This window comes from Mesoplodon bidens, assembly GCF_964165515.1.
Source record: "Mesoplodon bidens genome assembly, chromosome: 3".
Lineage (NCBI taxonomy): Eukaryota > Metazoa > Chordata > Mammalia > Artiodactyla > Ziphiidae > Mesoplodon > Mesoplodon bidens.
Window position 1 is genome coordinate 155,773,358 of NC_138178.1, and position 144,179 is coordinate 155,917,536.

Consider the following 144,179-nt stretch of genomic DNA (forward strand, 5'->3'; position numbering starts at 1 on the left):
CGACGTTTCACCATGAAAGCCAGTTTCCACCTCTGTACAGTAGCATGGAGGCTTCTTAAAGTCTTCATTATTTACCTTACTCCTTCCCACTACAAAGCCTTAGAAAATATTTTCCTTTCTCCACTTTGATTTTATGCACTGAGTTTTATGTCCCCCCAAAATCCTAACCCCCAATGTGATAGTATTTAGAGGTGTGGCCCTTGGGAGATAATTAGTTTGGATGAGGTCATGAGAGTGGGATCTCTATGATAGTATTAGGGCTCTTATAAAAAGAGAAAGAAAACAGAGCTGTCTTTCTCTCTTTCTCCACCATATCACGACACACAAGAAGGTAGCTATTTGCAAGCCAGGAAGAGGCTCCTCACCAGACACTGAATTTGCTGGCTTGATATTTACTGAATTTGTACAGCCTCCAGAGAAATAAATGTGAGAAATAAATGTCTGCTGTTTTAGCCACTCAGTCTATAGTCAGCTTGAGCTGACTAAGATATTCAGTTATTGTTCATCTCCTTCACCAGACTGTGCACCCTAAGAGGGCATGAGGGTAGAAACCATATGTTTTTAAAAAATCATTTCTGTATTCACAGAATTTATCAGTGTCCAGTATAACAGTAGATTCTCAACAACAATAGAAAAATGTTAAATGAATGAATGAAAGGTAACAAATAAAAAATATTTTAATTTTTTAAAGAAATGCTTTAATTTTTTATGACCACTTCAAGTATTTCAATGTGTTTTTACACACTATTGCATTTAATATTCCTAGAGATCCTGTAATAAAGACAGAATATGTAATTTAATTCTTTTCACTTTATATGATGAAGAATCATATTCTCAGAGGTTTAAATGACTTAGCCAGAATAGTATAGCTAGTAAGTTTTAAAAGGAGTAATTATACTATACACAAGTGTAGGAGATAACCTGCACTTTATGTGTAAGCTTATACCTACCATGTCTTGAATGTAGCATGTCAAACAGTATGCTAAACATTGCAAATGGGTTAATTCATTTAATCCAGAAAACAACTCTGTAAAGCGGGTACCATTGTATGCTCATTTTAAGGATGAATAAATTGATCTGTGGTGGAGCAACTTAAAAAAAAATACAGTTAATGTATAGGAGAAGCAAGGCTTAAACGTAGATCTGTGTGATTCCAAAGTGCAAATTTCTTAGCTGCTCACCTGGGAGATTCTTTTTTAATGCTGAGGTGTTTCAGATGTACAAAAAATATAAAAATAATATAATATAGTCTGTTAGTTCATCACTCAGCATAAGAAATAAAACATCTGAGATAAAAGTGATGTCTCCTAAGTCCCTTGTCATATTCCCTTCTCTCACTGCTAGAGTTAACTAGTCTTAATTAAGAGTAATCTCAGTATAAAGTTAGGTTTACACCAAGAAAACCAATTAATCTTTGGAGGGAGGAAGATTTCTCTATTGCTCTAATCTATGCATGAGAAAAAAATGTACAGGGAAGAGTAGTTTGTGTAGGTCCCCTGCCTCTCTCATCTTCATTATATCAATGTAGCATTTAGATTAAGAAAACAGGTAATTGCACTGCTCATTGTCAAGCCTGATGCAATGCTCTTGGTCAATGAGGAGGTCCCTGTAAGCAGCCCTTTGGAAATTGCCTAATATTCCAGATACTTTGCAAGGCTCTTCTGACTAATGTAGCACTAGACCCTCCTGGGAATAGGGAACTGTTTCTGCCACATCTCCTTAATCCCACATAGGGCTAACTCAAACTTTGATAAAATTTTGGATGTAGTGTTTTTTAGAATACTTGGAAACCAAACCTTTGAGGGAGTTAAGCTTCTTCAATTAACTGGCTGTTCAATTAGGTATAAATACCACACTATTTTTTTTGACCAACTAATGGTATTTTTGATACAAACAGGACATGGTTATAGAATCTATGGAACGCTCCTTGGGAATCACCCTATTTAATTTGGAGAGAGTCTACTTGCAGAAAAAGAAGTGCAGCAGATTGTTGTTTTCCGTGACACACGTATAAAACATTTGGTGTTGAATTCTCTTTCAGCAGCTGGTATTTTGAATCTGAGCTCTGGGTTGTACCATTAGTTCAAAAATCTTGTGATGCTGTTCAGTGAATGTGTCCATTGGCTATAATGGTTTCCCTATTTGTGCCTATTGGCTAATGCAACTTCTTCATGGGTTCCTCCATATTCTAAAAAAATGTACTGGTTCTGTTAAGTGAAGTGAAGGCCTATTTAATTAAATGATTATTACATGTCATTCTGTCAGCTAGTTGGAATATGAAGTCACTCTGCAATTAGGATAGGTCTCTACATAGTTGCATATTTGTAAAAACATAGAGAAAATTGGAACATGAAATAATGAGCAGTTTCTTTTAACTACAGGCTTGAACTGAACCCTATTTGGTTCTTCTTCAAGTAAATTTTTCCTTCTTTTTGCATAATAATATTGAGTTTAAGATGAGGACTGGCTCAAAAGAAAAACAAAGAAAAGAGGAAGAAGGGAAATTTCCATCCATCCTCAGTAAATTAATAGCACTAAAAGAAGAGTCCAGTATGGATATTCCTCTAAGGAAACCTGAAAAAAATGTTTTTTAGTACGTGTCTCTGGAAGGCCTTTTAAAAAGTCCAAGGACAGGCTGACCATGGGAATGGACACAAGACAAGCCATTCTGGAAAAGTCAAGTGAACTTTACTAAATATCCCTAAATCAAATAATGAGCATGGTTGGTTCTAGGCAGCTGCAGGTGGAAATGTGTCTGACATTGGTTACCAGTGTTTGCTCTTGTCTGGGATGCTTTCACGTTTGATTCCCTACCTCCTTCCTCCCTCCCCTCCCCTCTGCCTTTTCTATTCCTTGCAGTCAAAAAAGATTTATAACGGAATGTTGACTTGGTGATCTCTTTCCAAGGCCCTGTCTATTTAGACACAATAATTTGAAGAGGAAATAAAACTAGTCATATTGGGAAAGGAAAACTAATAAAAAGGTTTTAGTCAGTCACTTAAAAGGAATAAACTGAATTCAATCTCTGTTTCATTCCCAAGATGGTTTGTGCATGTAGGCCAAGCCTGGATAATAACGCAAGCTCAACAAATTAGGATTCTGTTCCTGAGAAATTCAACATGTAGCTGAAAAGCCCTCATATTGGGGTCCTTCACTAATAGCTGATTTGCAGTCATTTCTGAGGTGGAATGTGGCAGCTGGCTAACATCATGGGCTGGTGATAACACTAGCAAGTGACAAATAGCCTTTTGAATTTCAACTGTCAGATTGATGAAGAAAGAAGGATGCAGTTCAAAAAAACTTCAAGTAGGAATCTGGGTAAATTTTGTATTCAACATTCCCAATATTAACAAAAGAGGTCAAAGAGACTAATTAGCCATGGAAATTCAGTTATAGATTTACCCCTTCAGGAAACTGAAGTTGCTTCCTCAGTACAGAAGGAGCCAATAAGCCAAAAGCTCAGGAATGATAACTTTCAACAAAAAACATTTTTAAATGAAAGTTGGCTTTTATATGTATCTCCTGGTGGAAAATATAAAAAGATATATAGAAAGAACTAACACTTATTTAACACCCACTCTGGGTCAAGCATGTTACTGGGAAATTTACCTACATAATCCCATTAAATACCAAAATAGTCCTATGAGCTCCTGCAAAAAGAAATAAAGGTCCTTAACAGTGTCCCATTTTGGAGTCATACACAGAAAGAACTAAGTTACTTTCTAACAACACTTAATGAGTTTAACCTTGGTGATAAAATGCAGTAGAGAACAGGTACATAGTTCTCACATCTATTCTAGACAGGGAAGAGTTTTGAACTTGAGCTGAACTCTGATGACTCTCCTAGTGGGTGAGGTACCAGGCAGTCCTGGGGGACAAAAGAATTCTCCAAACACAGTGGTAAGGAAGAGGTTATTTCAGCGGGAACACTGTAAGAATTAAGCAGGCAGCTCATTTATTAGGATCAAAGAGACTTGATTTGGAATTAAACTAATAGATAATTCTAAGACTCCCAAAGCTATTTGCCCTTTGATCTTCAAATGTGGATAAAAGATAGTTCCATTCAACTAAATTTATTGAAAATTATTTACTATGTGATACAGTGGGATCCAAAGTGTGGTTCTTTCTTTCAAATAACTTGCTATATAGCTACTGTTTACAGTTTGTATGGGGAATAGGTAGAATAATAGGAATCTGAGGGGAGAACTACAGCCTCCTGTTGATCAACTTAGCTAATGTTAAAAAAAGTTTAAACAGCTTCAAATAAGTAACCTTTAACCATCCCAGTAAGTTTTTCCTGTGAAGTTTCCTAATCAAATCATTCAACAATTTCAATATTTAATAGTTAAGGAAACTGGGACTCAGAACAGTGAAGTGACTTGCACATTTTACATGGCTTCTCAGAACTAGGATCCTCTTTGTTGCATCCAATGTGGTTTCTTCTATACCACTTGGCCTCACTGTGCCAAACTTTTTCTCAACCCATTTCTGAGCCATAATCAATTATTTAAAACTATGGCTTAATATATTTATTTACTTATAATTTTAATATGTTGAGCAGTTGTTTCAGTGACTGTCCAATTCAGCCCAAATGGTCAACCTTATAGCCTTAGGTGGACCAAGCTTCCAAGACTTTTCTCATGGCATTAGGAACATGTCAGTGTGTAAAGTTGTTTGTCAGAGAACAGCATGAACTCACATTCAGCCTGTTTGGAAAGATTCTTATAACTAAATCTGATAATGGTGTCAGTGCTTTGGCAGCAGGGCCACAAAAAGTTACATGTCAAATCCAATGACTTATTACCCCATCTGGAGTTCCCTGATGAGAGAGAACATGTTGTGTTGCCATGCCTATATGAGAGGAAGGTATAATCATTTTAACAGTAAAAGATCAAAGGCATTGGGAAATATTTATTAGTAACTATTAACCAATTGCTACCTTGGATTTTGGCCTGAGTGCTGCATTGTCATTAAACTATACATGAATTACACGGCTTGGATATTTTGATATAATCAAGACAGTAATTTGTCCTGCATATTGTTTTGAGGCCACTACCCAAAGTATGGAGTGATATACATTTTTACAGATGGAGAATTCTGATGGATTTGAAGAAAAAAAAATTGGAACTCCATTGAGACTCTTTATAATATCCTTGAAACTTTTCACTGACTCATGATTTTAGGATAAAAACCAGGCATCCTTGTTCAAAATGTTGATGCCTTCTGAATGAATTGGACAGCAATTGTTTATCTTGGATAATTATCTCAACACTCAGCAGCCTTTGATACCACAGGGCCTAACGTCTAACTAAGGTAAGGATCATTTTGGAAGAGGTGAATAGATTTCACCACAGTGGTTTCTTTCACACTTCTTGGAAAGGATCTAAAGTGAGGTACTGGAAGATTGGTTATCTATCTAAAAGAGCAGTTTATGCCTTTCTTAATCATCACGTGCATCAAGCTATTAGGAGAGAGAATGAATGCGTGCATTGAATGGCAACCTCACATTGTCTCAAAGAGGAGCTGCCATTCAAGCTGACATTGCTACATTTGACCTCCTACCTCACTTTCTGCCCTTCATCTAATATAATGTTCTCCTCCAAGTCTGCTTTATATACTCAGATCACTAGAAAGTTTACCTTTTCCATAATGTCTTCTTGCCTAGCGCATAACAGTAAGCAGTCATTTTGATTCTCTTTGTATACTGACTTTGTTAAAAGTGTTTTAAAATGTATAATTAAATATATCTTAGTTAATTTTTTTAATATATGTTAATAAAATAAAAACAATTCTTAAAACAAAATATTAAAAATATTTTTAGGGCTTCCCTGGTGGCGCAGTGGTTGGGAGTCCTCCTGCCAATGCAGGGGACACGGGTTCGTGCCCAGGTCCGGGAAGATCCCACGTGCCGTGGAGCTGCTGGGCCCGTGAGCCATGGCCGCTGAGCCTGTGTGTCCGGAGCCTGTGCTCCGCAACGGGACAGGCCACGACAGTGAGAGGCCCGCGTACCGCAAAAAAAAAAAAAAAAAAAAAAAAAAAAAAAATATATATATATATTTTTAAAGGATAAACAGGATAATGATTTCTTTATAATGTACTTCTTTAAAGTACATGGTTTCCCATATTTTTTCCTGCACTGAGATGAAAAGAGCTTTCAAAAGCATCAAAAGCTAAATAAATGTCACTGTGGTTGTAATCCATGCTGACATTTAGGGAACAAGATGGACTCTTGGGATTCCTTTAAGACATTTGTGTCTATGGGCCAATTAATTAATTATGTTGTCATGGAAAAATCAGCTATTCAAGTCACTATGGTTTGGTGATTTAACACGTGACTTCTGAAGCCTTATTGCCTGGAATTGAAATCTGCTTCCTTCACTTTACAGGCAACTGGTCTTAGGCAAGTAAACCAACAGCTCTGTCTAGCCTTCCTCATCTTCAAACTGAAAACAATAACAAGGTCTACCTCATTGGATTATTATAAATTAATATAAATGTTTATATTATATATATTGTTACATTGACGCAAGTTAAGTGCTTAGAACAGTGTCTGGCACAAAGTAAGAACTCAATAAACAAGTTGTTGTTATTCTCTTGGAACTAGGTCACCTTCACTCACCTCAGATCAGCACTTTCACTTCCCATCTACCTCATCTTACTGCTAGACTTCTCTTCTGATTTACCCATGCCAACACCTCACCCTGACTCATTTAGTACCACAGAAACTTCTTAAAGACCACATCCTTTACTTCTTTGAGTTTCCCTCATGACTTAGCATTATATTCAGCATAGAGTGGGTAAAAACAAAGTATTTACTGGACAAATTGCCCTGGTTGTCCCCCAACAATAAATTGTCAGTTAGGCATACCTCCCTCTCTGGTGCCTTGGTGAGATGACCTAATGACACCTTGAGAATTATTAAAGAGATGTTATAAGCAACATGACTCTAATTAAGCCATTAAATCTTACAGGGTGTGATCTGTAATAATATTCATTACTTTGTTCTCAGTGAATTATTGGGCAAAAGGACAAAGGCCAAGAACACATGTGAAGCTCTATGCCAGCTAATAGACTCTGATATTCAGATTATGAACTACGATGGTCAAACTGTTCTTTTGGAAAGAATAACTACATTATTAATAAGAGGTAGGCTGAAGAGGAATCAAATTACAAATTTCATTGACATGTAGCCGAGAGTCCAGTCTACCAAAATATTTACTTTCTACATTACCTACCTACTTGCATGAGCTGAGAAAATAGCCAAAAGTAAACATGTGGATAATTCAATCAATGCTGAAAAAAATGAATTAAAAGTGTGGCTCAGCAAAAGTCATGTCACTTTACCACTCTCCAGTTGGTTTCTTTTTTTTTTTCCTCATCTATATCAGAGGAAGGTAAACTACTACATGATATATAGGGTTTTCCTTCCAGCTTAAGCTTTCCATGATTGCAACCTTGACCAGGCACCCAGAAACAGGCTATGCATTATCCTTTTCAACTGCTTATGCTGACATGGTCCATGGCCATAGGAAAATAAAGTAAGACCTAGGGAAGTGAAAATGGGGCTTGCAGGAGAAGAACCCTAAGCCACTCATTTAGTACAGACCTAGTAATAACACTTCCAAAAACAAAAACAAAAGAGGAATCCTCTTACTAGCTAACCTTATCTCTCTAAGGTTCTAAGCCAGGCATCTTTAGGTTTAGTGGGGTTGACAAATAAATATGAGAAGTACATGGTGTATATTTTTTTAAATTTAAAAATGATATTTTTGAAAGTTTCTATCTAAATCAATGTTTTATAAATCCAATCAGTTGAAACGTGTTAGAAAAGTTTGTTATTTAAAGCAACTCTACAATGATTCTTTCTATGTAACGCATGATTGACAGCTCATATATATGATTGAAATATTCACTTCTTTCATTAAGCAGAGTGCATCTCTACCAGAAAAAGAAGTTCCATAATGCCAGGGTTTCCTATCAGGTTTATTCTTGCCTTTGTTTTGCGAGGATTAAGCAAGTTAACATATGTAAAGGCCTACAGAGAGAGCCCAACAGGAGTAAGCATTCAAGAAATGTCAGCTATTGGTACTCTTGTTGCTTATTTTTTATGGTAGTATGTCCATAAATTCCCAATCATTCCCTAGTGAGGTGGGTTGGAGAAATCTCTTTCTTATTTACTCCTTTTCTTTGAACCTCCCCTCACTACCAAATTCTCCCTCAAGCAAGTAAAAGCTCTAACTGGAAAAACAGGATTCAAGTAAATTCTTCAGAGGATTTCACAATCACATTTAGCTCAAGTAATGCATAATTCACCATACTGAGTTCATATTTTGGTTAAGACAGAAATGCAGCTATTAGCCTTAGTGATATTAACTTAAGTTGTAAAATCACACTTTTATTTCTATGTAGCCTTTTATTGTCAGGTCTAATTGCTTATTTATTTGTTTATCTGCCTTATCACCTATAAAATTGTTTTATGTTTATGTTTTTTTTTAATTTCACAAGTGTTTTTGAATTCTGAAAATTTTACAGCTTAACCCCATCCACCAATTCTACCACTTTTTCTTTTTTAGCATGCTACCAATCCTGATATAAAGTACAAAGAGAGGCAGAATAGAATTAAAAGATGGGTTTGGGAATCAAAATTTAGTCCTTCCATTAATCATGAGGGCTTAGGCACATTACTTATTCTCTTCCAGCTTCAATTTCCTCATTTCTAATATAGAGACAATAATAGTTCAGAGTTCATGGAGTTATTGTAGGGAATTAAATAATTTAAAATAAATGTCAAGGACCTTGTACATGGTAAATTCTCAGTGCTTGTAATTCTATAAAAACTGCTGAGCTGGGCAGAATCTCAGAGGTCTTTAGAGTACCCTTTAACAGAAAATTATTAGCCTCAGCAACTATTCTTTTAATAAAAGAATAAATGAAAATATGATACATACACTGTTCTTTAAATACAGATATTTACTTGGCTCTTGTCCATTGATACTCAGTTAATCTAAGTTCATACAAACACATACACACATTTAGGTAGCTATGTATTTATATGTGCATTTATGTAGACAACATGTATATTATTGGTCTGTAACTTCCTCTGAACACATTTAAGCATACATTAATGAGTCTCTTCTGAACTCAGAATCGGCCCAGTATGTCCTCATTAAAACTCAAATTTTCTATGATCTAATGTTTCCTACAGCTTTTTATTTATCAGTGTATATTCTTGATCCATTATCTGTTTGGTTTTTAGCACTTAGCATTTAAATCTGGACCCTCACCCCCATCGAAACTTTGGAAAGACCTTCCCCTTCCCATAATCATCTCGAATCCACCAGTTTCCAAATACATTAAACATGTTTCAAGGTCACTTCCAAGCCCTGCAGTGTTTGTTGGACAGCACCAAAACGTCTCTTGCTAAAAGTATATGGAAATCACCCAAGAATAGGAGAGATCCAATTCATTGCCATATTGATAAACATTGATTTTTACCAATGGTACAGGGTTGAGTAACCTACTGATATTTAGCAAATAATAATATCTTGTCCTTTATAATAAAGATGATGCTACTGACAGATCTTCACAACATAGATGTTTTAAATTATTTTTCTAGTATAGTAATGGATTATATAAACTATACATATTCTCCTTTTTAAATAAATTCTGCCCTGCCTACTTCCCATGTCCTACCATCTCCACTCCATTCCTTTCATGACCAAATACACTTATGACAGGGGTAACTTGGGTAACTGGGGTTAAGAGTATAACACATATTCTCCAATAGATAAAACTTAACTGGCCCATATTGAGCTCATGATCCTGCCTTTGTTAGGAGCATATACTCATTAATGAAGCTAACTGGCCTACACTTACCTGATATTAGATTATTGAATAAATTGAATTAGCACTAGTATGAATTATAACAGGTAAGTTGGGTCTTAAAACTATTTATATGTCATATATATTTTTTAAATTCCTTTGTTTTCTACCTATTGTTATATGGTTTCCTTTACTTTGCTTATGTTTTTATTCTTTCTTATGAGAATTTTTTTAGTGATTATATTTATAATTTAATATTAAGTACTAAAGCTCTATTTCTTGATTCTTTTCAACATTAGGCAGTATTTATGCTAGGTAATATTTCCAGCTATGAAATATGACATTTTATTCCACCTCTCCTTTCTTATCCTGTCAGATATTTATGTGCCATATTTTAATTTTATATTGTCAAGGTTTTTAACATTTACATTCAACTTGTTATTGTAATCCCACTGCTGTTCAAGCTAAGGCCCATATTTAAATTGAGCCTACCTTTTCTGACAATTCTTACAAAGAATTTTATCATCAAGGAAGTTTCTTTTTTTTTCTTTTGTAATCCAGGAAGGTTCATGAGTCCTTGCATGCTTATCATTCTGTGGCATTTATACAAAACCAATATCTTGGCTAGGTATAGAATTGTTCCAACATATGTATGTGTGTGTGTTTGTGTGTGTGTGTGTGTGTGTGTGTGTGTGTGTGTGTATATATATATATATTTTATCTCAGAACTCCGTGATGACAATGAGAAAACTCTGAGACTAGATCATGTTTTAAGTTAAACTGCTCTTTCTGTTTGTATGTCTACTGGGTTGATCTCCCACCCTTACACCCTGGAAATTTTTGTCTTCCTTTATTTGTGGAGATTTTTTTCTGTTTTATCTTTGAATATATTTCCATTTCTAAGTGTTCTGTACCTCAGATATACTATTTGATACTTTGATCTCCTCTAGCTTCCATATCTATCAGCTCTCTAATTATATTTTCTTTTGTGACATCCTCAAGCTTAAATATGTCACTGACATGAGATTTTTCGGTTTTGAAATGCTATTAGTACTATACATTCTATTTTTTGCTGCCGTTTTAAATGTAGTTTCTATTTATGCAATAGTGTATTTTTTCCTTAACCTTCTTCCTGAGCTTTGTCAGTACTCCTTCTATCTCCTAATATTGTCTTGTTATCTCTTTTAATTACTTTTATCTCAATTTTTTTTCAAAATATTTCCTTGTCTCTCTAATTCCTTGAGGTATAAAGAGTATTTGGCTAGAATTTTCTTCTATTTCCTAGGAAGTTTATGTTTTTCTAAAATGTACCTTTATCTGCCCTTTAATATAAATTAGGTATCTTTCATCTCTTTGTTTTTGTAGCATTTGTGCCAAGTTTCTATTTTGATCCCTTCTGCTTATCATTCAGAACAGTATGGGAATGGGCAGTTGTTTGACCTGCATTAACTGGCTTGTCATTTCTGCACTTTTTTTCACCAGATCTGCTCTGTCCTCTGTTGTGGGGAGATCTTTCTGCAGCAGATCACTCAGCTAAGTCTATGTGACTTGCAGGGAAGCACCTCATCAGGAAGGCCTTTTATCTGATGATTTAGTGTTTCTCTTTGGTCAGCAGTACATGCCCAGCAATCATGTTCATTTTTCTCAGGATCCTTCACACCCTTACTCCTTATTGTTCCAACTAAAAAAATAATAATTACATGGATCTATCAGGACCCTTACTTACTTTGAGAGGAATCTATACTCTGCTTAAGGCTCAGAGAGATGAATACTGGCTTTCAATATGTTCCTTCTATTTGATCCAAGTCCTACTATACTTGATGGATGATTACAATTCATAGACTGTAATTGGGAATTTTAGTCATTTCCAAGTTTTAATACAAGTAAGATATTATATTTCCAAATTTATGTTTTTGTGTTCATTAGGTTTGTGGCAAGGGGTAGCAGTAGGAATTAGAATAAACATGTCTTTACCCCAGCATATTTTCAGGAAATCCTCTTTCCCTTTTAAACAGTTTGACAGCAGTCTGTTTTAGGGAATTTATTCTCACACATGTCAATCACAAAGCTTTTACTGAATTAAATTCAAAAAATAATAGTATAAGCTACATTGATGTTTACTATCTATATTATATATCTATATTCCTGGTTGTGAGGATGTTCTAAATGTTTCCAACACTTAAAAAATTAACTTTTTTTGGTATAAAAGTAATGCTGAAATTTTAGAAACATACATATATTGTAAAAAATAGAATTTAAACCACCTATAATTTCACTACCCTATAACCAGTATATTTAATTCATTATAAGATGGACATTTTCTCACATTGTAACTTTTCTGAAATGGCATTTGCCTTACAACTGGTGGCATATTATAATTTCATTAGCAGTTTATTTTATATCTTACTGGTATATGAAATAATGCTGAATAATATTGCTGATGCCATCTTAGATTTGATGAAATTTATTTTCTTCCAGTTATATGTATTATTTGAAATCAAAATTGGGATCATATTTATGTAAGTTTGTGGCCAACTTTAAATGAAATGAAACAATTTGAGCTCCTTGTAGGATCAAATAAAGCAGTATCATAATCCTTTAAAAATATTACATAATTTCATAACTGTGTGATCTAAACAACTACATAATTTAAAATAAAGAGGAGAATGGCATCTGTTTCAAAATCCAAAGGTCACTTAACTTCTCTAAGTCTCAGTTTTACTTATCTATAAAATGAACCTACTAATAATACCTACCACCTAGAGAAGCCCGTGCTTCTTCAATGAAGTGTTTACTTCAATGGGGCACATGTTAAATACTCAATAAATGTGAATCGTCGGGCTTCCCTGGTGGCGCAGTGGTTGAAAGTCTGCCTGCTAATGCAGGGGACACGGGTTCGAGCCCTGGTCTGGGAAGATCCCACATGCTGTGGAGTAACTAGGCCCTTGAGCCACAACTACTGAGCCTGCACATCCGGAGCCTGTGCTCTGCAGCAAGAGAGGCCGTGATAGTGAGAGGCCCGTGCACCGCGATGAAGAGTGACCCCCGCTTGCCACAACTAGAGAAAGCCCTCGCACAGAAATGAAGACCCAACACAGCAAAAATAAATAAATAAATTAATTAATGTGAATCATCTGCATTTGTGTTACTAGTATCATTAGTGATAATCCTTCAGAGAATGGAACCTTTGCACTTAGCCTCAATAGAATGATTCCATTCTATTAACTTGACTTGCTTACTTCATGCCAGATACTAACTAGGCACTGGAAATACAACCCCAACTCTTATACAGGACCCTCTATGGACCAATTTACTTTCAGAATCTCATTCATTTCTTTTGGTTAAATAGATCAGTTTCCTCTGAGCGTTCACTGCTGTTCACTGACCGCAGGCCAAATCTGTTTCATGCACATTATACTCACATATAATACTTGCCATGCTCCTCACACACCCTTTGTGCCCTATTTCTGCAACTCTCTTACAATTCCTTCTTCATCTGTAGTGCTCCTCCCCTTTCCTATCTCCAGAGGCCCAAATCTCTCCTAACCCAAAGAATATTTAGAATTAAGGAAGAGCCTCCTTATCATTTGATTTCTGTTCAAATGAAAAAAGAGGAACAAGAACTAGAAAACAAACTAGTTCACCCAAGATATTGGGCAATGCCATTCGCGTGCAACTCTGCTTGCATGCTCCCCGAATCCAGCCACTCTGATGTCATTGCTACTTCTTCCATACTCCCTAGAGCATTATTTGCAATATTTCTTATCATATTCTGCATCATAGTATTTGTGTGCATGTCCTCTTTGGCCTAGATTGTGAGGTCCTTGAGGGTAGAAATGGTATGTTATTCATCCTTGTCCCTATAGCATCTGGCACACGGCACATGCTTAAATAAGTGGCTTTTGAATTGAATTACTTCAGTCACCTGACTCATAAGACCATTATCAGGGTTACTTATCCCTTGAAGTAAATCACTCCATCCACTTATTTGAAAAAACAATTAACATCTGACATTTTCATATATATATATGTGTGTGTATGAATAATATGTTTTCTAAGACTTTCAACAAAAATAGCCACCTCTTTGTGCTCTTTTCCTGGTCTCATCCTCAGAGGCAAACCCTTGCAACTCCTTTAGCTGTTCTTCTCTTCCTCATGTTTCCAAAGCATGTATGCAGGGCTCTTGCCTATCTTTCCCATGTTATTAAGTGGAAGATGAGCACTGATCTTTTTACATGCCTTCCCTTTCCCGCACACATATTTTGCCCCTCTCCAAAATTCCAATATAGTTCACCTTAATTTCTCCTCGGGCTCTTTACCCTCTTGTTCCAATCTGGACTGTCATTCTTGACAGTTTCACAGTTGCCATCCTGGGGAATCTCACTTGATCACTATGTTGACTATTCCTTTTAGTCCTCTCCTGTGTTGGTTTCCATGTTTCCAGGATCTCAACTATTTGTATTTTTGGTTTGTTCTTTACCTTGGTGCATCATATCTTCAGCAGTTTTCCAAGAAACTCCTTATAAAAAATAATACTTACTTTGGGAAGGAAAGTGATTACAAGTTTGACTTAGAATAGAATCCTAGGTTAGATATGACTATCCCTTAGAAATCTGAAGGCATCACATGCCTTAAGAGATTCTGATAGATTATGTGAGAGGTGAAAGATTGCTTGTCTGTGGATTGTAAGATACAAAGTCAGGTAAGATAACTGGAGAGATAACACTATAGGGGAGTGCTGAGGGGACAGGGCTGAACTAAAAGCCAGGCAGATTTTCCATAGCATCGTTGATTCAAAGATGAAAGAACATGGTAGGAAAGCCTGCTGAGAGCAAAGGGATTGGAAGTAGAGACTGTTACATGGAGCCAGAAAACATGTCCTGGGGCAAAGAAAAATACAAACTATTTCCAGCCACTTTCGACTTGGTGCCAGCAGCAGGCTGAGAGGGAACCTCTTCAGGGGCTGACCAAAATCTTGACACCTGGACCCTCTCCCACCCCAATTTCATTTTCTTAGATGAGATTAGCTCAGCTCTCGTGAATTCATATATGACCCTGAAACATAAAATGCATTCACACCAGGGAGCAAAGCTACTCATGTTTCCTTACAATTGAGGATCTTTCCAGTCCAGCAACTAAGGCCAAGAACAAAATGGCTCAAGTGCCGTTTCAAATCATGCTGCTGAAGAGGGCCCTTTAGTTCTATATCATTAGGCAGCTGCTGACTCTGAAATGGGAAGGTTAGGGATGTTGGCCAGGCCAGCAGGAACCTCACTGGCTACTGAGAAGCTTGAACAGCAACCAAATGCAGAATTCTATGAGGATACAAAATTCCATTTGAATCAATACCAATAAATGATGCACAGTGATACCTATCTTCCATTATGTACTTGCCCTGTGCCACTGGAAATCTCTTCAGCCTTGGTATTAATGCCCTACTTGGTCTTTTATGGTAGTTGTGAACCTTCAGGATCATTCCCTAAATGGTACCTTAATGTGCCTTTTCCGTTCATGGTGCAACAAAGTTTTCTACTCATAGATACCAGATAATATTAACAGGTGGAGCCCATCACCGATTGCTTCTAAGTAAAGTATGCTTAGATCTCTCGCCTCTTCCAAAACAGATGGGGTACATATCTGCTCCAAGAAAGGAAAACTCTTGTCACATGCAAATCCCTCACTTAAAGCTTTTTGCTTAGAAATAATACTTATCTGATCTTTGGATATTTATGATGCTAAAAAAGCACTGGAGAAAGAAATCTCAAATAAGGTAAAGGAAAATCTGGAGGAGGGTTATAAAAGGGATGAGAACACTCTCCTGCCACCCAACTCCCCCATTGCTGAAAAGCTTACAGGGTTTTCCTTCAGGGCTTGATTCACCAAGTGTGGTCCACTTGACAGCATTATCAGATCACCAGGGATCTTACTAGAAATTCAGGATCTCAAGCCCCATCCCTCCTCAAACAAAATCTTCATGTTTAACAAGATCCCTAAGTGATTTGTATAAATATTAAAACTTGAGAAGCGTTGCATTGCATCATAAGAGGAGGCATAGGTTGTCATTACTGGTGTTGCTTTTGATCATTGGAATGAGGCGGTATTGCTAGGTTTTTCCACTATAAAATTATTTATTTTCCCTTTGTAATTAATAAGCATTTTATACTGAGATACTTTGAAACTACACAAACATCTTATTTCTCTTCATATTTTGCCCCTTAACTTTAACATCCATTGATGATATTTGACTGCAACAATTATTACTATGGTATTAACCAAATGGTGACTTTTAAACTTTTATTCTTGAACGGTTTTAGAATACACATATACCCCACCCCTAGTTTCCCTATTACTAACAGCTTATAGTAATATATTTTTTGTAATTAGTCAATATTGATCCATTGTTATCAACTTAAGTGCATAGTTTATTCATATTTTCTCAGTTCTACCTACCATCCTTTCTTATTCCAGAATCCCATCTAGGATGCCAGATTACGTTTAGTTACCATACCTCCTTAGACTCCCCTTGCTTTGACAGTTTCTCAGACATTTATTTCCACTATGACTTCCTAATTTATTAGTTGGAATTCAACTTAAAGAACTGTCCTTTCTCCACCACTTATTTAATTGTTTATGTTTGTATGGGCTCATGGATATTATTTTAGTCTACATATTTTAAGCCATTGCCGTTATTATCTTTCTTTACACAAACTGTCTCAAATGTGTTTGGAATTCCTTCAGGTTGACTCCTTGAGATGAAACCATCCGTTTTTGAGCACTTCTTAATTTCTGGCATCAAAAGATGTTTCAGGCTCATCATGTACTTTCCTGACCCCAGCCCTAAGTCAGACATTGCTCTGAGGAGTATGGATCCTCTAATTGGTGAGTGGTGTTAGAAACCAAGATCTGGGGGATAGGTGTTCTTTTTGCTACTGGGGTGTCATTACCTCTAGGCTCTCTCAGTGGCAGAGGTAGAAAATATATGAATGTATTCCAAACCATACATACATATATACCTATATCTATTTCTATGTAGATTAAAAATCTTGAGCTTACACTCAAATATAACTGAGTTTATAATCAGATATCTCTGATTCCACTCCAATAGCACAGGGTTCTCTTTAGCCTTCCCTTTTTTACTTATTTGCAAGTTCTTTCTCTGGCAAAAAACTTGGATTTCATTATCATATCATTGTATTCACTTACTTATTCAATCCTAGAATACAAATAAAGAAGTTGCAGAATTGCTAATCCATATCTCTGTAAACAACAAATTTCCTAACTAAAGCACAAGAATTGTATGTAGTTCTTTCTAATCTTCAGCCTTACAGTATCCAGTTGAAATAGTGCTTTCCAAGGTTACTTAGCTTTTTTCTTCCCCATCCTCTTTATTGTGGTTATGTGGTTCATTTGTAATGCAGTTAGATTCACTTATCATTGCTTATATTCCTTCTTGAGTTCTAGGGTATGAGAGTGTTTTGACTACTGAAGATTCCCACCTTCAACAAATGGCTAAAATTCGAGCAGGTAATATTCCCTCATTCCTTGATATTATAGAGTATTTGACAGGGAGTGAGGAATATTTAAACCTCTTTGATCAGCATATGATTATTAATATTTTAAAATTCCTATCCCAATACAATCCAAAGAAGCAAGTATGATCTAGTCCAGAAAAGAAAGGCATTCCTAATTTAGGCTTCCTCTAAAACAATGGTGTGCCTCTCTCAGTAATTTAATGGAATTTCTAATCTGAATGTGTTCATCCAAATAAAACTTGGGGATGAAGAGAGGAGGAAGTGACAAGTCAATAAGCCGTCAATGAGAAAACATATTAGACACATTGAAATAAGACTGCAGAGTCAAAAGGAGTGTTAGAAAGTTCACAAGGCAGCCAAGGCACAAATAAGTAAAAAATAATTTATAAGAGTAAAATATACATCCTTTGGTCTGGATATCTAAAAGTCACTGTAACAGTCTGCATTATTTTAGTGGACCCAAGGCAGAGTTGCAGGGTCCTAAGCCTTATCAAAATATTAATAGAGAGTTATCTCCCTTTCCCCTCAAAGGAAGTTGAAAACCTTCTTGAATTTGGGGCCCAAAAGATAATGAGCCGAGCCTGAATGTTACCCTTTTGAGTCTTTTCCAATGTCTCTTTGGATGAGAGGCACCCTGGGGAGTGCCTCTTTTCTGTGTTCTTTCCTACTTGTCTCTAAATTCCAATAAATCTCTCCCCTACAGGTAAAAATTATGGTACATGATCTCTCTCACGTTCCTTACCCCAGTGTACTCAATGGTTAACACCATTCCAAAATTTTAGTGGCTTAACAGAAGATATTTTTTATCTCACTCACATCGTCCTCAATGGTTGTGTAGCTCCATTAGGTGGCTTTTCTTTGAGTGATGACTCAGGTGCTTTCCATCTCATGCATCACCTCTCTCTGTCCTTGGAGACTTCTCTACTCAGGGACTAAAGGGGAAAAGCAAACGGAATATTACAGAAGAGGGATTCATGGACCAGATCCAGAAGTGGTACATATCACTTCTGCCCATATTCCACTGACAGAACCCAGTCACACAGGAATGCCCAACTGTAGAGAGGATGGGAAACAAGTGCAGCTGAGTGCCCATAGGAGAGGAACAATGTTTTGATAAACAACCAGACTGTTTCTATTGTAGGTAGTAAACGCCCATCTAATTGATTGCTATCTTTGCTTAAACTCATTTGATTTACTATTTTATCACTTACAACCAAAGGTACAGACTAAGACTGGTCTTAGGTATAGTAATATAAGTTTGGACAAGGTTAAGTCCTAAATTCCCCAGGTGATCACTCAGGTAATTGCAGTATAGATTTCATTATTCATTTTTGTTGTAAAAAAATAAGAAAAAAGACTCAGACTATAAAGTAAGACATGAAAGATGTGGTAAACATACTTTCAAAAAGGTCATAATGTCCAGCAGAATGTTAAGAAACTGTCATTTTGTTAAGAGTTAAACTTTTTCTCTAAGCACTGGCATGCAGTGTTGTCTTATGGAGTGACTGATTTCTTTAACACTTTCTAGCAAGGTCTAAACTTAGGCGTTCAGAGACTTTATAAACTCTTCCAAGTTATTCTCCAGAAGTATCCTCATAGACCAATGGTTCTTAGGTTTGGTCATGCAACAAAATAAAATGGATATCCAGGTCAAACCCCAGAAATCATCAATCACTGATCTAGATTAGGGCCTATATATCTGTGTTTATTTAATGTTACAGGTGATTCTGGTTCACAGCTAATTTGGAGATCCACTGCCATAGGGTGTAGAAATAGAAGTGACTCTTAGTAACATCTGTATATTTCCCATAGTTTCCCAAGTTAAATTTGAAATTTAAATAATTACAATATTGGTTTATAAGAACCATATAGAAGATACCCCAAAATATCTATAAAGATAATTTCCATAAGATAGATGGTAGGAACTATTAATTTGGAGATGTCCCTGGCTGTCCTGGGCTGTGCAGGCTTTGTGGGACAAGCTTATTTGACCTGGAGGCTGGTAAATATGTAGAATTTGATGTGAAAAGGGCAGGAGAGACCATTCCAGACAGATGGAAGCAGCAAGAAAAAGTCATGGTTGGGAAAGCAGCAGGCAGAATCAAGAGATAATAAGCAGGTCCAGTGTGGCTGGAGCAGAAACAGTGAAGGAAAAATAAAAAGGCAGCATAACTGAATGTTAAGCTGTGCCCTGTGAGCTCAAAGTGCTATGGAAATTCCAAAAAGAGAGTCATTTGGTTAGAACGGCCAAGAAGACTTCATGAAGAAAGTAGAACTTGAGCTGGGTCATGAAGGACAAGTAGGATTCTGCTAACAGACAGAAAAGGGAGAAAAATTATTTTTATTTTGATGTTTCTGTAACCCAGCAGACAAAATGAAGTACTACATGACTGACTATCTTATTCTTCATGTAGATGTACTAGGATCTTATGTATACAGTTTAACACGATTGTAAATGTTTATTAGTTGTTTATCTGTTTAAATGTCTGTATATCACATAGGGCTTGAGTCCATTTTTAGGAAATTAATGTCATAATATTTTTAAAACTAATATTAGGAAAAAACACAAATAAAAACAGGAATTAAAGAAAGGGAGGGGTTGAATACAAATATATAAGCATATAATCAAATATATATGCTATATGAATATATAAGCAAATATATATAATATATATCATATTTTGGCATATATATATATATGTCAGCCAAAATTTTCTCAGAACTTCCTGGAAATTAAAGCAAAAGCAGAGACATGATCCATTACACGATTCTCAATATCCATGAAAATATCCAAAAGTTATACTAATATTTCATGGGAAGGAAAATTTAGCCTCCACCCAGCAGTAGGGGAAATAAATCAACTGCATTTTAAATATTGAACAACGTTCAATGAAGTTTTATATGTGGTCTTTAGTGGAGCCAGAGAAGATAAGCAAATCTCAGAAGCTGCCCAGTGGGTAGAACCATTACAGCCTCCCTGGTGAACTTCATGACACATGCATTGCTCACCCACGAAGAGCCAAAGCAAACGTGATTGTCATAAGATTTTCCTGCAGGCCCTAAAACTCTGGAGGAACCAGGATCATCAGAAAGGAATGTTTCTGATGTGCCTATACAAAGTTGGTTCAGCTGCTTTGATTTAATTAACAACCAGTCAATTCAATCAATTAACTATTTGATTCCCTGGAAAACATTCCATCAAAATTAAAAAGTAATACGTAAACATTCCATCAAAAGTAATATGTAAATGAAAGAGCCCACTAATATAGATTTCTATCTACTCAGATGGATATGTAGACTATGTGAACCATGCAAAGACATAGTTGTTTTTTTTTCTTTTTTGAAGTACAGTTCTGTGTATTCCTGGGAAGTGGCTAATTATCTGATGATAATGACTTGTGTATGCATAATGTTTTCAGAACTTATTCACAAGTATAACCATCTTGTGAGGCTGTGTTTTTACCTATGAAACAGGAGGTTCAATAACATGACCAAAGTCTAACAACTAGTTATTAATAGGAGGAAGTATGGTGTTATATGAAGAACTGTGGAGTCAGGTAAACAAGGCTTTGTTGTCCAAATCTTGCATGTAGTTGGGTAGTTTGATATCATCTTCCTAGTTCCAAATTCTTGACTCTACACTTCAACTTTGGCCTCCAACTTTGACTTCTCCAGGTTTAGTGTTCATTTTCATTCTCCTTTGAAATTTGGTACTTGGCTCTATTCTTACTATTTTTGACTGAGACAAGTCCCCTGGTCTCAGCATCTTTTGGTCCTGAGTGAGAACCCTTGTCTGGCTCCAGTAATAAAGAACAAAGTCCTTAGGTTGGCCCTTGGCTGGACCAGCCCCAACTATCCCCAAAGCATCTTTACATAACACAGGCAACTCCCACAGGCAGTAAGGACTAAAACAGGACTGATAGCAAATGGTACGGAAGGCTTAGACAGCAGAGGATTAAGCTCCATCTATGTAATATACGTTGATACATACCAAAACCAACACAGGTCCCCAACTCTGGGGTAACAATGTGTTTACATGGGTTTCAACTGAGATTCTATGAGTATAATGTATCATCAGCAAGTATAAATGCAAAATCCTCTCCACTTCTGTTTACTTTCTCAAATTATTAACAAACAAATTATTTTCCACCAGAGGGAGGTACATATTTAAAATTATGTTATCAATTGCACTGTATAAATAGAACCATGTGGAATTCAGTCTCTTATTCCAGGACTGCAGTCCTATCTCCACCCCCTACCCTCATCCATTGACAAGATCAGATTTAGGGTATCTTTAATTCAAGTGCTATCAATGAATAAATAGACTGAGTGACACTGGATGGTAGCAGAGACAATTAAAACAAAGTTACTTGGTGTCCTATTTATCTGTCATATTGGCTGATTTATAAGCTTCCCACAAGAAGTAATTTAATGGCTCTTTAATAGAAGAAGGCTTGAGAAAATACCAGCAGATGGTATTGTGGGTAATGACCCAGGCTATAATGATTTAAGAAATGACTTGTCTTATCTATTTACCTGTACTCAAAAGGCTGAACTTGCATATATGCACACACATGCACACACATTGTCTTCTGATGGACTAGGCTGCCTAAAAGCCTTTTAGTAGAGAGAATGTAAACACAATTACATAATTAAAATATATAAGACTCAAGAAAGGAGCAAAACTGGAGAAAACAACAACAACAATAATAACTGATGCTGCAGATGATACAATCCAAACAGAAACTACTTAGTACTTCCATTCTAACTTGCCATGGCTTTCCATTAAAAGATATATGGCATCTTCCTAGAGTACATGCCTTTTAACCACTCCCAGCAAGTTTCAAAGAGATCCTGAGTTATCTACTGCCAAAAAAGGATGAATAGAAATGGCTTATTTCTTCCAAAGAGCCCTTTGGCATCCATACACAACAGAGCCAACTCTCACACACAGTGAGGACTAGCCCAGGACTCATACCAAATGGTATCTCTTCTACTGATTAATTTCTCATGGTCCCTATTGTCTCAATTACAGATCCTGCAGCTACAGCCATATCCAAAGTAGCTCCCTCTGAACTTATAGGAGTAGAAGTATATTTGGAAACTTTCCTTAGAGAAAATAACCAGGTCCAGTGCAGTGGTATCCTATCTACTGGTTCATTTTAAGCATTGGTAATATAGGAGGGCCAGAAGCTTGGCTGTAAGCCAGGGGGTCAGTCAGGAGCAGGACGCTGGGACATAAGAGGAAAGTCTACAGTGACTGGCTCCCTTGGCCGTTCTGGACAATGGGGTCCAAGAACGTCAAGGACCTGTTCTCTCTTATCCCTTGGCCAGAGCTGATTTAGTTTTGAGCACTGCTTATGACTGGTCTCTATGGGTAGAAATGGCAGCATATTATTTCAGGGAAATTGAATTTGCCCTTGCCCCCTGCTCCTGGTGCTGCAGACAGTACTACTTGCCTCTGGCCATGATGAGACGATCCGTGAGGTCATTTCTGGGCAAGGTTTCCATGGAACAGAGACAGAGTCCATTGGGGTTAATACGTGAGAGAAATGTCAGGGCCCTGTTTCCTAAGAGAGCTGGAAAAGACATTATTAGGTGCTGAGAAGAATAGCCTGTGGGCTTTTAAAATCAAATCAAAAAGGGAAGGCAAAATGAGAGTTTTCCCAGGAAAACTTGACTTGGACATACTTTCTGCGGGTGGAGTAGCAGACACCATCCCTGACCTTGCTGACCAGTTTTGGATGAAATTAGGAAGCAAACAAAGCTAGTCATCGGGCCCCTGCTGAGCACCCTCAGCCTCTATACTCCCCTGGTCTCCTCTGTGACTCATTCTAGGTTTGCCCTCCCTGCGGGCATCCCAACCTGCAAAATTAACAAGCTGGTTTTCTAAGCTGTCCAGTATAGTAGCAGTGAGCCACATGTGTCTATAGAGCATTTGAAATGTAGTTAGCCTGAATTGAAGTATGCTATAAAGTATAAAACACAAAACAGATTTCAAAGATTTAATACAGAAAAAGAATGTAAAATATCACCCTGGTGTTTTTATATTGATTACATGTTGAAATGAAAATGTTTTGGATATATTAGGTTAAATAAAATATATTAATAAAATAAAACTTTCCCTTTGCTCTTTTTTAAAATGTGGTTATTATAAATTTTAAGGTTACATTTGTGGCTTTCATTTGTGGCTTACGTTTTATTTCTTTTGGAGCACACTGTTCTCTATCCTCAGGGCTTTTCTTTCTAATATGATAAATTTACCGTTGACAATGACAAGAGTGAGCTTTCTCAAATAACATGTTTGATTTTAACAGGAGGTAGTAGAGACAGGTATGTGAGGGAACAGTTAATTCCCTTGTCCTGGAATGTACTTCATCTTCTTTATCCTGGCAAATTCTTATTCATCCATCAGAATCTAGATCAAATGTCTCTGCCACCAGGAAGCTTCCTCTAACTCTCCCAGGCAGAGATAGTCCCTTGTGTACTGTCTCAGCACTCCATGCAAATCTCTACCAGAGCACTCTAAATCACTACAATGTACCTTAATTGAAATGTCTTCCCTTCTAAGCCGTGAACTCCTTCAAAGTAAGGACGGAGTCTTATTAGTTTTAATAGTAATAATAATTCTGTAAGAGTCATTCTAAAAGTGTTTCCTGATACCTTAATTTATTCACTTATAAATTTATTCATTCATCCTGAAATCAAGCCTTCTGAGCCATTCAACCAGCAGCAGGGGTCTGCCCACATCCCTTGTCCTTCAAATAGCCCATAATTATGGACCTTGTAGTGAGTCTTCCCCTCATGAATTGCCATCCTAGTTACTTGCAATGAATTCACTTCGAAATAGCTATCTCAGTGATGATTGAACAGAGTTTTAACCATGTCCCTTGACTGCCTATGTAAGTGTCCTGGGTTTATCTCCTTGTACATGTTTTATGTAATCCAGTCCAGGCCAGTTTTATGCCCCGCTCTTGCACTGTTCCCTACTCTCTTTCTTTCTAGCGCTGTTGTTCTCAGTGTTCTATTGTAAACTATCTTGTTACCTCACCCCTGTGAATAGTCTCCTGCTTCCAAATGCAATGTTTATTATGTTGCTTGGGTGTTGACTCTCCTCAAAGCCAGTGGAATATGGGATTCATTAGGAAGATGATGGAACTATGCTCCAAAGATTTAATGATTTAGCAAGGATTCTATCCTTTCCTCTTTTCTGACAACTGCCAATCTGAGGGCTGGCAAAGTCACCTTTCTAACACATCCAAACCAGGCTGTCAGTTTGGCCCTGCCTGTGGCTTTGTTAGGCCTCGTCACATAGAGAGATGTCCTGTGTGTAGTAAAAGGAGTCAGGACTTTGTTTAACTGGTTGGAAGTGTTTCCCACCTGCATAAACACCCCATGGAATATCCAGGAGTAGGCCTTGTTCCTGAAGCCAGCTGCCCTCTTTCTAATGGTTGGGGTGTGAGCCCCCTATACCACTTGGCTTTTGAAAAAGCAGGCCAGCCTTTGTAAAGGGCGGCCTCAAAAGAGGAGGCAGCCTCACAGTTCTTGTGAAAGAGACATAGTCAAAATTCTATTTTTAATTATCATTGAGATAGTGACAACAAACAAGATTGCCAAGTGATGGTAATCATTTGTTAGTGAAAACAAATCAAAGGTCATTTTGAAAGTGTTAAACTTTGGGTCTTGAGAAGGTCGTGACAAGACATTTAAAGGAAAGAGGAAATCTAACGGAGGCATATCTCTTCATGTTTAAATATGAGATTACACAATTGTGGACATTTAGTTCTCAGCTTCCTTGCCTAGTTTCTACTTTTCAGGTCCATTGGGATAGTTTAGAGATAAAAATTTGGTCTGCCTGGAACGCTCCCAGCCCTCCCACTTTGACTGAATAACATCTACCGCTGCTTCCCTTCTCGGCTTGGACACCACTCCTACTGCAAAGTCTTTTCTGGTCTCCCAGGATGGAGAGAGAAGTTCACCACTGTGTGCCCAGTGCTCAGCACAGTGTACAATCCAGGTAGGTACTCAAGAAATGTTTGTTTGTTGAGTGAAGAAATGAATGCTAGTAGGGGTGTAGGTAAAAAAAAAATGCAGACTTACAGATCAAGTTCTACCTCTGCCATTTATCCAAGAAGTTAACTTTTCTGAGATTTGTGTGCTCATCAGTAAAAAATACAGATATAATAGTATCTACTTCATAGAGCTTTCTGAGAACAAGTAAGCCTATGTGGTAAAAGCATTTTGTAAAGCATTTATAAAACTTGAAGCTATAACTCCCTTGTTCCTTTTACCTACATATTTGCTGTGAGGGTTTTATGCAACATTTTGGAATGTGAGCCAAAATTATTTGGGTTGCAGGTTGGAGACAGCCTGTCAACCATATTCTCTGCTAAGTGTAATTCCACAGTGGACTGCATATAATCCATGGCTGATATGCAGAGATTCTCTTCTGGGCAATCCAGGCAGTACAGCCCAGGTGTCCCTAGAAATCAGAGCAATGGAAGAGGAGGCACTGGATAAGAGAGATGGTTTCATGCCTTTCATAACCTGTGACTGTCCACAGTGAGGATCAACTGAGTTTTGAGACCAGAGGTCAGTGAGATAGCTCAGGCATACTGTTCACATGTCCAATGTTATAATAGCTTTGCCAAATGATTGGGTTGAGAATGAAGCTAAATTTATTATCTTGCCTTCCCTGGGAGCAGTTTCTTGCAAAGTCAGGAACATTCTTTGAGTAATGTATGATCAGTAGGGTAAAAGAAATGTATACAGAAACTTTGCTCACTGGCCTCTTAATTCAGTATAACATCTAGAATAAACTAAGAAGGGGAGACTAACTTCTCATGCCCCAGCAAACTTATACGAGAGATAAATGGTCAACATGACCAAATCCAGTAGAGCCAACCATCGAATCTCAAGAATAAAGGGTTAAGTTCTCCCAGGTATAGTTGACATAACAGTCCTTGTGATATTTGTTACAAGGAATAGACACCTGGCTAGCTTATACATGAGAAATTTTACAGGTAGCTGAGAGATGAGAAAGAGCAGGGCCACACAAGTATAATAACTGGAACTGGGAAGTCCAGGAATGGGGCACCTCATTTGTTTCTCTTGGACATCATGGGCATCTGCCTTTTGGCCTCTCTCTGTCTCCTCTTTATCTTGATTGGCCTCCTTTGGTTGCATATGGTCCAACATAACATCTTAGGAAATACACCATCACTAATTTTTAACACCTAGGAACATTGGCTCAGGTGCCTCTCCTTTGATCCTGTCAGGTATGACCATTAAATTCAGGGCTACGTGATAAAAGAAGGCAGTAGGGCTCAGTGTAAAGGAAGAGTTTTAAAAAAGGGGGATGAAGACAGAGATGCAAGTCATTTAAGTGGCTAAATCTACTCTTCAAGAGCAGTTTGGGGTTTATGAATGGTGCCAAGGATGCATGGATTAAGGAAGAAAATGAGGGAAATGGTCTTTATTTAAGAACCAGGCCAATAAAGCATAAAACCAGGGTAGACCAAAGTGTGATACATCTCCTCCCTTTTCTTGTGTTTTCCCTCAATAGGAAATAGTGATTTCAGCCTTCTGTGAGTCATAAAGGGAAAAGAAAACTCTTCAAGGGGGTGTCTTTGATTTAGAAAAAAATGCCTTATAAAAAATCTGTGCCTGATTTTCCCCTTACCAGCCAGTACACTCAGCATATTAGCACCAGTAACCAAAATATTAATATATTCCTAGATTGTAAATGTCTTTCAGTTGCCTTGTGCTTGCCTTGTGCCAGTTAGATTGTGTAAGTCACTGCAAAAGTACAAATGAATAACCCATACCATGGCCCACTTGCCTTCTTTTCCACATCTGCCTCCATCTTTCACCACAAAGAGCCTTAGCCACATGGAGTGAACACCCACCTCAATCCACATTCCTCCTCCAAAACAATTATTCCTTGGCAACTTTGGGGTCAAGAGAAAAAGAACAACAGTGTAGTTCACTCTTGGGAGGACAGACTGGGGAAGAGGACTGAGTAAGCGCTGAGCACTGCCTTCAGCATCTCAGGTTCCCAGAGCAGTATAGAAGTGAGGAGAGGTCTAGTGTAGGGAGCACACCCTATTTGAGAGGTTGACCCTATAAAGTGCTGAGCCAAGGTCAGAGACCTTAGTTGCCACGGTCCAAGAGCAGTGCTGCCTGGCCAAGAATGTCAGAAATCACCTAGGCATGCTTTGACCCAGGTGAAGTCTTTGACATTGAGTCTAGAATTATGCCTCTAAACTCAAAGCAGGGAAGGAAGCAGGAGCTCCTATGGGTCATTAGCCACAGGGAGCTGAGAGTGTCTGGATTTCTTTTTCTCTTTTTTTTTTTTTTTGCGGTACGCAGGCCTCTCACTGTTGTGGCCTCTCCCGTTGCGGAGCACAGGCTCTGGACGCACAGGCTCAGCGGCCATGGCTCACGGGCCCAGCTGCTCCACGGCATGTGGGATCTTCCCGGACCGGGGCACGAACCCGTGTCCCCTGCATCGGCAGGCGGACTCTCAACCACTGCGCCACCAGGGAAGCCCCGAGTGTCTGGATTTCTGCTCATGTGCTGTCAAGGAAGGGAAGGATCATTCAATGAGACCATCACAGCTCCAAAAGAGTATTTTAGGTGGAGTGCAGCCATTATTCCATAAAATCTCAAAGATATGATGTCTCTTCAACAACAGAGATTTAACATATTTGAAATCAAATTCAACACTCTTTTTCCTCTTCCTTCTTCCCTTCACTATCCTATCCCTGCTAAGAGCAGCATTGTTCTCCCAATAACTTTGACTCTATATCTCTTCAGTTTCTCTCTTTCATGAACTCTCTAACAATGAATGCTGTCATCAAGTCCCCTTGACCTTCCTCTCTATTAGATCAAATGTCTCTCCTCTTTCCTATCCCTGCTTCAGAGATGTAGTTCTGGCCCTTATTACTTCCTGTCTAGACCATAACAATAAATTCCGGTCATTTTTCCACTTGAATCCAATCTAAACAATAACAAGATTTCTGTCTTAATCTTCTCAAAATACAAATCTGTTCACATTAATTCCCTTCTTAAAAAGCTTCAGTGGCTCCCCATTGGCCAAGAACTTTTCCAAACCCCTTAACCTGGTATCCAAGTCCTCCAAACACAGCTCCAGCCAAGCTCTTGACAGCATTTGTTTGCTTTTTTGTTACTATAAAAATAATGCCAGGTAATTGCAGAAAATCTATGCAAAAAATATGAAAAATGATATAAATTTGAATCCTAATTTCACCATTCAAATGTATTTTGGTCTATCTACAGATGTCCTTATTTACAAAAGTGAAAACATTTTTTCTTTTTCATTTGATAGAATACCAGTAGCATTTTTTTATACTTGAAAATAATTTTTAATTGTTAAAATACCATATGCTGCACTGGCTCAAAAATAGAAATTCTTACGTATCATCTGTAGCAGCTTGCATACTACCTTTCACAAAGCAGATGATCAATATATACTAGATGCATTAAAATTATATCAAATTAAGCTTAAATGAGGTGCTTAGATCTTGTATTCTGAGTAGGGATTTAAAATGATAATTTATGATATAGATATTGGGTCAAAGAGAGGAAACAGTGACAGATTGCATAAAGGGTATGAAGGTGCAGTAATCATTTCTAGCATTTTCAAGGTTTACAGGCTAAAAACTAGGAATAATGTTGATTTGTTAAAATAACAAAGTAGCAATGTTTGATGGGAAAAGCAGTTTGTCGAATAAGATAACTTCCACCTTGAACACCTTGAGCTTTAACAGCTGATAAAATACTCAAGTTGCTACTTCGTATTTAAAAATGCCTAAAGGAAATAGAAAGCAGATGCGAGTTTCGGTCTAAAGATATAGATTTGGGATTCACTGTCATTAGCATAGAATTTATGATAATAATGATTAAAATGGATAACATTCCATAGAAATGAATAGCATCAAGTTCTGCTTTCAGCAATAGGATCAGCTACATACTCCAGAAAAACCTTCTACTACAAACCCTGAGAAATTCTGGATAAAATAAAACAAACAGACTTTAAGCCATAGGTGAGCAACAGAAGAGTAAGAGAAATTCGCAGGTTTAAAAAAAGAAGCCTAAAAGCCTGAAACTGAGTGTAAGCAAGTGTTAAAGTCACAGATTGCCTATGGGCATCTCCTGACAGCAGAAATCTAGATGGCCAAGACCAAGAAAGGTGAGAAGACTTCAGTCTGGGTCACAGTAATAAGTCAAATCTGAGACTTCTACAGAAAGTTGGGTTACTTGAAGGGATATTCACTCAATAAAAATGTGAGCCAGAAAAAGATGCACCCACTGGGAAAGAGAGCAACAGAGGAACCAGTTTGCCTTAGGTCTCGGTAGAAAGGAAAAATGAGTCTCCATTGGAAATTCATAATGACAAGCCTGCCCTCACATGGGGTAGGGACTTGAACACATGTTACCTTTGTATTCTAGTAAACTGCAAGCAAAATTAAAATTTATAAGGGCTTCTAGGTTATTAGTGGCCCAGGACACCTGACAGAAGGAAACACAAATCCTGTCTAGAAAAACAATTCCCTTAACCTAGATTCCTCAGAAACACCAAAACTTTATATCAGCAAAAAGGAAGAATATAAAGTAAAGTTATCAAAAACACAAGTAAACAATGCACTAACAACAAGTCAGAGAAAAACAGCCCATGGTCTTCAAATGTTGGAATAATCAGGTACAAATTATCTTAAAATATGCTTTAAAAGTTTTGAGGGTAAAGAGAGAATTAAAAATAAGAATATAGAACATGGTACTTTCAAGAAATACCAAGGAACATTTGGAAAAGGACTCAAAAGAACTTTCATACATTAGTAACATGAATTTTGAACTTCAAAACTCAGTGGATTGGTTAAACAACAGATTAGACACAATTGTAGAGAGAACTGAAGAACTCATAAGACAGATCTGAAAAATTCAAAAAAAAGAAAAAATGCAGCACCTTTGAAAGTTGAAAAAAGTTTAAAAGCCTTGGAGAATAGAATAAGAACACACATACACCTATTTGGAATTAACAGAGGAAAAAATAAAGAAATGAGGGAGAATTGATATTCAAATAATTGATGGCTTTGAATTTTTTTGACTCCCTGAAAGACATGCATCTTCAATTCAGGAAGCACAATAATACTAGTAAGAGTAAATACCAGGAAATTTCCATTTTAGTACATGATAGTAAAATTTCAAAACCCTATCATCAAAGAGAAAATCTAAAATGTAGCCAGAGGAAGGGAAAAGTGCGTAAAAATTGGTAACAGACTGTTCACAGACTCTCGGCAGCAATACTGGAAACACCAGTAGAATAATATCTCCAAAAGGTTATGTATAATTATATCCCTGCCTGAAGAACAAGAGTGAAAAAGGATATTTTTAAATAAAAAGAAAATAAAGATAAAAAGTCTACTACTGATGCACCATCACTAAAAAGTTTTAAAGAATGAACTTTAGGAGAAAAGAAACTCATTTCATGAGGTAGACCTGATAGTCAAGAAGGATTGGCAAGCAAATGAATTGGTAAATATGCAAGTAAATATAAATGAATATCTGTGTATTAAATGATAGTAATTTGAAATAAATAGAACTAAAATATTGCACCAAAATAACATTTCAGAATACATGTGAGACATTTATTGAGAAAATTACAAAATTTCTTTGAAAAACAGTAAAGAATACCTAAACCAATGGAAAGATATATCATGTTCATGTATAGAAAGATGCAATACCACATAAATGTCAATTATCCCCAAAAATAATTAGAAATGTAACAAACTTTTAATTGAAGTGCTTGCTAAAAATGTTCTTTCTTGGAACTTGGAAAATTGATTCTAAAATTTATATCAAAGAGCAAAGTGCCAAAAATAACCAAGATGCTCCTCAGAAAGACAAGTATGTATGAGGAAGGTAGGGGAAGGAATTTATAATAACAAAGCCTTTTATGAAACTATGGTATTAGTTTTGAATCATATGAAATGGACATTTTTATAGGGCAAAAACTAATATTGCTAACTTCTCATAGTTCAATATAATAATAAAAAAGATATAATAAAGTATTGGGTTAGAGAACAATGAATAGATGAGGAAAATTCAGAATACAGAACTTTGGAACAGGCCCATGCATATCTGGAAACTTGTCAGAACTGACATTATAGACCATTGGAAGAAAAAATATATAAAGATGCTGTAATAATTAATTATCTGTTAGGAAAGTAAAGTCAAATTAGATTTCTTACCTAATATCATAGACAAAATTAGCTCCAGGTAGATAATCACATACTTATGAAAAGCAAATATTTAAAATGCTAGAAGAAAACATAGGAGAATGTCTTTACAAATATATTTTCTCCTTCTTCTACCGTAAAAAAATTTTCAGATGGGCACATGGTGTCCAAAATAAAGATATTTTCTAACCTTCTTTGCAGGTAGGGTCATCTTGTGACAAAAGTTCTGGCCAATGGGATATAAGTGGAAATGTCCATAAAACAGTTTCTAAGAGTCTCCTTAAAAGATAGCTGATACACCCATATTTACCCCCCTTTTTTTCTCTTCCTTTTTGCCCTTCTACCTGGGATATGGGTATATAAGAACAATAAGGCATCATGAGGGTGGAGCAGAAAGCTAGAAGAAGACTAGATCTCTCAGGACTTCATGGAACAGAGCTTCCTTACCTTCTGCAGATTGCCTACCTCAGGATTTTTGCATGAGAGAGAAAAATAAGCTTCTGTTTTGTTTAAGTCATTATTATTTTAGGTCTCTGCTCCTAACGCACAGGCAGACCTAATGCTAACTAGTGCAATTTTCAATGACATGTCCTCTCTCCTTATTTCAGAAAGTCTACAAGAGAAAAACAGGATAGGAATAATCCTATAGGAACATCCACTTTTAATAGACTAAATGGGAAGAGAGAAGAATAAAAAAGAGAGAAGAAGCTGTAAGAGTTAGAAGGGCCACATGCTGTGAAATACAGAGAGTGAGGATGGAAAAAAAATTACCTGTGGACTTGTCTAGATTAGAAGGAGGTCACTGGTGACTTTAGAGGACTCCAAAGAATGTTTCCCAAAGAATGACTAAGAAGTCAGTGAAGCAACACAACACTCAAGGGATTATTGACACTTGCACGTTACTTGGAGGCCTTCCAGCTCCACACAAAACCAGCATACAAACACGTTTGGTGTTTCTGGGCTACGGGTGTAACTAGATGTACCTGAATCATCAAGAAACAGAAATAGCCCTTACCCTGGATAATTTCTTAATGACTTTTCCATAATTATGACACACCCAGTAGGAACATGCCTGGTCTACTCTATCTGGTCACAATTGAATTGATAATTCAATAGGGATCCAACCTACCTCTCGTCTTCACTAAACGAAGGGATTCTTTTTTCTCTATTGTTTAGAAGGTAACCATTTTATGCCATGGGATGAACTACATAGATTACTACCAATAATGTATTATAGATATCCATAGAAGTGTCAACCTGTAACAGAAAATGACAAATGTTCTGAAGGTGCAACTAAAATGTGGGCCTGATAACACTCACCATCTGTATGGAAGCCCTGAGCACCAGAACAATGGAAGAAGTGCATGCAGGCCAGAACTTAGAACTTAACAAAATATGAGTAGGCATTTCCCGGTTATACCCAAGGGAGATGCTTTTCAGAAATGTGCACAAACTGAGAATACATAGGCCAAAAGAAATTTTTCCATAAGAAATAGTAGTAAAGAATAAATTTAGGGGATTTCAGTCATTACAACATATAGCCTCTACTTATACATTCTTCAAGTATAATAGGGAGCACACTTAAATGGGTAGAGTAAGTAGTGGAATTGACCAAAAAAAAAAAAAATTGTGTTGGGTTTGATGAAGGAAAGTGTAGCCATTACAAAAGCAAGGGAGGTTTGTCTCTATAGGGTGATGACTGTTGGAAATGGGGGATTATAGTCCCCTAGTACCATCAGAGGGTGGAAATTCCTAAACTTTCCCTTAGGATTTTCTTCACTTTAAAGAAATTTTCCTATGCCAGACATTTACAATGCACCCCTCCCAGTAGAATTTGGTAGAGCATCTAAACCTCAAACAATTAAGGTAGCAAGGGCAACCTATAAGGTATAGATAAATAGAAACACAAAAAGCAATGAAAACTTGGTGGCTGAAGTAGGAACACCTGATAAATAAACATCCTGCAGCAGTTATTGAGGAGGCCACCTCCTACAGGAGTGGCCTATGAGGACACCTAAGCCTGTAGTCTGTACACCTGTTAATAAATTGCCTAAACTGCCTCACATGTGTTGTCTAAAATATATGAATCAAGATTTTTTGCCTCAATTACCTAGACTAAATCAACAACACAATCCACTCCATCCCATCCCATATCCATAATCATGGCATTAGGCTAAAGTTCTTATTTTTTTGGAAGGAGAGGAGAAATAAGAAGGGGACAGCAAAGCCAGGAGAGGAAACAACTCCCTTTTCTAACTTTTTTTTTTTTTGTCCGCGCTGCGTGACATGCGGGATCCTAGTTCCCCGACCAGGGAGGGAACCCCAGCCCCCTGCAGTGGAAGCGTGGAGTCCCAACCACTGGAACGCCAGGGACATCCCCAAACTCCCTTTTATGAAGCAGGACTGGGAATGGGTGGGTTCCTGGATCCCTAGCATTCTTTCAGTCCACTCTCCCTGGTTTGGGCCAGTTAAAATGGCTACCATTTATCAAGAGGTACCTGAAACCTCTGCCACTACTCTAGAAGACCTAGGCAACTGCAAGACCCAGAATTGTCCCCCCCCCCCGGATATTTAAGCTACATTGTACAAGTGTCAGTTTGGGCTCCAAGGAGATCAGGGCTCTAGCCAGTCTTGGTTCCTGAAGGTAGAACCATGAATTCCCAAAGTCTAGATGTGCAGGCTCACCCAGGACAGCTCATTAATTTCATAATAACAGACCCTGCATTTTCCTGATTAAGTTTTCAATTTTTTTCACTAGTGTATGTTGGGAATTTATTCTACTCTAGCAGATCTTCCTCTCATCTCTTGCATAAATCTAGGCCACATCTTGACCAAGATGACTAAACCACAGTGAATCCTCACCGCTGTGAAAACTGGGAAAGAAAACTGGGAAAGGATTGTGAATGCCTTTGCAAAATGCCCCAATGCAACACATTATTATACTAAGGAATTTTATTACAAATTTTCCTGGAATATATTTCAGGGCTCAATGCTGGCTGGAAGACGCCCTTATTTTTAAAACACCCTTTTCTATGTTTCTTTTTCTCCAGTTCCTTCTACAAGTCCTTCTAGATGGAGTTAAATGGCAAAACTTCAAGGTTTTACAGTTCAGTATATTTGAAGATTAGACATTAGATACTATGATGTTTAGATTTTTCATTTACCAGCCAGACTATAAACACTTACAGTATGGGAAACCATATTTTATACCATTTGTATATATACCCACCAAAGGTAGGTTTTGATGTTTTGATGACTAGAGCTTCATTTATGACAACAGGTGCCCAAACATTCATTGGTGATTTTATTGTTGGTTATTAACTGTCTGCTCACCCAAAAGAGGAAGAAATACAAAACGTATCTCCTATCCTCAGTTCTCTCAATTTTTACGAATTGGATTGAATTCTCCCCTCTAAAAATGATTGACGTATTTTAGTGTCTTTATGACTGCTTTGGCCTTCTTAGTCCCAACTAATAGACACTCTGTAAATACATACTGACTGATTAAATGGGAGACATTCATCTCCATCTAAATCTTGCCCATCCTCCTAGGTCAATTCAAGTCCTTTTAAACTCCACAAAGTCTCCCCTGATAGCTCTATCCTTTCTCTGAACTTGTTTTTAACGTTGTATGTATCCGATCACTTATTGAGGTGCCCCTCATTTTTAGGGAAGTTAAAAATAGTAGCCATTGAATTAATTTCTGATACCTTGCATATTCTCAGCATTTCTTGCTGTCCTTCTGGTAGCAGACACTACTCCCTTGACAACAGAGTGAGCATGTAACACAAGCTGGTCCAGCTCAAGTCCTTCCCTCGGGATAGGTTCAAACTCTACCTGAGCCACCTGATAGTTAGAATAAGTGAGGAGCTTCCCCCAGCCAGGTTACCCAGCATAAGGAGAAGCTGGCCTGAAAGAAAAAGCTGACACCCAAAAAAGAGAAGAGACAAAAGACCTAGCAAGCACTGAAGATTTCTAAGTCACTGGATTTTGCTGTCCCTGAGGTGAGTTTCATCCCAACTATTTGCAAGGTTTGGTTATATCAGCCAATATATTCACTTTTTTTGTAGACTAACATCAGTTTGTCACTTGCAGGTTTTTTTCGTTTTTTTGCGGTACTTGGGCCTCTCACTCTTGTGGCCTCTCCCGTTGCGGAGCACAGGCTCTGGACGCGCAGGCTCAGCGGCCATGGCTCACGGGCCCAGCTGCTCCGCGGCATGTGGGATCCTCCCAGACCAGGGCACGAACCCGTGTCCCCTGCATCGGCAGGCGGACTCCCAACCACTGCACCACCAAGGAAGCCCTTGTCACTTGCAGTTTTCACAAATCCATGACAGGTGCCTTGAGGGAGTCACATCTTTGTGAGTTTAGTTTTACTGCTTTTGTACATCCCATTGCACCTAGCACAAGGTGCACCCTGCAAGGAATAGAAACTCAGTCAATAGTTGTCAAAGTAATGATTCTTTAAATTTCCATTAAAATTCTGGAATATTACATGACACTACAAATATTAATTAAATTACTATGTGTAGGAAATCATGAGCAAAAGTCTCAGATACTAATACTTTGATTAAGTCACCTGTTTTGGGGAACAAAATGCACATATTTAACCATGTTGCAAATATATTCCTTGTCATTAACAGGCCACTGCCTTCACAAACCATTCTTATCCTTTATATCTTTGCATAGTGGAAAGTGCTTGATATAAATGTTTTTAGATGTTGATTTTTTTTATCACACACTATTGTACTACCAATCATGTAACAAATTATACACACACACATATATATACACACAAACACACACATATATATACAAACACTCACACACACATACATACATACATACAGTGTGTGTTATATGTACTGCTTTAACCAACTTCCTGGAAAGTTTATTTATTGCACTTAGAAAACTTGGGATATAAATGTAACAAAGTAAAAGTTTGCTCCATAGTCTCTTTAACAGCCCCCTTTCCATTAATTCTGTGTGCAACTTGTTCATGAATATGGAAAGTATCTGAAGATTTTCTTTTAACTTGTCTTGATTTCCTTGAAGACTCTGGCGCACAGCATGAGATTAAAATAACCTGGCATTGCTGGTGATTTTGCCCACAAATACCAAGGAATAAATATTAGAATGATGGATTCCCTTTCCCTTGTCAACCATGAACATGTTCCAGCCAGGGGCAAGGTCTAGAGAGTAAGTTAAAAATAAACAAACAGAACCAAAGAGTAACTTTATTCTTTTTATTCAAAGTTTATTAAAATATAAGAACAAATTTAAAAGCACATGTACCACTCAGCACCAATATAATAACTGATTTCTACTGATAATCTCCAAAGCATTTCTGTTTCTGCAGCTAAGAAGCAGAAATATACACACACACATTCTCACCACATTTACCCAGTACTCATAGCATCATGCCCCGAATATTCTCCTTGCTAGGGAGGCAAAGATGGGCAGAGGTAAACGAATGTGACTATATCCAACCACTAACTGAGTCGATGACTCTTTCGTCAGTAGTTATCATTTGCACACTAGTAACCTCTGCACATCCCAGTCTCCCTGTTTGGGCGCCCGATTACTTGGGCTGGTGATAGAGTCTGGTGATAATGTGACGCAAATTTAAACAAAACTGGCCAACGTTCCCTACCCAATATCTTTTCATTGCTTTGGTTATAAAGTACTGGATACATATGTCTTCACATCTTCCAATCTTAACACACACAAAAACCGCACCGACCAGTGACGTGGTCTGGAGAAGTCTTGAAAGAATTTTATTTCTTTGCCACTCCCTTCTGTGGGCTTCTTTATGTGTTCACCTATTTGCTTTTTTTGGGGAAAAGGGGAGTTTTGTGCCAAAATAGTGACTTCATTAAACATCTCCTGGGTCTTCAAAGTCTCTGCAGCAAATATTAAATGAACTCCCTGGAGTTCTAGTGCAGCTGCCCAACATGGGCAGAGAGCCCCAACTTGCATGAGCAGTATTGTTTGGAGATCTGTACACATTTGCTTTCTATTGGTTCAGACTCACCTTGGAACAGAACTGGATCTTAAGTCTGGGACCTTGCTTCTAGTGCTATCCAGAACATAAGGCATTAGGAAGTGGCCCAATGTTTTGCTAAAGTCACTCAATGACACTCATCAGCCCTCCTCCAAAGGTGAGAAGTTTCTTTTCAAATCTTCCAGGATCAGTAGACCAAGCCCTCAGGGCCTACTTCTTCCCAGTTAGCAACTTCCTGAATCTCCAAGTCCCTGTCCCCCTTCTTTCATAGGGGACCTCAGGACACTACCAAGACAGTGTGGGTCACCAAGCAGAGGTTGGTAACTATGCCCCATCTGGACTTACACAGGAAGACTGGGTTTAGCTTCTATTATTAAGATAAAGGAAGAAGTACAGAGGAGGTTGTAATATAACTGAAAACATTTTAGCTCTGATTTTTGGCAGTATCATTTTTTAAAAAAAACTCCTGGAATTCAAAAACTTATTGTTAATCTCCACTGCTCAGAGACATAACATTGGGTATATTCTGAAAAGCTCTAAATGCTGGTAAAGGTTTGTATTAATTCTCCAGTGGGACAGAAGTTAGTGTCTACATTTTCCATTTTGCAATGGCCATGTGATTCTAATTAAGCTTATCTTCCAACTATCAGTAAGAAATTAGGCAGAATAAATGTCCATGTTTATCCTCTTATGATTTACAGAACGGGAAGTCCTGCACATCAGTGCGTTCTTCTTGCTGCGGACATAGCCCATAGTGCATGCTGAGGGTACCTTGTATCCAGCTGGGAGTTTTCCAAAAGGCGTAGACATTGCCTTTAACCTACCTCTCTGGTATTTTATGCATCAAGGCAGCACCCATGCATGACCTCACCATATTTCATAATTTTTATTCAAGAGCCCAAAAAGTGAAATACACTCAGGCAAAATGAAAGACAGCAGGCCTTTCTCCTCTCCTTGATCACAGAATCAGCATTGCCTGGTTAATGGTAGGAGAACTTAACTAAATCAACAGACCATTTCAAAGTTGATGTTACCAAAAATCAGGGGTACATTCTATAAACAAGGTGAAGACAAAGGACCAGAGATCGAAAGTCATATGAGTTAAATGACTGTAACTTTAGCTATACAAAGCAAGAACAGCATGACTAACCTGCTTCTAAAGAGGTCAGTTACATTTTCATATCTGTATCAAACACTTCTACCCCACCGTGCAGACAGTTCAGTCATGCCCATTCAAGAAAGTCATCCTTCATTCCACTAACGTTTTCTCTAAGCAATAAAATAAAGTAAGTTTTGAATAGTTCCAAGACATAAGTCTTTCAAACACTAAATGTCTGAGTAAATACAGATGCTACAATAATACCTAAAATTGCTTGGAAACTATTTCTATAATGGACAAGCTAATCCAGTTTAAAAGACTAAACTGGTAGCTCCATGTAAACATAGCCTATGGGATGGGGGGCAAATGTTTAAGTATTAAAAAGAAGAAATCATATATATATATATATATATATATATATATATATATATATATATATATGTTTATATATATATAAGCTTATAATGTATAAGTTTATATATATATATAACTTATAAATTTTGCCTTGTGAGAATAGGAAATACAATTCTTCAAAGAAACATACCTTCTCAAAGATAGGATAGGTAGGGTGGGTATTGACAATCTAATAATTTCTCTGAACATACCAGCTAAACATTGATTCTCCTCTATCTCAAATAATGAGTTCTTGTTAAGTTCATAAAAGATACACCACAGGAAATCATAAAAGTTCATGATGAGATAAATAAGTTACATAATTATAGGCTTATCCTAACTCTGAGAACACCAAGCCATTCTACATATTGTAGGATTCCTGAGCTTTGTCAATTTACTTTCTCTTCTGGCCCCCGAAAGCCTTTCTTCCAGTAACTCCTCTATGTTCCATTGAACATATCTTTTTCCCTGATAGTCAGCCTATGCCTCTGTATGTTTACTTCCGCTGCTTCACTTCTCCATTGCCCTATCCTCAGGGAGAAGAACTGCACACACACAACCTTCTCTTTCTTTAAAAATATATCACAGCTGGGTAGTTTTCCCATCATCCTTTTCCCCAGACAACTAGCACTGCCTGCCTTAGTCAAATCTCATCCCCCCACCAGCATCTCTAACATCCTGTTCCCTTATTGTACATGTAGAACAAAGGGGAATTTTAAGGACAACAGTGTGAGTGGGCTGCCACCAATTCTTCATTTTTCTTCTCCTGGGTACCACATAAATCTCAACACCATTTTGAAGATAAAAATCAGTGGGGTCCACCGATAAGCCTTGAGTTATAGAGTTTAACTATTGAGGACTCAGAAATAATCTATTCTCAATGTGATTTTCCAGAAATTCATTAGATAATGTCACATTTTCAAAATTTGTTTCTTTGTGGGCACATTTTGTAGAATTTAGAACAGTGGTAAACTTAAATGTTGCAGTTAAAAATAATCAGTTAAAATGGTGCTTTAGTATCTAAACAATAAACTATGTAGTGATATGACTATTACATTGCTCCATTTTAAAAAAATAGACTTTTGGTTCTTGTACACTCAGTTCCCACTTTTTTCTCATTTCGGGCAACTAGTTCAGGAAGATAGTTTCAATTTTAGATATCTTTTTCTATTAGTTTTATTTTATGGTTCAATTATTAATGGAATGGTCATAGGAACCTTTGATTGTACATATAAATATAGCCATATACTGTGATTTTATAACATCCTCAAATTTACAATAAAAAAATTAAGATACAAAATTGGTTGGTCTATTCTTTTGGAGGTTAGGATATTAGTTATTACTTATATTAGTTATGAGTAAAACTATAGTATCTTCATTTTAAAGAGAAATATGGTATATATTAAAATAGCATTATAAAAATGTACTGTAGAGGCCTTAGACTACTATACCTCAGCTAAGAGGAACAAAGGAAAACCCAAGTCCAAATTCAAATATTAATGGAAATTCCATCTTACCAAATTCCATGGTACTGAGAATTGCCTTATAGCAAAGCCTCCAAAATCATTGATGGGAATTGTCTCAAACTTTCTCTTCTTCCATTTTGCTCCTGAAGAAACCTTGTTTGTTTTCACCTATCATTCATTATAGTTCACCTACTTTGGGATAAAAACAGTGCTGCAGCTGAATGGCCAGGGAACCAACATCCCACAGCAGCTGAGAATGTGTATATATAAAATATATACTGCTGAGCTCAGCATTCAGAGAGCACTGCCATAGAGACCGAGACCAAGAAGGAGTGGGACCAGAGCAAAATCGTAGGGATGGAGAAGGATAGACCAGCACCACTGGGCCCACTGGTTTTACCTTTCATCAGCATCATGGGGTATAATTCACCTACAGAAAATGTACACACCACAAACATGTTTCAAAAAGTAATACAAATATTAAAGCGTCTCTTCCCTCTCAATCTCTCCTTCTCCTCAATCTAGGAGTATATGATAAATACATTGATTTCATACATATATTCTTGATGCTATTTTAGTGGAGTTTCTTCTTTTTCTAGCTTTGTGTATGTTTCCATGTTTCTGTGACTAACAAATTAGTCCCACTCTCTACAGTTGCAAGGTGAAGCACTATGAAGTCTCCTAATCTTTCTGCCACCTCCTTTTCCTAGCTTGTCAATTCGATTTTCTTCTAGCACTTTCCCCACCTGCCTAGGAAGTAACCATCAGATATCAGATGATCATTCTAACCCTCCAGGTAGGGACCATTCTTGGTATCTGCAAATATAGCTGCGAGTTCTGGGATATTTAGACTGGCATAGAGCACCACATGGCTAGAAACTAGAATATCAGAGGCTACTCTGACATGTTAAACACCAAGGTCCTAACCACATGGCCTGGGCTTGAAGATTCATTATAAGTAAACATTTGGGAATTATCCAGTTGGGCTCTATCCATGCTGAAGAAAGCCTAAGCAATACCCCGTATACTAACAAGGATGGTAGAGTTATTCAGGTAAGTCTTTTCTTCAGGTCCCAAGGCATGCATCAGAGGTATCACTTCTTTTTCAGGGCAGAAAGGAACACATGCTGAAACAAGGTTTCTTCCTCTCCATCTTGGGATCTTTTCATTCAGGGCTTTTCACCAGGAAGAGAAGTAACGGGGCTACTATTTAGCCAAAAGCCATTTAAGTGGTGAAAGTAGTATCGAGATGTTAGAGGTTTATGTTCTTCTGACACGTAAATTCCTGTCTTTCAGTGAGACAATAGGACTCAGTTGAAATAGTGGATTCAGTTCTTAGTTTCCTTGTCTTTACATAATTTAAAAAGAAAAATCTCTATTACAATCATACCTTTAACCAGCTAATCTAGCTTTCATCTCTTGCTGAAATTCTTCTCCAGCCAATGCCGGACTTCTTGAAGGTTGTAGTAGAAGGGGCCCTTTCCTCCCAGATAAGCAATTTTCTGTCTCTGCACAATACACACACGTTCAAAGGCTACCCCATAAGCGACATTGGCATTATTGTCCATGCGGTCAGCCACAACTTGGCACTGGGGTGGCAAGGAGAAACGCTCCATTAGCTGGTGGGCCGCTGCACATCGGTCTTCCTGGTTCCGGTGCTTCTTCACCTCAAAAGACAAAGAAGAATCCCCAGGCACCGCCCAACCATCTGAAGGATGAGCCTCATCAATGTAGACCAACAGGAAGTCAGCCACTGATGAGAACTCTTCCACCAGTTTGCTGAAGGCTGGCAGCTGGTTAGTAAAAGGAGGTCAAGTGGCTGAGCCGAAGTTGACCACCAGTGGGCGCTCAGGGCTGGCAAAGTCAAGAAGGTGGCACTCAGCTCCATCAACTGTTTTCTCATGGGCACCATTTCCACTGCTCTCATCTCCTTCAGGATTGGAGACATGCACCACACTGGAGTTGGGAGCATCTTCACCCAGTTTCACCTGGTGGTGAAAAAAAGAAAGAGGGAGAGAATACCACATTGAACACATTGTCACTTTAATTCACTCTGTGTAGAAACAACTGGCTCTAATACAATGTGGTATTTCCTTCAGAGGATATGGTAAACATATATTGATTTGAGTAAAGAGCCATTGTGGCAGGTAATATAATGAATGGCCCTAAAGAGAATAAAAGTCTTTTTCATTCTGTATAGTCACTAAAGGTAATTATTTTCATGATTGAAGGCGCTGCAGTTAACTCTCTTCATAATTAAGTTGAGACTGGTATTCTTTACTATCCTTATTTTGTGTCAGTGCTTAGCACACAATATACAACAAATGATTAATTGCCTTCATTTTTGTGGGGTTTTTTTGTTTGTTTTTTGGCCGCGCCCTGCAGCATGCGGGATCTTAGTTCCCCAACCAGGGATCGAACTCATGCCCCCTGCAATGGAAGCGCGGAGGCTTAACCACTGGACCACCGGGGAAGTCCTTGACTTCATTTTAAAAGTAAAAAGTGAATGGTCCACTTTAAAATAAATTATCAGAATTGTGGAACATAGCACCTCTTTCTGTATTCTCACTTCTGAATTCTAAAGTACTCAGAAAAGACCTTTATCTTCTTGCCTGATACTAAGTCATTTAAGCTCAACCAATGGACAAGGGTACCAGTGGGCTCTATTCCTGCCCAGAACTAGAAAACCGGGGGTCCACCATTTATAAGAAGAGCTACTCCCACTTAATTTCTTCAGTACTTCAGCTTTCCCATCTGTAAAATGGTGATAACAACGCCTATTTTCCTCATGCGGTTATAGGAGGATGACATAGGAAAAGAGCTTTGTACACTAGAAATCATCGTGGGTGTGTAGTTTGCCATTATAGATGCCGCCCAAAAATGTGAAACAGAATACTATTTTCCTGACCAATTCTATGTTTTAAAAAATATATATTGTTAGAAGTGATTTGAGCTCTCCTCATTGTGACATCCTTCCCAAAGACTTCTATGGCTACTGCATACTTTGGGGTTCTTTTGACTAGAACCTCGCCATTTCCATTAAACAAACAAATGAGTGAACAACATAAAATTTTACTTTCTGCAGAATTCTACTTTTAATTTCTCATATTACATGTGTTTTTTGTTTGTTTCACTTTTTTAATCTAAGAAGTCACAAACCATTTACTTTACTACCACACATTTTATTATCAAGTTCCTCTGAATTATAAAATACTGGCAGAAGAGGTATAGAGGAAAATTGTTCCAGGTACCCTCTTTGCATGTAGTTTAAACTGTTGAACACAGACTGAAAGTTTGCTGGTCTTTGAATCTGTAAACTGATAATAAAAAGCAGGCAACATAAAAGAACCAATTACTTCAGTTTGAATTAATACAATTGGATCTTCCCCTAGAATGGTTTAATCAAAGCCAGTAACATTGGGGACAACTTACAACATTATAGTTGATTTTTATACACTATCCTTAATATTATAAAACACTTCCAACTGGATCGATTTTTCCCCCTCATATAAATGCCACCACATATAACATTGCTGTTAATTGAAGTCACTTAGAAGTGAATTGCTAAAAACTCAACAATCCAAACTGATAAAAAAAAAAACAAGCACTCAAGGGCTTTTATTCAGAAGCTTCTATCTGATGTTAATGCAGAACTCATTTTAACTGCAGAGGAAGAAGTAAAGAAGCCCTTTCTCTCCCTTGTGAAAAATCCTAGCAGGGCAGGTTTGAAACAAGTACTGTTAGTTTTCTAAAAGAAATCCTAGAATAACAAATTTCTTTCTTAGAAAAGGAAGCTGTTGGTGTGGTTTAAATAAGTACATTTGTTTTCAGTCACTATCAGGAAGAAAGTTATTTTATTTCTATTTTCTTGGTTAATTTGCAAGTGACACTAGGTGAAGAAACCGAATAAGCCACTTTTAGCTGGACTGTTTTATATGAGCTACACTTGTCTCTGAGGTTTTAAAATATACTTAAAATTTAAAGATATATACATTTTAAAGGTATTATAAACTTTTTAATCTATGGGTTCTTTTTGTACTTCTTTGTAGATTTAGGTAATAGGTAGCGTCACCATCACCTTCTCATTAGATCTTTCCCACGTAAAATAGCAATAATGATTCTAGGACGGCTGCTTTTAACAATATCGTTGTGCCGTGTTACGCAACACACTGTGATATAAAGATCTGAACGCATTCAGATCAGTCTGAATCCATTAGCAGTTGTAGCAACTCTCATTAAGTGAGCAACCCATACACAGGAGAAAAATCATCTCTGGATTACAGACTTGGAGGTTCTTGGTAGCTAAAAACATCCACCTTCATTTTTTGGAGTCATTTTTAAGAACTCTGAGCAACTGTGCAGCCTTTTAAATGGGCCTCTGTCGCCCCTGACTCTCACCCAAGCTGAACTGTTGATCCTTGCATTATTCCTGATTGTTCAACTGAGTAATCTAATCTGACTTCAGCCACAGGTGACACTCTTGTTACCTGTAATTAATTTTCTTGGAAAGGTAAAGCACCTTCTCCTTCTTCTTAGTGACAATGTATCATTCAGCCACATAATTCTTTTCAAAATACAAACAGACTAGTTCAACTTAGAAAACTTAGAACAAGTACAACCTCTTAACTTTAAAATCAAAAGTGAGGAAAGTTACCAAATACATAATGCTCTTTGGTATTTGGGGGAGGGGGTGGCGGGAGGTGTTGGTATTTTGTTAAGCTGGGGGAAAATTTATACATACACTTAAAAATTTTTTATTACATAAATTATTGTTATTATTAATCGTTGTTATAATCCTAGGTAGAGGTCAGTGAAGAATTTTATGCTTAATAATAACCTTAACCTGCACTGAACACAATCACATTTGGGTGATGGATGAGCTAACTGAGGCAGCTTATTTAGAAGAGTGAATCCTGGATCCCACTGTAGAGTATCGTCACGATCAACACCTAATGCTGTTGATCTGTTCTTGCTTAACTCAGCTGGTCAGTGCGTAAAATGAAAGTAACCAATCCTCTTCATTTTGTTGAGCAGCCGTAGGACTTGACTGCAGATTAGAATGTCATAAACAGAGTTATCCTTTTAATGAGCGTGACTAGGTAAGAGAAAATGCACAGGTAAGAACAGTGCTATTAATAAAACTACAAGGGAAAAACACACACCCATTTTTGGGAAGTCCAGATGTGAGTAGACCAGTAGTCTGCTTTTATAAGTGTCATAGACTAATCATAAAATGTGTCCATCTTTGCTAAAAACCACTGATAGAGGACAATTTAGCAACGATAAAGAAAAAATACTTTAACAATTAAAAAAGTGAAAGTCTGTCTTAAACTGAAAAAAAAATCTTTTAGAAGGACGTTATTGTTCATTTCTCGTCTTCCTATTTGGTCACCATGAAAATTAAATACGTACTGTGACCAAAGTTACAAACGGAGAGTTTCTTGGTTTGCTTGGCTTTTCACCCCGTTGAGATGGAATGGGAGAATCCCCATTGTCTTCAATGATGGAAGATCTTTGCTTTCCTCAGGAGCAAATCATTCCTTGACAAAAAGCCAGAATGATGAAGAAAATAAAGTTGGTCCCATAATAACATTTCGGCTGCAGGAAAGAAGCTCGACAAAAACAGGTTATCCCCGGTACTCCCCAACTTTGTTTTAATTTCCCACAGTGGCACAGAAAGTCTCCTGGCCACAAGTTACCTATCATCTTAATTTCTCCTTCTTAGAGGGTTTGTGTTTGGTTTTTGTCCTTAATGAGACATATTTGCCAAAGAGGCATTCAAAAGGCATTTTTTACTCTTGCGGAAGAGTAATTAGGTCGGTACCTCTTTCCCTGCCAGCATTAGCCGCTCTAAAGAGAACCCTGCCCAGTATTTAATGCCCAAACACAAGCATCATTTCCACTAATTGGTCTTGAAGTTCCGATGTTCCCAAAGGGTCTCTTTATTTTCCAAGGATCAGAAAGGACATACGTAAAATGTAATATCGTCATCACTGACTTTTCTCTCTCTCATCTGCACTATTACCGTTGTCCTTTCTTATGTTTTTATAATCAACATGAACTCAACACCAACAAGGGAGGAAAATAAAAGGTTTGTATTTTTACAACAGAAGACATCTCTGGGCCAAGCTCAAATGTTGTGATAGCCATATTTATAAATATGAACAAGAATGTAAATATAGGGCATGTATTTGATTCCCTTGATGATGGGATTCCTTTTGCTGACAGTTTTCAGTGCATGGGGAAAAGGATAATGCTGCTTTAGCATGTGGACTGTGAAATGCAGGGCAAGGGGAAAAAAAAAGAAAGAACCATTCATCAAGTAGAAGCTGGAAATAGAGCATATACTACTAACCTTGTTTTTTTTTCTTTTCCGCAGCCTGAGAAAGGCTTCTGGACAAAATATCACCTAATCTCATGATAGAAAGCAAAGCAGATGATAAAAATGGGGGTAGGTATGTGGCAGAATTATTTTTACACATCCTTTTTGCTGTCCAAAGCCCTGGAATGGCGTTATTAACCATCAGGAAATTTCAAATTCTTTGACATAATGACCAGCCTCCATCAATGTCCTTACAAATGTGGCCAAACAATTATTAAGCAGCATTTTAACCATTTATATTCAAATTGGCCAAATAAATCAGTGTTGAAGGATAAGCTACCTACTCTTTCCTCTGAGTTCAATTCCCTGTTAGCTATTCTCTTGTTGATTTGTAACTTGAAAAATATAGCTCTAAGCTCTATCATTTCCCAGTGTTTTATCCAAGTGATGGACAAGCTCTGGCTGTAGCCTTCTTTGTGTTCTTTTGGGAATGTTTCTTTCTTAAAAGAGCCATTTTCCATTGTAGAAAGGAGTGTCAAAAGGCTGAGGTGAATGAAGAGGAGGAGGAGAATGTTAAAGAGACCCTTTCAAAACCAAAATTATATGTTCAAATGAATATGTTTTCTGTGCCACAGCAATATTGACCATGTAGAAGCTAAACTGCTTGTCAGCATCTATACTGTGTGTTTACTTTTACACTTCATTTAGGTGGGAGCCAGGCTCCCAGACAGAGTAGTTTGTTTACTGGTTGTATTTTTGAGTCTTTGAGCACCAGCACAAGGATGCAGTGTTAGGTGCAATGACACTGACTAGGGAAAACTTAAATAATAAACATCTGTTATACACCTCAATCTCTCACAAAATTCAGTAGATTTTCTTTTTCATCCAAATCTTGCATGGACCTTCCTCTAACCAAACCCAAATTGTCTTTAAAGGCTTCCCTATAAAGTTAGTTTTAAATCCCATTCAACATTTTAATGAAGAAGTGTTTTTTGTTTTATTTTGTTCTAATTTGTTTTCATTTCTTTGTTGCCTCTCATAGGAGCCAAACACAGGCACAGCACCTTTACTGCACTTTCTCTAAACAGCTTCCCAAGTATCTGCCATTCAACAAGCGGGAGAATTAGAAATGACATGCCTCATTGTATGGCGTGTGCACCCTCCTCACTCTGGAAAACTCCGCTTCTGGGGGTGGCAGCCTCGAAATAATGCAAGTCAGGATTGTGAAACACTGTGATGCCGTCTCAAACAGAGACTCCTCCAGTGTGTCTCTAGACAGGGCTACACCCAAAGGCAGTGGCACAGGTGACAGTAGCATTTGGGGAAGTGATTCAATCTGTTTCACAGATTCTGAGTGGCCCTCAAGTGCCACCACAGCCGCGAACGCCCTTGCTACACTTGGAGACAGAAGGAGATCTAAACTCAGTGCAAGCTGTGTTCACCATGCTTCCATCCATCACACACCCAGTCCAGCCTTATCTCTGGATATATGGGTTCTTGTGTTGCTTCTTCTCCTGGCAGCTATTATATAAGTCATAAAAGCAAACATAATAATGTCAGTCATGAACTTGGTCACTAATCAAATCAGCAGACAGAAACAATACAGGAGAAGAATACACAAACCATGTGCAAAAAGGAAAACAAATCACTCATCCTTCTCAGCCTCTTAGAGTAGGGATAACGAAATATTGCGACACAATGAAACACTATACATTGGTGAAAAAATAAACAAATGATCAAGTTTATTAGAGGCATTTGTTTCCTTTTCCCTTTTTATTTCAATAAGCTGCTTAATAGGAGAAACGACCTCACTTAGTATTTGTGGGTAACATCACAACCCCCATATTTTATGTGAGAATATACATACATACAGGTAAAATTCTCCAAAGCAGTGACTTTTCTTTTATAGGCAGAAGTCACTTGTCTTTGAAAAAAGTAAGAGTTTAATATGCTGAGACCAAATAACCGACATTGCCATGTTATCTCCTAAGACCTATGAAATACAGGTATAGATGAGGGAACTTCCTAATTCATAACATGCCTGACATACTTGTGTGTGCACACCCCACCCTCCTCCAAATTCTCTACCCCCAGAACAAAATGTGAACATTTCACATTCAGCGTATACATTTGTGGAAATGAAATGATCATCTCAATATTTCCTTCCCACATCTCCCATTCACCCCATGTACATAATATAAAGTGAGTTTTTACTGTTAGAACTTTGAGCATCGTTTTGAACTATTACAAAGAAATTTTCACTTACTAAGAAGAGCTCTTACTATTTTCCTGTCTTTAGGACAACAAATGCCAACCTTCTGCAGGTTGCTCTCAATAACAAAGACATGTACTGTAGGAAAACTTCCCTAATCCACCATGAGTATTTTCTTCTTGAACACTTATTTGATTTTCCATGGAAGGATCCTACTCTGGATCCCTTGCTACTAGAAATTACTTATTTTCCATTCCTGGTGCATAGATTTTTTTTTAAATTTTTATTTTAAATTGGAGTATAGTTGATTAACAATATTGTCCTAGTTTCAGGTGTACAGCAAAATGATTCCGTTACACAAATACATGTATCTATCCTTTTTCAAATTCTTTTCCCATTTAGGTTATTACAGAGTGTTGAGCAGAGTTCCCTGTGCTGTCCTGTAGGTCCTTGTTGGTTATCTGTTTTAAATATAGCAGTGTGTACATGTCAATCCCAAACTCCCAATCTAACACTTCCCGCCCACCCTACTCCCCTGGTAAGCATAAGTTCCTTCTCTAGACTTATTTTTCTAGTATTTATTTATGGAGGACTCATTCTCCTTCCCCCTCTTATTCTGAGTTTTCCGGCTCTGTTTCTGAGGTACTGCCTGCCTATAGTACACCACTTCACTAGCTCCCATATTCCTCTCAAACTCCTTTCCTGGCATCTCAGACAAGGTCTCTCAATACTGTTAGGGAAAACCAAGAATGTCTGCTTTGATACTAGCTTTTGCCAGATGAGTCAATTCTTCCTAAGCCCAGGGACATTCAGGAGTCCCACGGGCACAGCGGGAGAGAGCAAACTGACAAAGGACCCGTGCCCTTTCCTCTTTGCCCCTTAAGAAGATCTGAGCTGAGGATGCTCCACCATCTCCAAACAGCATGCTTCACTTAGAAACAAAGATCACTCTGGTTTTGAAAGGGCAGCCCCTGGGACGCAGCTTCTGCAGCTAAGTGAGGCGACTGCTCCAGTGTTCCAGGCATGAGTTATAAGAGCTTTGAGATTGCCATGAACTGTAGATTTATCTGCTCTTTCTAAGACAACTTACTTAACTTTTGAGAAACAAAGCAAATGTGGTTTCTCGAACAAAGTCTGGATTTTTGACAGTTCTCAGATCTTTCTTCTTCAAACAGGTATCTAGTAACTCCAGACTCAGTGCCTAATAACTGCTTCAAAAGTTCTAATCCAAATCAAGGTAGAGGATGATGGTGCACACAGGCTTGCTCTCATTAACTCTTACTTCTACCAGAAACGAAGCAGCCACTGTGCTAAATGATACCTGCTCTTATTACTTTGTTAAATCTTGCCAGCTCCCTGAGAGTTTGGGTGGTGTTTTCTTTTTTTCTTGCTTTTTAATGCCTACCCATTGAACTGTCTTTCCTAATGCACCTCACATAGCCTTTCATCAAGCAAAAAATGCCAGTTCATGACAAGAGCAGAATAAAGGCAGCGGTCTGCCCTCCCCCAACACTTCCTGACTTTTCTCAAAGTTATTCTACAGACACCAATACCTTCCACTCCAAAGTCACAGCAAGCCATTAACGACCCTTCTTAGGAAGACTCCTTCCTCAGGTCACACAGAGTCACTGTGATTTAATACCTGTCATCCCCAGATCTACTGTGTGTGACAGGTGTAGAGAGTAGACACAGGAGCGCCCTTGAGCATAACCGCTAGGCCCCCAAATAGGGCTGCGCCGTTCTCACCCCAGTGCTCCTGCTGGCCCCCGGCGCCCCACATCCCAGCCCCTACCCCGGCCGCCCTGCGGAGAAGCCCCTCTCGGCGCAGCTCACCTGTTTGTAGGCATCGAGAAGGAAGCTCTTCCAGATGCAGCGCATCCCCTCTGAGGTCAGCATGCGCCTCCACTCCCCGCGAGTGGACTTGGAGCGGCTCAGCAACAGCACCACGTGCTTGAGGAGAACGACCGAGTCATAGAGCGCCAGGAAGAGGCAGTTGGAGAAAAAAACTGGCAGAATCTGCAGTGTGATCAGCAAGTCTACGCTGAGGATGCCCATCTTCTCTGCCTCCTGGGTCAGTTGCCTTGTGCGCTCTGGTTCCCCTTCACCCTCTTATTTAAAAGGGGGGTGGTGATTGAGGGGGTGGGGGAGGGGAGGGGGGAGGGTGGGGGTGGGGGGAGAGGGAGAAAAACTAAATTAAAAGGAAGCCCAAGTTGTCTCCTTTTTCAAAGAAGCAGAAATGGCAAGACCAAGTCCAGTCTCTCCAGCCCAGCAGCTGGAGTGTGCCCATCAATTCATTCAATTCGGAGCTGCTGCTTTTTTTTTTTTTTTTTCAGGATTTAAGATGTTAAAAAAAAAAAAAAAAACTGGCGTACCCGTCCCTAATCCAGTTACCCCTCTCAGAGTCGGTTAAAGACAGGCAGTTCTACTTTCATTTCCAAGCACCTATGAGACTGTGGCAGAGATTGCAAAATTTTCTTTAGCTTTTCATTGTCTCTATGTTCAGAAACGTAGCCTGTTTCTTTCTAGAAGTGCCAGAGTTTTTAAAATGTGCTTTAAGGGTAGTTTTCTCCCTTCTTTACTCCGTTTACACACACTTTCTGTTCTCCTTCTCCCAGCCTGTCTCACTTTCTCCCTTCCTCAGGAGCGACTGACTTCTCTCTTTTTCCTCACTCCCTCTGGCTTTTCCTTCGTACTATCTGTCTGTGGTGCAAAGTGCCTCTCTCTGCAGCCCAGTGAGTCTCCCTGAAGCCTTTTATACATTCCCTGGCTAATTGCTGCAATAGAGAAATGAAAGCCTAATCTTGGTAAAGATCTTGACGTCATTGAGAAAGAGGGCTTTACTTTGGCCAGGACTGCAGTGAATAGAAAAGCAAAACTCGGCAACTTTTTTTTTTTTTTTTTTTTTTTTAGGAGGTGGGGTGGGGGGCAGACGGACAGTGGAATTTTGCTTTGTGATTTAAAGAGAGAGAAAAATATTAATACCTTTGAGGGTTTTCAGGCAATGCTCCCAAACTTTAGGGAAAGTTACTTAATACAATGTGTAGATTGACAGGGAAACTCTCTCTCCTCTGATTATTATTATTGTTATTGTTTATTTATAAGGGGTTTGGGAAAGAAAGGATCCTGCAAGGCAAGTAGAAAAGAGGAAGATTAATCATAGATGGTCTCTGTTCTATTTCTTGGAAGATGTGAATGCTTACCTTCCATCTTTACGCCTATATACTATGACTGTCTCCCTTCAGATCTGTGACCTCAGCTCTTTAAATATTTTTGAGTCATAACCTTATTTAAGAAAATCCAAAGTGAATTGTGAGGTGGAAAACTTTTAAACTCTTTGAGTACCACCACAGCACTTTTCTAAAGCTTCTTGTTGAAAATTAGTACAAGTTTTCTTTTTAGTTTTACTGAAGCTTCCAATGCAAAAAAAAAAAAAAAGAAAATCTTCTAGACATGAAAGTAGCTGGGTGCCCAGACCTTCTTTTAGTGCCATTTTGCCTATATGGAGATTAAATAAAATTTTTATTAAGTGGCATTAAGCAGAAATATATTCTTTATAAGAGAACTCTTTAATTTCTGCAATTGCCCTGCTTCTGTTAACCTAGCTCCTAAGAGACCTGACACTTCAAGGAACCTTCTTTTTGCTTGAAAAAAAAAATTAATTAAATTTGTAGGTGGTTAAGAGCAGACTTTGAATTGGCTCAAGAGTCACACTGACCATTGCTCAGTGGCTTGCCTCTCCCACTAGTCTCCAAAACTGACAGGTCCTTAGGCAGGCAATGCTTTGGCAGAATGCCATGACCCCCATCTCATTCTAGTTTTCCTTCCTCACTTACCTAACAGATCACCTCTAGGAATTATGTTTTCTTGGAAGAAGGAGTGGTGAATACAGACATTGAGGTGGAGATATAGAATGTAAATTGAAAATGAATTAGCCGACTTCTTCATGTTCACGGAGCTCCCATTAAGCATGAGTTAAGCAGTGGGTGCAAATACATGGACAGTACATTTCTGTGTTTTGTCCCTGTGGTTAAAACCTGCAAGATCAGAGAACTAATTTAAAAGCCTAGAGTAGGGGTCATTAATTGGTGGGCCCATGGGCCAAATTCTGCATGCATATGCATTTTATTTGCTTGGCACAGTGCTTTCTGCCTTTAATAAAATAATTGAGTGAGAGTGCCTTTCGGTTCCGAGAGACCAGAGTTTCCTGTCTGCTTTGTTCGTTGCTATCTCTCAGCAGTTAGAACCATGCCTGGCACGTAGTGAGTGCAAGGAAGGTGTCCTGAATAGATAAATGGGCCAGGCATGCATTGCTCCACACTAGGGACGCCATTCACATACCATATGTTGTGACCATGACTGGGGTACCCCAGAATTGTGTGCATCCTGGTGGACTTGGGTGGGGCCCTCCCCATTGAGACAACCCTCACCATTCCCTATTGTCCTAAAAACCTGATTCCTTCATTTTTATCATCAGTTTAGCCCATGACAGGTTTTGGATTTGCATCCCACGGACTAAATTTTTAGAGAAGACTTCAAAGCCTAGAAAAATGAACATAAGCCACATAGAAAAATATTTTTCCTATGACTAGCATACATTGTTAGCAAAGGATATTATTTGTATACGTAATATATATTTACTCCATTCATTCTCTCAATCTTCTCCTTGTGGGAAAAAAAAAAAGGGACAAAAAAGGGAGGTGGCAACATGGTATTTTAACTGGTATAGATGGGAAAGCTACGGTGCCAGACAGAGTGCCAGCCAACAACGACAGAAGAAGGTGTGGACTCAGGAAATGACACTTCCACTCACCGCCCAAGCCTTAAAATCTCACCCCTTCTCAGACATTCATTTTGCCCTGTTTGAATTAAACCAGTGCTCCTTTAAGGTAGAGATTTCTTGGCAGCTATAAACCAATTCTCCCTCACTTGTCACTTGCTTTCAATGAGAGGCGTATGTTTGGAAATGGCAAGACAAGGAGGAGGATTGGTAGAGAATCAGAAAAAAATGCCTTCTTTTTAAATGCAAAGTTCAAGGCACGTGCAGACTACAAATGGTTATAAATCAAAATTTTTTTCTTTTTACAAAGTCAGAAGTGTTTGAGAGGTTTTTTTTTTCAAAAAAAAGAAGAACAAATTGGCAGATAGCCAATCTGATTGTGACATTTCTCAGATTTCTTCTGTCATTTTCTTTAAATGAATGAATAAATAAATCACAAAACCAAGAGCCTTTCTTTTACTTGTTAGACAGTCTGTCCAATCTAGAAATTACATTTCTCCAAAGCTATTTCTCTTTTTATACATGGTTCACAACTGCTTGTTCACAACTAAATATTATTATTTAGCACTTTGATCTTCAAGTAATTTTATACCAATTAAGTAACAAAAACAACCCATAAAGTGACAGAGTATGATTTGTCCCATCATGTAAATGAGAGAAAGTAGATCATCAAGGTTGTAAAGTCAGAGCTGGTGTTGGGATATTTTCCCCAACTCTAAACCTCGATGCTTTTCCTATATGACTATTTTATTGGTCCTGGTCGTAACCTCAGAGAATGAAAACCCTTGCACAAAGGATATCTGGTATTTCACATTTGTTTAATATTGCCCCAATTCAAGCTCCTGGTTCCATCTGAAAGGCTTGGATATCTTCTTGGTCATGTAAGTGTTCTTAGCAATCAACACTGTAATGAGTTAAATGCAAACCAATGTGTGGTATGTTAGTTGAATTTCCCCATACAATGCTGTACACAGGTTTTAAATTCCAAAGAGAGGTAGTCTAGAGAAAAATGCTTTAGGCTTTTTAATAAGAACAGAACCAATGTAAAACTGTTTAATTTTTTTCCCTTTTCATAGTTTGAGAGCAGCAGGTCCTACCATAGTGTCCTTCCGTTTGGAAAAACAAGCATATGAGTGATAAGGCTTCCTTTGGTCCACTTTTTGACTCTTAAATTGAGGTTAAGAAAATGAAGTTGGATAACCTGAAAGCACACCTGGAGATTTCAAGGATGGAAGCTACCACTACTCTTGCCTTATTGTTATCTGAAGGCAGCAAAGGGCATTCAAGAACACTATGGAATTCATGCTGTGGATTTTCAAGTGGTCTTAGTTTCATAAAATTTTATTCCTTCCAATTCAAGTGATTTTCTAAATATAATTTTTAAATGGAGATTAAATTTTACTTTAATAAAAACTTGTCTAATAAATATATTATAAATCCAGTAATGTCTGGTCAGGACAGGTGCATTGATTCTGGATTTGGGAATATGACTGCCATACATATAACCTCCTACCCCCCAAAATAGTGCACCTCTTACCAGAGAAGGAAATCACAAACTGCACAACCTCCCATCTCTAGTGACCCCTGACTGTGCTGAGAGTGAGTTATAATGAAGGGTTCACACCACAACTACTGAATCACTCAAAATTCCCTGTGGGCCCATCCACTCTACAAACACAGCCATGTTCCCTGCCCTGTGATGAAAGGAGAAGCTCAATGGATAAAATAGACAACCCCAGAGTAAACTCTGACACACCTTGAGCAAAGCAACTTAGGGCTGGGGTCGAGAAGGCGGACGCTCTGGGAGGTATGAGAATTCTATCCCAACAGCCCAGCCATGTCTTAGGTCCCTTTGCAAGCCCTGGCAGAGAGCGCAGTCTGAGGCGTTAATGCATTCTTCCCTCAGGAACTGCAGCTGCTCTTTTTTCTTCCAGGCCACCTACTGGCAAAACAGAGAAGGAAAAGAAAAAGGAAAACACAGGAGGAGGGGAAAGCAGAAATGGAGAGAAGGAAGATGAGGAGGGTGGAGAGGAGAAAGAGGAATGTAGAAAAAAGGAGAAAATTCGATGAATTGCCTGCAGAGGCTGCCAGCCAGAGAGCCAATTAACGCCAATTGTGGCAATGCTTTCTGTGAGGAAGACAGCTGTCCAGAAACTGGATGGATGCCAGCACCTTGTTTCACAGTGGCCAGTGTACAGCTGTTAGGAGACAACAGCTTTCATTTGCTATTGACCTGATCTAGATCTAAAGTGATGGCCAGTCCCCAACCCACTTGGTCAAACCTCTTTAGGTGCTATGAGGCTCTCTGAGTGTTAGTTTTGAGACTAGTTTATTAACCTCTAGAGACAGCAGGGTTGGATGGAGGGTAGTGGAATAGATGAGAAGAACACTCTGTAAAGTTATACATGGTGAATTCCTTCAGGACACAAAGCCCTCAGAAGGAACAAATTGAACTCAACCTCTCTTTTCCAAAAATTTGACTCAACATCCTCATTCTCCCTAAATCCTTGACCCAATGCAATAGACCAAAAGAAACAAGGGAACATAATCAAAATCAGTCATCATTTTTGGAACAACTTTTCCTCTACTTTGTTTCATTCCACAGCTCATAGGAAACCACCAGATGATATTAAGTTTTAAAATAAAGTAGGTCATACTTTATAAATGGTTTTATAGTAGCTTTTAAAAAAATCCCTTATATATCACCACACTCATACGCTGAGTACATGAACACAGAGCATGACAAAATGTATTAACATACATGCCAGTTCATGCCATTCCAGAAGTAATAATGTAGCTTGTTCCCACTGAGAGCAAAGTATGCCACACCACCTCTCTTAAGAATCAGTAGATACTAATGCACAGAGGAAATATTCTATTCCAAGCTCAGTGGAGATGGAGAAGCTAATAGAATTAACTGTAGCATGAAAAATCCATGTTTGATATGGGGGTAAGATACCTTCAGTGAGGATGACTGTACAATGAGATATGTTACCAAGGGAAGTTATGGAAATGTTATCAGTGGACCTATTCTCAAGGTAGGGAGGGAAGCCCATAAGATAATCTCTCAAAAGCTTTCAAGCCTCTGGTGCTATTAAGATACTAGTTAAGAATAAGTTAATATATAACACATACATAAAACCGTCCAACTGGGCTAATGGCAGAATACCATAATCATAAATTATTGCTCCATGTCCATTTTAATTTTGAAAACTAATTTTTTGTACAATTAAGTGAATCCTTATGCTTTTCTAAGGGAGAGTAGATGAGATGAGAAGACATCTCCTTAGATGTCTTCTAATGAGAAAATATAAGACATGAAATTCAAATCTATTTTTAAAATTCAGCCTCATTTATTAGATGGACCCTGGTATCTTTTATCAAGACACAACTACTTAGCTAAATGATTATTTTAAAAATAGATGTATACAAATTCCTGAATAGTCTTATTTTGTTTTCTGAGGGGAATTTTCTATCATGTTTTGAGGACTCAACATCTGCCTTCCCAAAATAGAAACAATACTCTTTATGATTGTTGTATTAGTAACGAGCTAAATGATACACAAATCTAAGACCTCAGATTCCTCAGAGCATAATCTCTTTTGCTTCCTGGTAAATGTTAAATAACACCAGCTTACTCAGAAAATTGGCATTCACCTCCTATCAAGAGATGTCTTGTTCTGACAATCATCAGACTCAAACTATTTCTGGGGCCATACAGGTCCATATGACCAAAAGCAAACCTCTGAACTGATTTCTCTACCTATAAAATGGAGCTAAAGATGGCTTCCCACATTTATCTCAGGTTGGTGGCTGAGATAGTCATAACATACTCATGCTTTTAAGAGACTTAGTCTTTTTAAAAAAATGCTCAAAATAAAAAGCAATCTTGGATGATGTTTATTCAGACCTGCCAATGTCAATAGATTCCCTCTAATAAAAACTTCTTTGGAGAAAAAAAAGTTCCTGGCAGGTCAGATCTGATTTTAGTATTAATTACCAACCTGCTCTACCTGAATTTAAGGAAACTTTGGTTACTTAGTGGAAAACAGGAAAGACTACCTGTAATTGGGGATGTTAGAAATGGGCAAATTTTGCCTAAAGAATAATAATCGACCTGAATCTTTGCCCAAACTCAAAGCTGAACTGAACCTGCTCGAGAGCCGTCTAGAAAAGCATGAACTTAACGATAAATTATTCACCACGTCACACTCCTGCACCTTCCATGATTCTAGGGAGAATAGAAAGAAAAGCTACCCAAATACTTCTGATCCTAGAAAACAATTGTTCTCCTAAGTTTCCTAGACCAGAATTGGATAGATAAACGTTCAATAACAAAGGAGGAAAACCACTGACATTTTAGTGGATAATGTGCTTGTCAAATTGAAGGCTTAACAAAAGTCAATGGCTGCCAATATGTGTGGTACTATTTTGTTTTATTCATCCTACATAGAAACACGTCCCTACTATCCAGAACTGTGGTCTCAAAAGAGCTATCAAAGCTATTTGTTTTCTTGTGTGACAAAAGGACTCTTCCAGAAGGAATTAGTAGGCTTTGCATGTTGGGAGGAGACAGGAGGCAAAGCAAAAAGATGGAAGACAGAGCTGGATTTAGGAGAATAAATGTAATAAATATTGGGGGGGGGCAGTGCATAATCAATAGCATTTGATTCCTTGATCACAACAGATGCTAAATATTGGGAAAAATAGAGAAACATAAAGAATATAGAGGTTCAAGGAAAGGATGTGAAATTGGAAGTCAGTGGGCAAAATACTTTGTTTTTCTATATGCAGCCCCCAGCGAAAGGATATGGGAAATGGGAGAAAGGGGATAGGAAAAAGTCAAAGACATTTGTTTACCTTGTGCAATTAGCTCAAGTTCACTCAAATGATTAGCCACGATGACATTTATTCAGTTAGCCATCCTCTTAAAACAAATGTTTACTGAAACCTACAAAGAGCTAGTCATTGTGCTGGGCATTGAAAAGGATCCCTGGGTCGCAATCAAATTCAGAGTCCAGTAGGGGGAGACAGATATGTAAACCAAAGAGGGCAACTCAACATTCTAGGGGCTATAATAGAATTGCAGCATACAGTATGGTATAAAGGAAAAATAAGCCAATTCTATGTGAGATAAGAGTCAAGGAAGAGTTAATGAAGAATATACACAGGCCCCACTAAATATAGTTCTGCAAAATCTAATTTAGAGATGTGGCCTTTGTTAATGGAACAAGCTTTAAACAATGTTTTCATATACATCCATGTTTGTAATATTTTATCATTAATCTCTACTACAGGGACTTACATAGTATTTTTTGACTCTGAAACATAAGTTGTTTAGGAATCAATAACCTTCTCTTGGTAAACAATAAAGCTGTTATAGCTATACATAATGAAAAAAGTTTGCTTAGAACTTTGTTTGGACAGATCCTATCAGTAACAAAAAGAAACAGGGACCTGCGTATATCCTTTGATTTTCAATTGACAGGAAGTTACTTCGTACAACTTCAATCTTAACATCTTAATGTTATGGATATACCATGGAAGCTGGGAAGCACTTCTTGGCGGTGCTGTTCACATCTAGTTAAAGAATACCTCAGTGACAGGGATAGCAGTGACCAGAATAATTCCAGTTCTCCATGATCACACTTACATGATTTCAAGGCATTCAGTTCATTTTTAGGTTCTCCAAGTACCTCACCAGGGAAGCTAATAAAGCACACTAAGCTTCCAAATTAGTGACTATTGAACAATGTAGGCTTTAAACTGCTACAGGGAAAAATGGGTCCAGTAACTCAGAATGACTTTAATCCAAATTTTCAGTCTTTCTGTTCTTTTCAGTCTATAGCTTAGAGTACCTCTCTTGATTCTTTATTTGTGATTTTTATTACCTTTGACCTCTCATGACAAATCACCCTGACAGTGTACAGAAAGCAGGGTTAGAAACATTGAGGATGTTTACTTGCTGGGAAAATTTATGAGCTAGTTCAACAATGATGTGGAAATCAAGATTTTATGGAAATAGGATATATTTGTGAAATGCAGAACCTGTGGTATAGGTGCACAATGAGCATTCTTATTTCCATATTTAGAGTATAAACTCCTGCTGGGAAATAGTTAAATCCTGGGATTTGAAAACAGTGTTTATTATGGGAAAATTCAAACACATGCAAATGTAGAGTGATAAGAATAAGGAACCCTCATGTACCCATCAGCCAGCTTCAACAAATATGAACTCATGACCAATCTTGTTTCATTTCCACCCACTTTCCTGCTTCCCATGTAATTATGAAGGACGTTCCAGTCAAGATTTTTGATTCTCCCAAAGCAACTACAATGTTTTTTTGACTACAGAAAGCATCATATAAATTAGCTAGCTAACTGATATTCTCTTGTCTCTATCTTTTTAATCACTGACACATCTGTCAAGCCACTAAGGAAGAAATGGAAAATAGACATTCCTCCCCATTATTTCTGAGCTTAAATCCAATCTTTCATCTGAGTACTCTTGTGCTACAGTGATGGGTGTTGTAAAAAAAAATGCATACATACATTGATAATAAAACGATAACATTTTTCATAAGTTATTGAACCACAGTCATTTCCTTTTTTCATTCATTTTTGATTGTATGCAGTACACATGCTGACTCAGAGTGAGACTGCATTTTACGTTACAAGGTGGTCTCAGTTTACTCATTTGCATCCACCCCCAAATGCAAGGTATGACATGAAATTGCCTACTAGGTCATAAGAATCTGACAATTCTGACAGAACAAAAGCTTATGATAAGAATTCATGGAAGTGATCAATGACAAGCTAATGTGTTTCTTGACATGAAATTTCTAATAGTGAAACTTCATTGATACAAGAAAATAAAAAAATTAATATAAAAACAAACATTACATGAATATAAAATTTAACTTCTTTGTGAAACCCATAATAATAGGTCTGTATGCCTAATTCCCTAAAGTTATTCTTCCTTGAATCATCAAACATTCCCTAAACAGAATAATCTCTTCCATTAGAGATCTGGCATCTTCTCAGCTACTTAGAATTCCAGAACAACCCCCAGCCCCAAAAGTGATGAATAGATGCTTTATAGGGTTTTATGGAAAATATAATACCTTTCTATTTTATACCATATAATACCATATTATTGATCACTAAGAAGAAGATGGAGGGGATGAGGGGAGAAGGACATGCATCTATTTGAGTCTCTGTATTTTCTCCTACAGGAAGTATAAAATTTTACCTGATGCTATTCCAGAATAGTGTATTTGCATATGCATGTACATTAAATTTTGTAGGTGTGCTTTGCTATATTGGAAAACATATTCAAATAATAAATCTCAATAAATGAAAATGAGTTTCTTTTCCTACAGTACATAAAAATGCCAGGGCAATCTGCTTTCCATGCTCAGACACCAAAGAGCTAAACATTGAGTGATATCCAACTTTATGAGACCATAAAAATGAAATAAAAATGAGTAAGAAGATAAACATTAAAGAGATAAACACTGTCAAACAGAAATGATTACAAAGTTTGTAACAATCTGCATTTTTCATTGTTTTCTATTTACCTAGTTTCCTCACTATGCATTTCTTTTGCTCATTTCCCTTCTTTTAATAATGTATGTTCCCATAATCACTGATACTAAAGTAAAGGATGTGAAACAGGACTTAGTTTATATTTATCTGGAGAAATATAAGTAACTTGAAAATACAAAATTTTCCCTATATACTTGAATGTTTCATCTAGCCACTTTCATTTAATAGCGCTGGAAAATTGAGCTCCTTTTTAACAGGGGTAGTTTGCTTTGTACTATATGAAACCACCATATTCAACATTTCTTGACCTACAAAAACAGCAATTTCATATTGTTTAACCTAATAGTATTTCAAATAGCAAAAAGTCTACAGATTGCCATTTCTCTTGAGCTACATATGGTATTTACTGGTGAAATGCACAGAAAAAAATGAAAGTATTGTTTCCATTGGTGTACCCTTGACATTATTGAAATTTTATTTTTTAAATCATAACATATTAATAATAAAAATCAAATTAATATTGTTTTTTAGTCTGGTCAGTCAATGATTCTGTCATTGGCCTAATGTAGCCCCTGGAAGAAATTACACCCTACCAATTAGTGTGTTCAGTAGACATAGCAGTTCCTTCTTCAAAATTATGACACCTAAAATGTATGTGAGAACACAGAATGTCACTATTTATAAGACCTAGTAAAACCTTTGACTAGAAAAGGTTTTGTAGACAATATGTTGCTTTGTTATTAACAAATTAGATGTGCTTATTCTATAGTAATAATGGGGTGTGGTGTGGGGAAGGACAGTCTAAAGTTTTGGAAGTAGAAAAGTCAACCTGAATGAAGACTGATGTTAAAAAGTCAAGTTACATAACAATGGTACTCAGTTTAGCAAGAAGGGGTTTCTGTTACAATCTAATTTTACGTATGTCCATAAAAAGTTGAAAAGGTAACTCAGATATTTTAAGTATAGAATAATTTCTTCTCTGATCATATAGTTCATGTCTGCTACTCCGAAGGTATTACTATTAATGGGAACTTTTGTAAGACTTGATTTCTGAGTTACCATCTCAATTTGGGGGTTAACTTAGTCTGTCCCTATTGTAGACAAAGTTCAATAAGCTCCACAAAGCAGACCAAATACATTCTTTAGACACCAAGTCACTACTTTACTTCTATGACGTACCTTCATTAAATTTGTCAAACAAAATAAAGTAACAGTAAAGAAATGTGGATTATATAATAGACTACCAAGTAAGTACCCAATTATCATCTCACTTAATCCTTCTTTTATGATAATGATGATATCAACACAAACAGCACCAACAAGTAATGACAGCTGACACGTATTGAGACTTCATACGTACTACTCACTCTTCTAAATGCTTTAATTGTATTAAGTCATTTAATCTTTATAACAATCTTACTGGCCTAAATACCATTATTAGGCTCACTTTGTAAGTGAGAAAACCAAGGCTCAGGGGAGGGGTAAAGCAAATTGCCAAAGGTCACAGTCTCTGAATTACAAAACCCTAATGCTAGAAGGGCTCATGAAGCACTCCATCAGTTTATCCCTCAATTTGTGTGGTAGACTGAAAAAAAAAGAAATAAACCCAAAAACCAACCAAACAAAAACCTCCCCCACAAATGATATTAAGTCCTAATCCCTGGAACTCATAAATGTTAACTTATTTGGATAAAAGGTCTTTGCAGATGTGATTATGTTGAGGATTTTGAGATGAGAGATGGAGAAATTATCCTGGAATATCCAGGTGGGCCCGAAGTGCCATCTCATGCACCCTTTTAAAACAGAGGCAGAGGGAGATTTCACACACATACACACACGAAAAGGTAATGAGAAAACAGAGCAAAAATAGATTTGAAGATGCCAGCCTTAAAGATTAGAATGATGTGGTCACAAGCCAAGGGATGTTGACTACAAGAGGAAAAGAAAGGATTCTTCTCTAGAGCCTCCAGAGGGAGCATAACCCTACCCACACATTGATTTTGACCCAGTGATACTGATTTCATACTCTGGCCTCCAGAACTGTGAGAAAATAAATTTCTATTGGTTAAAGCCAATTAATTTGTGGTAATCCATTATGGCAACTGTAGAGAACTAATACAGGCTGAAATTAGAATGGTTATACTGTTGAACATAAGTTAAATGTTCCTGTTTTTAAAAACTCTAAAGAGATTTAAACTTTTTCCTTCAGTAACACACTGCAACATTTGACCATCTCACTCTTGGAAATAATTATTTCTAATTTATAAATCATCTACTTCCTTTTGCTCTGCCTTCTATAGGAAGAGATAATAGTTTATTTTTGTCCTTTATGATAGTCCTCCATACTCTAAGTGACTTCACATCACTGTTAAATTTCATAGGATGAATAATTCTCATTTATTTAGTCTCTTTATTACAGGACCAATTTCTGGTGTTAGGATTATCTTTCTAGTTTTCCTCTGAAGTCCCACTATAGTTGCAAAACTCAGAAATGGTTCCAGATTTCCAATAAACTAGATTTTTTTCAAGATTTAAGCATAATGGAGAGAGCTATGGAATGGGGTGCGTGTAGCTGTGTGATTTTCAGAATTAATAATGGATCTTCAACTTATAAATACTTACATTAATTTAGTCAAAATTCCTCTAACATTAACAGTGATTATTTATTCTACAGGCATTTCTATCAATTCCACAAATTGCTTCTAGTCATCCAAACAGACTGTCAAAAAATTGTTAGATAATACCATCTGTGATTTCTATACTGAGAATTTAATCTATAAGGTAGTATAACAAATTGAAACAACATATATTTACTTAGTGATGGTAGACAAGATTTTTGCATAACAGAAAATACAGGGGACATCATGACCTCTAGTCAATTTATGAAAATTATAAAATTACAGATACACTTACTTGTCCTAAGCTCTGGAAGGCTTTACACCAACCTGACTGATTACTATGAAACCACATCTAGATTACTCTGTGATAGGATGGCCAACACAGGTGAAGCTATCTGCACATCTACCAGATGCTAGTCGCACCACCTCACCTGAGCCCCCAATCAAAAACCTCTCCAATACTGTCAAACGTTCCCTGGGGAACAGAATCAATTCCCATTGAAAATACTGATTTAGAGCAAGCATAAATAATAATGAATATAACCAATTGCTGAAATGGGATAATTTAAGAAACAAAGAGTGGAGCTAATGCCTCTTTTACATTGGTCTTGATTTAAAGGAAATCATAAAAGTTGTAAGGCAGGCCAACAAGGACCCCCTTGAACACAAAAGATAGACTTCTTTAAAAGAACAGTTGAGAGTTCATTTATTTTTTAAATTTTTTTGAGTTTATTTTTTAATCAGACAATTTTGTGACTGATCTCTAGCCTCCAAAACAGCTTGCTCCTGTTCCATATCTCTTCGACATGTCTTAATTTAGTTTTCTGAGAATGAGGATTTTAAAGCCAATCCTTGATTGACATGGATTACACTGACATTCAGGGCAGGTGTGCATCCAGAGCAGTTCTATTCATATATGTATCTAGAGCACACAAAGGCAATGTTCCTGTGTTAGATATTAACAGTTTCATTAACTTAAGTGGCCAACAGGCCTATTTTTAATTCCCTGGGTGATTTAAAAGTGGAGGTAAGGAGAAAAGGATTTAGTAAAAGGCCAACTGAGATGCTTTCCCCCTGTTTCACCCCCAAATGGGATCTCTGTTCTTTCTACAGCAGAAAAAATAAAACTAAGTGATATTAGTCAAAAGACTCCCAATAGCAATAAGGTAGCATCATCTTTAAGAGAAATAGAAATTTATAGAGCAGATTTTCAGCCCTTTACTTTCCAAATAATAGAATAAATATGTAAGCACAAAGAATCTTAAATTCATCAATAAAAGATTTTTGTAAATGTTTGTAGAAATGACACCATCTGAGTTGCTGGAACTCTAAGAAGCTTCTACTTGCACTGTGATTTCTCTCTTTTTTTTTTTTTTTTTTTTTTTGCGATATGCAGGCCTCTCACTGCTGTGGCCTCTCCCGCCGCGGAGCACAGGCTCCGGACACGCAGGCTCCATGGCCATGGCTTGCGGGCCCAGCCGCTCCGCAGCATGTGGGATCTTCCCGGACCGGGGCACGAACCCGCGTCCCCTGCATCGGCAGGCGGACCCCCAACCACTGTGCCACCAGGGAAGCCCGTGATTTCTCTTTAAATCATGTAATTTTAAAAAAATAAATTTCTTTCATTATTTATTTTTTGACTGCGTTGGGTTTTCATTGATGCACGCGGGCTTTCTCTAGTTGCGGTGAGTGGGGGCTACTCTTCGTTGCGGTGTGTGGGCTTCTCATTGTGGTGGCTTCTCTCGTTACAGAGCACTGGCTCTAGATGTGCAGGCTTCAGTAGTTGTGGCACATGGGCTCAGTAGCTGTGGCTCACGGGATCTAGAGCACAGGCTCAGTAGTTGTGGCACATAGGCTTAGTTGCTCCACGGCATGTGGGATTTTCCCAGACCAGGGCTTGAACCCGTGTCCCCTGCACTGGCAGGCGAATTCTTAACCACTGTGCCACCAGGGAAATCCCAAATCATGTAATTTAAAAAAAATTAATAGCAGGGGTTACATGATACTCTCTAGACATCTATTCTATTTGCATTAGGGTCAAAAAATTTCAACTCTGCTTTCAGAATTAAATAATCCTCACAACCCAAAAGATAGTCTATTACAGCCTTCCTCCTATTACCAGGTGAGGGTGAAGCTTAATAGCTGGCTTTCATTTCTAATACCTTCAGCCAGCAATACATTTCTGCCTATCCTACAAAGATAATGCATGTACAAACAAATATGGGCATGTGTTTATTGTTATTATTTTTAATCAGGCATCATTTGTGAGAGTATATAGGCAACGCTGTTGGAACCTTCCTGTTCCTGGCATCACAGCCACTCCCTTCCAAGGCAAAGGACACAAGCCCTGCCCCAATTCTTGTACCAGCAAGTCAAGGGCTTCTGCTGAGGATCTCTTCCACAGTCATGCAAAAATGAGTACAAGCTCTGTAGACTGAAAGTAGATGGGGCCAGTTCTTGTTGCATTCCTGCCCCTCCTTCTGATTAAGTGTTTTGCTCTTTTGATTGAGGAAGTTTCAGTGGGTGAGGAAGTTACCCTTGAATTGTCATCCCTTAAGAGGAAGCTGACAGTGTTAATAGTTCAAGCATGGGTTGATTGATGAGATTGTCACAGCCTGAGAGGCTGACAATCTTTGTCACTGTCAGGATCAGTTAAGAAGTTTCACCTGCCAAATGTAGGTCTTCCTCCCCTTCCTCCTATACTGCCCAAAAAAGAGACAGGAGCACTACTGTTACTAAAAATAGAAGTCTCATGTGATTTGAGTTTTGTTGACTTTGTAGATCCAAGGACTTTGGCTCACAAATTGGAAGAATTCTCCACCAATTTTTCTTAGTCGATAATGTTGCATAAGGGAGAATACAGGGGTAAATCAGGTTTTATGAGGCCTGAAGTTTCTATAACTTGGGAAGGCCCTCTTTAAAAAAAAATACGTAGTTACAAATACAAAAAATTGGGTACAAAAATGAGTAGCTATTCAGAATGTTGAAAAGACATCACAACAAATTACAAATTTTAAAAGGCTGAGAAATACCACAAACATCACAAAATTCAGAAAAATAGCATGGTATTCTTTACTAATTAACTACCTGATACATTTCTTACATTTTGTGACTATTTTTTTATCACCTCTTCATAATACATCAATACTGTCATACATTTTTCTATAAAGAATAAAAGATAATAGTCTTTTCTGTAAATCTCCAAATAGGAATAAAATTTCTTCTTATTATTGATTGTTCAGAAAATTTTCTTTCAGCTTTACAACCCATTAAGGTTAATGTAAAGTTTTAGGAGGAATGTCAAATTTTCTATTATATGAGAGTTGTAAGACTAGAATTTCCAGTGATGAGTTTTTGATTTTATACATTTCCAACCTTATTTTTCCTTCAAAACCACATCCTCTAGTCCTGTGGTCCTCTACCTTGTTGTCATAGTATCAGTTGATTTGTCATGGAGGGCAGCATTCTTAGGAGCAATCCCACATCAGGAAAGCTAGCAATAACTTAGTGATGCACAGGTGACTGCAAGTAACATAAACAGGTCCCATTAAACCTGAATTAAATTCAATACTACTAAAAATGTCTGCTACTGTCCAACACCACCAAACATAAGAAGTATAAAAGAATAAAAGTGGGCTTCCCTGGTGGCGCAGTGGTTGAGCGTCCGCTTGCCGATTCAGGGGGACACGGGTTCGTGCTCCGGTCCGGGGGGATCCCACATGCCGCAGAGCGGCTGGGCGTGTGGAGCCATGGCCGCTGAGCCTGCGCGTCCGGAGCCTGTGCTCCGCAGCGGGAGAGGCCGCAACGGTGAGAGGCCCGCGTACCGCAAAAAAAAAAAAAAAAAAGAATAAAAGTCAGGATGTAAAGAGACAGTTGTTTTAATCAATTGTGGTTAAAATACCTCCCTTGTGTAAATTTTGCAAAAATATATCACTATGTAAACACACTGCAAGTGAAGGGCCTGAGGCTTAGCTTCATTAACATACCATAATGTAAATAGAACTGTAAAGGCTGTACCCTCTGTCCACACATTCTCATCTCTCCCTTGCTTTTCCTCACATACTTTGCAACCGCTTATACCACAAAATGACTGGCAAGAAAGTTATTTATATAGCTTCCATCAAGTAAATTTGTAATGCTAGAATGATATATTAATTATAAAAGGAAGATACCATGAGGACCTAACCACACATTTATCAAACACACAGGATCTCAGGAATAGGGAAAAACAAAGATATAGACACAAAGTAGTTGAAGAAATAAGTACACAAAGACAACTTCATTCTGTATACATTTATTTAACTACAGGTATTATGTACGTGCCGCTCCAAGTATTGTACTCTATGTTAGAGATAAAAATATGATGACAATTTGGACCTTGCCCTCTGAGGGGTCCTCATCATGTGTGAAAGATATTCCTACTTAAAAATGCATGAAATCATGAAAAAAAAACCTACAAGAAAAGATAGGTAAATATCTCTTTTGGAGGATGAACAGTTAAAGCAAATAATGGAAGAAAACACAAAGGAAAATATATAAATTTAAGTATATTACACTTAAATACAACTCTGCTTACAAACTACTGTCAACCAAATTAAGATCAACCAACATATTTATTGCAAAAGGAGACTAAATATAACTTCTCTATAGAGTTATTTAAATTAATTGAGAAAATTTCTATCAATCCAGTAGAAAAATAGGCAATAGAGATGAATAGACAATGTAAGAAAAAATGTGACCAAAAAAATATGAACATATATTTAAAAGAAATAGTAATGAAAGAAATATAAATTAAATCAATTCATGATATTATTTTTCACTTATAAAATTACAAGTGTTTTTTAAGACAGAAACTAATCCTAGTGAGGGTATGTTAAGATAGCAACTCTGATATATTGTTAATAAGAATGTCAATTGGTATAAATATTGTAGTAGATTGAATCATGGACCCAAAGATATCTAGGTCAGAAATGCACAATTGTTTCTATTTTCAAAACTATCCTAAGAAATAATCAAAGACAAATACCATATGATATAACTTATATGTGGAATCTAAAATATGACACAAATGAACTTATCTAGGAAACAGAAACAAACTCACAGACATAGAGAACAGACTTGTGGTTGTCAAGGGGTAGGGGGTTAAGGGAGGGAAGGACTGGGAGTTTGGGATCAACAGATGCAAACTACTATATATATACGTATATAATGCATGTCTTTTCCCTTGTCAGGTAGACAGGGTGACAAGCAGACCATTTTGAAGTAATTAGGAATTGAGCTGGGTGAGAGTTGGGTTGCCACTTTAAACAAAGGTGTGAGCTATTCTGTGTTCCTAATAAACCTCTCCACCTTGCAGAACTTTGACTTCTAAGTGTTGAGACACAGAAATAGTGTTTACTGAGTATTTTAGCCCAGTCTCCTTACTGTACAGCCTTAGACAAGAATCCTGTGGAGAAAAAGGCTGGGGAATAAACAGCTATGCATTTAAGACTCATCCAGTTTCCAAGTAGCTATGCCATCACTCTGTTAAAAGCTCCTGATTTCTTTTTCCCTCAGCAATGTCTGCCTGTCTGTTTTGAAACCTCAGCCTATGATCAGACTTGATAAAAGCCCCCAGAGAGAAAGATGTTTGCCAAATTTGCCCACCTAGAAGGTCTCTTCAATCTCTGGAAATTGATTCCTCTAGACCACTAAACAATTATCTAATGACTTTTATATATAATTTATATATAATATATAGTTTTTAATTCATTCAGATTTTTCTAGTTGTTCAGAAGAAGCAATGTTCTGCCAGCACCTTATATATCTTAAAGGAAAGTAGAAGTTCTATAGCTATAAAATAATTTAGTTCAATTAAATTTTTTTCCATTTAGGAAACTCCATACATAGATGACTTTATAGATAAATTATACTAAATATTTAAGGAAGCAGTAATGCCAATCTTAAAAAAACTCTTCAGGGAATAATAATAAAAAAAAAAAAACACTCTCCAACTCATTTTTTGGAGGCAGCATAACCTTAATATCAAACCTTACAAGAAAGGTAACTTATGACCCACTCTGTAATAATTATAACTGCAAAATAAAAAATATGTATAAATGAACTATTTGCAAACAAACACCAAAAGAATAATACCTCCCAACCAATTGTGTTTATTTCAGCAATGTGAGGTTTATCATTTGAAAACTTATCAATATAACTTCCTACATTAATTGAAAAAGGAATAAAATCATATGACTACCTCATATATGAAATGAGAAAATACATGCAAAGAAAATATTTAATAAAATTCAACAACAATGCATAATAAAAGCTCATTGTAAACTAGGAATAGAAGAAAACTTCTTTAATCTGATAAAAAGTTATTTTAAAAAATTATAGCAGGGGCTTCCCTGGTGGCGCAGTGGTTGAGAGTCCACCTGCCAATGCAGGGGACACGGGTTCATGTCCCAGTCTGGGGAGATCCCACATGCCGTGGAGCGGCTAGGCCCGTGAGCCATGGCCACTGAGCCTGCGCGTCTGGAGCCTGTGCTCCGTGGCGGGAGAGGCCACAGCAGTGAGAGGCCCGTGTACCGCAAAAATAATAATAATAATAATAAAAATTACAGCAAACACCCTACATAATAGTGACATATTGAAAACTTTCTCTCTGCTATCAGTAACAAAATAAGGCTTCCCACTGTCACCAATTTTATAAAGATGTATGAGAAGTAGCAAAGAAGAAAAAAAACTGATAGGACTGTGTACATAGAAAATCAAAAAGAACCTACAGATTGAGTACAAAGTCAGTATATAAAAATCAGTGGTATTTTTATAATCATCAAGGAATAGAAAATGAAAGTTTATGTGATACCATCTACAATGCATTCAGATACATTACATTTCTAGGAAGTAACCTAAGGAAATATGTAAAGCATTTCCACATAGAAAAATAGGAAACATTATGGAAAAAAATAAGCAGTATCCAAATGAGGAGCCACCAAATATTTCTGTAAAGGATCTGATAATAAATATTTTAGTCTTTACATTCTAGATGGTCTCTGTCACAACTACCCAACTCTACACTGTAATGCCAATTCAGAAATAGATAATAGGTGAACAAATGGGTGCGGCTGTGTGCCAATACAACTTTATTTTCAAAAACAGGCAGAGGACTGTATTTAGTCCATGGGTTGTAGTTCACTACTTCCTGATTTAAATAATCAGAGGAATAAATATATTAATATTTAATGAAAATATAATAAAGATATGTATTCTCCTTAAACTGATCTTTACATTTAAATCGCTCACAGTCAAAATTCAGGAAGTTGAGTTTTGTCGTCGTTGCTGTTGTTGTTGTTATTTTGTTGTGGGTTTTTGGTAGACATTGGCAAACTAATTCTAAAATAAAGTAAAAACTTAAAGGGCAAGAGTTTGCCAAGACACTTTAAAACTCCAGTAATTAAGAGAGCATGGTATTGCAAACAAGGTATATGCCTAGATCAACAGAATGTTATAGATAGTCCATTAACACCCTTACATATAAATAAAATTGGTTCATGACAAAGGTGGCAATGCAAAACACTGGAGGAACGATGGTCCTTCCAATCAATTATTCTGGGTCTAGATATTGTAAAAGAAAATATTCCTCATATTATATAGAAAAATCAATAAGTGTACTGTAGATCCAAATGTGAAAGATAAAACAATGAAGCTTCCAGAAGAAACCATTGGGAGAATATCTTCAGTACTTCGAGGTAAAGAAATTTCTTAACTAGGACACATAAGGCACTAATGCGAAACAAAAAGACATTAGAATTAAGAAATTCTATTAAAGGATACTTTAAGAGAGCAAAAATGTAAGTCACTGATTGGGAGAAGATATTGTAGAGACTTAGTACACAAAAGAAGGCATCAGAATGAAAAGATGCTCAACGTTATGACACATCAGGAAAATGTAAACCAAAACCACAAGAAGATATATCAGCATATACCAGCTGGGGTGGCTAAAATAAGACTGGTAATACTAAGTGTTGCTGAGAATGTGGGACACACAAAAGCCTCATACATTGCTGGTGGGTTCTAAAAGTTGAATATATATATATGTCCTATTAACCAATTCCATTTTAAGGCATATTTGAAAGAGAAATGTACACATACAAAAGAATGTTCATAACAGCACTATTTGTGATAATCTCATACTGGAAACAACTCAAATGCTAATCAACACTAGAGTGAATAAATAATTGTGGCATATTCATTCAATGGACTCTTGCACAATAATGAAAATGAATAAACCACTGTCCCACATATAATGTGGATATATATCACAAACATAACATGGAACAAAATAATTTGCCAGCCACAAAAGAATACATATTATTTCACTTAAATAGATGTTTAACAAACAAGCAAAACAAACTATAATATTCTAAGTCAGAATAGAAATGTTTGGAGATGGGGAGAAGATAGCCATAGAGAGAGCATAGGAGGGTCATCTAGGGGTTTGCAATAATCTGTATCCTAACATGGGTGATAGTTACATAGATATTTACTTTTGTGACTATTATTTTAGCTATACATATTCACATTAAGTTAAAACTTTTGCTTATTCAGGTAAGTGAATAGTGTTTATGTTTCTCTAATGCACAGAACAAAGACTAGAAGAATAAACTCCAATATAACAATGCTCATTTCTGGATGCTGAGGTTATAGATTATTTATTTTAATTTTTATTTGGATCATCACACTATTAATTTTCCTCCTTTTTATTTTTTTAATTTTATTTTTTATGTTTTTTCTTTATAACAAAGTGAATCAGCTATACATATACATATATCCCCATATATCCTCCCTCTTACATCTCCCTCCCACCCTCCCTATCCCACCCCTCTAGGTGGTCACAAAGCACTGAGCTGATCTCCCTCTGCTATGCAGCAGCTTCCCACTAGCTATCTATTTTGGTAGTATACATAAGTCCATGCCACTCTTTCACTTTGTCACAACTTACCTTTCCCCCTCCCCATGTCCTTGGGTCCATTCTCTACATCTGTGTCTTTATTCCTGTCCTCCCCCTAGGTTTCTTCATAACCATTTTATTTTCTTTACATTCCATATATATGTGTTAGCATATGGTATTTGTTTCTCTCTTTCTGACTTACTTGACTCTGAATGACAGACTCTAGGTCCATCCACCTGACCGCAAATAACTCAATTTCGTTTCTTTTTATGGCTGAGTAACATTCCATTGTATATATGTGCCACATCTTCTTTATCCATTCATCTGTTGATGGACACTTAGGTTGCTTCCATGTCCTGGCTATTTTAAGTAGAGCTGCAATGAACACTGTGGTATATGACTCTTTTTGAAATATGGTTTTCTCAGAGTATATGCCCAGTAGTGGGATTGCTGGGTCATACGGTACTTCTATTTTTAGTTTTTTAAGGAACGTCCATACTGTTCTCCATAGTGGCTGTATCAATTTACATTCCCATCAGCAGTGCAAGGGGGTTCCATTTTCTCCACAACCTCTCCAGCAGTTATTGTTTGTAGAATTTTTGGTGATGGCCATTCTGACTGGTGTGAGGTGATACCTCATTGTAGTTTTGATTTGCATTTCACTAATGATTAGTAATGTTGAGCATTCTTTCATGTGTTTCCTGGCAATCTGTCCATCTTCTTTGGAGAAATATCTATTTAGGTCTTCTGCCCATTTTTGGATTGAGTTGTTTCTCTTTTTGATATTGAGCTCCATGAGCTGGTTGGAAATTTTGGAGATATATCCTTTGTCAGTTGCTTCATTTGCAATTATTTTCTCCCATTCTGAGGGTTGTCTTTTGGTCTTGTTTATGGTTTCCTTTGCTGTGCAAAAGCTTTGAATTTCATTAGGTCCCATTTGTTTATTTTTGTTTCTATTTCCGTTTCTCTAGGAGGTGGGTCAAAAAGGATCTTGCTGTGATTTATGTCATAGAGTGTTCTGCCTATGTTTTCCTCTAAGAGTTTGATAGTGTCTGGCCTTACCTTTAGGTCATTAATCCATTTTGAGCTTATTTTTGTGTATGCTGTTAAGGAGTGTTCTAATTTCATTCTTTTACATGTAGCTGTCCAGTTTTCCCAGCACCACTTACTGAAGAGGCTATCTTTTCTGCATTGTATATTCGTGCCCCCTTTATCGAAAATAAGGTGACCATATGTGCATGGGTTTATCTCTGGGCTTTCTAACCCATTCCATTAATCTGTATTTCTGTTCTTGTGCCAGTACCATACTGTTTTGATTACTGTAGCTTTGTAGTATAGTCTGAAGTCTGGGAGCCTGATTCCTCCAGCTCCATTTTCTTTCTCAAGATTGCTTTGGTTATTCAGGGTCTTTTGTGTTTCCATACAAATTGTGGATTTTTTGTTCTACTTATGTGAAAAATGCCATTGGTATTTGATAGGGATTGCATTGAATCTGTAGGTTGCTTTGGGTAGTAGAGTCATTTTCACAATGTTGATTTTTCCCATCCAAGAACATGGTATATCTCTCTATCAGTCTGTATCATCTTTAATTTTTTTCATCAGTGTCTTATAGATTTCTGCATACATGTCTTTTGTCTCCTTAGGTAGGTTTACTCTCAGGTATTTTATTCTTTTTCTTGCAATGGTAAATGGGAGTGTTTCCTTAATTTCTCTTTCAGATTTTTTATCATTAGTGTATAGGAATGCAAGAGATTTCTGTACATTAATTTTATATCCTCCTACTTTACCCGATTCATTGATTAGCTCCAGTAGTTTTCTGGTAGAGTCTTTAGGATTCTTTGTGTGTAGTATCATGTCATCTGCAAACAGTGACAGCTTTACTTCTTTTCTGATTTGGATTCCTTTTATTTATTTTTCTTCTCTGATTGCTGTGGCTAAAACTTCTAAAACTATGTTGAATAATAGTGGTGAGAATGGGCAACCTTGTATTGTTCCTGATCTTAGTGGAAATGGTTTCAGTTTTTCATTATTTAGAACAATGTTGGCTGTGGGCTTGTCATATATGGCCTTTATTATGTTGAGGTAAGTTCCCTCTATGCCTACTTTCTGGAAGGTTTTTATCATAAATGGGTGTTGAATTTTGTCAAAAGCTTTTTCTGCATCTATTGAGACAATCATATGTTTTTTATCCTTCAATTTGTTAATATGGTTTATCACACTGATTGATTTTCATATATTGAAGAAGCCTTGCATCCCTAGGATAAATCCCACTTGATCATGATGTGTCATCTTTTTAATGTGTTGCTGGATTCTGTTTGCCAGTATTTTATTGAGCATTTTTGCATCTATTTTCATCAGTGATATTGGCCTGTAGTTTTCTTTCTTTGTGACATCTTTGTCTGGTTTTGGTATCAGTGTAATGATGGCCTCATAGAATGAGTTTGGGAGTGTTCCTGTTTCTGGTATCTTTTGGAAGAGTTTGAGAAGGATAGGTGTTAGCTCTTCTCTAAATGTTTGATAGAATTTGCCTGTGAAGCCATCTGGTCCTGGGCTTTTGTTTGTTGGAAGATTTTTTATCACAGTTTCAATTTCAGTGCTTGTGATTGGTCTGTTCATATTTTCTATTTCTTCCTGATTCAGTCTTGGCAGGTTGTGCATTTCTAAGAATTTGTCCATTTCTTCCAGGTTGTCCATTTTATTGGCATAGAGTTGCTTGTAGTAATCTCTCACGATCCTTTGTATTTCTGCAGTGTCAGTTGTTACTTCTCCCTTTTCATTTCTAATTCTATTGATTTGAGTCTTCTCCCTTTTTTTCTTGATGAGTCTGGCTAATGGTTTATCAGTTTTGTTTATCTTCTCAAAGAACCAGCTTTTAGTCTTATTGGTCTTTGCTGTCAGTTCCTTCATTACTTTTTCATTTATTTCTGATCTGATCTTTATGATTTCTTTCCTTCTGCTGACTTTGGGGCTTTTTTGTTCTTCTTTCTCTAATTGCTTTAGGTGCAAAGTTAGCTTGTTTATTTGAGATGTTTCTTGTTTCTCGAGGTATTGTATTGCTATAAACTTCCCTCTTAGAACTGCTTTTGCTTCATCCTATAGGTTTTGGGTAGTCGTGTTTTTATTGTCATTTGTTTCTAGGTATTTTTTGATTTCCTCTTTGATTTCTTCAGTAATCTCTTTATTATTAAGTAGTGTATTCTTTAGCCTCCATGTGTTTGTATTTTTTGCAAATTTTTTCCTGTAATTGATATCTAGTCTCATAGCATTGTGGTCAGAAAAGATGTTTGATATGATTTCAATTTTCTTAAATTTAACAAGGCTTGATTTGTGACCCAAGATATGATCTATCCTGGAGAATGTTCCATGAGCACTTGAGAAGGAAGTGTATTCTGTGTTTTTGTGTGTGGAATGTCCTCTAATATCAATTAAACCCATCTTGTTTAATGTATCATTTAAAGCTTGTGTTTCCTTATTTATTTTCATTTTGGATGATCTGTTCATTCGTGATAGTGGGGTGTTAAAGTCCCCTACTATTATTGTGTTACTGTCGATTGCCCCTTTTATGGCTGTTAGCATTTGCCTTATGTATTGTGGTGCTCCTATGTTGGGTGCATAAATATTTACAATTGTTACATCTTCTTCTTGGATTGATCCCTTCATCATTATGTAAGGTCCTTCTTTGTCTCTTGTAATAGTCTTTATTTTAAAGTCTATTTTGTCTGATATGAGAATTGCTACTCCAGCTTTCTTCTGATTTCCATTTTCATGGAATATCTTTTTTTTTTTTTTTTTTTTTTGCATTACGCGGGCGCTAACTGTTGTGGCCTCTCCCATTGCGGAGCACAGGCTCCAGACACGCAGGCTCAGCAGCCATGGCTCATGGGCCCAGCCGCTCCACGGCAAGTGGGATCTTCCCAGACTGGGGCATGAACCCATGTCCCCTGCATCGGCAGGCAGACTCTCAACCACTGCGCCACCAGGGAAGCCCTTCATGGAATATCTTTATCCATCCCCTCACTTTCAGTCTGTATGTGTCCCTAGGTCTGAAGTGGGTCTTTTGTAGACAGCATATATAAGGGTCTTGTTTTTGTTTACAGTCAGCCAGTCTATGCCTTGGTGGGCACATTTAATCCATTTATGTTTAAGGTAATTTTCGATATGTATATTCCTTTTACCATTTTCTTAATTGTTTTGGGTTTACTATTGTAGGTCTTTTCCTTCTCTTGTATTTCCTGCCTAGAAAAGTTCCTTTAGCATTTGTTGTAAAGCTGGTTTGGTGGTGCTGAATTCTCTTAGCTTTTCCTTGTCTGTAAAGGTTTTAATTTCTCTGTTGAATCTGAATGAGATCCTTGTTGGGTAAAGTCATCTTGGTTGTAGGTTTTTCCCTTTCATCACTTTAAATATGTCTTGCAACACCCTTCTGGCTTGCAGAGTTTCTGCTGAAAGATCAGCTGTTAACCTTATGGGGATTCCTTTGTATGTTATTTGTTGTTTTTCCCTTGCTGCATTTCATATTTTTTCTTTGTATTTAATTTTTGATATTTTGATTAATATGTGTCTTGGCATGTTTCTCCTTGGATCTATCCTGTATGGAACTCTCTGAGCTTCCTGGACTTGATTGACTATTTCCTTTCTCACATTAGGGAAGTTTCCAACTATAATCTCTTCAAATATTTTCTCAGTCCTTTTCTTTTTCTCTTCTTCTTCTGGGACCCCTATAATTCGAATGCTGGTGTGTTTAATGTTGTCCCAGAGGTCTCTAAGACTGTCCTCAATTCTTTTCATTCTTTTTTCTTTATTCTGCTCTGCAGTAGTTATTTCCACTATTTTATCTTCCAGGTCACTTATCTGTTCTTCTGCCTCAGTTACTCTGCTATTGATTGCTTCTAGAGAATTTTTAATTTCATTTATTTTATTGTTCATCACTATTGGTTTGCTCTTTAGTTCTTCTAGGTCCTTGTTAAAAGTTTCTTGCATTTTCTCCATTCTATTTCCAAGGTTTTGGATCATCTTTACTATCATTACTCTAAATTCTTGTTCAGGTAGATGGCCTATTTCCTCTTCATTTGTTTGGTCCGGTGGGTTTTTACCTCCCTCCTTCATCTGTTGTGTATTTCTCTGTTTTCTCATTTTGCTTAATTTACTGTGTTTGGGGTCTCCTGTTCACAGACTGCAGGTTCATAGTTCCCATTTCTTTGTGTGTGTCTGCCCCCAGTGGCTAAGGTTTGTTCAGTGGGTTGTGTAGGCTTCCTGGTGTACGGGACTAGTGCCTGTATTCTGGTGGGTGAGGCTGGATCTTGTCTTTCTGGTGGGCAGGATCGCATCTGGTGGTGTGTTTTGGGGTGTCTGTGGCCTTATTATGATTTTAGGCAGCCTCTCTGCTAATGGGTGGCATTGTGTTCCTGTCTTGCTAGTTGTTTGGCATAGGGTGTCCAGCACTGTAGCTTGCTGATTGTTGAGTAGAGCTGGGTCTTAGAGTTGAGACGGAGATCTGTGGGAGAACTTTTGCCATTTGATATTATTTGGAGCTGGGAGGTCTGTGGTGGACCAATGTCCTGAACTCGGCTCTCCCACCTCAGAGGCACAGGCCTGACACCCAGCCGGAGCACCAAGACCCCGTCAGCCACACAGCTTTTTCAGTGTCGAGGTTCACTGCAAGGACACCACAACCCAACCCACTCCCAGGGGCAAGTGGCCAGCCCAGTGATCTTCGAGCTCCACTGGGGCCAACAACCAGGAACCAGGCTGACTGGCATCCTCTCTTCTACTTTTTAATTATTATTTTGCTGCTCTATCTCTTTAATGTCAATGCTTATAATGCTGTCTGATTAATTTTGAAACTTCTTCTTTAAGGCTAATAATTTCCCTCTAACACTGCTTCAAATATACATAAAAAACTTTTGACAGGATATTTATTATTATTAAATGCTCAGTATTTTCTAAATTTATCATTTAGTCTTTGATCCATGAATATATTTAGTAACATATATTCTAATTTTCAATCCTTTTTTCTATTTTAGAGGGTTAATAATCTCTAAGTTAACGGCACTGTGATCAGATGATATGTCATTTATGCTGTCAATCCTTTGAAATTTGTTGTGGCTAATTTTATGGTAGAGCACAGGGTCGGTTTTTATATATGTTTCATATGTGCTTGAAAAGAATGCTTGTTATCCAGTTGATGGGGGCAATGTTCCATATAGGTAAATTAGAATATGCTGTCTGATTTTGCTGTTTAAATCTTCTATACACATAGATATAAAAGTACCTTAGTTAGCTTGTGTTATCAGAGACTAAGAGATATATCACCAACATTGATGGTGTTTTGTGAACATTTCTCGCAATTTTGTCAACCTTCAATTTAAATTTCTGAGGTAATGATGTACATACAAATTGAGAATGATTAACTTTTTTTTTTTTTTTTTTTTTGCTGTATGCGGGCCTCTCACTGTCGCGGCCTCTCCCGCTGCGGAGCACAGGCTCCGGACGCGCAGGCTCAGCGGCCACGGCCCACGGGCCCAGCCGCTCCGCGGCATGTGGGATCTTCCTGGACCGGGGCATGAACCCGTGTCCCCTGCCTCGGCAGGCAGACTCCCAACCACTGCGCCACCAGGGAAGCCCGAGAATGTTTAACTTTTTGATGAACTTAGCCTTTCATCATTTTCAGTGCTTCTCAAAATCACAATTATTTTGCCTTCGTGTTTACTTTCCATCATATTGATATTAATATATATAATATATAATATATATTAATATTGATATAGCAGCTTCCTCTTGGTTAGTATTTGACTTGAAGCCCAGGGAGGTTGCATGACAAGCCCAAGTTCACACAGATAATTCACAGAAGTAGAACTTGGACCCACACTTCCTTACTCCCATTCCAGGACTCTTGCTAAGTGTCCTAGTAGAATGACCAGGATGTGGTAGAGACAGCAGACGAGAGCCAGAATGGAATGAATGATAAGAGCCATGGAGCAATGGAGAATAGCAGGCAGAGCTATAAAGGATCACTGGGGGACAAATAAAGGCAGGCACAGAGTTTGAATTTTTTGACAAGGATGTCATGACAAAACAAGATTTAAGGAAGCCTATAATTTTAGCAGTATACAGGAGAGGTGGGGTGAGGAAATAAGACTGTTTAGGAAGAGTCTGAGACTCTTTGAGACTGTCTTTGTCCTCCACATCCCACAGAATGTAATAAGAGCTTGAATCAAGACCACTGGAATGAAGAGGAAAAGGTAGATTCAAGAGCCACTGTATGAAGGAAATGACACACTGAAATGACTTAATGGATTTTGGAGATGAAGGGAATTGTAGAGTCAAAGATACTACCTCATTTATATCTGTAGTACCCTGACAGCTTTATTATTTCTTAGGTTGGAAACCACATAGTTGAGAAACAGTAGTTGGCCTAGAGGAGGAGAGAAAATAATGAGTTTTCTCTCCGTGCTGTATGTCTGGTATTTCTAGTACACAGCTGGAAATATAGGATTTAGAGCAGATGCAGATATGAAGATTTTTTGATGATGATTATGATGAAGGGGACTACTCACATAGAAATGATAGTCAAATCTTTGGATTAGGCTCTGTTTCTTTTTTTTGTTTCTTTTTTTTTTTTTTTTCCGGTATGCGGGCCTCTCACTGTTGTAGCCTCTCTCGTTGCGGAGCACAGGCTCCGGACGTGCAGGCTCAGCGGCCATGACTCACGGGCCCAGCCGCTCTGTGGCATGTGGGATCTTCCCGGACCAGGGCACGAACACATGTCCCTTGCATCAGCAGGGGGACTCTCAACCACTGCACCACCAGGGAAGCCCCTAGGCTCTGTTTCTTAAGCATATTGTTTCTTAAATACCAAGTATCATTTATTGCCAAAATTTTTAAATTAAAAATTGCTGTAATTTATTACTATCATCTCTTAAAAATTGATATCAAGGATAATGGCTTCATGAATAAACTTCTGGACAACCCAGAAAGCGTTCTGGTACAACCACTGTACTCCAGGTCACTTTTGAGCATGACTGTATTAAAAAGTAAGGTTTACTGCTGCAGACCTTTAAAATTTCTTGTAGACCTCCCCTTAAAGTATTGACAAAGCTCAACCCTATTTAATTCACAACCATTAAGATCAAAGCATTCAGTGGTACATCTGCTTATGTAATTATCAGTAATGCCAGAAAACAGCTTTATGAATTTGGTCACAATGAACTCTGAGGGAATAAGCAGCTGGAAAGGCTATGAGAGCTTTCTCCCCAGAAGTTAAAAACAACAACAACAAAAAAAAAAACTGTACTCAACCCGGTGAATTTTTTTTCATTGAGTTTGGTTTTGTTTTTTGTTTTTCCAACTGGATATAATAAAAATGTCTGAGATTTTGCTACATAATATGATCTTTTGGAAGGGTCAACATTAATTTTTTAGGTCAGTTCAGCAGGCTTGAGTTCAACTCTGGAAGTGGGTAAGTTCCAACAGGATTCTAACAAATCCACCCAGAAGAGCCAGAATGTGTCCATAGATTATTTATGTCGACTTCCTTCACTGGTAGAACAGGGAAGCCCTGAAGGAATCATGTAGTTGTCGGAGCATCAGTTAAAATACTTAGAGGCTCTGGGGCTTCCCTGGTGGCGCAGTGGTTGAGAGTCCGCCTGCCGATGCAGGGGATACGGGTTCGTGCCCTGGTCTGGGAAGATCACACATGCCGCGGAGTGGCTGGGCCTGTGAGTCATGGCCGCTGAGCCTGTGCGTCTGGAGCCTGTGCTCCACAACAGGAGAGGCCACAACAGTGAGAGGCCCGAGTACCACAAAAAAAAAAAAAAAAAAAAAAAAAAAACTTAAGAGGCTCTGAAATCAAATTCAAATCCCCAAAAGGCCCACTTAGTCCTCACACTACAAGGTACATTCATGGAGTATAATGTTGTCTGCTATAGGAGGCTTTAGGATGAGACTTTTATATCAATACAATGCAAACAGAACTTTGGTCTTAAAGATCCCACGGTATTTTTGATATCAGGAGAGGCTTGCCTTAGTGTGCTCAGCCAAAATTTCTGGGACTCAGCTGAAATTTTGGAGTCATCGAGAACTTGGCTATATATATATCTAATCTCAGATTAATAATAAAAGACATTTTTAAATTTAAAATCTCAAACTGTCTTACATATCTAGAGTAAATAAAGTGCTCTAAAAAATGTCTCTCTACATTAGAATGAAAAGAATCTATGTTGGCCAAATTTTCACCTTCAAACTGCATATAGAACCATGAAGCAGTTCTAAAAATTTCCAAAGATTCAGGTAAATATACAGTTCTCTAAAGCTTTTTGGAAAAAGAGATTTTCTTTTGTTTGTTTCACCAAGAAACCTGCTACCTGTCTGTATTCATGTTAAAGCACCATATCCTGCCTCTCTCCCCTCTTTTTCACTGGAGGATGAATGGGACATGAATGAGATCAACTGAAGTTCTTTAAAGTCAATCATTCTATCTGTCTATTTATCTGTCTCACTCTCAATCTCTCTCTCTCTGAACTTTCATGTGTAGCTACTCCTGCCCCTTAGGTCAGCATTCCTTACACTCTCTTTCAGATAAATCCTAAGGATCCTTTAGCACTCAGCTGAGCCATCACTTCCTTCAGAAACCTCTAGAAATTCTAATTGTCTTTCTCTCACTTTAAGCTTCTCCTCTCTTTTGACCAGATTTGAACCTTCCCACCTTCCACAGTAACTTTTGCTTCTTTCTGTCATAACACTTATCTATATGTCTCCTCCTCCAGCAAGAGTTCCTAAAATCTAGACTGCCTTATTTGTACCTAATTTGTAGTCTAATTTTGTTAAATATTTGTTAATAAGTGTGTAATGGAGGGCTGATAAACTACTTTTTCGCTCACTGGCAGAGATACAAAGCAAATGTGCATCTTTTCTTTTGAAGTTGTTAACAAATTACATTCATTCATTAATCCATTGAAAATATTTATTGTAAAACTCATATGTCTGGCACTTTAGGCACAGAAGACAGAGTGATAAACAAGCCAAAAAGTGTCCCTCTTCTCTAGAGCTTATATTCTAGTGGGGGAGATATACAATAAGGCAAAGCAAAGCAAAAAAAAGAAAAAAAGTAAATCTACAATATGATGTCAGTTAGTGTTATATGCTATGAAGAAAAGTCATTCAGAGCCAGGTATAGAAAGTGAATGTTTGTGTGTGGTGGGACGGGGGCAGGAGTGGGGCTCAAGGGAGCCTTTTCTGACCTGAATAATGTGAGTGAGTGAATGAGAGCAAACGTGGAAGGAAGAGCGTTCCAGTTAGGGGAACAGCAAATGCAGATTCTGATATGTAAGCATGTTTGATGTACATGGAGAACAGCAAGGAGGCAGTGTGGCTAGAGCAGAGAGAATGAGGGCAGAGTGGTAAGAGAAGGATGTAAAGGTGGGCAGAATTCTGACCATTCAGAGGCTTGGAGGCTCTTAATCGTCTTTGCATGGGATGCATATAATGCAAATGTGAAGGGGGTCCCTTGGAGGGCTTTGATAAGGGACATGACAGTCTGATTTATGTTTTAGAGGGAGCACTCCAGCTGCTAGGTAAAAACAGAATGTAGGAGGACACAGACAATTGTTAGGAAGTTCTTAATCTGGGCCAAAGATGATGGTGGCTTTACCTAAGGTGGTAATAACGGAGGTGGTGGGAAGTAATCAGATTTCAGGTCAGTTTTGAATGCAGAGCCAATAGGATTTAGCGCTTATTATTGTGAAGCTGTGTTTTAAGTTTATTACAAAGTAAATAAGGATCAGGTTAATCTCATGATTAATCATAACACTAACAACACATACACATGCATAAACACGCACACACCAAACAGATAGAGCTAATGACACAAAATACATGAAACCCTTTGTTTGGCCTGATCTGAGGCTTAGACACTATTTTTAGATTCTATGGGTGACTTAGAATTCACCTGACAACCACTGAGTAATTGCTCCAAGTGAGCTCACTAGTCTACAACTGCAGTTTGTCAGCATTCACTTCACAAATGCATTGCCCTGAGTACAAATATTAGTGTGCCCGTGAGGAGTTACTTCTACTCCTCTGCCATCACAAAACCCTGGTTTGGGGTCCACCCAGAAAGGCTAGGCTATCCCAAGCTCCACTTCAGAGATATAATAAAAAAGGAGAGGTTTGGAGTTTGAATCTTATTTATTTGTTTATTTTGTGGTACGCGGGCCTCTCACTGTTGTGGCCTCTCCCACTGCGGAGCACAGGCTCCGGACGCGCAGGCTCCGGACGCGCAGGCTCAGTGGCCATGGCTCACGGGCCCAGCCGCTCCGCGGCATGTGGGATCTTCCCGGACCGGGGCACGAACCCGTGTCCCCCGCATCGGCAGGCGGACTCTCAACCACTGCGCCACCAGGGAAGCCCCTGGAGTTTGAATCTTGACTTTGCCACTTAACTGACTAACCTTAAATGACTTACTTAACCTCTCTCTGAAACTTAGTTTACTCATGTATGAAATGTAGATAGTCAACAAACTTGGAGAGATGTTTGAAATTCTTCCTCATCCTGCTTCCTGTGCTTCTGGACCTCATTCAGAGTCTTGTCTGGAAAAGTATAGCATCAAGGTAAAACTGGTGAAACCACCAACAGGAACATCCATGGCATATTCAACATTCACAGCCATGTCCAATGTCAGAATTTGTCTCTGCTCCAAAGACCTTTAGCTTGGAACAATTCCCGTCTAGAGTGACATCCCTAGGACTGCTTGCTGTCTCTGTAACAGAATCCAAAGACAGCTTCCAGTCTCAAGTTTCCATGAAAATCCTTGGCACTCTTGAGGGTAATAATACTGTCAGCACAGCAATCCACAAATAGAGATGATAATAATGTCTCAGAAAGGAGGCATCGAACTGAGACTTTTTCAAGATTTGGCAAGTCAGTCTCTTTATGCTGCCCTTTTGGTCACTGAAGAGCTAAGGCCACTTTAGTTTCATTAATTTTAGAGCAGTGTTTTAGGATAAAGGCTAAAATTGCTCCAGTGGGAGAGAGGGAAAGAAAGAGCAGACAAGAGCCAAGGGTTGAGAGTTGAGCAATGTGTCAATACAAACAATGGAAATCATCAGCAGACACTGAGGGCAAATTACTTTTATATATAGAAATTACGCCACAATAAAAGAGACTGATAGATGCTTACACAGCTGTGGTTATTAGGGCGACATAATAGCGTTTGTTCAAAGCAAATATTGAAGTAGCAGCAGGCTCAATATGACAGGCTTTCAGACCTTACCAACAATGGAGAAGAGACAAATACCAAATAAGGCAATAAAATCATCAGGGAAAAAAGAATAAAGACTGAGCCCTGGATTAATGTGATGAAGTGGGAGTGATGTGAGGAGGGTTTTAACAAGGCTACTTTTCTGGTGTGTGAGGTTAATTCTAGATATCTAACAGGTTAACACAATTTTCAATTTTACAACCTGTGCGTAATTAGAGTGGTGTTTGTGAGTTACTCGTTTTGTTTGTAATTGAAATTTGCAGTTTGGACTGTGCAATGATTGATATCAGAAGGGCGATGGAACATGCAAAGAGTTGGCATTTTGTCCTCCAGAAGGAAACGTCCCGTAGATAAAATAACCTAAAAACTTCTTTCCCAGCAGCGCATTAGAATGTGTAATTTGGATAAAATGTGTTCTTGGAAATTGTGGTAAAGAATGAACTAAAATAAGTGTGTATCTTTTCTGTTGACGTTATCTTTTAACACGGTGCCTCAATTGAAACTAGGCTCTCTTCTCAAGAAATAATATGTTTTCTTCCCTTTCCTGGACACATTTTACCTGAACAATAGCATTTGGTTTTGATAAATATACCCTTTGATGTCCTAAGAGAGATGATCACTACCTTTATTTACTTCTTGTCTCAACCTGAAATGTGGCTCTGGAAATACTACTTGTTAAAGATGCCAAGGAGAGGAACAACTTTACCTATTATATGAAATTGAATATTATATGTGATTTTTAGTCATTTTTATAAATTTATAGCAAAAAGCAGACTCTATAGCCACTGTTAAAAAGTTATTAGCATTATCAGCCAACCAACTCTAATTCAAGGAATACTGTAACTCATTGACCATAATCTGCTGATTATCTCTTCTGTAAACTGTATTTCAGGCCCTTTAACTACTTAAAATTTTCTTCTTTCTTCTGAGCCTGAGAGCCCACTTCTTATGGAGGAGCTAACTGTGAGTTTGTAAAGCTTAAAAACTTCACAGTTTCATTTGCTTCTTTTTGTTCAACTGAAAGAGGCCTTGAGAAAGTTTGACTGACATTTATATTATATTTGGAGATTAAAATAATGTAGGGTTTTGAAAGGTTTAAAATTTATCCACCATATTGGACCTCACATGATTATGGCTTCCTTCGTATCATTTTAGTCAGGTATTGAAATCCATTTGATGTGAATGTAATAGTCATTTTAATGGATATTGTTAATGGATATTGTTCCTTGTTTTCAGTGTAATAGATAAAGGGGATTTTAATTAAATTCATTGTGTGAGTACTTATTGGGGGTAAAAAGTTTCACAGAATTATTATTTTTTCTGGCATGACATGTAAAGAACATTGTAAAAGACAGGGAAGGGAGCAATATCAGAGTGCAGCTGGCATTAGAATCAGGCCAGTTTCATCTCCCCCACAGATGGTGGGGCAGGCTTCAAATAACACTAAAAAGTGTGCCTTGAGACTATAGTGTCCATAAGGGACCAGCACACTGTAACAACATTGCTTGCTTTCTTCAAAACTGGTGGAACTCTTAAAGGTGAGAGTTTGGGTTTCCCCAAAAGCCTCAATAGAGAGCCCAATCCTAGGTCCCATAGCAGTCCGCTAGAAATATGGTAAGAAATGGCAAGCACTTTTGTCCCAGTAGTTCCAATTCCTGTGACAGCTCAGAAAATCATAAGAACCGCTTCTCCCTGGGGGTTTTAGGACACTCCGGGTTACAAACCCTGACCAAGGGGCTCCAAAAGTCATTGGTCTGGTCACAAAGGAACTATGACATCAGAGAGGGTAGCATTCAGGGAATGAAAAGTCCAACAAGAACCACTGAGATGGTGAGTTTATTTTGGGAGAAAGGAAAAGCCTGAATTACTTATTCTGTAGAATTTTTACAACATGGTATTGATTGACCAGGTCTCTCTGGGTCACTAAGCCCAGAAACTCTGCCCTTAGCCTGCTACTCACAAAAATTTGTCATAAATTCCTTAGTGTTGTTAGACTGCTTTCATACAGCACAATGATTAAGTGTAAAAATATAGTGGAAGCTTCCACTGGGGAAAAAAATAGTTATATGCAGTTCCAACCATTTCCAAACAATCTCTGCAATGAATAAACCCGCTATACTCCTATCTTATCTTTGAAACTTTGAGTTAGGATGCTAAAATTAACTTACACAATAGGTATATTTATACACTTACACACACATAATACGAATATGTTAATAGTTTTCTCTGGGCAGAGGAATTATGTGTGACTTTCTTTTCCTTTCATGTGACAGTATTACAATGGTAATGAATATATATTACTTTTAAAATCTGCACAAATGCCTTGAAAAATTGAAAAAGTAAGTAACATATAAAAAGGTATCTTTCTTTCTCTCTCTCCAAACAAACCCAGTTCCTTCCACACTCAGTGTTTATCCTAACAATCTCTCCAAGATTTAGAAATAGTTGGCATGGAGAGGAATGTATAAAATCTAACTACATCACACTTCTTAATTTTCCCAAATTAAGTGGAAGGAGTAGTTTTAATACACATTCTTTGGGGAGAAAAGGGGACACCCACTTCTTTTAAATTGGAGTATAATTGCTTTGCAGTGTTGTGTTAGTTTCTGCTGTACAGAGAAGTGAATCAGTTATAGGTATACCTATATCCCCTCCCTCTTGGACTTCTCTCCCCCCCCAATCCCACCCATCTAGGTCATCACAGAGCACCGAGCTGAGCTCCCCATGTTATACAGTAGGTTCCCACTAGCTATCTATTTTACACATGGTAATGTATTTATGTCAAACCTAATTTCCCAATTCATCTTACCCTCCCCTTCTCAAGCTGTGTCCATACGTCTGTTCTCTACGTCTGCATTTCTATTCCTGCCCTGCAAATATGTTCATCTGTACCATTTTTCTAGATTCCACGTATATGCATTAATAGACAATATTTGTTTTTCTCTTTCTGACTTACTTCACTCGTATGACAGACTCTAGGTCCATCCTCGTCTCTACAAGTTACCCAATTTCGTTCCTTTTTATGGCTGAGTAATATTCCATTGTATATATGCACCACATCTTCTTTATCCATTCATCTGTATACCCACTTTTAACATGAACTCCCTGATACCACTCTCTCTTTCATGATTAAAATTCTCAGGGGTACTTCTTGCCTCAACCTCCTTGCCAAACACTTCTCAGTATTTACCATGTGCTTCTACCTCCCACCCACCAATTCCTTAAAACTCATCTCCCAAAAGTCACCAATGACCTCCTATTAACCCAATTAAAATATGCTTCTCACTCTTCCTCTTTGACCCTTCTGCTATATTTGACAATTTTGACTTGCTCCTCCTTCTTCAGAAATCAAAGGCAAACTGAATTTATTACTCTTGCCCTTCTCTAATTCCAATGTCTATTCTTATCTTCTCTAATTTCAATGGCTATTCTTCTCTAATTTCAATGGCTATTCTTTCTTTGTTTTCATCACCCATTTTAAGTTTTATCTTGGCTCTGTTTTCTCCTCCCACTTCCCATGTGAAAGCCATTTCCAAGTCTGTTTTCAATCTTCATGCCACTTTATTTCAGCAAACATTGCTTTAAAACATGCTACAGATTTGACATTGTGCTAGGCACTGGGCATGGACTGAAAACAGAGTGATATACAAAGGAGAAAGTGGCAGATTTGCTTGAAGAGGGTATGGAATAACCTCCCTTGGGAAGAGGTAGGTCTCATAGGTTATAATAAAGATGCTAAACTTCTTAGACTTCATCTCATGAACAAAGGGAAACTGAGGAATTTTAAGCCAGGAAGTAATACATATTTGCATTTTAGAAAAATTGTTAAAAGGAGTGAAAGAAATGAAAGAAGATACTCAACTAGAGATGAGGAGACTTACTGGGACATGATTCTTGTTGGCTAGGTGAGAACTGATGAACTAATGCAGTGTCAATGAGGATGGAGAAGAGTGAAGGAAGTTAAGAAGAGTCGGGATTAAAGAGAGAAAATCTATAGGATTTGATGTTGATTCCATATAGGAGGGACAGAAAGTGAGAAAGAATGGAATCCCAGGATTCTGATTTGGGTTTCTGAATGGATGATGCTGATGCTATATCTTACAGATAGGCAATATAGGAAGAGGTTGGTAGGGGAGACAGGGTGTTGAATTTTAGACACATTGAGATTGAGATATCTCAGGGAAATCCAGGGAGTGTTGGCTAGATGGATCTGGAGCTAATGCTCTGAAATGGAATATAGATTTGACACTCATAAGTATAAAAGAGATAGTCCAATCCTATGATTATAACAGGAAAATAGATGAGACACTCAGGGAGAAAGAACAGAATAAGGAGAAAATAACACTAAGTCAGAGTCCACGAAGTAATGGCACCCAAGTGTAAGAAGAAAAAATTAGCAAAGGAAAAAGAAATGATTTCTAATTCTATAAACCCACCTGCATTTGTGGTGATATTCTGTTTTCCTTCTTTCTACTACTGAGGTGTCCCACTAAAAATTTCTACCCTCCCAAGCAAGCTTGCAAATAACTCCAAAATCTGTGTCACTGACTCAACTTCTTCTAAACTCCTTAACAAGACTCTCCAAATCTGATTCAAGTCTATTTTACCCAGACTTTTCTACCATAACTCTCTTACATAGCCCCTGAGTTTTATCCAGTCAAGACAATCCCTTTTCTTCAAACTTTGCATTCACTGTTCTGCCTCTCTGCCTTTATTGCTCCTTCTTCCTGGAATTCCCACATCCCCCATACCTAGCATCTCCACCAGCCATTGTTCATCATCCTTACCCATGACTTATGAGAAGCTAAAAAGAGCCCAAACTGGAGTCACTACCATCAAAGGGAAAAGGACAAAAAAATACTAATATTTATTTGGGATCGACTAATGTGTTAAAACTATGCTAGACAGGGAGTATGTGAGTGCTTGTGAATAAATATCATTTAATCTTCACAGCAACCTTAGAAAGTCCCTTTTGTAGATGAAGACACTGAGGCTCATTCATCACTTACTGAATGTTTATCAAATGTCTATTATTGCCAGGCACTGTGCTAGATGCTAGATAAACAATAGGGAACCAAACAGAGTCTCTAGTTGCTCCTACAAAGAGCTAACAATAGTGGGAGAGACAAATATTAAAATATATTTGTGTAAATAAATGTTTAATGGCAAATTGGAGTAAGGGCCATAAAGTGAAAGGATGGGAAACTAATTCAGAGAAGGGGGTCTCTTTGCTAAGGTAGGCTCATTTAAGCTAAGACCTACAGGGAGTAGCCAGATGAAAGGAGTGGAAATGTTTCAAGCAAAGGGAAGAGCCTGTTTGAAGTGTAAGGAAATTATGAAAGGCCAATGAGGCCACAGAGATGTGAGTAAACTGGAAAGAAGTGCTCTGTGAGACTTACAAAGTAGGCAAGAACAAGATTTTGCATGTCCTTGTAGACCATGTTTAAAAATTTAGATTTTTCTCACCAAGGAATTAGAAGAGATTGAAGGATTTTAAGCAGCAGAGTTACACAAGACCAATGTTTACAACAAATCAGAAAAACTAAATAAAGTCATGACAATAATAAATGGTAGAGCAGAAGATTAAACACTGGGTCTGATGCCTAACATTTGCAGAAAGTTTGTAATCTCAGTCCAAGCCTATTAGCATAATCTGAAAGGCATGGTCACCCCTGGCCTGGCTTGGGTGGTCTAATTCAGATACTGATGCCTTTTTTTTGGCCACACCACATGGCATGTGGGATCATAGTCCCTGACCAGGGATCGAACCCACACCCCACACCCCCTGCATTGGAAGCATGGCGTCTTAACCACTGGACTGCCAGGGAAGTCCTCTGATGCCTTTTTTTTTTTTTTAATTTGAAGACTCAGCTGACAATCTCCTGAGTAACATAAACTTTCTCTTTTCCATATGGAACCATAGGGCTGTCTTTCAAGTGATGCATGCTTTTTATATCCACCTGTAGCAAAGGTAACCTGGTCTGCCTTTTAACTCAGCATCATCCCCTAGAATGACAACTGTGGTTCAGTAAGGTGTTTGGGGTGGTGCTGCTGCTGTGAAAATCAGGCACATCAGTATGAAGGCTTCCTAGAAAGACATCTAACTAACCAAAGGCAGCATCGGGTGGTAGAACCTGATTGCCTAGTTTCCAAATCTGGCTTCACCATGTTAACTGTATGACCCTGGGCTAGGGACTCTGAGCCTATTTTCTCATCTATAAAATGGGGATGTGATAATAATAATAACAATAACTAATTCATAGAGTTGTGAGGATTAAATGAACTAATATATATAAAGCACTTGCAACATTACCTAGCACTAAATGTTATATAAGTGATGTCTATTATTATGCATAATAACAATTATAAAGGCATTTGAAATTTAGGGTGTTTCTAAGAAAAAAATTGCATTTATCCATTTGTAACCATTTTTTATAAACAGACTGGCCTTTTAAGGTGAAGAACCCAAAGAAAAGAGACGTTATTTCACATCCCTACGGTAACATGTGAAGTTTGTGCTTGTCAGATGCTTCATGACCACTTTTGTGCTTCTGTCCCAACATGAGAAGTAGGAAAGCTCAGACAAGTAGACTGTGTTCCCATCTGGAGTCTAGTAGAAGGTACACCCTCAAAGCACCACCTCTGAAAAACACTGGCAGACTGGCAGGATCTGAAATCCACTCAACAACCTTTTAAGACTTTCTGGTGCTTATCAAATCAACAACCATTAATAAGGTACAGAAACAAGCCTAGAGACCATGTCAGATTGAACACTTCACCAGGGTGACAACTCCTAAGAGATTCTAAACTAGTTTCTAGACAAGTTACCTGAAATACAATTAGCCTCCCTACCTGATCCCTGCAATAGAGAATGCAGAGCATTCTCTAAGTAGGGAGAGGGCTTCCCTAATCCTATTACTACATTGAAGAAATGCAAGGCTCTAAAACCGCTGGTTACTTAAATGGAATGAGTCCTCAGGTTTATTGCTGCCATGTTTTGCCAAATGTTGAGATCTAGCTCAGGTGTCCAAATTGACCTCTTCCTAGAGGAAAGAAAGAGGGACCTTGAAAATGTTTCCAAAACTAGGAAGAAAAAAGTGTAGAAGAGGGAAAAGTTGGATAAAATCAGGGTAAACTTAATTGTGGGGGAGAGGCACTGGCAAGGAATGAAGGGCAAAATATAATGAGTAACTGAGCACAAACAGTTTTCACATATTATAGTTGAAAATTGATTTAAAGAGCATCAAGAAGAAAAGATGCTAGGGAAGAAGACAGGTAATTTCCCTTCCAACCTGACTCCACTGTCTACCTGAGGACGAAACTAAAATCTTCTATGATTCGTCTACCAGATAATCATCATTAACTTTTTGGCATGTATGCTATTATATTCTTCATAGATATATTTATATAAACTTAAGTTAAATTGGAATTATACTTTACACATTGTTTTGTAAACTAACCTTTCATTTAATAAACACTTACCTAAATTATTACTCTTCTAAATTATGATCTTTAATGGCTGCTTAGAATCTTCTCTTATGGCTAAATTCTAAATTATTCAATCAATAATCCATTGTAGGCCATTTCAATTGTTTGCAATTATAGTAATGTTGCAATAATCATCCTTATATCAGATTATTTCTTTAGACTAAGTGGAAAGAGAATTATTAGGTTGAAGGCTATAAACATTTTTAAGGCACGTGTGATATTTATTGTTAACTTGTACCCATTAAGGTTGTACTATTTGCCTTTCCACCAGCAGTATATGTCTAAATTGATTAAAAAACAAAATATAAGCAAAGCTAAATAACAGTTTCTACTTCCAAATAAGAGGAGGACAGGAACTATAAAGTTATAATAATTAAAAGAAGCAAGCATAGCTTTACTTAAATTAGTGAGCAAATAAAACTGATATATTTATCACAGATTCATTCTAATGTTCTTCTAAACCATTTAAAAAAAAAAATCTCATTTACCTCTTTAAAAACACAGTAGAGGATAACTCAGACAGGCTTTGGAGTAAGAGAGAAGTGGGCTCAAGTCCTAGTTCTCCAGTTGAAAACCCTGGTGAATTATTGAACTCTGTGAGGTTAAATTTATTCACATATAAAATGAGGATAAGCATGCCTCTCAGGATTGTTGGAAAGACCACACAAGATGACGAATGAAAGTTGCTTAGGATGGTGCTTGATTCTTAGGAGGTCTTCTCTCCTAGAGAATCTTCCATCAACTTTATTATTTTTTTTCATTAATTTTTATTGGAGTATGGTTGCTTTACAATGTTGTGTTAGCCTCCACTGCACAACAAAATGAATCAGCCATACACATAGAGATATCCCCTCCCTTTTGGACTTCCCTCCCATTTAGGTTACCACAGTGCATTAGGTAGAGTTTCCTGTGCTATACAGTATGGTCCCATCAGTTATCTATTTTATACATAGCACCAATAATGTTCCATCAACTTTAAACATGTTCTGTTCAAGGTATTTTTTTAACATAATGGGAATATGCTCGTATGTTGCTGAAATGAATCTAAAAACTGTTGTGCCCATTCTTCTTTTGTTAATTTTTTTTCATCAGGAAATATTAAGAAATAAGCCATAAATCCTGACATAAATATTTTAGAGAAAGCTTTATTTGTTCAATGTTTTAAAAGTTAAAATTACCAAACTGAGAAAAGCAGGATCTGCCTTTCAAATACCAACTATGTTGGTTAAACCCTTGTTCCTCCTTCTCCATGGTTATGCAGGCCTTTTCCTTAAGGCGTCCACCCATTAAAAGAGCCATTTTTAGTCTCTTTGTCCTCATTGTTTTCTTATATTTTTCAGATCTTCTCTCATGATTAATCTTTCCCATAAACTCCATGCATCCTGATTGCTTCTTTTTTGCTCCATTTTGTGATTTAAATTCTATCAGGCAGTAGGGTTGGGAGGCCAAAAAGCTTATAATGTGAGACATTGAAGGATAAAGTGGTAGAGACTTGTCTAATACACTGATGAATAGCTAACGTAATTGACTCAAACATATGAACAAAAGAAAGTCATAAGAACTAAAAATGCGTGGGCATTGAACTATGTCATAAACAGGGGAGATTAGCCCAATGAGTCACAGAACCATGCTGTCTGAATATTAGAATATGGATTGAGAGGAAAATAGATGAATTTTTACCTTTTGCTCCAGAACCTTCAATTTTTTTCATTGTGATAAATTAAGCTTTCACATTTTTAAAATCCTAAGTGTGAGTGTATGTGTTGACTAATGCCATCTTGTCTGCATTTACTGTTCACTGCAGTTACCCTTGGGAATCAGCATCCCATTCAAGAAAGCTACAAATTGATCTGATGTTCAAATTGGCCTCTGTAATGGCACAAGATGAGTGCATTTCAAGGGAGGATACTGCTGAGCTCTTTGTTCTTTAGTTTTATATAAAATTAAGGAATTTTTAAAAAGAAATTATGATGTGTTGCCATGTACTAAATGTTTGTGCCCCCCTCTAAAACATTTGTATGTTGAAGTCTAACCCCCAATGTGATGTTTTGGGCAGTGGGGACTTCGGGAGATAATTAGGTCATGGGGGTGGAGTCATGATGGGACTGATGCCCTTACAAGTACATGAAGAGCACAAAGCAAGAAGACAGCCATCTATGAAAGAGGAAGCAGGCTCTCACCAGACACTGAATCCCTTGGCTTCTTCATCTTGGACTTCCCAGTCTGTAGAACTGTGAGAAATAAACATTTGTTGTTTAAGCCACCCAGTCTATGATATTTTTGTTGTAGCAGCCTAAACTGATTAAGAAAGTTGTCAATGTTGATGAAGTTTGCCACAGTACATCAATAAAGAAAAGAAAAAAAATAATAGGATAAGGGATTTATCTGATGTGATTATTAGGGATAAAGGCAGGTAACAACATTTTCCCAATGAAGTCTATTTCAGTTTGTCATATAAATCAGATCATACACTTTCCAAACCTCTCAAAGGTTTTGAAGGCCAAGGAGGCAGTCACACAAAACCCTGGACCCAGTACTGGGTCTCTATGTTACCAACACATCCAGATACTCTGCAAAAACCCTACTGGTCCCACACTTAAATGGCTAATTTTTTTTTCAACTCTCAGCAATAATTTAATGCCAGGATTTATTCAAGATATAATTTATATAAATGGTTAAAGTCAAGATAATATTCGCTTAGATATTCACTCATGCTAAATGTTTAATCTTGAAGAGAAAACACAAATCTCATATCTGTGCATGGAAGATACCACTGAAGGCCTAAGAGCCATTACTCTCTTGTTTGCTAAGAGAATCCTGATTTTATTCTTGTGTAGGAGAAGAAATGTGTTCAGAGAAGGTAAGAACTTCCTTAGATCATTATTGTTCTAAATCAGTCATGGTAATTCCATTCCTTTTTGCCACTCATTTTGTAGGAGTGGACATCTAAGCTAGTTCTAGCCAATGTGATGTAAGAATTCAGCTCTGAAGGAAGCTTCTGAAACATATTTTCAGACCTGATAAAAAGTGATGCCAAAAGAGAAACTCTTATCATGTATTTAGATGCTGCTACATGAGGCCATGTTACCTTGAGCTGCAAAAGCTAACATATGAACACAACAGGAAAGACCTAAGGACAAAAGCCATCACACTAAGGGTGGAAAGATGGAAAGGTAAAACACTTCAGTGAAGACATCCTTATAATACTGAAAGAATCCTGAAATTCACCACATTAAGACTTCTTGTTTACTGATATAACACATGCTTTTTGTAATTTAAGCTACTTATAAAAAAAAAATTTATTTATTTATTTTTGGCTGTGTCGGGTCTTTGTTGGGGCATGTGGGATCTTCACTGAGGCATGCGGTATCTTTCGTTGTGGCACATGGGCTTCTCTCTAGTTGTGGTGTGGGGGTTTTCTCTTCTCTAGTTGTGGTGCATGGGTTCCAGAGCATGTGGGCTCTGTAGTTTGGAGCACTCAGGCTCTCTAGTTGAGGCACGTGAGCTCAGAAGTTATGCCACGTGGGCTTAGTTGCCCCACGGCATGTGGGATCTTAGTTCCCTGACCAGGATTGAACCCGTGTCTCCTGCACTGGAAGGTGGATTCTTTACCACTGGACCACGAGGGAAGTCCCTAAGCTACTTTTAATTAAATATGCTGTTACTTGCAGCTGAATTTATCATAAGTGTTATAACTAGTTAGGTATAAGACATCACTTCCAGGAAGGGTCATAAACCCCACATCTACTTTGCCTTTAGCTTACTCTTTTTCTATATTACTGTATCTTTCCATCTGGAAATACTTTCCTCTCTTTCTCCCCTGAACTACTGGCTCAATATCTCCTTCTCTGTAATGCTGTCCTACATTCCCCTGCAAGAATGGAATTACTCCATTATCAGTGTTTCTATATAATTTAGTCATTATCAGCATTATTGCTATTATCATACAATTATAAACATTGTATCATGCAATTATAAACATTATATGTGTACTCTGTGCCAGACATGCTAAATGCTTTATATGTTTTACATGTATTATATCTTGTGGTAGATTATATTATTTGTTCCTAAGTATTTATTGGCTTCTCACTCGTCCCATGCTCCTAGATGGCAGAGTATTCTGCCCTATCTATTTGGGGCTTGGCCATGTACCTTGATTTGGCCAATGAAATCTGGGTAAACCAGATGTACCATATGTCTGAGCAGAAGCTTTACATGCTTTACATGCCTACATATAGTCTGGCTCTGGCTCTCTTACTCTTGTCTTCACCACAGGAACAGGATGTTCAAACATGCACCCTTAACATGACTTCCAGAATGAGAAGACATGTGGAACTCAACAGAGACCAATCAAGCCCAGCAAAACAACAGATAATCTGCAGCACTCACGTAACAAGAGAAAGAAGCACAAGTTGGTTTTAGCAAGCCACTGAAATATGGGGCAAAAGCTAATACAGTACCATTTAATCTAAAACTCATAACAGTATGAAGTAACTACTATATTATTATTATCATTTAACAGTAGAGGAGACCAACTCTAGTTACAGGACTTAGATTCTTCCCCCCTATAATATAATGCACATCTGTTTCTCTTCCACTGGACAACTCTTTAAGGATAAGAACTATATATTTTTTTAATCTTTCTTTCCCCAATACCTAGCACGTTGTCTACTCAATTAATTATACTGTTGTAAAGAGGAAGTTATGATTCTAATACATCCCCATTATTAGCACATCTTCATGACTCTTACATTTTATATACCTTGATACCAGTTGTTTGCTATTCACTATTTACTCTCCATTGTCCTTTGATTTTTAAATACAAAATGAATCCTTTGCATTTTTATTTAAATAAATGAAATAATCTGTACGGCAGTCCTACATCTTAATCTCTTTAGAGCACATGCCATGAAAACAAAAATCTCAAAAACTTATCTGGATAAAAAGTCACTTATCTATTATATAATAAAATATATTTTTAGAAAATTGCTAGTCTACTTGTTACGTAGGTTTGTGAGAAGAGATATTGAACAAAAGAAGACACTGTGTACATTGTTTTTAAAAAAATTAACAATACTCACCGAGTAACGTTTGGCCAAATTTCTGGGCACCTCGTGGACGAGTCAAGTTGACACATAAAATTATCCATCACACACGATTCCTTCATTTAACAAATATGTGCTCAATGTGTTAAGTGTCTACTCCATGCTTTAAATCTGTCAACAACTCTGTAGTAACTAAAATTTCACCTTTCAACAAAGAATTTTGATCTTAGAAATTATGTTATCCAACTGAGTCATTTATACAGGTAAGAAAATTAAGGCCCAGTGATACCATGTTGCTTGCTCCAAGCAACATAATTTTACTGGTAAAGGTAGAGGTAATACTAGATCCAAGGTCAAAAGCAAATGTTCTTTCATTATACTGCACAATTCTACTTCTCCTCTATATTAGATTGTGAATCCCAATCCCAGAAGGAAAAAAATTAATAGATACAAATACATACATAAGCCTTGTGGAGTGTTTATCTTGTTACAGATACATACATATAAGCATTTATGAATACAGGGAGAGATAAAAGCTTTATGATAGCTTCCAAGCAAGAGTCAAACACATTTTAGATATAAAAAACAAGATCCTCATAGATAAAAATGCATCCTTTCTAGTTTTTTATACATTAGAGAGAAATATAATAAAACACCCAATTTCTACTCCTGAATGAAGCATTTCAGAAGTTTAATTTTTCTTGCTAACATCCAAGTAACTCAATGATGTTCATCTAAAAAGGAGGGCAAAAGGTATTAAATTCATCAGCATATAAATGACTTTTCTAGAATGTAAAGATGGATCACAGTAAAAGACATCCATGGTTTCAAATGTTATTACTTAGCAAAGAAAAATAAAGTCGTTTTTCACACTGTCTTTTACAAACTATTTCACCAAACTGTTCTTGATATTATCATTTTCTGTTTCATGATTTCCCCCAGAGAAACTAACTATAAAATAATGTTTGTAACTCAATATTCTTCAGAATCTTAACACATTTCTTCTCTCATTGTTTCCCTAAACAATCCTGTTAGCAAAAAAAAAAATCATTGGTAATTGACCCACACCAACAGAATACAAGTGCCACCAGCTCAGAGTGAGTTTCAAAATGGCTGTTATCCTGTTTCCATTCTACAGGAAACATGATATAATCATGAAGAAAGATTACACTAGGAACAAATGCCACCAAATGCTTATATACTCTAGTTGCTTTAATTTTAATACCTAGATAGTTCTGGACTATCACTTTATGATCTCTTGTGAACTGTTAATGAAAGTATATGACCAGTCAAAAATTTCTCATAAATTGACCAAAGTTCAATTTTTTTTAATTAATTTATTTTTGGTTGTGTTGGGTCTTCGTTTCTGTGCGAGGGCTTTCTCTAGTTGCAGAGAGCGGGGGCCACTCTTCATCGCAGTGCGCGGGCCTCTCACTATCATGGCCTCTCTTGTTGCAGAGCACAGGCTCCAGACGCGCAGGCTCAGTAGTTGTGGCTCACGGGCCTAGATGCTCCGCGGCATGTGGGATCCTCCCAGACCAGGGCTTGAACCCGTGTCCCCTGCATTGGCAGGCAGATTCTCAACCACTGCGCCACCAGGGAAGCCCCCAAAGTTCAATTATTTATTTATTCATTCATCAATTTACTCAACACATCTATTGTTAGGCTAACAAGGATCAGATGCTAAGCCTGGTACAATCAGATATTTTGGAAGCCAAATTCATAAAACTTATTAGATATGAGTATAGAAAGAGCAATTATATGAATCAGTTATGGCTCTTACCTTTAAGGAGGAGGGCACAGTATGTGGGAGACTTAAGCAAATAGAGTCCAGGTATATCAAAATAATCTACGGAAGCAAGGTGAGAGGACAGCTAGCTAACTGACAAAGATTCAAATGTCTACTCAAAGGAGGTGACATCTTTATCCAGCAATGAAGAGGGATGAGGTTACTACTGAGAGTGTGCAAAGTATTAAAGTGTCTAGAGATATAAAATAACAATATAGTTTTTGTTGAATACTCAATTCTTATGTTCAAAAAGAAAGTAGAGTGTGTGTATTAAAGATGGGGCTGGAAAAGTGGGTTGGGGCTAATCTATATGCTGTGATGATATATTTAAATATATTCCTTCACCAGTGGGGTTAACACTGAAAAATTTTACACTGTAATGTGACAAGATCAATAATGAGCTCTCAAAAACAGTAGAAGGAGGAATTAAAGGGAGACCTGAGTCAATGATAATAGGTGAATATTATAATAACTCAGGAAAGAAATGATGAGCATCTGAAGTAAACAATGGAGATGAAAAAGTGGGATTCAGAGGTACAATTGATCCTAAGTACTCACAAGGTCTGCATCTGCAAATACTCCTACTCACTAAAATTTTTTGTAACCCCTAAATCAATACTCATGTCCTTTTTTCATTCACAGACATGCAGAGAGATGTGAAAATTTGAGTGGCCCACTGTGCATATTCCCAGCTGAGGTCCAACAAGGTGATGCTCTGCTTTCCTGTTTCAGTTTTTATACTGAAAACAAGTGTCATTTTTATGGTCCATTTAGTGCCACATTTTTCACATCTTTTTTCTTTTTTTCTTTTTTTTGGTGATTTCACCGTTTAAATGGCCCCCAAGCATAGTGCTATTTAGTGTTCCTATAAGCAAGAAGGTTGTGAGGTGACTTATGGAGAAAATATGTATGTTAGATAACTTCAATCAGGCATGAATTATAGTGCTATTTGTTGACTGTGAGTTCAATGTCAATGAATCAACAATATATCTTAATAAAGGTGTCTTTAAACAAAAACACATGAAACAAAGTTATGCATTAATCAGTTAACAAAAATATTGTGATCAGAGAGGCTCACAGGTATCTAATCATGTATTTCTTCTATGAGCAATGGTTCAGTATTTGCTAATTCATCGTCAAAGTGACTTTATAGAATGTAACTACAGTGAAGAGTGAAAATAAACTTTATTTTAGAATTTATAGGATTCAGTGGCTGGCTGGATGTGGGGAAGAAAGAAGAAGTCAAGAATAAACATTATTCTTTTTGCCTGAGCATCTGAGAAGATGGTGATGCTATCACCTGAAATAGGGAGACAAGAGATGGTCCAAATTGTAAGAATTGGCATTGACTTAAATTTTGAATAGGTTGAACTCAAATATGTTCAATCTAAGGGACACACAGATAGATTTTTAAAGCTTTTGGGCATAAAGGTACGTGCCTCAAGAGTGAGGTCAGAGCTGATGATATAGACAAGAAAGTCAGCAGTATGGAGAGAAGGGTTGTAGTCAAAAAGTAAATGGGATCACAGAAGGAAAGACACATAGTAAGAAGAGAAGTGGGGTTGAGGAAGACCAATTCTCCCTGTAAGAGTAAGCAGAAAAAGTCAGAAAGAGAGCCTAAGAATAAGCAATAATTTAGGAGGAGAGCCAAGAGAAAGGGAGAAACAGAGGGCAAGGAAAGAGTTTCACAAAAAGGAGTAGGCTATGAGGACCAATCCTCTAGGAGAGTCAAATGGGAAGGAGACTAGGAAGAGACCACTGTATCTTTAGTGACATTAGTGAGAGGAACTTCAGGGAAATGGTAGGGGAGAAGCCAGACTACAATGGGAGAAGGAGGAGGTAAGGAGGCTGGCCCACCAGCAAGGAAGAAGAGACAATTTGTGTTTTCAAAGAGTTTGGCAGTAAAGGAAATAAGAAAGACTAGGTAACTTCCTGTAAATAAAGAAGAGAGGGGCTTCCCTAGTGGCGCAGTGGTTGAGAGTCCTTCTGCCGATGCAGGGGACGCGGGTTCGTGCCCCGGACTGGGAAGATCCCACATGCTGCGGGGTGGCTGGGCCCATGAGCCATGGCCGTTGAGCCTGCACGTCCAGAGCCTGTGCTCCGCAACGGGAGAGGCCACAACAGTGAGAGGCCCGCGTACTGCAAAAAAAAAAAAAAAAAAAGAGAAGTTCATGAGGTTCACCTTCTCTGATCATCTGGAAGTTTTATGTAAAATAAATGTATTCCTTTAGCAATTATGTCTAGAAAACTGGATTTAAATTAAAATTTCAATTCTAATTTTTTACTTGCTACAATTTACCTGAAGCTAAAATTGCTGTTCATCACTCATTCATTCAAGAAAATTTTACTGGGACCTACCATGTGTCTGGCACTATTCTAGACACTGGGGATGTAGCAGTGAATGAAATGGACAAAAGTTTCTGTCACCATGGAGATTATATTCTAGCATGCCTTATGTGTCAGGAAGAGAAATGACATTATCCAAGTCTAATACAAGCCAATGGATGATATATGGAAGTCAGAAATTTAACAGAAAATGATATACAAAATAAAGAAAGGGTCTTCTAGAACCATGTTAGGGATGGGAATGAAGTTCCCCCAAATCACAATAAACAATGACAGGAATGACCTTACTATAACAACAAATGAAAATAACAATTGGAGAACACTTCTGGCAGTTTTGTGGGAAATGGGAAATGAAATGGCTGGGACCGTTGGAACTCTACTTGCTCATTTGAAAACTATAATTTTTCAACCAGCACACAAGCCTTTTGAAGTAGCAACTAAGTATTATATTCCTTTGGCAAACCCCCAATAACCCTAGGATAGAGATGAATCCATCTAATTAAATGCCTCAAGGGCATCCTTATATGCCCCTCAAGGAGAGCTAAATAAGAAATCTCATGATGGTTCTTGTTTAAAATCAGAGAGATTCAGCCATCCTAGAGTGTATGGCCCTGGGGCTGAATTCTAGTGTGTATATGAAAATGTGCCTTCAACCTTTAAACTGCTTGCCCCTTGAGTGATAGCTGAGGATAGACACAAGACTGACAGAACTGTTAATGGATTTTGTAACATGATTGAATATCTAGAAACACATTGCAAATAGTATAATGCTGTTTGGCAGTTATAGCAATACATAATGATGGATTTGTAGAACTTATATGCACATGTTATCGACCTATACAAATAATTTGACATGCAAATAATCATTTTTTGTTTGGATGCATGTAATTTTAATCCTGGGAATCCCTAAAGATCAAAGTGCTACTAAAACACTTTACTAGTTAATTCATAATCTACTCATTTTGAACTTGTGATCAGAGAAAGGCTAAAGAAATGAGAAATTTTATATTAATCAAATCACTAAAATACATGGTACTGCATAAGTTCATGTTTGACTAGAAAATATACATTTTACTGAGTACCTTATTTTTATCAATCCTTAAACAATTAATGTATTATGCATTCTTATTCATTCACTTTTTAGGAATTTAGCAAATTCCTAAATGACCTCTGAAATACTGTAGCTACCAATTGTGTAGTACATACTTGGAATATATAAAACTAATTTTTTTATAGAACTCAAACATAATACTTATCTGACTGTCTCTCAATTAATCTGAATAAGTATAATTTAATGTCATTTCTATTTAGCTTCCAGTTAAAAGGACCCAATTTTTCTACATATCCTGTATAGCACTAGATAAATAATTAAATTTTACTAGTCAGTATCAGTAATTTTACCCATTTGAGATTTCAAAGTGTTTTGATTTTCCTTCTCCATAAAAACAGGCCATCCAATTTACTTACATCAGTAAAATGGTTGTCAAAATATTTCAAAAGCATTAAGCTAGATTTTTAACTTCGCAGACAACTGTTAATTTATTCATACCAGGACACTGGAATCTTGATGCTAACAGTTGTCTTTTGAAGTTTGTGCCAGAAAACCAAAGTGGAACCCAGACCAAAAATCCACTGTTTTATTTATGAATATATCATGTGAAATACGAATTTAGATGTAAGGTAAAAAAATAAAGGGAATTAAAAAAAAATCTGAGTATCAACCTAACTAAAAGCAGAGAGACATAGATATGTGTGATAGAGGCAATTGAGAAGTTATTTGGAAGATGCTATGAATTGATATGGCTACACACCTACAAGAATAGGTAAAATGAACAGACAGGAAAATAAAATTGGTAAGACTAGCGAGGACACAGAGCAAGCACAACTCACACTGCTGATGGTGTGTAAACTGATACCACTTTGGAAAACTGCTTGACAGTATCTATCTAGTTGAATATATGTATACCCTATGGCTTAGCAATTCTACTCCCAGGTATGAACTCAAAAGAAATGCATCCATATGTTCACCAAAAAAAAAAAATAAAATGCACAATGCATTACAATATTCATAGAAGCACACTTCACAATTGCTCAAAACAGGATACTCCTCAAATATCCATCAACAGTAGGGTGGATATATAAGTTACAGAATATTCACACAATAAAATAGTACATAGCAATGAGAATGAACAATCTACAACTACAGACAGAAGTAGAAATGACTCTTACAAACAAAATGGGATGTATTATTCAATTTTTATCCAGTTTAAAAAAAACAGGAAAATCTAATCTATAGTTTTAGAAGACATGACAGTGGTTACTTATGGCAAGTGGATAGTGGATAAAAAGTTACATGGGAGGTTTCTGGTATTTCTATTTCTTGATTTAAGTGTTCATTATAAAAGTGAGCTCAGTTTATGAAAATCCACCAAGCTATATAATTATGTTTTGTGCACTTTACTAAAACTTAAACTATTTTTAGAGCACTTTTAGGTTCATAGAAAAATTGAGGGGAACATACAGTGATTTCTCATACACCTGCTAATTCCACATATGCATAGCTTCCCCCATTATCAACATCCTCCATCAGAGTAGTACATTGATTACAACTGATCAACCTACACATCATTTCATCCAAAGTCCATATTTTACATTAGCGTTCACATCCTGTGGATTTTGACAAATGTATAATGTCAAGTATTATGTAATGTATGTCACCATTACAATATCTACAAAATAGTGTCACTGCCCTAAAAATCCTCTGTGCTCCACCTGTTCATCTCTCCCTCCTCTCAACCCTTGATAACCACTGATCTTTTTACTGTCTCCATAATTCTGGCCTTTCTAGAATGTCATATAGTTAAAATCATATAGTATGTAGCCTTTTCAGATTGGTTTCTTTCATTTAGTAATATGCATTTAGATTGTCTTCATGTTTTTTCATGGCTTGGTAGCTTATTTCTTTTTACCACTGAGTAATATTTCATTGTCTGGATGTACCACAGTTTATTTATCCATCCACCTACTGAAGGACATCTCAGTTGCTTCCAAATATTGGCAATTATGAATAAAACTGCTATAAACATCTATGAGCAGGTTTTTGTGTGGCTGTAAGTTTCAACTCCTCTGAGTAAATACCAAGGAGCATGATAGCTGGATCATATGGTAAAAGTATCTTTAGTTCTGTAAGAAGAGGCAAACTGTCTTCCAAAGTGACTGTACCAATTCACATACCCACCAGCAATGGACGAGAGTTCCCATCCAGCTTTTGATGTTGTCTGAATTCTGTATTTTGGACATTCTAACAGGTGTATAGTGATATTTCATTTTTGTTCTAATTTGCATGTCCCTAATGACATATGATGTGGAGCAGATTCTCAAAGGCTATTTTCTATCTGTTTATTTTTTAGTGAGACATCTGTTCAAGTACCCATTTTTTAATCAAGTTATTCATCTTCTATTGTTGAGTTTTAAAGGTTCTTTGTGTAGTCTGGATAACAGTCCTTTATCAGATATGTTTTTGCAAATATTTTCTCCCAGGCTGTGGCTTGTCTTCACAAGCTCTTGAATCTGTGTACTTTCTACTGTTTATATTATATAATTTATTTTGTATTTAGCAGTTTGCCTTTGTATTGAGCCATATATACATAATATAAAATATAAGATTTTAACCATTTTTAGTGTATAGTTCAGCTAGCAGCATTAAGTACAGTCACACTGTTGTGTAACCTTCACGACTCTCTATCTCTAGAAATTTTTCATCATTGCAAACTGAAACTCTACACCCATTAAACAATAACTCCTCATTCCCCTTCCTCCAGCCCCTTGTAACCACTATTCTACTCTCTGTCTCTATGAATTTGACTATTCTAGGTATTCTAGGTATAAGTGGCATCATCCCTTATTTGTCCTTTTGTATCTGACTTACTTCATTAGTATAACATTTTCAAGGTTCATCCATGTTGTAGCAAGTGTCAGAATTTCATCCCTTTATAAGGCTGAATGATATTTCATTATATGTCATCATTTTTAAATGTCACATAAATGCTCATTACATCAAAGCCATCAGGCCAAACATCCTTGGCCAGTTAGCTGATAACTTGTTCATAACAGGATCAAACTGGCCAGAATAAATAAATGATGTGCATGATCACCTCCATAATATTAGTTAAGAGAACTTAGAGTGTTCTTTATGCCCTCAAATGTCTTCCTACCACACATCCTATGTTATTTAAAATTCTATACAGGCTATTTCTAAACTCCAATATTCCTTAAAAAGACTAACTTATTAAGACAAGACCATCTTAAAATGGTTTAAATTCCCTGTGTTATTTCTGACAGGAGACTTTGAGGGGAAGGGAAAGGAAATATTTCTTTTGCTTCTAGTATATTGTGACACTGTGTCATTTAATGCTCATACCAGATCCATAAAATAGGACTGATAATCCTCTTCTTGAATATGAGGAAATAGAGATTCACACAGATTCAGCAACTGGGACCAGATGAACAACTTGCACGTGGGAAACTGGATTTCATTTTCAGGTCTCAAGCTTTCTTACTATACCATGCTGCCTACCAGGAAGTGATGTAATTCATGAAAGAAGGAAAAGAAAGAGAATACCAAAGAATAACTCTATCAACTACATAATTTTGTCCAAAGCTAGCCTAGGTTGTCAGTTCAACTGATGTATTTCACTAGAAGCTGTTCTTAATCAAGAAATGACTGATGTGAAACACATCAGATCTAATTTAAATATTTGGTCCATACTGAACTTTCCCAACTAAAACTAAAGACTTACCAGGAAAAATTAAAATGCTTGATTGCCTTATTTAAGGACGTCCTCTGCCTCTAGCTGTTATGTCCACAGTGGGCTCTATAAATTTTTCTTTTTTCCTAAGGATAGAGAAAAAAATGCCAAGCTTACATTTTGTAAATCATTTCCATGTTTAAAATCCTTGTTCTTAGGAATTTCTTCCTGAGACATTAACAAAATTATTCTTGCTGGTCTTTAAGAACATTTGTCAGAGTATATGGAGACTAACTGGTCACTATCTTTCAAATACTAAAAGAGTTTCAATGAGCTTTCATTCCCCAGGGAATTCTAATGTCTTTCATCCTATTTCCTAAAATAATCAGAATTTTCTTAGATGTTAATAAGAAATGTCAAGACTGAGAAAGCACCAATTCATCTGAGGCTATTTAGTATCAGCTATGATCCATAATTGGCAAGTATGTCTGCTAATATTCAGCATAAATATGAAAGCATTTTTATTAGCTTAGTGCACACTAAACTGAAATAAACTAAACTGATATTTATTAAAACATGGGAAGACAGTGCTATATTTCAGAGATTTTAAAACACATCTTACTCTAGTGCTTTAATTTTATAGACTGAATTATAGAGAGAGATACAGCTAGAGGCAGGAAGAGGTAGACATAAACACAGATATAGAAACAGAGATGGGACTCCCTCTTGTGAGAGAACCAGAATTACGAGTAACTGCTGAACAATCATCGAGAGGAAGACACTGGAACTCACCAATAAAGATACCCCACATCCAAAGACAAAGGAGAAGCTGCAGGGAGATGCTAGGAGAGGCACAATCACAATAAAATCAAATCCCATAACCCCTGGGTGGGCGATTCACAAACTGGAGAACAGTTATACCACAAAAGTCCACCTACTGGAGTGAAGGTTCTGAGCCCATCAGGCTTCCCAACCTGGGGGTCTGGCAATGGGAGGAGGAATTCCTAGAGAATCAGACTTTGAAGACCAGCGGGATTTGATTGCAGGACTTCAACAGGACTGGGGGAAACAGAGACTCCACTCTTAGAGGGCACACACAAAGTAGTGTGCACATCAGAACCCAGGGGGAAGGAGCAGTGACTCCACAGGACACCAAAACAGACCTACCTGCTAGTGTTGGAGGGTCTCCTGCAGAGGCAGGGGGTGGCTGTGGCTCACTGGAGGGACAAGGACACAGGCAGCAGAAGTTCTGGGAAGTACTCCTTGGCATAAGCCTTCCCAGAGGCCACCATTAGCTCCAAGAAAGAGCCTGTAGCCTCCAGTTGTGGGTTGCCTCAGGGCAAACAACCAACAGGGAAGGAACTCAGCCCCACCCATCAGCAGACACGTGGATTAAAGATTTACTGAGCTCTGCCCACCAGAGCAACAGCCAGCTCTACCCACCGCCAGTCCCTCCCATCAGGAAGCTTGCACAAGTGTCTTAGATAGCCTCATCCACCAGAGGGCAGACAGCAGAAGCAAGAAGAACTACAATTCTGCAGCCTGTGGAACAAAAACCACATTCACAGAAAGATAGACAAAATGAAAAGGCAGAGGACTTTTTACCAGATGAAGGAACAAGATAAAACCCCAGAAAAATAACTAAAAGAGGAGGAGATAGGCAACCTTCCAGAAAAAGAATTCAGAATACTGGTAGTGAAGATGATCCAGGACCTCGGGAAAAGAATGGAGGCAAAATCGAGAAGATGCAAGAAATGTTTAACAAAGACCTAGAAGAATTAAAGAACAAAGACCTAGAAGAATTAAAGAACAAAGACCTAGAAGAATTAAAGAACAAAGAAACAGAGATAAACAATACAGTAACTGAAATGAAAAATACACTGGAAGGAATCAATAGCAGAAAAACCGAGGCAGAAGAATGGATAAGTGACCTGGAAGACAGAATGGTGGAATTCACTGCCACGTAACAGAATAAAGAAAAAAGAATGAAAAGAAATGAAGACAGTCTAAGAGACCTCTGGGACAACATTAAACGCAACATTTGCATTATAGGGGTTCCAGAAGGAGAAGAGAGAGAGAAAGGACCCGAGAAAATATTTGAAGAGATTATAGTTGAAAACTTCCCTAACATGGGAAAGGAAGTAGCCACCCAAGTCCAGGAAGCACAGAGTCCCAGGCAGGATAAATCCAAGGAGAAACACTCCGAGACACACAGTAATCAAATTGACAAAAATTAAAGACAAAGAAAAATTATTAAAAGCAATAAGGGAAAAATGACAAATAACACACAAGGGAACTCCCATAAGGTTAACAGTTGATTTCTCAGCAGAAACTCTATAAGCCAGAAGGGAGTGGCACGAAATATTTAAAGTGATGAAAGGGAAGAACCTACAACCAAGATTACTCTACCCAGCAAGGATCTTATTCAGATTTGATGGAGAAATCAAGAGCTTTTACAGACAAGCAAAAGCCAAGAAAATTCAGCACCACAAAACTGGATCTACAACACATGCTAAAGGAACTTCTCTAAGTGGGAGACACAAGAGAAGAAAAGGACCTACAAAAAATAACTCCAAATAATTAAGAAAATGGTCATAGGAACATACATATCAATAATTACCTTAAATGTGAATGGATTAAGTGCTCCAACCAAAAGACACAGGCTCACTGAATGGATACAAAAACAAGACCCATATATATGCTGTCTACAAGAGACCCATTTCAGACCTAGGAACACATGAAAGTGAGGGGATGGAACTGAAAGTGAGGGGATGGAAAAAGATATTCCATGCAAATGGAAATCAAAAGAAAGCTAAAGTAGCAATACTCAGATAAAACAGACGTTAAAATAATGAATGTTACAAGAGACAAAGAAGGACACTTTGTTCTTCATAATGATCAAGGGATCAATCCAAGAAGAAGATATAACAATTATAAATATATATGCACCCAACATAGGAGCACCTCAATATATAAGGCAAATGCTAACAACTATAGAAGACGGAATCGACAGTAACACAATAATCATGGGCAACTTTAACACCTCACTTACACCAATGGACAGATCATCCAGACAGAAAATTAATAAGGAAACAAAAGCATTAAATGACACAACAGATCAGACAGATTTTATTGATATTTATAGGACATTCCATCCAAAAACAGCAGATTACACTTTTTTCTCAAGTGCGCACAGAACGTTCTCCAGGATAGATCATATCTTGGGTCACAAATCAAGCCTCAGTAAATTTCAGAAAACTGAAATCATATCACACATCTTTTCCGACCACAACGCTATGAGATTAGAAATCAGTTACAGGGAAAAAACGTTAAAAATACAAACATATGGAGGCTAAACAATACGTTACTAAATAACCAAGAGATCACTGAAGGAATCAAAGAGGAAATCAAAAAATAGAGACATATGACAACGAAAACACAATTATCCAAAACGTATGGGATGCTGCAAAAGTAGTTCTAAGAGGGAAGTATATAGCAATAAAATACTACCTCAAGAAACAAAAAAAACTCTCAAATAAACAATTTAACCTTACACTTAAGGAACTGGAGAAAGAATAACAAAAAACCCCAAAGATAGTAGAAGGAAAGAAATCATAAAGATCAAAGCAGAAATAAATGAAATAGAAACAAAGAAAACAACAGCAAAGATCAATAAAACTAAAAGCAAGTTCTCTGAGAAGATAAAAAAACTTATAAAACTTTAGCCAGACTCATCAAGAAAAAGAGGGAGAGGACTCAACTCAATAAAATTAGAAATGAAAATGAAGAAGTTACAACAGACACCACGGAAGTACAAAGCATCACAAGAGACTACTTACTACAAGCAACTCTATGCCAATAAAGTGGACAACCTGGAAAAAATGGACACATTCTTAGAAAGGTATAACCTTCCAAGACTGAACCAGGAAGAAATAGAAAATATGAACAGACCAATCACAGGTAATGAAATTGAAACTGTGATTAAAAATCTTATAACAAACAAAAGTCCAGGACCAGATGGCTTCACAGGTGAATTCTATAAAATATTTAGAGAAGAGTTAACACACATCCTTCTCAAACTCTTCCAAAACATTGCAGAGGAAGGAACACTCCCAAACTCATTCTATGAGGCCAACATCAACCTGGTAACAAAACAAGACAAAGATACTACAAAAAAAGACAATTACAGACCAGTATCATTGATGAATATAGATGCAAAAATCCTCAACAAAATACTAGCAAACAGAATCCAACAACACATGAAAAAGATCATACACCATGATCAAGTAGGATTTATCCCAGGGATGCAAGTATTCTTCAATATATGCAAATCAATCAATGTGACACACCATATTAACAAATTGAAGAATAAAAACCATATGATCATCTCAACAGATGCAGAAAAAACTTTCAACAAAATTCAACACCCATTTATGATAAAAACTCCAGAAGTGGGCATAGACGGAACCTACCTCAACATAATAAAGGCCATATACGACAAACCCACAGCAAACATCATTCTCAGTGTTGAAAAACTAAAGGCATTTCCTCTAAGGTCAGGAACAAAGCAAGGTTGCCCACTCTCACCACTATTATTCAACATAGTTTTGGAAGTTCTAGCCATGGCAATCAGACAAGAAAAGGAAATAAGAGGAATCCAAATCGGAAAAGAAGAAGTAAAACTGTCATTGTTTGCAGATGACATGATACTATACATAGAGAATCCTAAAGATGCCATCAGAAAACTATAAGAGCTAATCAATGAATTTAGTAAAGTTGCAGGATAGAAAGTTAATGCACAGAAATCTCTCGCATTCACTAACGACGAAAGATCAGAAAGAGAAATTAAGGAAACAATCCCATTCACCACTGAAACAAAAGGAATAAAATACTTAGGAATAAACTTACCTAAGGAAGTAAAAGACCTGAACTCAGAAAACTATAAGACACTGATGAAAGAAATCAAAGGTGACACAAACAGATGGAGTGATATACCATCTTCTTGGATTGGAAGAACCAGTACTGTGAAAATGACTATACTACCCAAAACAATCTACAGATTCGACATAATCCCTATCAAACTACCAATGGCATTTTTCACAGAACTAGAACCAAAAATCTTAAAATTTGTATGGAGACACAAAAGACCCCAAATAGCCAAACAATCTTGGGGGAAGAAAACGGAGCTGGACGAATCAGACGTCCTGACTTCAGACTATACTACAAAGCTACTGTAAACAAGACAACATGGTACGGGCACAAAAACAGAAATATGGATCAGTGGAACAGGATAGAAAGCCCAGAGATAAATCCACGCACCTATGGTCAACTAATTTAGGACAAAGGAGGCAAGGATATACAATGGAGAAAAGACAGTCTCTTCAGTAAGTGGTGCTGGGAAAACTGGACAGCTACATGTAACAGAATGAAATTAGAACACTCCCTAACACTATACACAAAAATAAACTCGAAATGGATTGAGAATGTAAATGTAAGACCAGACACTATACAATTCTGAGAGAAAAACATAGGAAGAACACTCTTTGACATAAATCACAGCGAGATCTTTTTTGACTCACCTCCCAAAGTAATGGAAATAAAAACAAAAATAAACAAATGGGACCTAATGAAACTTAAAAGCTTTTTCACAGCGAAGGAAACTATCAACAAGAGGAAAAGACATCCCTCAGAATGGAAGAAAATATTTGCAAACGAATCAACGGACAAAGGATTAATCTCCAAAATACATAAACAGCTCATGCAGCTCAATATTAAAAAAACAAACAACCCAATCAAAAAATGGGCAGAAAACCTAAGTAGACATTTCTCCAAAGAAGACATACAGAAGATGTGCCAAGAGGCACATGATGGGCTGCTCAACATCACTAATCATTAGAGAAATGCAAATCAAAATTACAATGAGATATCATCTCACACTGGTCAGAATGGGCATCATCAGAAAATCCACAACCAACAAGTGCTGGAGAGGGTGTGCAGAAAAGGGAACCCTCTTGCATTGTTGGTGGGAATGTAAATTGATACAGCCACTATGGAGAACAGTATGGAGGTTCCTTAAAAAACTAGAAATAGAATTACCGTATGACCCAGCAATCCCACTCCTGGGCGTATACCCAGAGAAAACCATAATTCAAAAAGACGCATGCACCCCAATGTTCATTGCAGCACTATTTACAATAGCCAGGTCATGGTAGCAATCTAAATGTCCATTGACAGACCAATGGATAAAGAAGACGTGGCACATATATACAATGGAATATTACTCAGCCATAAAAAAGGAAGGAAATTGGGTCATTTGTAGAGATATGGATGCACCTAGAGACTGTCATACAGAGTGAAGAAAGTCAGAGAAAAACAAATATCATATATTAATGCATCAATGTGGAATCTATAAAAATGGTACAGATGAACTGGCTTGCAAGGCAGAAATAGAGACACATATGTAGAGAACAAACATATGGATATCAAGGGGGGATTGTGGGGGTGGGATGGGATGAACTGAGAGATTGGGATTGACATATATACATTAATATGTATAAAATAGATAATTAATAAGAATCTGCTGTATAAAACAATAAAATTCTAAAAAATAAAAATAAAACAATAAAATAAAATGGTGCTTGAAGTAAAAAAAAAAAAGAATATGGGAGTACAAGAAACTGGATGTATTCAGACTATTTCTAGAGAAAATATGAAGCACAGCTGTTAAAATTGCTTTAAATAACAATCATCAAAAATATCCATATGCCACTTTGTTTATTGCATTTTGGAAGTTACCTCAATTTTTAAACAATTTTATTGATATATAATTTATATACCATAAAGTTTATTTAAGTATACAATTCAATGGATTTTAGTATATTTACAGAGTTGTACAACGATCATCATGATCTTATTTTGGAACAGTTTCATCACTCCACAAAGAAACTTAATGCCCCTTAGCAGTCACTCCCATCCCCTCCCTTACCCCTTCTCCCATCCATAGGCAACAAGTAATCTACTTTCTGCCTCTGTAGATTAGCTTATCTGAGCATTTCATATAAACAGAATCATGCCACATGTGATCTTTTGTAACTGATTCTTTTACTTAGCATACTGTTTTTGAGGTTCATTGACGTTACAGCAAGTAGCAGTAATTCATTCCTTTTTATTATAGAATAATATTCTATAGTATGGCTATGCCACATTTTGTTTTTCCATTTACCAGTTGGTAGGTATTTGGGATGTTTCCACTTTTTTGGCTACTAATAAATAATGCTGCTATAAACATCTGTATACACATTTCTGTGTGAACATGTGTTTTCATTTCTGTTGGTTAGGTATCTAGGAGTGGAATTGTTGAGTCTATGGTAACTCCATGCCTAACATTTTGAGGAACTGCTAAATAGTTTTCCAGAGTAGTTGTAACTTTTATAATCCCACCAGCAATGTATGAGAGTTCCAGTTTCTCACATCTTCACTAATAATTGTTATTTTCTCTCTTTTTTATCATAGTCATTCAGTGGGCATAAAGTGGTATCTCATTGTGGTTCTGATTTGCATTTTCCTAATATCTAATAATTTTGAGCATCTTTTCATATGCTTATTCAACATTCCTATAGCTTTGGAGAACTGCCTGTTCCCATCCTTTGTCCATTTTTTTAATTAGGTTGTTTGTCTCATTGAGTAGTAAGCATTCTTTATATATTCTAGATTCAAGAATCAGCTATATGACTTGCAAATATTTTCTCTCATTCTGTGGGTTGCCTTTTCACTTTCTTCATGCTGTCCTTTGAAGCACAAAAGTCTTTAATTTTCATGAAGTACAACTTACCAATCTTTGCTTTTATTAATTATGCTTTTGATGTAATTCCTAAGAAATCATCACCTCACCCAGGGTCACAGAGAGTTAATACTGTTTTCTTCTAAGAGCTTTTTAGTTTTAATTCTTACATTAAGTCTATAATCTACCTTGAGTTCATCTTTTTGTATAATATTAGGTAGAAATCTAAATCCATTCTTACGCATATGAATATTTAGTTATCCCAACACCTTCTGTTGAAAAAACGATTCTTTCTTCTATTGAATTGACTTGGCCCTTTGTCAGAAGTCAATTGACCAAAAATACTAGAGTTTATTTCTAGATTCTTAATTCTATCCCATTGATCTATATGGTTATTCTTGTGCCAGTACCACATTGTCTTGATTACTATAGTTTGTAGTAGGTTTTGAAATGGGGAAGTGTGAGTCTTCCAACTTTGTTCTTCTTTTTCAAGACTGTTTTGTCTAGTCTGATCCTCTGACATTTCCATGTGAATTTTAGGATCAGTTTGTCAATTTCTCCAAAAAAAGCTAGCTGGGATTTTGATAGGGACATACATTGAATCTATAAGAGGTTAACTCTTTAATACCTTTCATTAGGAACAAACTCTCATGATTAATTATGTAAAAAGAATGACTAATTGTTTCAAATTTGATGAAAAGTTAAAAATACAGTCACACTTTATAACCAGTTGTCAGCCATAACAAACACATGCTAGGTAGTAAGCAATCAATTGTGAAACATAGGGAGGATACAAGGAAATATACTGGGATTTCTAAAAATGTATTTATGGGCACAAAACTTAAGGCCTACAAAAATATTAAAGAACTAAAACAATCTATTTGTTCCAAAATACGAAAACTAAAAAATTTAAATTCACAGATGTTCAATTTAATGTCTATAAATGTAATTTTATGTCAACTAGCCAATTTCAGCTTAACTCTTGAAATGGTTATATATCAATATAACAACGTTTAACTCACAAGAATATACAAGTTAATATATGACAAACCAAAATCATAAAATTAATTTTAAAAAAATGTTATAGCAGAGGGCTTCCCTGGTGGTGCAGTGGTTAAGAATCCACCTGTCATTGCAGGGAACACGGGTTCGAACCCTGGTCCGGGAAGATCCCACATGCCACGGAGCAACTAAGCCCGTGCACCACGACTACTGAGCCTGCGCTCTAGAGCCCATGAGCCACAACTGAAGCCTACGTGCCTAGAGCCCGTGCTCCACAGCAGAAGCCACCAAAATGAGAAGCCCACACACCATAACAAAGACCCAACACAGCCAAATATTAAAAAAAAGATAAATTTAAAAAAATATTATAGCAAAGGTTTTCTTTATTTGATTAAAAAAGAAGGCTGATAGCGTTTGCAATAATTCTAATTCTAATACATCAAAAATTCTTTAAGGTAAGATCTGAAAAAATCAGAAAACCTATTGTCATTAAACGTCTTTAAAAAGCCATGGAATCAACTGTAAAGGAATCACATAAATTCTCAACTCTGCAGAATGAAAATCTTCTATTTGCTTCTTTGAAATGTAAACAAATTGCATAGTATCTTTATTGTGGTCTGTTACTCTACAGTATAGAAATCAAGCAATATTAGATCATACAATAGTCTAAGAAAAACCACTTCTCTCTTTGACCTAGTTTCAAAAGCATTTTCCCTTGGCTTTGAAGATGAATAAAAATGCTTGTAAAAGTACTGGATCAGTCCATCCACCCTTAGTAATGGATTCTATTAATTATCATCTGGTCCCTGTTAATTTTTAAGTTCTACTTGGAAAAAAATGCTTTATCGTATAAACCTTTTAATTTCTCTTTTATTTACCAAATGATTGTATACTGGTTGCTCAGGGGATCTCTAGTTATATTTAGCCTTTGATTATCCCTCTTAATAGGAACAGAAACTTTGAAGATATTCCCACAGCTAAACAAGTATCATGAATCGAGAAACTTGAAAGTAACTTCCCTTGTAACCCCCTTAGTTATTCCAAAAATGCTGAATGCTGGAGTGACCATTTTCTTCAATGAAGACATTTCTACAAAACAGCCATTATTATCCATTGTACTTCTCAAGCACCACTATGTTTGTTATGTAAGCAAGATTTATAGAAGCAAGGTAAAAATTTTGCCCAGCAACAGCTAAAGGAAAAATGTTATTCATAATCTTCAGTTCTATTAAGATAAAAATATTGGCAAAGAGATTGTGGTTATTTCCTTTTCAAACTGGTTGTCACTTCCTAGTTCCAGATGCACTAGAAATTTAAAGCTCACTGGGGAGGATGAGTGATTTCACGTTCTGTGTCTAATAAATGGCTCAGTAGTCCTCCCTTTAGCAGTTGAACTATACTTTAAGTTAATGTGCTAACTGAATAATAAAAATCTAAAGAGTACATTTGCAAATTGAGCATATTCCTATTGCCATTTTTTGATGCATATAATTGGTTTTGGAAATGTTCAGTTTACCAGGATCAAAAAGGTTGTGCCTAAAGAAACTGGCAAATTGTTTATTCTCTTGGTAGTTTAATAATGATAATTTTAAAAAACTGAGTTTCACACACAGGCAGTCAATACTACCTACTATTATGAATATCTGAATCTTATATAAACTTTACCAGATTATTCACAATTATAATGAAAAATGAGAATATCTGAAGACTTCTTTGACTATTACACTTTTTTATGAAAGAGAATAAACAAACATTTATCAAAGTGCATCTTTCTTTTGGTATATTATAGAACTAACCATGTTCTACAAAATATTTAGCCAGAGGACTACTAATTCATTAAAATCAAGAAAAAAAATTATCATTAACTTAAATAGACAGTGCTGATTTCCACTGGATTCTTTCAACCTGTTGCTTTTCCATCACTGTTCCCTTTCTTTGTCCATGAGGAGAGGGTTTATGGATGAGAACACCTAAGTTTTAGAGAAGTTACATAAGTTGATTGAGGTCACACTGCAAATAATGACAGAATCTTGATACAACTAAAAATGAATCTTTTTTCATTATATCATTATTCTATGCATCTCTCTTCAGCCAGTAGCGATTATTGCTACTATCATTACCACCATCACTCTGATTTTGCCTCCTCTCCCTTGAACTATACATCTAAGCCCTCACATCAAAGTAGTATGCATGTTCTAGGGCAATTTAAGGTAGAATTGGGAGTCCTGGTGTTGAAAGCCTAACTTGAAGGTGACTTCAGATCTGGGTATAAAAAAGCTACAAATGAGAAAGCCTGTTCTTCATAAAAGAAGCCTCTGAGAACAATGGATGTCACAGTGAAATGACAGAGAAAAGCAAAGAGTGACTCAGATGTTCTCAAATGCACCAGCTCTTTACTACCTTGTGTTAGAGGTACTAGAGGTACGTCTGTTTTATAGTTCTTCTAAAGAATGCATCTACACCAAAGTATTCATGAGTGGTGAAGATTTTACTGAAGATTTTGTAGGGAAGATGGAGAAAGAGATTTAAATTGTATATTCCTCCAAAACCTTCAAAGGCACCCATTAGAGACCTTTTTTCTTTTCCAAATCACTACCAGCATTTCTCTTCCTCTTCTCTTTCACCACATGCTGCCCCACCTTGTTGAATCTTTTCCTTCCCCAGTTTTCTCAGGATCATCAAATACTTTTCCCCTTTAGAATGCTGAAAATTTCAACTCTGCCTCAGGAACTACCCCCTCACTGTATCCCAAACCCCATGACACTCAGAAAAATAAAGGCCTTCTAATTTACATCACCCATTCTCCATAGCAGGCAACAAGAAAGTATAGTATTTTTTTAAAAAAAAGAAGCTTGGCTGTCCAGAATCACCATCCATGAAAATTATGTGAACTAATGCCATTCCCTATGTTGCACTATGCCTGCCTCCATGTTAATTCTGTCTGTCTTCGCCTTGGTCTGACTCTCACCCTCATTTTTACTGCAAATCTTGAACCTGTTTGATGTTGCCCCAAAATTGGAATGCACCCTGCTTCCAAAGATTTTATAAGTAACACTTAACACAGCCCCATTCATTTAGCATTTTCTAATAAGCATTTCCACATTTGTCAGTGTGGTGAGCACTTTACAAATAATTACATTTAAACCTCCCAACAAGTCTACTAAATCGTTATCACTTCTCACATCTGTCCCTTGCCCTTCCCCTTATCATGAAACAAGACTTTCTTCTTGGTGCTCACATGTTGGTGGGGAAGAGACAGTGTGCTCACTAAGCAGCCAGGAACCAGCTGCTGAACAGCAGGGGATAGGTAGGTAACAATTATTCAGTACTGACCTTGATTTCACATCTAAATGGTTTAATGAGACAAAGAAATTATGCCATATTTAAATTTAATTCACTGAGTTTATGTAGTGAGTAATAATTTCTCACATGGTGTCGACTGCGTGATCTTCCATAATCTTCATAGCAACCCTGAGGAAAAAATATTATTATGACCCAATTTTCACAGACCAGGAAAGGCGACTCATAGATGTTGAGAAACCTATACAAAAATCTGCTAGCAGATGGCAGATGTGACAGCTGTCTTTTTCTCTCTCCAGACTTTATGTACTGATACTTTGAAAAATATCATGAATATATATACATAACTATATGCGTATGCATATAGTATGCATATACTAGTATGTGTGTTTAAATGTCTGTCTCACAAGGAAATGGCAACTGGCTTATAAGGCTGAATTATTTAATATGGAAACTAATAACAGCTTAACAGTGGCCCCTCTAAAAAAGGTAAAAGTTCAAGTTCGGTGAATTGATTCAGAAATTTATAAACCTAGAATTTAAAATCTACTTCAGTTTCATCATTTAAAGCTCATATGTTGCCATCTGTAACCTAGAGGTAGTTATTACAGAATTTTGTGTTATTTTCAAAGTTGTTTCAAAAGATAATTTTATTTTGATTTATGTATGGGCGGATATTGGGAGCGGGGGTACTGCAGTCTTTTTAGATCTGAAGGCCTCTAAAATTCTGAACTCAAAGCTGGCAGTATAGAATACTCCTTCAAGCCATGTAATATTGAAAGGAGAAAAATAGGGTGGTAGTTAGAAGAGAAAATGTAAGTAAAGAACCATCAGAATGGGTTGGAATACTGAAATCAAGACAACATAATACATTTATTACCAAGTGAATATGAACTGCAAAGCACAGATCATGTTTCAAATACAAAAGAACTTCTGAGAAATGAGATGGTGACAATCATAACAATAGTTTAACATTTCCTTAACACATACAATGTGCCAAGAACTTCATATGTATCATCTCACTTAATCAGCTCCATGAAGTATTATTATTCTCATTTGCATTTGGTAGATAAGAAACTAAGATGTGAGAAGTTATGAAAGAGACGGAAGTCACCCAGCTTGTGACTGGTTTTAGCCACAGTGTCCAAAGTGTGGCCACCAGCGGCATTCTCTCAGGCATGAGGGGAAGAGAGAGAGTGGGTGGAAGGATAAAACACGGAGCTGCCAATCCCTGCAAATTTACAAAACAGAGAAATTAGGGTAATTTCAAACTAAAAAGTTGAAAAAATTAGAGTCCTTTATGACAGCTCATACATTAAAAATGGAGGAAGTTCTGTAGCAATAGAGGCTTAATAAAAAGAACAAAATTGATCCTATGAAGTAGATAAAAAGTATAATTCAACAAATCTGTTTAAACTGGTTCCTCCTGTGGAGCAGCCATGTGATGGAGTTGGGAAAGGGAGGAGATTGGAAGGGAGGAGAGGAGAGGAGATGGTAAATAATGGCTGAAGAGAAACAAGAGACTCATCCTAAGAGTAATGCAAGGAATTCTCAATGAAAAGAGAACAAGAAAAAGTTTAGATGTCATGAGAATCTAAAACATTTGGGCAAGTATTAGAGTTAATTGTTTGAAGTAAGGTTTGGAAAATGACTCCTTAGCTAATCTCCTCTTAGAAAGAACAGAGGAACATTAAGTAATTTGGTCACAATCATTACAAGAGAGGTTTACATAAAATGTCCTGTTTCTCAGGGCCTCACCTTAACCCTTGCTATTCATATCACTATTTTTGATTCCAGAATGTTAAGAACTGTGCAATCATGAATAAATGGTAAACATGCTGTGGTGGGTTTGTTTTCCCTTACTCGGGGTTTTCTGTGGGGTGTAGATGGTAAGAGTTACACCATGCATAGTCAGTTGTATTCATTTCATCAGCTGATTATAGACATCCTTCCCAGGAAAGCTTCCTTCCCTGATATGCTCAATTCTATCACCAAACTCTGAGGCACAATGAAGGATTCATGAGGTCAATGATAGTATAGAGATGTGAAATGCAAAATGAAATCGTTTAGATTTGTTGCTCAATCATAATGTGTTTTCTATAATACCCGTGTGGCAAGCTGCACACTTGATCAAATACATACCTTTATAAGCTGTGGAACCTCATACTTTAGTTATCACTTCTGCAGATATGCAGAGTAATACCTCACCTAGGCAGAATGCTGATGAGAAGCAGAAGATAGTTATGCCTCTGAGTAGCTAGTGCACATTCACTCCCAAAGCTATACCTAAAACTTCAATAATTTATTTAGTAAAAAGTTTATTGGGCTCTCACTCAGAACCATTTTACTTTTATTTTACATACAATTCTAAGAAATTTGGTATAGCATGGGATTAATCTAAATCAAAGTCACAGGCTCTCCCATAAGTTCTCACCCATGCATTATTTGGTAAGGGGTTTAATCTTTCAAAGCCTCCCTTTCCCCACCTGTAAAATGGGGATAAAACATTTACATTTCATAGGATAGGTTTGAGGATATAATCATCACATTCACATAAAGTATAAACACAAAGGAGGTACCTTAGAGTTTAAATACAGACATTTTTTTCATAGAACCTGATACCACATAGTGAACCAACTACCTTATCTGAAGCTCAATCAGAGAAATAGCAATCCCTTCCCAAGCCTAGGGGAAACTATTCTGGAATTCTTGAGAGACTGTACATTGATCTCTACAGTGGAAACTCCCTAGGAGATTTTCAAGGGTAATTTTAATTTATATAATTGTCTTTTTGTTGCTAGCATTAATATCTCCCTAAGAATTCAAAATGCATAGCAATCTGAACCTAATGCGCACAGAGATAAATGGGCTTTCCTAACCTCATTGCCCTGCATTATTTTAGAATACAATAATCAGTGTTCTTAATAATTAAGTCATCAAGAAAGGGTTAAGTATCTGTTCCCTAATGCTCTGAAAAAGAAGACAGAGTAAATAGAGATGTTTAAAAAGATCACTATCTTAAAAAACTAGAACTTTTAAACAATGTTTCTAGGAAACTTATAGGTATAAATACTCAGCCAGTCAAGAAAAGTCATTCATGAAAAATGGAGCTAATCACAGTGCCCAAATATAGGACCACTGTCTTCCCATTCATGTATAAAGATGGTTTAATACTCACTCTCCAGTACTTGGACTCAAGACTACCAAGGTAAGGGTTTTTGGAAAAGAGTGAGTTACTTAGACATTTGCCCTTTCAGGACCTTTGGTTACGGTACTAAGTTGTTTATCTTCTTATTGACTTGTAGGAGCTCCTTAAATACTAAGGATATTGGCCTTGCTTCTGAGTTATAAATAAATTTCCACAGTTTACTCTTTGTTTTATAGTTACTTTTTTGCTATTCAGAGGTCTTAAATTTTAGTATAATCAAATGTGACATTATTTCCTTTTATGATCCCTGAATTGCTGACATATGAAGAAAGCCTTTTTCTAATCCAAGTTCATTAAAATATTCTCCTATACTTTCTCCTATCCCCTCTATGGCTTTACTTTCACATTTAAGGCATTAATCCAATTATAGCATATGTGTGTGCATTATGCAAGGTAAACAATTTCCAATAAAACATCTTTTTTGAGAATATAAAGTTTATCCTCTTAATTCACGCTGGCAAAAGCATGGATTTTTACACTATGCCTCAGTAAAATAAATGTTCTAGATTTTTCATATGATTCTAAATTATCAAACCCCTCATATCTCTTAAAATAAGTAAACATTTTGGTGTTGTAACAGAAGGAAAAGGGAACTAACACTGACAGAATGCCTAAAATATGCCAAGCTCTCTCCTGGGCACACGATCTATGCCATTTCATTTAATCCTCACAAAGCTGAGATTCAAAGAAGATAATAATTTACCCCCAAAGTCACATAGCTGATAAAGTGGAACAATGACTGAAAACCAGTTTGTTCTGACTTCAAAACATATATTATTTCTGTGCAGAGACACAGAAATCTTACCTATGTCTAAGGAATGCATGATTGTAAAATTTAGTGGTTAATGTTATTTTTCCCCCAAATGCAAGGTAGCTCATTTAATGCTTTGGTAACAGTTATTATTGTATCTAAGTATAGAAACTGAGGGAAAATGGTAATAGACTTGGGCCTCATCCTGGGTAAGATGAGGGCTAGAAAAATGTATTATCCTCTTTTCTTCTAATTCTGTTTTCTGAATTTCTAGACTGAAAGTTAGTAAAGAGGTGACATGATAATCCATTAAAAATTCCAGGCAGTTGGGAAATTTTGTACTTCTAGGTATAGCTTCCTGCCTTCATACACTCATCCAGAATGTTTAGGACCTAGAAATAAATCACTTTATGAAATAAAATAACATAATCAGAGAATAAAGTCAATTCTGTTCATTGCCTTCATGTATAGCCCAACAGAAATATTTATGTTAATGTTATACATGATAATTTTACTGTTATTGCTATATCAATACAAAAAGTTTATAGCACTTTATTGCACAAAAAACATACATTATCACAGTTGACTTTGACAAGCACCACATAAGAGGAAAGCAGGGCAGGCATTATTTCCCCTGTGAGACAAGGTAGCTGAAGTTGTCTATATCCCAAGGCAGAGAATGAATGAAATCAGTTTTTCCCACCATGCTGTACTAGAGAGAAAGGAAGGAAGGAAGGAAGGAAGGAAGGGAGGGAGGGAGGGAGGGAGGGAAGAAAAGAAAAAAAGGCAGATTTAATCTTAAAATGCAATGCAAATCTAATAAAATAGAATTTCATAATGTTTTAGTTTATTAACATCTGCTTTTAGATCTACCCTGTTATAAAAAGAGACGTTATCAACTCCGTCCCTAGAGTTATTTGAAAAATTAATAGGACAAAAATATCTGTCCTTAAGGATCGAAAAAATACCAGGTGGACCAGAAAGTCTGCTGAATTCCATTCTAAGCCAGTAATTAATATTCATAAAGAATTTACAACTACTTTCATATCTTCTTTGAGAAAGTTCAATTCCTCAAACATTGAGTAAACCTACTGTTCTGAGGGGTTCTAAGGAAATACAGTAGTAAATGAGATGTCTATAAAAACCAATGTTAACTGTGACTGTCTCTGAGAGTGTAGGATTAAGGGAGTTATTTTGGCATATCTCTATCTCCAAATTTTTATGTAATTAGCATGCATTTGCTTTGGAGAGAGAGAGAGAGAGAGAGAGAGAAAGAAAGAAAGGGAAGGAAGGAAGGAAGGAAGGAAGGAGGGAAGGGAGGGAGGGAGGGAGGGAGGGAGGGAGGAAGGAAGGAAGGAAGGAAATGTGTGGGAAAGAATATAGTATGGTCTTATTTTCTTCTAGAATAGACCTCTCATGTTAAATCCCTTTAGAAATGCCATGCTAAAGGAGAGGGGAAGCTCACAGTGATTGATCAGTTACTATGTTCAGCTGTCTGCTTAGACGGTTATAAACACTAATCTTATTTATTTCTCACCACAACTTTGCAAAGAAAGTATTATTATCCTCATTTTGTAGATTCGGAGACTGACTCTTAGCGAGGTTATATGACTTGGCTTTGGTCACACAACAAGGTTGCAGACCACAGGTACAGTATTCTTTTCACATTGTCATGACACCTTTCTTTTAATCCTGCAGGCAACAGGCTTGCCCCTTGCTGAGTCTGATTTATGACTAAAAGAGAAAATCACGTGAAGTCCCTAAAAGCTTTGTGTTTCTTTTTATTTGTAGCTCCCGAATACACCAAATATCAATTCCTATTGAATTATCCCTAGTCCCAATAAACTACTGTGCTAAATCCATTATATCTAATCAATTGGTTTGCTTGTTGACCAAATTTTCCCACTGGATAAAATAGAAAAATTGTTAACCCCTTGTTTTAAATTAATGTAGTTCAAACAATTGTCCTGAGTGTTCCATAATTAATATTGACTACATATCTACTTCTACCCTGAAATTTTTATTTGTACATTTCAGGTTAGAAACAAAACATGAATTAACAGAAATGATTCAAGTTGAACCTAGAGAATTTTACTTAATGAAAGAAAACTTCTAGAATTATAAATTGGTAAAAGGAAAGAGTTTTTTAAGTCAATATTTAGTCAAAAAAGTTCAGATTGAGTTAATATTGATCATCAAGATGTTAAAGATTCCAATATCTGGAGAAAGACTAATATTTACAAAAAATAAGTAAAGTGATTAGATATTTATTAGAAATAAAATGACTTCTAGCCATCAGGAAAATGTTTTTTCATGGGAAGTCTTAGTGACCAGAATTAGGGACAAGAGTGACTTTTAGGGTGTCAATGAGGTTTTGTTTCTGGATCTCAGTACTGGTTACCTGATGAAGCTCTGTTTGCATATTTTCTGGTTGTACTAATATTTTATAGTTCAATAAATGTTTCTGAGAAATGAGGATTATGCTTCTAAGTGAGGACTAAAACATCCTAAATGGTTTTTAAATGACAGCTTTTATGTCTCTGCACTATAGACTTAAGAGAAAAAAAAGGGGGGGTAATGAAAAGAGCTTAGGTATAGTAGATATCTATTCTTTTGCAAAAGAAAAAGACAAAGAAAATATTTCTTAAAATCATTTCACTATGGGTAAAATTCAAAAGACAAATTCTTCTGAGTTCCTGTAATCTGTATGTATCTGACCTGGGATAAGAAGGAGTAACCTAAAGTTCTCATACACAACAGGCCCCCAATTAACTCCCCTTTCTTCTACACACATATGCACATACACATAAACACACACACACTCCAAACTATGTAAACCATCCCTGAAAATAAGTCTTTGTCCTATGAAGAATCACCTTTGAGTATGACTCACACTCTCACATTTCTAAGGTTTAACTATAGGATAACTTTCATTAGCCTCATGGCTGACAAGCCAAAAATGGGTTGTAAGGTTATTGCTGATCCATGAAATCCTTACTTTTAAAGTTGACTATTTTAACCCCCAATTCTGTTTAAACCCTATTAGAAAATAATTAAAAATAGCAAACTTAGCTTCAACACAAGCTAGTAGTTCTCAAACTTTAGAATTCATACGGATCATGTGGAACACTTGTTGAAAACATAAACTTTCAAACTTTATGTCAGAGACACTGATTCAGTAGATCTGTAGGGGTAGTCCCAGGGATCTATGCTTTCCACAAGCATGCCAGGTAACTCTGAAGCAGATAATCAAACACCATACCTTGAGAAACAATGCCATTATTAGAAACTCAAATATGAACAAGTTCCAGCCAAACTCTGCATGGGATTCAAAGAGATCACAATCCAAGCAGTATGCATGGACCTGAATAACCAGATGGTTTTCATCCTGGAAATCTAACAATCAATGATTTGATTCCACATGAGAGTAAAGCAAGGAAAAAAGACATATCAGGACAGGGGATTTCACCATGTTCTCTTAGTGAGTTTTTACAAGATGTACCCTGGCTGAAGTTTTATATATTTGTAAACTTTTTTTCAATACTTTCACAAATTTTTGTCCTGTGAGACACAGTGGCTTAAGTGAGGAGAAGGATACAATTCAGTAAACTTTTATGACACCCTGACCCATGTTTGACTAAGACCTAACAAAGACTACCTAGCAGGCAAACACTCCATTTGGAGATAGGCCCCATCCACAGAAGTCATGATTCAACCTGTCACAAGTATACAAGCCTTATATCTGGATTGTCATGGGGTGTCAGTCACAGGGTGGCTTACTAATTTTCCTGAAACTCAGAGTCTCATGATGCCAGAAAAAGCAGCTACCTTGTTTACTCTTTTTCTTAGGCAATCTTTCTCTGCATTATCATTTTGATCATCAACGTGCTTGGGTTGGCAGGAGCCAAAGAAAATTCAAATGCAACCCAGAAACAACAGAAATGTGTCATCCTGGAACAGACATGTGGTCTGTCCAACCTAGGCACCTGCTTCTCATGATGAGTAATGCCAGATGTTTCAGGGAAAGACACAAGCCTTTATTACACATCTGCTTTATGCAATTGTGCAACAATACGTCACAAGGGAGTTTTCTTTTTCTGACCCTGGATTAGCCATCAGTTACAGCCTAATATTTCAAGACATCAGCCCTTGAACTCATCCCTGCATCCTTTACTGCACTCTCTCTTAAAAAATAAAAAGAAAGCAGAAAGAAAGAAAGAATATTTGCCCAGTATGTTCAACCATCAACTCTCGACCAAAGCAATTATACTTGTAGACAACCTTCTCTAGCTTCCATTAAGGAGATGACTAGACATTTGATATAAGAGCAATAAGTGTTGGTTATAGTAGGTAAATGAGAACTAGCTCTCATTTTCAAATAGCTTTGAAATGAAAATCACTTTCCTGGTAATGCTAAAAGTCAGTATTAGGAAAGCCTTACAAAATGTGAATAGCTAATGAACATAATTCAGGTAAAGCTACAAAAAAACTAGTAGCAATTGCGATAATTATAAACACTAACAAACTTTCCTGAATTATATACTCCTGAAAAAATTTAATAAGCAAAAAGCATAACCATAGCATGTTTATTCACTTTTTCACAGACGTTTATAGGGTGACTTCTCTGTTCTAATCACTGTGTTAAGTGCTAGGGAAACAGTCATGGTCTTACCCTTACATAGTTCCATAGGGAAAATGGACAATTGTTAGGGAAAATAGATAAAATAATGATAAATTGAGATATATGTTCTAAAGGAAAACAGCATGGTTATAATATAGAAAAACTGGAGGAACTTGCTTAAAGTTGTCAGGTGAATTTTCCTTAAGATGTGATATTTAAACTGAAGTAAAAGAAAGAAAACTAATATCAGTCCAAAAGCAGGAGAGTAGTGTTCTGGGTAGAGGAAATAATGAGGGTAAATCTTGTGGGTAGAAGCTTGGTGTGTTTTAGGAACTTGAAAGGAAGTCAGTGTACCTGGGAGTAGATAAGAATCAGATCTTGAATTAATTTATAGGTTATTGTAAGGAGTTTGGGCTTTGTTATAAGTGAGACGGGAAGACATTAAGGACCTAAAGTGGAGAAATGGTATGAATGTATATCCATTTTTCAAAGCTCATATGGGGAAGTCTGTTAGAACAGTGATTATCTAACTTTAAAGTATACACAAAGATTTGGGGATCTTGTCAAAATGCAGATTCTGATTCTCTAAAGTAGGGCATGAAATTCTGTATTTATAATAAGCTCCTGGGTGACGGTCTGCTCTGGAAGCTACTGGTTCTCAGACCACACTCTGAAGAGCAAAGGATGAGAAAACATTTACAGTAATTCAGATTCTTGCCTCTACCAAGATGGTGGCTTGAGCTGGGACAGAACATGTGGTAATGGAGGAAATGTGACCAATTTGAGAAATATTGGGGAGTTAGAACTAACAGATTCTCTATAGCATGCTTCTGAACACTACAGCAAAGTGCGTATTAAGAAGACCTCTGAAACCAAAATTTCTGAAAGTTAAAGGGGATCCTGAAGTTCTTGTCTCAACACTCAGAAGGACAGAAGGCAGAGGTAGAAACTTGCAGTGAGTAGGTTAGAACTTAGCTTGGGGGTGTGGTGAGGGTTAAAGGTGGTGTGGGTGGGATAGAGCTATTGCCTGGGGCTCAGCCTATTTGCCTGACAGCCAGAGAGTTATCAGCAGTAGTGAGAGCAGAAGACCACAGAAACACAGGAAAGGATGTTGAACCTCAAAGTCAGGGTTTTAAGTCTTAGTTCTGCCACATTTTAGCTCTGCATCTCTGAAAAAAAAAGTTTATTAGTCTATCTGTTTCCTCATTTAATAAAATATGATGTAATGAGATCATGCATATGAAAATATTTAGCATGGTGCCTACAGTAAGAAGGTATTAATAAATATCAGTCGAATTACACTTATGCATCTTAATGGCGGACCATTTTTTGTTTCTTCCGAAGATGTAAAAATCATCCATGTAACTATAGAAGGGAGTGATTTCACATCCTGGAGTGTGTCGCCATGCAACCTATATTATTTCTGCTTCTGGTAAAGACGTTTTCTGACAATGAAGTTGGAAAGCCTTTTCTCACTTAGATGCAATAAAAGAGTATCCCCTTTAAATTCAACAATGGTCCATGCAGCAAATGCTCCAAAGTTAACTTACAATTAAATATAATGTTAGGTTAATACGGAAGTTACAGAGCTTATCTAGTCCCTTTGCCACACCTGAAAGGATACCTCAAAGGTAGCAGATTCCTATATTAATGAAACTCTTATGAAAAGAAGAGTTTGGCAAAACCAAGGTAGGCTATTTCAAGGTCTCATTAAAATAACCATCAGTATATTTTTCTTGATGATTTGATAACAGTCTTCTGCTGTTTGTTTGTTATATTATATGTGCTAAAAAAGAGACTGACTGGCTTTATCTTTCCTGGTTCAATTTAAAGTCATTCCTCTTTTCCATACTCTCAGAGGGAATGGAAACAGCTGGTCCCCACGCTCTGTTAACTTGGGTCTGGTGTGAAGTTAGGCCGGCTTCAATTAAGCCTCTTTTGTAATTAACAGCAAATATTTGCATACAAACAAAGTTCCAGAAGTCCCCCAAAATTCTTTTTCCAGAATGGGTAAAACATGACCCCTGTAAACATACTCTGCATCGTTAATTCATAGTGATTATAGTCTTCCCAGTGATACAAAGTCAAACTCAGCCTTTCAAAATTATAAATTCAAAACAGTGAGCTTCTTTATAATCTTTATAATCTTAAAAGTCATGGGTTTATAGCTTTCTCAAGATAGGGAAGAATTTATAGAGTATATTTCATATAGCCCTGTGAGTTTTACTTGTTGAACCCTATGCCTGAAATAAACAACCAGGATCTTCTCCCAAAACACATTGTATCTACCCCAGTCAAGGTAGATGTAGACTCTTGGTCTCAGTCACTCTCCCTCCCTCCCTTCCCCACCCTCAGAATAATTCTCAAATCCCAAAAGAAGGTCTCTGAAATTTCTCTAAGCAATCCACTCTGGTATAAAAGAGGCAATCATTTTGGTCATTGTCATTGTGCACACTCTTTTAGGCAACACGTAGGACCATGTCCAAAATGTTACATGTAACCCTAGCCTTTTATAACAACTTCTCACAAACATTTCTGAGTAAGTCAAGTCCTCAAATTGCACAGAATCCCTCAAACTCAGAGGAAACATCCAGGCATTTTCCACCCCTGCAGAGATGATCACCGTCCTTTTCCTCACAGCCAGGCCACATGATCAGGGAACGGAATGTTCCAACCACACAAATTAAGCGAATCCTACAAACCAGTCGTTTCCTCCACCTGGACTCATGATAAATAATGTCAAGCATTTGGGTTTCGGAGATGAAAAATCTTTTAAAAGACATGAGTTAGGCATTTATCTTTCACCTGTACTTCTGCAATGGGCTTGATCATGCTCTCCCTGCTTCCAGTGCAGCCCACTTAAATCCCTCCTACACACCAACTCCAGAGGGAGACATCCAAGGTGTAAATTTGATCATGGCACTTGGGCAATTGGTGAGCTAGAATTTAACACGTCAAACCCACTCATATTCTTGTCTGACTCCCTCACTAACCTGTAAAACCTTTAAAGCAGGGGACAATTCATATTTATCTCATTAATCCTACAAGCTAACACTAGGCATGACATATAACAGATACTCCATAAATGCTTGTCTAATGAGTAACTATTAGTGTTTCAGAATCACAGATTCCCCAAAATGGAGATCCAGAAAGTGAAGGAAACATACTAAATGACAAAGAAGCCAAACTATAGACCTTCTGTCACATCTTCTTATTCCCCAGAGCAGTTAGAATAATATCTGAAATAAATACTGTATATCACAAACTCCTACTGCAGCCAGAGCTTCTGAGATCACCATCACACCCTAAATGACATGCAGAGAAATCATATTTCACACAAACATATTATTATTGAAACAAAGCAAAGCTGTGCTGTAGGTTTTAAGTAGAGGAATGGGATAATATTTTCTGAACACAGTTTCACTAAAATGGGCTTGAGTACATATCTTCCAGTAATGATATCCCAATACCCACATCTGTCTCCCTGTGCCCACCACACACACACACACACACACACACACTCACACACTGTTTTTGATACTGCAAATCTTACTCAGATACATGGGGGTAAATCTTATTCACCCTTAACAGCCATTCTTCCTCGACTCCCCCTAACTGCATTATAATCATAGTCATTACTGCCATAATGATAGTAATAATGCTTTGTGCTTCTACAGCACTTCTCAGATGATCTCAAAGCATGACTGCATCATGACTGTAAAAATTAAGAATGTTTGCCTCCTCTGGAGACAGTGTTTATAATAAGGACGGGAGCTCACAGACTTACCTGACACCCACAAGTTAAAATTATGAGGAGGAGGCCTGCACAGATTTGTCTCTTTTATTTAGCTAGGAAAAGATGATTTTCTGACACAGGTCAAGACAAGTCTCCAGAGGGAGAAGAAGACCTATTTCTTATCCTATACTCACTGACCTTATTGAATACATTTTATACTGACAAGGGGGAAAAAGATTTTAATACTTCCATGGTTTAAATCCGCAAAGTGTCTTTCAAGTCAAGAAAACAAATTGACCAGCTGACCCATCTAATCTTGATCTCTAGCCTCAAGTCTCACGTTCTGTATGGCTCAAACTTCTCCTCCTCCTCATTTCATGTGATGCTTTCACAGCTCCCCAAATATTTCCCTGCAGGTACTATATGGTCATTATTACAATTATCTTCCCATAATTCCAGGGAATCAAGAGACTCTAGAAAACAGAAGGAACCTGATTCACCCCTCATGGAGGGGGGAAACCCATCTGTGAGAAGGGTCGTAAGTCATGAGGCTGAGGTATTTCTGCCCCACTCTAAATTAGAAATTTCCTTTACCCGCTCTTCTAGAATATATTCAATACTTAACCAAACACCTATGAAGTGCTAGGATAAGGCAAAGCACTAGAAACAATAATATGTAGAGATGTATTCTCTGCCCTTGAAGATTTCATACTCTTTGTAAACTAGAGATCATGAGAGGCTATAATTGGTCTCCTTGCTTCCAAGCTGTGACTGCCCCCAAGAAGTTCAGTCTATATGGCAGCAAAAAGATGAATTTAAAATACAACTACAATCATATTGTTCACCTGCTCAAAAATTCTTTGGTACTTCTCATCACACTTAGAATAATATCTAAATTCTAACCCTGACCTACACGGGTATCCCTCGTTCTTAACTCTAGTCCTGCTCTCTTCCCTGTGATCCTGCCTTCCTTTCTTCTTCTCTAAGAAACTAAGCTTGATCCCATCTCAAGGCTCTGGACATGCTGCTCACCTTCTTCCCCTACTCTCCCCCATACCAGCACTCATTTCATTCAGTTTTCTCCTCCAGTGTCTACTCCTTGACCACTTCCTTTAAAATGACCAACCCAATCTGTGATAGTCCACATCTCTATCTTTCTCCACCATGTTTGTCTTTATCTGACATCATCATATATGTTTATCTGGTTAATTGATCACTGTTGATCTTCTCCACCAGAAGGTAATCATACAGGCAGGGGTTTTGTTGTGTTCATCACTGTAACCCAAGCACCTAGAATAATAGTCGGCAAATAGCATCTGGTCAATAAATATTTGTCAATAAATAGTAAAGAGGTTTCTATACCCACACTTCACCTAATAATATCACAGGATAACCTATTTGCTCTCAGTACAAATTCTAGGGATTCTTTAAGGTCCTGAAGATGGAAAAATGGAAAGGAATGAGTTTTTACCTGTTAAGTCTAGATATACTGATGTGGGCTGCAAGTAATATCTATGTGCCTGCACCATTTTCTACTGCCCAGAACCTCAGGTCTTTCTCTCCTTTACACATAGGCGTTATAATTATGATTTTATGGCTGAAGATTGGCTGTCTAGTCACTAGGAAGCATCCTATTTCTCTGGCGTAGGCTTAAACTTGATGCATTCGCATATCCCAAGAAAGTTTCCCCATGGGAGCAATAACAGGAACTGAACTGTTTTCATAGAGCTTCATGTCTCTCTGGTTAGCCTCCAGGGGTCAAATGTTTGTGTCTTACTTCCTAACAGGGGATTTCAAACTATCAAAACAAGTTTGTGCAACCAAACAGCTACTTGGTGGAATTCACCAATAGTTTGGATGCATATCTACAAACATACACAATTCTCCTCTGTGCAAGATGTTAATGGGCAAAATGTAAGGGCACAAAAGCTCAAGCATACCAAAATGAACTCACAAATCCCGAGATATGCCAAATTGGTACTTTTGAAACTCTGGTAGGTTCAAATAAATCTTGGAACTTAAATGTCTCATTTATAATTGTCTCTAATTCTGTATGAAACTGCCTCCCCAACATGGATCACTCCCTCCTTCCCACCCCAGTACCTAATAAGGATACTGGTTCCCATTGCCAGCAGGCACCACTGTGCACACTCTGGTATGTGAGGAAAAAGGCTGATGGCACAGTCTTTACACATCTTTTCTGCTTTAATAATCACTTAACAGGTGGCTGGGTCTTGTCAGTTGACTATCATACTAATTCAGAAAATGTGGCTTCCAATCACACAGAACAAGACTTGTTCTCTCAGCAGTATTTCATGTCATCATCTGTTTTTCTAAAAAATAGGTAAAACACTGCATGTCTTACCAAAATGTTTAGTAAAAGTTGTGATGTTGGTTTTCTTTTAAAACTGTACTGGGCTGAGCTAAAAAGAATATCAAAAACTGCTTTTCCATTTTTGAAGCAAAAATGACTATAGAGCTATATAGCCACACAACCATCTGTTCACCCATCCATCTGTCCCTCAAACATGCACTGAACTTCTACTTCCAGTTCCCTGCTGGAACTGGAACTATAAGTATTAATAAGAGATGATTCTTGCCCTGTATCAATTATCTACCTTAAACCAGAGTTTCTGTCTTAAGCAATAGCTTTTAGGTTCAAACATACAGAGTCTGTATAACTTTACTCCATTAATTTCTCTCTTATGACTCTCTACCAAACCTTTAGTTAAATCCACACTACATATCTGTGATGTCAGGGTTCTCCTATCTCCTTGATTGATTATTCACAGCCAGTAATTTACAAAGTACTTTCACATATAACATTTTATTTAATCTTCACAACAACCTATGAGGTAGATGTCACAACAACCCTCATTTTGGAGAAGAAGAAGAAGCAGAACTTAGGGAAGCTCTGCCACTTGCCTAAGGTCACACATGGTCTTAAGGGCAGAAATGGACATTTATGACTCCACATCACTGCACTGTGGCTTCCAGTTGTCTACACTAACATCTCCTTCTAGTCTTCTTTGGTTGCCCACTCAGTTAGCAAATATTAATACTGAGCATCACTTATGTGTAATATATTTTGCTAAGCAGGAGTATTCAATCCTTGCCAACTTGGTCAATTTCTTCAGTTCTGAAACTGATCAAGAGTTGTTCATCTCTGTATTCCTGAATCTAGAACTAGTCTCCTCTACAACTTCTAGGCAAATGCTATAAAATATCACATGGAGTCTGACCTCTCAAGTATATGCCCACCTCAGCCCCACAGAAAGGGTCAAAACTTTTTCCCATAACTCATATCAATTTTTAAATTCTCTCCTTATTTTACACGGTAGTTTTAAGTCATAACCCTTTTCCCAATGCCCCAAACCTAGAGAGAAAAGTGAGTGGATTAGAGGAGAAAGGGATAAGCAATGCTGCATTTCTTTGGCAGTATTTGAGAAGAACAGGTGGATGAGAAGCTAAACGCACTGGGGTGCATGGCAAGTACAGATGAGAGGCCATGAATGGAAGGCCATCTATATGATTCCACCAAAGCCCAGGTTACAGAGCTTTTCAAAATCCCAGGGAGATAATTCTGTAATTTCTACCACTTTTTAACCAAAGTCATTGCCTCATTACCTTCACCTCACATTTGTAGTCTGTTGAGCTACTTTAAACCTAGTTCAGAAAGATGACCCTTAAGATAGAAAATATGTAAAATTAAAAGCAGATGCTTCAATGTACTGGGGTCATATCTGGGTCTGGAAATGGAAACAGGGACAGCAGGTTTTTATATTCTCTTGAGCAAATCCCAGGATATTCTTTAAAATGAAGCAGTCAAAAAATGTAAATATTTCCGTTAGTCAAAGGATACCAAACCAATGTTTTCAAATCAGTGACTATGAGAACTCCTCCAAGTGGAAATATTTACAAGAAGACTGAAGCAATCATTGTTACCAAGAACTTTGGTGAGACGTGTGCACCCTTCTCTCTCATTTTCCAGACAGACATATTATAGCATGGAAAGGTAAAGAAAACAAGAAAGGAACTAAAGGGAACAGGAGCTGAGAGGAAAAGAGTAGGAAAGGTGAAAAGAAATGAGGAGAGAGGGTGGATGGTATAAAAAAATAACAAGTTTTGAAATCACATGGGCATCAATTTAAATTCTGGCTTTTGCCATGTGTCTTTGCTCAAGTTGTCTCATCTATACAGTGGACATGATTATATTTACTTTGCAGAATAAATATGAAGATTAAATGAGATATTGAATGAAAAGAGGCAGCATGGTGTTTGACAAAGTGGACTCTCAATAGAGCGGTAGGAATAATTACTGTTATTTATTTTAGAGTAGAAGATTGAAGAAAGAGAAAAGGAGGGATGTTCTCATTGAATAAAATTCTCAAAATCTCTATTTGAAAAAATAATCTACCTGGATATTCCAGAATCTTTTAAACTGACTATTAATTGAACTACTCTGATAATTCTATAACGTATGGGAAGAAAGGTGGAGCTGCCCGAAATAAAAACTAAAACAAATTTGAATGCACTGTGTGATTCTCAGTCCTGGATGTATATCAGAATCACTTATGGAGTTAAAAAAAAAAAAAAAATCCCCAGGCCTCACCTCCACAAATTTGTTTTCAGTAGGTTTTGGGTAGGGCTCAAGATGCCTGTATTTTTTTTTAAGTTCAACAGGTATTCTAATGCCCAAACAAGGCTGAGAATTGCTTTTATAAACACTAAATAAAGTTGGGCATTCTGACATAGTAAGGCTCCATCTCTATCCTAAGTCAATGTAGAACATCAGTAGGGAAATGGAAATAAATATACATTCAACATAGCAACTTTCTTTATCAGATTAAAACCTGCAGTTACAAGATCTTTTATTTTCTGCATTTATTTATTCAAACTTCCTCTGTTTGTACCCATCTACAAAACCAAGCTGTGCTCTGTAAAAAAGATTATGGAAACACAATAAACCCTTTCTCTAGAATGTTTTGCAGGTTTTACCTAATCCTTCCTGAGTCTATATGATGACATTTACAATTTAATGACTTCTACTTCAACTGTGTGGAGAAACACTCCCCTGAGAATGGGGTGGTGACTGTATGTAGCACGTCATGTTCTCGGAAGCCAGTGGGGGGGTAAAGTTATGTAACTTAGCACTTTGCTTCAGTTTGCTCTGCCACCTCCACCTGAACAAGCATTGACTGGTGTATGGAGACTTACTTCATTCGGAATGGTCTCCAGAAAAGTAAAATGATCAAATAAGAGTTTCTTTGTGACAAGGCTAAATGGCTGATACAGTACCAAGTTCTGATAGAAGACCCTTCACTGTCTACTGATGCTTCTGAGTGCACTTTTCATTGAAGACTACAACTTTCTTTAAAATACCATCACTTCCACTGCTGCAAATGGAAAATAATTTAAAAACACAAAACTTTTGTTCTTACATCACAAAGTTAACCACTTTATAAAGCTTTGTCTGCAAAACACAAAAGAGCTTATAATGCATTTGTTTTTAACTATGAAACAGAAAAATTGTTCCAAATAAATTTTAACATGAAATGCCAGAAACTTGGGAAAATGTACTCAGTGGGCCAAGAAAACAAAAAGTGGATGGTAATGAGAGTCTTCCTTTTCTTTCGTCAGGTTTCACTTAGCTAAGGTCAGTCATGCAATTGCAGATAAACAAACAAAGGAACTTACATTTAAACATGGGACATTCCTAACAGGACTTCTCAGCACAGAGGAGAGGCCCTTTCAGCACCTCCCTGCCTCATGGAAGCACCAGCTGCTCCTCATCGCTTGGGGAGCAAGTTGTGAAGAACACTAGTGACTTATAATTAAAGTGAAGAAATTCCATTCAGATATAATCATAAAGGGAAATGACAGAGACACAAAAGCGATGAAGAAATTAAAAAAAAAATTAAGCCTACTAAACCCTTGAAGGCCTGAATCGACCCCAGATTATAAGAAAAACAGATTGGCCTTTAAAAAAATATTATTTTGATAGGAAAGCCACATTAATTGAGATGAATTCTGAGAGAAGAAAGCCATGTTGGTAAGAAAAGGACAGATAGTGATTTTAAGAGCTTACCAATGTAGATAAGCTGGTGAAAAAGTAAGGGTGACAGCTCATCAATCCCCTAATTATTTACCTTCTTTAGACACTGGGGGCTTTTATTGAAGTTTCCAACACCCTGAATATTTTATGTTTCTTATAAACGTTTAGATATGATGGAAGTTTCATTTGATCATTTCTTTTTATTCTATGAGTGGCTGTCCTGCATTAACTCTCGCTCTCTCATTCCCTCTGTCCCCACCTTCCCTCTCTGTCTCTGTTTCTTTCTCTCTCTCCCTCCCCATCTCTCTCTCTCTCTCTCTTCTTTGAATAAAGAGAAAAGTTCCAATGTCTTTTTCACTATGTTCTCAAGACATCTAAATAGAAACACACCTCCTGAAAGAGATTAATCTTTCATTAAAATAGTCCTTCACAGATTTTTGAACCTGCAAGGAAATTACAGAAACAGTCCAGCCCACGTGGGGGGCATTGTGATTCAGGCAGGGGTGCCATCTAAAATATTTTCATTGGCTGTGAGTTGAATTTGAATTGAATTGGTACAGTGTGGGTATATGGTGAAAGAGTGGCCTAAAGTGGAAAAGGAGAGAAAAAGTGAGTATCAAAGATACTTGCACCATTTGCTTGCAAATTTATCAAAGTATTGGCCTCCTGTAGGCAACAGAGACACCTGGGATGCTTCAGCTTCAAGTTTCATATTCCCAGACCTAAGTTACTGCCCCTAAATTAACTTGTATCACTAGCGGGTAACTTTATATCATAAACAACTAGTTCTATGGCTTGAACACATAGGAACTAAAGCAATACATTTAATGTATATGTGTTAACAAATTTGTTTAACAGATTCCATCAGCTAAGACTTGAGAACAGCATGGTCATAAGGCTCACTATTTCAGAACCAGCATGAAATAATGAAAAGCACATGAATTGAAGAGCTACAGAGACCCCATTTAGACCCTGCTCCACCACAGACCATGTGACTTTGAAAATAACAATAACTAACATTTACTGAAAATTTATATTTGCCAGGCACCGTTCTGAGCACCTGACATGTATTAAGTGACACATTCTACATAACAGCTCCATGAATTAGACATTTCTTTTATTAATGCTGAAACAGAAATATAGAGTGGTCAAATGGCTTATTAGTGAAGAAGTCAGTATTTGAACTCATGGTGTTAGCTCTTCAGCCATACTCTTAACCTCTATGCGGTAACATTCTTCAACATTAAACAATTTTTCTCTCTGAGTTTCAGTTTTCTAATTGACAAGAATAAAAGGCTTGTGATGAAGTCTAAATAATACATAAAATGGCTTTAGCTTTTAAACAGTGCTACCCTTAAGGAGACTTCTAATGCCCGTCACGATGCAGCAATGTAGACAACATTATCTTTCTACCCTAAACAACAAGAAAACTTGGAGGTGGGGATGTGAAACAGTGATATTCAAATATCTGACAACTGGCACCACAGGCCAGAGATCCCTGAGAGAAATGAAACAAATTAAGTGAGCCCTATAATAGCCCCAGTGTACTACCCTGAGAGTTTCTAGGCTTTGGTACAACAGAAAAAGGGAGCCCAAATAGAACCAGAGGTCTTTCTGAATTAAGGAGACAGAGTTTGTAATTCAAGGAGATGAAAGCAGATAGAATTAGTGAGGCAGAGTGTAGAGCAGGGAGTTGCACGGAGAAAGACTTCCAGAGATCTGAAGAGGGAGAGTCTTTGACATTCTGCCTGAGTATTGATGGGCATGTAGGTGACAGGAAGCTCTCCAAGGCCAGGGAAAGGAGATGGTGAACACTGTCTAAAGCTCACATAGGGCTGAGAATAGTTCTAATCCAACCAGACTGAGTGGAAAGGCCTCCTCATACATGGGGAATTAGGTAGAGTTCTCCATATGGCATTGCCTTAGAAGTGGGGCTAAATTAGTCTTAGACTAAAGACTGATTTTGGGTCTGTCCTAATGAAACTTAAAGGCAAGACTCAAAAGAATCAGACTGATTCCAAGTAATTTAACTGCAACCCAGAATAAGTCAAAGAGAATTTAAAGGATAAAACAAAATTCAACCCCCAAGTACATAAAATTCACAAGTTGGTGTCCTGTCAAAAATTACCAGGTGTGCATAAAGAGTAACAAACAAGATGAGTCCAAACAGACCCACAGCAAAACATATCATAATTAAAGTGGCAAAAGTTAAAGAGAGAATTCTAGAGGCAGCAAGAGGAAAACAGAGTCATATACAAGGGAACCCCCACAAGGCTATCAGATGATTTTTTCTGCAGAAACTTTGCAGGCCAGAAAAGAGTATCATGATATACTTAAGAAGGTGAAAGTGAAAACCCTGCAACCTAGGATACGCTACACAGCAAGATTGTCATTTAGAATTGAAGGGGAGATAAAGACCTTCTCAGACATACAAAACCTAAAACAGTTCATCAATACTAAGGCAACCCTAAAAGAAATGTTAAAGCGTCTTCTCTACGTGGAAAAGAAATGGCTATAAGAAGAAGTAAGGGGCTTCCGTGGTGGCGCAGTGGTTGAGAATCCACCTGCCGATGCAGGGGACACGGGTTCGTGCCCTGGTCTGGGAAGATCCCACATGCCATGGAGCGGCTGGGCCCGTGAGCCATGGCCGCTGAGCCTGCATGTCCGGAGCCTGTGCTCCACAATGGGAGAGGCCACAACAGTGAGATGCCTGCGTACCACAAAAAAAAAAAAAAAAAAAAAGAAGAAGTATTTATAGGAAAGGATAAATCTCACTCAGAAAAGCAAATATATAGTAAAGGCTAAGGACCAACCACTTAAATAAGCTAGGACAAAGATTAAAAGACAAAAAAATTTGTAAAATTAAGTAAAACTACAATAATCAATAAAGGGATAAACATAAAGATGTAAAATATGATATCAAAAACATAAAGTGTGGGAGAATGAAGTAAAAAATATAGATCTTTTAGAATGTGTTTTAACTTAAAGGACTGCCTATTTAAAACAGATATAGTTATAGGTCAACATATATGAAGCCCATGGTAAGCACAAATCAAAAACTTACATTAGATACACATAGGAACACAAGCATGTTACTAAAGAAAATCATCAAACCACAAGGTAAGAGACTACAAGAAGAAATGAATAGGGAAGAACTACAAAAAAAAAAAGGAAAACAAGTAATAAAATAGCCATAAGTACATACCTATCAATAATTACTTTAAATGCAATGGACTAAATGCCCCAATCAAAAGACATAGAGTTGCTGATTGGATTAAAAAAAAAAAAACAGACCCATCTATATGCTGCTTACCAGAGAATCACTTCAGAAATAAACACACACAAACTGAAAGTGAGGGGATGGAAAAAGATAATTCATGCAAATGGAAATGACAAGAAAGTGGGAGTAGCAATACTCATATCAGGCAAAATTGATTTTAAAACAAAATCTATAATAAAAGACAAAGAAGTGCATTACATAATGATAAAAGGATAAAAACATGAAGAAGGTATTATACTCATTAACATATATGTACCCAATACAGAAACACCTAAATATATAAAGAAAATATTAACAGACATAAAGGAGAAATTGACAATAATACAATAATAATAGGGGATTCTAACACTCCACTCACTTCAATAAACAGATCATCCAGACAGAAAATCAATAAGGCAACACTGGTCTTAAATGAAACAATAGACCAGATGGACTTTTAATAGATATCTTCAGGACATTACAACCCCAAACAGCATTCTTTTCAGGTGCACATTGATTATTCTCTGGGACAGATCATATGCTAGGCCAAAAAACAAGTCTCGACAAATTTAAGGGGACAGAAATTATGTCAAGCAATTTTTTCCCATCACAATAGTGTGAAACTACAAATGAATTACAGGAAAAAATGGTAAAAGTACAAACATATGGAGTCTAAACAGCATGCTACTAAAAAACCCGTGGGTCAATGAAGAAATCAGAGAAGAAATCAGAGAATACTTCAGGACAAATGAAAATGGAAACATAATTTTCCAAAATATATGGGTTGCAGCAAAAGCAGTTCTAAGGGGGAAGTTTATAGCAATACAAGCTTAGTTCAAGAAACAAGAAAAATCTCAAACAACCTAGCCTACTATTAGCAAAAGATGAATAAACAGTATAAGGAAGGAAATAATAAAGATAAGAGAGGAAATAAATAAAATACAGATTTTGTAAAAATAGAAAAAAAATCTAGAGCTGGTTCTTTGAAAAGATAAACAAAATTGATAAAACCTTAGCTGGGCTCATCAAGAAGAAGAGAGAGAGGACCCAAATAAATGAAATAAGAAAGGAAAGAAGAGAAATAATAACCAATACTGCAGAGATACAAAAAATCATAAGAGAATATTATAAACAATTACATGTCAACAAATTAGACAACCTAAAAGAAATGGACAAATTTCTAGAATCACACAATCTGCCAATACTGAATCAGGAAGAAATAGACAATCTGAACAGATGGACCACTAGTAATAAAGTTGACTTTGCAAATTAAATAACTCCCAGAAAACCAAAGTTCATAACCAGATGGTTTCACAGGAGAATTCTACCAAACAAATAAAAAAGAGCTAATACCTATCCTTATGAAACTATTCCAAGAAGTTGAAGAGTATGGAACACTCCAAAATTCATCCTATGAGGCCACCATTAACCTGATATCAAATCAAAACAAGGACACTACAAAACAAGAAATTATAAGCCTATATCTCTGATGAATATAGATGCAAAAATCCTCAACAAAATATTAGCAAATCAAATTCAAAAATATATAAAAAGGATCGTATACCACAATCAACTGGGACTTATTCCAGGGATGCAAAGATGGTTCCATACTCACAAATCAATCAATATGACACAACACATTAACAAAAGGAAGAATAAAAATCACATACTCCTCTCAAAAGATGCAGGAGAAACATTTGACAAAATTCAACATCCATTCATGGTTTAAAAAAAAAAACTTTCATCAAATTGATATAAAGGGAACATATCACAACTAAAGGCCATTTATGACAAATCCAGAACTAACACCATATTCAACTGTGAAAAGTTGAAAGCTTTCCTCCAAAATTAGGAACAAGGATGTCCACTCTTGCCACTTCTATTTAACATATTATTAGAAGTCCTAATCACAGCAATCAGATAAGAAAAAGAAATAAAATGCATCCAAATTGGAAGGAAAGAAGTAAAACTGTTGCTACTTGCAGATGACATGATACAATATGTAGAAAACCCTAAGGTCTCCAACAGAAAACTATTAGAACTAACAAATAAATTCAGTAAAGTTATAGGATATGATTACTATACAGAAATCTGTTGCTTTTCTATACAACAATAATGTACTATCAGAGAGAGAAATTAAGGAAACAATCCCATTTACAATCACATCAAAAAGAATAAAATACCTAGGAATAAACTGAACTAACAAGATAAAATACCTATACTCTGAATACTGATGACACACACTGAAGATGATACAAAGAAATGGGAAGATATCCTGTGTTCTTGGATTGAATAATTAGTATGTTTAAAATGTCCATACTACCAAAAGCAATTTACAGATTTAATGCAATCCCTATCGAAATACCCATGATATTTTTCACAGAACTAGAACAAATAATTCTAAAATTTATATTGAACCACAAAAGACCTATAATTTCCAAAGCAATCTTGAGTAAAAGGAACAAAGCTAGAGGTATCACTCTCCCTGACTTCAGACTATAGTACAAAGCTACAGTAATCAAAACAGCATGGTATTGGAACAAAAACAGACATATAGATCAATGAAACAGAATAGAGAGCCCAGAAATAAACCCATGCAGTTATGGTCAATTAATCTATGACAAAGGAGACAAGAATATACAATGGAGAAAAGACAATCTCTTCAGTAAGTGGTGCTGGGAACAATGGACAGTTACATGTAAAAGAATGAGATTAGAATATTTTCTCACACCACAGAGAAAAATAGACTAAAAATTGGATTAAAGACCTAAATGTGAGACCTGAAACCATAAAACTCCAAGACAAGAACAGAGGTAAAACACTCTTTCACATAAACAGTAGCAATATATTTTTCAATCTGTCTCCTCAGGAAAAAGAAAAGCAAAAATAAACAAATGGTACCTAATTAAACCTAGAAGCTTATGAACAGCAAAGAAAACCATCAACGAGATGAAAATACAACCTACTGAAAATGAGAAAATATTCGCAAATGACATGACTGATAAGGGGTTAAAATCCAAAAAATAAATAAACAAACAGCTCATATAACTCAATAGTCAAAAAAACAAAGAACCCAATTAAAAATGGGCAGACAACCCGAATAGACGTTTTTCCAAAGAAGATACACAGAGAGCCAACAGGCACATGAAAAAATGCTCAACATCACTAATCAGAGAAATGCAAATCAAAAGCACAGATATCACCTCAGACCTATAAAAATGGATCTCATCAAAAAGTCTACAAATAGGGTGGAGTCAAGATGGCAGATTAGGAGGACATGGAATTCGCATCTCCGCACAACTAGGGTACCTACTAGGCACCAGTGGGTGACCACAGACACCTAAGGGGATGGGGGGAACCCCCAGGGACCAGGTAGGATGTGGGGTGTGGGAGGGAGTGATGGGGGAGGAGAAGTGGAGGCAGAAGGGGACTGGTGCCCCTGAGGGGTGGCTGGGGGAGGGGAAGGTATCCCATGCCTGAAGGGGGAAATTGTGGGACCACTGGGAGAGCATAGGATCAAAAGGGAGCATGACTAGGTTACTCCTACCCATTTGGGCCCCCGGGAGCCTGCTGAGATCCTGGGCCTGATCCTCTGCCCACCAAGGCCCCCTCCAGCCACACAGGTCCTGAGAGAGTGGGAGGGAGGGAAGGGAGACCAAAAGTAAAGGCCAGACCTATGGGACCAGCACCCCTGGGGGAGGGGAGGAATTCCTACACACAGCGGGACCCACACACGGTTAGGGGTCCAGTGGGAATTGGGGAAATGGGGCGGGCAGGGGGGTGTGGAGGAATGGAAGGGAATGCGG

At 37.2% G+C, this 144,179-nt stretch overlaps 1 protein-coding gene across 4 annotated transcripts; it reads right to left on the minus strand.

Annotated features, from left to right (window-relative positions):
• Window positions 1-39,160: 39,160 nt before the first annotated feature.
• On the minus strand, window positions 39,161-108,041 carry DIO2 (iodothyronine deiodinase 2). Of its 4 annotated transcripts, XM_081230027.1 has the most exons (5): window positions 107,829-108,040; window positions 106,713-106,807; window positions 94,914-94,964; window positions 50,945-51,219; window positions 39,162-42,565 (listed from the first exon to the last, which is right to left on the minus strand). In XM_081230027.1, exons 3-5 carry the CDS (start codon window positions 94,939-94,941, stop codon window positions 41,990-41,992), a joined length of 879 nt encoding a protein of 292 aa, XP_081086153.1. In that variant the 5' UTR covers window positions 94,942-94,964; window positions 106,713-106,807; window positions 107,829-108,040; the 3' UTR covers window positions 39,162-41,989. The 4 variants fall into 4 exon arrangements, with proteins under 4 accessions (XP_081086154.1, XP_081086156.1, XP_081086155.1 ...); XM_081230028.1 differs by lacking the exon at window positions 94,914-94,964 and having other exon boundaries at window positions 39,161-42,565; window positions 107,829-108,041; XM_081230030.1 differs by lacking the exons at window positions 94,914-94,964; window positions 106,713-106,807; window positions 107,829-108,040 and adding an exon at window positions 93,222-93,270 and having other exon boundaries at window positions 39,161-42,565.
• Between the last annotated feature and the right edge of the window lie 36,138 nt (window positions 108,042-144,179).